The 144179-nt window shown below is 43.0% G+C and overlaps 5 protein-coding genes across 9 annotated transcripts; 2 read left to right on the forward strand and 3 right to left on the reverse strand.

Moving 5' to 3' along the window:
* Positions 1-16550: 16550 nt before the first annotated feature.
* Positions 16551-21718, forward strand: gabrp (gamma-aminobutyric acid type A receptor subunit pi). Its single transcript, XM_070962989.1, has 10 exons — positions 16551-16854; positions 17991-18069; positions 18204-18316; positions 18431-18498; positions 18601-18818; positions 19597-19679; positions 19877-20014; positions 20120-20272; positions 20650-20843; positions 20920-21718. Exons 2-10 carry the CDS (start codon positions 18017-18019, stop codon positions 21226-21228), a joined length of 1329 nt encoding a protein of 442 aa, XP_070819090.1. The 5' UTR covers positions 16551-16854; positions 17991-18016; the 3' UTR covers positions 21229-21718.
* On the reverse strand, positions 21718-45082 carry afap1l1a (actin filament associated protein 1-like 1a). 2 transcript variants are annotated; one of them, XM_070962987.1, is made up of 19 exons: positions 44949-45082; positions 29212-29337; positions 29037-29114; positions 28882-28961; positions 28345-28480; positions 28126-28221; positions 27808-28022; positions 27531-27710; positions 27283-27366; positions 26686-26749; positions 26121-26240; positions 25823-26034; positions 25592-25737; positions 25398-25470; positions 24754-24868; positions 23903-24070; positions 23371-23546; positions 23163-23285; positions 21718-22685 (listed from the first exon to the last, which is right to left on the reverse strand). In XM_070962987.1, exons 1-19 carry the CDS (start codon positions 44968-44970, stop codon positions 22659-22661), a joined length of 2241 nt encoding a protein of 746 aa, XP_070819088.1. In that variant the 5' UTR covers positions 44971-45082; the 3' UTR covers positions 21718-22658. The 2 variants fall into 2 exon arrangements, with proteins under 2 accessions (XP_070819088.1, XP_070819087.1); XM_070962986.1 differs by lacking the exon at positions 44949-45082 and adding an exon at positions 32672-32779.
* Positions 45083-45841: 759 nt separating this feature from the next.
* On the reverse strand, positions 45842-88815 carry ablim3 (actin binding LIM protein family, member 3). 3 transcript variants are annotated; one of them, XM_070962418.1, is made up of 24 exons: positions 88724-88787; positions 88311-88523; positions 81157-81294; positions 68657-68840; positions 64801-64916; positions 62078-62204; positions 61814-61907; positions 58258-58345; positions 58062-58120; positions 57871-57942; positions 56047-56208; positions 55310-55339; positions 55035-55161; positions 53906-54001; positions 53517-53567; positions 50306-50422; positions 50028-50098; positions 49658-49826; positions 48456-48485; positions 48043-48098; positions 47748-47814; positions 47627-47637; positions 47385-47465; positions 45842-47148 (listed from the first exon to the last, which is right to left on the reverse strand). In XM_070962418.1, the coding sequence occupies exons 2-24, from the start codon at positions 88321-88323 to the stop codon at positions 47035-47037; spliced, it is 2073 nt and encodes a 690-aa protein (XP_070818519.1). In that variant the 5' UTR covers positions 88324-88523; positions 88724-88787; the 3' UTR covers positions 45842-47034. The 3 variants fall into 3 exon arrangements, with proteins under 3 accessions (XP_070818519.1, XP_070818520.1, XP_070818521.1); XM_070962419.1 differs by having other exon boundaries at positions 81157-81291; positions 88311-88797; XM_070962420.1 differs by lacking the exon at positions 53517-53567 and having other exon boundaries at positions 50306-50440; positions 88311-88815.
* A 4431-nt stretch (positions 88816-93246) lies between these two features.
* Positions 93247-111323, forward strand: sh3tc2 (SH3 domain and tetratricopeptide repeats 2). Of its 2 annotated transcripts, none has more exons than XM_070963293.1 (22): positions 93247-93339; positions 98307-98405; positions 99875-100006; positions 100690-100817; positions 101012-101117; positions 101617-101760; positions 102717-102918; positions 103111-103184; positions 103981-104176; positions 104408-104544; positions 104763-104813; positions 104947-105251; positions 105787-105981; positions 106161-107018; positions 107129-107349; positions 107464-107630; positions 108204-108381; positions 108491-108641; positions 108901-109023; positions 109200-109350; positions 109485-109681; positions 110153-111323. In XM_070963293.1, exons 1-22 carry the CDS (start codon positions 93297-93299, stop codon positions 110999-111001), a joined length of 4707 nt encoding a protein of 1568 aa, XP_070819394.1. In that variant the 5' UTR covers positions 93247-93296; the 3' UTR covers positions 111002-111323. The 2 variants fall into 2 exon arrangements, with proteins under 2 accessions (XP_070819394.1, XP_070819393.1); XM_070963292.1 differs by lacking the exon at positions 93247-93339 and adding an exon at positions 96579-96878.
* Positions 111324-122247: 10924 nt separating this feature from the next.
* On the reverse strand, positions 122248-127842 carry adrb2a (adrenoceptor beta 2, surface a). The gene is made up of 2 exons (XM_070963290.1): positions 127671-127842; positions 122248-127256 (listed from the first exon to the last, which is right to left on the reverse strand). Exon 2 carries the CDS (start codon positions 127254-127256, stop codon positions 126003-126005), a length of 1254 nt encoding a protein of 417 aa, XP_070819391.1. The 5' UTR covers positions 127671-127842; the 3' UTR covers positions 122248-126002.
* Between the last annotated feature and the right edge of the window lie 16337 nt (positions 127843-144179).

A 144179-nucleotide genomic window follows, 5' to 3' on the forward strand; every position in this document is an offset into this window, starting at 1 on the left:
CATTATCTACTGTGTGTGCAGACACTGCTCTGAAAGTATCAACACAAGGTGAAAGGTAGACTTTCTGTCATGTTTCTATAGTACTAATGCTCAACAATCAAATGAACTTACAGTCTTGTACAAGAAGTGGAAATTGTACTTTGTAAATGTGTCGAAGTGTTATGTTATACGTATATGTTATACATTTCTATTGTTGGTTTGTTGGTTATTGTACAAATTGGATTCCTGCTATGTATGTTGTGTTTTTGATATGAATAAAAGGTTTCAGAGTTCTACATTTGCATTTTTCGGTTTCTTTTTATGAATAATAAACATTGTTGGTGATAGATTAATTATTAATACATTGGCAGCGTGAGTTCTCACAAACATCTCACCCCCTCCAAAAAAAGAAAAAGAGAAAGCAAGATAGTGAGCACTTACTGACAGAAAACAGTCCCGTCAGAAAAACGATGACCAGTAGTGTCGAACCTGCATGTCAGTGTAACCTGATCCTGATCTCTGTGTGATGGATAGTTAACTGCTTCTCCTAAACGGTGAAAATCCACATTCCCATGCTGTCTCTCCTCGCTACACTAAACACAGAATTCCCTCTCTGTCACACCATTTTTTACACAGATACTGCTGACTGGATGCAAGCAGCTTTATTATGGGAGAGGGACCAACTGTAAAAGCCATAAAGATGTTAAAGCGTGCATTAACTGCTAGATAAAGCAAGGCAGTGAGCAAACTCTATTTAGAAAGCGCCTTTCAAAACCAGTTACAAGGTGCTGTACAATGTAAACACAGTCACTTAACGCAGTTCACAACATGTCGGTTCATAATTATCCTTCTCAGAATACAAGGATAAATTTCACCATAAGCAACAGACATTCAACAGGTGTGTGTTAAGTCAAAGAAAAACACTTTATTGCTAACTGCACAGAGAAAAACAGGTTTGCAATGTTCAAAGATGTTCATAGTTTGCTTTCTTCTTTGAATGCCATTCATAAAAAGGTACTTTAAAGGGATAAATAGATACAGTCTTATGCAGTATAGATAAGATAGTATGTCTGGTAAAGCAGATGTTAAACAGTAAACTGGAAAATAAATCAGATGCATTGCAGTAACAAGAATCTGATCAGTATATTCAGATGAAACTGTCTTGATACAGTAGCTATATTCCACACAGTTAAGTAATATCATAGATTGTAGCATAGACAGCATAGAGAGTAGTAGATTATAGCATGTTGGAAGACATCCATGGTGAGTCCATGATTTCCCCGCTAAACTGGGAATTTGGGCTATAGTAAATTATTAATGAAAGTAATTGGTAATTAGTAACAGCCATGGTCTATAGTAAATAATTTAATAGCCAAATTTGTTAATAGAATTTTATCCTTCTATTTGGTTTTATTATGTTGTCCTGGACATATGCTGTTTAAATGAATATAAACTCTTTGATCGGTATCACCCTGAGGCCTTTATTTACCCTGAAACACAGGCAGCATGACAGTCATTTACACTAAACACAGAAAGAAAGAAAGAAAGAAAGAAAGAAAGAAAGAAAGAAAGAAAGAAAGAAAGAAAGAAAGAAAGAGCACACACTTCAAGCTCAGATCAAGTGGAATTTAACATCCTGGCACAATTGACTCAGTGTATTAGTGGTTGGAGGTTAGGGGGTCGACCTGTCAAGATTTGCATAACTGATTTCAAAACAAGTGATGAGGTTGCATTTGGATGGCTCATAAAGTCCTGCTTTATTAGCTGTGTCAGACTTTCAAGCGTTTCTGATTTAACTGTGCGAAATATCCTGCCTCACACTGTACCATAAACCTCAGACCTCATGCTTAAATCATGGCTGTGCCAAATCCGTAAACAAATACGTTGTCTTTTCCTGCAGATATTACAGCGGAGTGGATCAGGAGCTATTGAAAAGAAAGGTCAGAGAGAAAGAAGAGGGAGATAAGCAGAGATGAGGGGAGACAAAAGACAAAAGTACAGCAAATATCAGGAGTTTCACTGTCCTAACACGCCGCACTTCCATCCCAAATTGTCTTGGCACTTTGAATCGTTTGTGCAGCCAATTGGTTTGTTTTTTTCTCCGTATCTTTTTCAGACATGGAGCTGGCAGCTGAAAGACGTGTCATCGAGGACGAGGGTGGCCCTTTGCCTCGTCGATCCAGCGTGAGCTCTTTTTGAGGGCATCTGCCAACAGAAACATTATAGGGCTTTTGTCTCTGAGACTTTATTAACAGCAGACATCACCTTCTGCTGTCTTATTCAGGCAGTTTCAAATTGATGCAAATTTCAAGCTGTTAATCACACGAGTGGTTGGAGATGACAAGGTCAGAGGGAGAATGTGGTGTTTTCACATAAGAAACGGTAAAACCCGAGGGATTTACCTTACCTTAAGTCAGTGTGCTTTTATTGAACCTCAAAACACAATGCACATTGGATATTTGGGAACTTCCCTCGACTGTTTCTTGTATTTTGTGCGATATTCTTCAACTCCATATCACACGCTTGTCTATGACATCCACCTATTGTACTTTTTTTCCCTCCTGGCTTTTCCTCTCATCAGTGGTTATATTTTCCCAGCAGAGAATTACACGTTTGTTTGTTTGTTTTCTGTTGTCTTAACCTTTTAGTGCATGTGATATATTGCAGCCCAAGATGTTATGCATTGTATTTTGTAAGACACTAGCTTGTCAATGATTCAGGGATGCCCCACACAGCATCTGTCAATCTTACTGTCGCTACAGACCTTGCTTGCCTTAGGCAGTAAAATTATTGCTCAACAGAGCTGTACGATTAAAATCTATAAATCCTCATCTCCACCTGCCGCCTGGCTCGTGGCAGCCTTCCCCACACCTGTCGAACTAACGGAATGCACCCCCCCACACACTCATGTTGTTGATGTGCGTGTGTGTGCGTGTGCAGTGCAGGGCATACCTGGTGCGGTGTTTATAATATAAACTCAGACAGAGAACGATTATACCTGAGCTGCTATGCATGACAGATTTGTGTTTGTAAGAACTGTCCTGATTATGGCGTCGTAAAAAACACTTCACAGCTAACTTTGTCGTGGATGAAGGCTTTGGAAAGTCTGAGTGCTGGTAAATCTGTTTTACTCCTTCTGAAGTGAGGAAATGCATGACTTCACTTTCGGTAACTGCTGCCTGAACAGAAAGTTAACTGTCCTGGTACCAAATCAACCCAAAACACACACACACACACACACACACACACACACACACACACACACCTTCTGTATTGCCTAAAACAGTCAAAGCCTATCAAGGCTGTTTAGTAAACGGTAGCAGAGAACGTCAAGCCTGGAGACATGTCGTCATGCCCACTGCTCCAGCTCTGCATTACCAGCTTGCTGTTATGGGTAAACATCCACACACACTCCAGACACACGCATACAGGTGATGAAAGGAGTGAAAAACCTTGCCCTTAGTCTGGAAGTTATTAACCTTTTTCTTTTTTGTCCTTTTTAGAGGTCAACGGAAAACACTAGAATTTATCCAATTTCTTCGATCACAGCTTGTAACTGCTGCTGTTGGCAGACGCTGGACACATGAAATGCTCGTACTTTGAAAATTCTCACGTTTTCGACATGACAGTTGTGCTATTGAGTGCTGAAATCCTAAAAACACTGCTTAACAATACAACTCATGACAATGCCTCAATACTCAGACCACTGTCAAGTCGCCATCACTAATGTCCAGTGATTTTAGCCAGTTGAAAAAGTCCCAGTTTGCCAAAATCCCGTCCAAGTTCTCCTCGACAAAACTGTAAAAATGCAGCGGCTCCGTCTTTGTTAAATAGTGCATCCCAGCGTGTCAGACTCCAGAGGAGAAGGCAGTGAGCGATCTCTCCTTCCATGGCTTATATACACGATTTGGGGAAAAGTGAAGTTTAAAGACAAACACAGAGTGCAGTGAGAGTGTGTGTATATATGAATCATTGCTATTTCACCCTAAAATATTTTCCATGTCAACATGCAGTAAACATGGCGATATGAACAGGGCTTTGCAGTGAGGGAGGGAGAAGAAGGAACAAGGGGGGACTTAAGTGTCTTATTGGACTTTTGTTGAACTGCATGGAGGATCTGAAAATCTGTCCCTTTTCCCATTTTCACATTCATTACTGAGATATTTGTGACAGTTTACCTGACAGGATGGGTTGATAGGGGACATGTCGTACTGGACACTGTCAGGGATGTTATTCAGCCTCAGTGAAATGTTACTGAGAGTTATTTAGAAGTCAGAATAAACTCCACATGTTCAGTCCTCTTCAGCCACGCTGGCTAGTCTTTGGTCAACCATTTTGCTCCAAACTGAAATATCTCAATAACTTGGCTTTATTGCCCTGGAATTTGGTCCAGACATTCATGATCCCCAAAGGATGAATCCTCATGAATTTGGAGATCACCTGATTTTTCCTCCAGTGGCACAATGAAGGTTGGCATTTGGGGGTTTGAGTGAAAAATCTCTGCAGCTATTGGATGGATCGGCAAGACGTTTTTGCAGCCCTCAGGACAATTTGGGCTTTAAATTACTATGTAAATTATGAGCAGATGCAAATTGTCTTTTTAACAGTGACTCAAATTGTAGAAAATTAAATAAGTGGTGGAATGTCACATCAAGGTCGTTCCTGTAGAGGGAAAACAGTTACACTGTTAAAATGTTGGAAATGGTAAAGACAGAGGGTGTTCCTTCTCATTATTTCAGTACTTCAGTTGTTGCCTCTGGTGATACAGTGAGGCTCCCCAGCACGCAGCTACCTTTATAAAGGTGAAGAGAAAATATAACACAGGCTGTTATTATTGTTCTCATGAAGCCTTATCTCATATCATACCCCTGAGATGCTGAAACAATGAATAAAATGACTTTATGACTACAAAGCCCAACTGACCAGGTCCATCACATGCCAGCTGAATCACATAGACTTTAATGAGGCTGTATCTCAGCATGCAGGGCGAGTCCAGCATCTGTTTAGTAAATGCAGTCCTCGCTAAAAGAGGCTCACATTTATTTCCATTAACCAGCTCTGAAACTGGACCAAACAGCCTGAGATCCAGACTGCGTCCATTTAGAAGATTAATTGCTCAACATAAAAACAAACCAAAAAAGGGGGAAAAAATGCCAAACAGGAACGGCTCAGTTTCCAGTCTGCAAATGAGGCCATTAACCTGCAGACACTGACTCTCCTCCAGCCATTTTGCCTCAGGCAGGAGCTGCTGAATGACCAGAAGGAAAGTTGTTGTTGTTTTTCAGAAATGTCACATGGCAACGCTGCATTATGGTAATGTGAAGCAGTGATGTCGCGCTGTAATCCAAACCTTACTGTTTTCAATTTTCTGAGTCAAGACTGCGGTTTGTTTTATTTGCTTGTTTTTGTTTTTGGGTTAATGATGGTGATTGTGGTTTCCATAAAACTGTCTGAGTGACAGCTCTCGGCTTCCTCCTCCTCTATTTGAACAAGCATTCAGACACTCAATTATTTGATAATATTGTGCCTTTTGTCATGTATTTTAGTCAATGCATGGTTATCTAGTGATTTACAAAACCTTTGACAGACTTATTCAAGTTTAATTAATGTTTTTACTTTACTTTTAGGCTTTATATTTTGTCATTGATAACTAACCTGGCTATAAATGCTGTGCACACGCATGCTGGTTGGCTGTTGGTGCAAACTAAGGCTGCAGCATTAACCACATTGAGGAATTGAAGGACTTACTGTACCATAGTGTGTAGGCTCAATAGTTCACTTTCAAACCTCTGATACTCCATTATGTTGCTAACAAATACAGGAGCTGATCCTGCAGCAGACCTGAGTCCACGCAAGCAAGAGAAAATCATTTTGTTTTGTGACTGCACATGTATGCGAATAACATTGTGGATTCAAATCCACATCTTCAGTCTTAACAGGCAAAATGCTCCAATGAAAGTGGGTGTCAGAGACAATCCATCTCACCACAGAGAGCATAACTTATAATCATAAAGCCTTCAGTCTGAAGTCAGTCTGTTACTGACGATGTCTGACGGGTACAGTAAATAACAGTGAATGTCCTATAACGATACTGTTGGTCCTGCATGCTTGAAAACATCAGACAAGCACATCCTCCAGACCCTCATGACCTGTGTGTTGTGACACACTGCTCTGACTTCCGTGACAAAAACAAAGGTTCCTGACTCCGCTGGTTAGATGGGTACTGTTGGGGATTTTCCTGGAGCTATTTTGTGTCTTATAGGAAAACATTTGAAGTCTTGATACTTCAAAACCAGTAAAATGATAAGCTAGTTTGATTGGCTACACAAACTAGAGCCACTTCCAAACCTTGTCTGATACAAATACAATCTTTTTTTCTTCTTCTTCTGAGGTTAACATCTGCCCACAGTTTGGCTCAGTTGGCAAAAGAACAACTCCTTTCTCATGAACTGAGGTTGATACAGCAGCTGCAGATTGGCAGTTTTTTATTAGCCCATATGAGGTCTAACAGGGGGAGAAATTCTTTCATGCCTCATGCCGTGAAACTGTTAAATGCAGAGTGGGTGGTGATGGTGATGGTTTTAACCGTTGGTGATGATAATGGTTGAATCTGCTCTGGGTTTTATGTTATTCTGTCACTGAGGTACATTGTTTTATGTGAGTTTGTATGTATTATAAGTTTTGTGATATGTTCCATGTGTTTGTTATGGCTTATGTTCAATATTATGTTAATTATGTTAAATATGCTGTATAGAATCCTGTGTCTTAAGCAAGTCCCCCAATAATAACGCCAAACTTTAAAGGACCAGTGTGGGATTTTGTGGCATCTGGTGGCAACATAGCAGACTCCATAGAAGAGGACCAGCTCCCTCTGTTTTCTAATGAAAACCAACATTTCCACAGAGGGTTCTTTAGACATCTTGATGTAAAAAAAGTGTTTTTAACAGTAAAAAGTTCTTCAGACGGAAGTGGAGCTCAGTAGATCTGGCACAGTGTTTAGTCCACTTTGAGGAAGTGAATGTCAGTATTTGCAGGATATTTTAGCTGCAGAGCCTGTGCATGCAACAACTACAAACCTTATAAAAATAAATAAATAGCAATTTGACCTTAACGGACAACGCCAGTTTATATTGGTTCTGCATCAGATTGCTGTCTAATACTTGATTTTAGCTCAAGCATGCGGATGTAACAAAACAGTACCACAGTCAAGATATAGCAAATACAATTGCAATTTAAACGTATAGCAGAAGATTGGTATCGTGCAAACACACGCAGTGGCCCATTTGAGTGTGTGTTTCCATGTATGTCGACCTCTGGAACTCAATGAAATGTTCTGAAGAAAACCATGCTACAGTGCTATTAAGTCCACCTGCTTTTTCATGACTTTGCAGGTCTCAGGGGGGTCAAAATGAGAATCAATGGGAAATTAATTATCTGCTTTGTCCTGGAGAAGTGAGGGTTTCACACATGGCTGATCTGAACAGTTCATCATCATTACTGGAAGGGTGGACTCATTAGAGTGGCCACTTAGTTGGTCTATACACACACCAAATCAGAAGATCAGGCAAATGCTAACATGGTATATGTTGCAGTGAGTTTATGAATTCATTGATTAATCAGTGAGTGGGCGATGAAGAATAGCTGACCCACACAGTGACATGTATACTGAAAGATGTTTTTCTTTTATTCTGTGCTATGGTGCAATTCCTTGATACCCAATTAAATAACTGATTACAGCTGGCAAGTGGACATGGAGGAAAGGATTTGACTGTGCACATGTGGAGCATTTGAATTGAAAAAAGCTACTCAAGTGTGACCACGCTCTGAAAACACCAGGGAGCGCAAGAAAAATCCCGGAGCAGGAATAAATGAATTACTTTCCACACGACAGTCATTTAAACAGAATATGTTCGTCTAAGATTTAAGTACACACAGACTCCAGTGCACACCTAAGTAGACGGCCAGCCAATTTGCTCTTAAAACAGCACACTGACATCCAAAAGTAGGATTTATTGAGCCAAACACAAATCTCTGCTTCAGTCAGCGCAGAAAGTGGCTGCACATATTCATCCATGTTTATTTATTTGGGGTTAGTCAAATCCAAGAAAATCTGTACAGATGCTCTCATATCATACTGGACTAGTTCATATTTGCATTTTTAGAGTGAAATGTGTTTCCTAAAGAAAAAAACATGCAATAAAAAACTGAAAAGGCAACCTGAGCTCTATTTGCTGAACAACAGCACAGATCCAGTCAAACCACATGTATGAATACAAATGTTTATTCCTGAAAAGCTGGCATTTTGTTCACGCAGTGGGAATAATGCCTTGCATGGCAAAATTTACATATGGATGCTGGAGATATTACGTTTGCATCCTTTCATCACCATGAAAAAGGGACTGGGGCCACAAACAGGAGGCGAGCCATGAGACCATGTGAGCTTTAAAGCCCATCGCCCAGTAATTGCCTGTTAAACTCCAGCTTCCCTCAAAAGTCATTACACATCCAAGAAACTCTGTATGCCTAATTATTCTCACTGCAGAGCAACTGTAGTGTTTGCCTTGGCCAAACGCACAGCTTTGGCCTCCTGATCCTTCATCTTCCCTTTAGGCTTTACTTCAATTCTAAATCAACTGGTGCATACTAATTGCTCTGTCTTTACCCCTGTGGCAAAAGGAGAACCAGTATGTGTGTGCAAGCATGCATACGAACATGTAAGTGTGTGTGAGTATGTGTGGGTGGAGAAGACTCTATTGGACCATGCAGATGAGTTGGTCTTGTAGATTAAAAAAAAAAAAGCACCTTCCTCTGACAGCTCACATCAGTACCGTACATCTTTTTAGACAATGTTACTCATGCACACACACATTCTCCAAAGAGGTGAATACCATGTTCTCGCTAATGTTTCTACATGTAAATTCACTTTTTTCTGTTCCAGTGTCAGTTTTCAGTGATCAAAAACAATGCTTCTCCCAAACAACCTCCAGGAAGGGTGCTCTGCTGTAAAAAAGAAAGGACTTGATTGAGCGTCACATGCAGAAAATGATTATCAAGTGTTGGTTGGAGGTACCATTCATCAAGCTTTCGTCAGTGACAATAGCTTTGTTGTGTGAGTGGCAAGACTGAAACTCAAATTAAGTGATCACAGAAAGAATCAGAGGTCACAGAACTGAACTTCATCCTACGAACAAGAAGAGAGCACCATCAGCCATGTTTGTGATTCAACAGTTTGACATCATGAGAAATGAACTCCTTCAATTTCACTAAAAAACACAACACAATAGAACACAGTGTCAAATGACAAAAATAGATTTTACACAGAACAGAGGCACAGCATGTCACGATTTTAATTCCTTCTTTTCAGGCCATCAGAGCTGGCAGGGTGAAGGTGACAGGGGAGCGTACTCTCTGCTCACCTCTCCTCCCTCCTGTGGAAGTAAATGCGATGCCAACCAGGTCCAGACGATAACCACTGATGACACTCCACTCATCTGAATTTCAAGTAGAACGGCAAAAGGGACAGGACATGCTCCGGGGAGAGAGGGTAATTCTGGAAGGAGAGACTCTGGATCGGTAGACTGATTTGATAAAGGTAGGAATTGCCATTATAAACAGAACACAGCCAAGAAATGATATATGAGAGAGGTCAGTATGAAAACTAATGCTATGAACACAGAGTCTGAAGAAAAGGGAGTAAACAGAAAGAAAATGAGTCATTAAACCGACTGACCAAAGACACTCATGGAATACAATAAGAAAAAAATCACATCAGTGTTATGATGCACTAACTGGAGTGTTTACGTCGCACTAACTGGAGTGTTTACACCCTTGACCGTTCCTTTTCCCTGCTTGTTGCAGGGGGTTATGGGTGATTAGAACTGAACCAACATGAGACCCCGTGGGATCCACCAGGCTGGGTGATGGATTCACTCTTCAGTTACTCAATTAACAAAGACTCAGACCAGAAAAGGAGGACGGAGGAAAGATGGAGACACAAGGAGAAAGAGACAGTGAGAGATGGGCTGAGAAAGTGAGGTTTGAAAATAGGTAATGTTTTTTGCTGCCTTTAAAGCATTCACCATTTAAGGAACTGCATTTGTTTGCATTCTAGCCAAGAGTTAGATGAGAAGATCAATACCATGGTACCTGCATGGTAAACATGAAGCTGGAGTGGAAAGAGCTTGGTTCTGTCAGAAGATAATAAAGTCCCCAGCCCACCAGCTCCAATAAAGAATATAGATCAACATGTTAGATCTGGTTTGTTTAATTCGTACAAAAAACAAAGTGTAAAAACAACGCACTGTCATTTTGTTGTTTTCTTGCAGCTTCCCTGGCTCCAGAATTGCTTTAGGGTCGCTGGTGGTGAAGTTGGCCTGTATTAGCTTTGGACAGACACAGGCTAGCTGTTTCCCCCTGTTTCCAGTCTTTATGCTAAGCTAACTGGCTGCTAGCAGCAGCCTCATATTTGTCGTACCAAAATAATAGTCAAACTATCAACTATAGTCAAATCACTGTTAGATCACATTGATGATAAAGTTGTGTGGAAACAACAGGAAAAATCAAGGTAGGAGAACCAAGGTGGAGCTAATGATCAAGATTCCCCAGCATGACCAGTAAGGATGGGGATATTTCTCCTGAAGCAATGTTCTCTATTCAGGAAGCTCCCCCACCTCGCTGCTCATTCCTTGGAGTTTATCCTCACACTATCTCAGCTTCTACCCTTTTTTTCCACGCCTGCAGTGAGCTAGTCCCACTGGTGTTTTGTAGCTTAGCACACTTGTAGCATAGCATTTCAAAATATTTCCCTGCCAATGAAAAAAACAGTTTCCACATTTTGATTCATTGCCAGTGGACCAATCCTATGACAGACAAGATTGACTGATTGAATGAAAGATTGCAAACTCTAATTGCTGCTGACGTGTGTTAGAGTCCCAAGAGGTTGGCCAGTGTGATGGCTTAAGGGAATACTGAAGTCCCACAGCTATGTGAGGGGAAGATAAAATTGAATTTCTAATATGAAAGGAAGACTCCTTCCTGGTAGAGGTTGCTACATCCTGTTTACTGTGGTGTCTATCTATCTATCTATCTATCTATCTATCTATCTATCTATCTATCTATCTATCTATCTATCTATCTATCTATCTATCTATCTATCTATCTATCTATCTATCTATCTATCCAGTAAAAGTCATGAATCGAAAATTTTGCTAACTTTGCAGAATAGCCCAAATCAGATATTGTCTATCACAATATTGCATTATTAATTATTGACATATAACATCACTATAAAATTGCATAATTTTAATTTATGTCAAATTATGTCAGTAGAGTTGTTAGTGGAGTAAGAAGCACAATATTTACCTCTGAATTGTAGTGGAATAGGAGTACAGGAAAAAATGGAATACCTTAGATTTGTACTTACAGTACTTCAGTAAGTGTACTGCTGTCCACAGAGAGGAGCTTTCAGTCTTCTCTGCTGCTGACAGCTCTAATAACAGCCTGTGGACCTTTGGGCAAAGCAGGCAGGAGCTACATGGCCAGGAGAATGTGGCTCACGCTGTTTTTGTTGCACTTGGCCAAAATAAATGTAGTGTGAATTAGTGTAAAATCCATATTATTATTGTATCAACACAAAATTTGCCTCAGGTCCCGAAGGGATCAATGCTAGTTTGATAAAGATAGGATTGGAGGCAGATGTGTAATTGGGTGTTATTATCTGGAGACTAAGATTAACAGTCTGTTAAAATCATGCAAATTTTCTCTGCCCCACCAGCTATATTTCAGATTAAGGAGAGTCACAATGTCAGTTTTCCTTTTCTGAAGATAATTATCTCACATCACTGGCTGCAGAAGTCATAATAGTAATAATAACTGTAGTTGTATTCCAGCCGTGATGTTTTCCAATTTGGGGAATACAAGGGTTTGAAGCTTAGATAACCTCCCAGCCATTGCAAGTGGCAGCCGGCTAAAGACAGAAAATAAGATGTTAACATCAAGGGAGTAAGCAGCTTATTTCTCACTGGATTATTCTATTTTCCACTCCCTCTGGGCTGAGGTCCAAATCCAAGAGTCCTGAAGGGAAATTGGTGAAGCAGCTGCTCTTCTAATAATTCCAAATAACTGTGGTGTGGCTGACTGCTAAAAAAGTTCTCTCAAACGGGATGCTCTTTTTTTTTTTTTTAATCATCTTCATAACTTCGGCCATACTTAACAGACTCTTTGGTGCAGGCCCTGCACTGGTAGTAATACAGTTTATAATCCACTGTGCACGCAGGATTTACAAGAGAAAACATCAGGTAGCTTTTCATGAAGTGATTCAGAATTTTCCCCAGCTATGGTTTTTGTTCTTTCTAGGTCACAGGTAGAATTTTAATTTGAACAACACACTAAAATATTCTTCCTCTTCAGGTGGTGAGTCTAGTCTTTATTCATACTGATGATGTTTAGTAGAATTAACAGTTTGATTATTTTTTTGTACCACTTCCTCTGCTGCTAGTAGCAACTTCCATTCAGGTTGGTTTGGGAGGAAAACCACCAAATTACAGCTGCTAACAAACAAATATAACATTTATTTAACCAGGTAATCATATATAACTGCTTCCTTTAACAAACCATTCACAGTTCATATAGCACACATTGAATACTGAATGCTGAGCCGTTGTAATTACCATCAATCGATTGTTACATGCATTGATTTATGCATTGATTCATGCATTGATCTATGTGCAAAACTGCATACTAATGTTAACATAAGAGCTAGTTTGAATGTTTTTCTATTAGCATAAAGGTTATCTAGAAAAATAGCCACTAACCATTATTTTGTTGTGTTGTTTCTAATCCTCTGAGGATTTATACTTTCAATAAGATACTTTTCCGATGCACCAAATTCAGCTGTGGTTAATAGTCCTGAAAGTTGATTTCTGCTCCCAGTCCCAAACAGAATGCTGTGCCATGCTCTATGAACATCGTCTTCAAAATAATTATGCTTTTGTGGCTTTACTGTTCTTGCAGGACCATGCAGCTGATGTCACATGATTATATCACAAGGGAAAAAAACATTTTACCAAAACTTTGACAGCAGTGGAGGAATAGGAGGCTGCCTTCATGACAGGTACCTCTTTGTTTAAGCAAATGGTGAGAAAGAGTGGAGACAGGATTGAAAAAGATTGATACTTCTTCTAAGTCAACAAGTGCAATGGCAGAACAATAAAAAAAAACAGAAATTGCACAAAAGTGTTGCAAAAGAAGAAGCACCTTAAGCTCTGCCATAGATAGGGCATGAGCCAACAGAGCCTGAATGAGCAGGCCTTCTGATAAAGACTCGAGAGGAATGCTAAACTACAATTTCATGTTCATGCATCTGAAGAATGTAAACCAAGGACACTTTAGCAACAGCAAGTAGACACAAAAATCAGGGGGGTGCATGACAGCTGGCTCAGAGCAGAGGCTAGCGCACAGGGCTCAGAGCTTACGCCAAATTAATTCATACGTGTTCCTCCTGGACATGGCAGCCGTCACAGTCATTTAGAAGAGATTTATCTCTGTTCCTCTCATGGGTAGTGCTGCGACATTTCCATTTGTCACATGACAGCAAATCACCAGGGCCAGTGTGCAGGCAGTGATGTTTCCATTTTCCATTTTTCTAGTGCCTCTGGATATGAAGAGAAGAACAATACCTGAAACACTGTGTCATAAAAATGCTTATTTATACTGATAAAGAGACAGAGGGAGACACAGAGAAATAGAATTTGAGTTAAAGACAGAGAGCAAAAAGAGATGCAGATAAAGGTGATTGTGCAATAAGGGATTGATTGGAAAGAAACCAAAGTGCAGCATTAAGAGCTGACTGTGATAATAGAGAGGAGATTAGATATGGGAGGAACAGAATAGAGCAAGATGAGTGACACACAATTAAAGGAAGGTCGCAGGCAGAGTGTATGTAGCAGCGGGATGCTGATCGCAAGGAAAACTGATTGCATTTCAAATGAGAAATCAACTATCGGAGCGGTCAAAAGGGACCAGTTAGTGATATGAGGCTGAGACTGGAAATCTCTTGTCCCACAGTGTGGCACTAAACACATCATGCCCACTCACACACCTAATACAACCCCAGCATTAGATGCAGATATGTGCACCCCAGACACTATGAGGACTCTAATCAGAATCAGAATCAGAATTACTTTATTTATCCCCGAGGGGAAAAAACCTGTTGATCTGTCCCCAAGGGGAAATGAATAATGAATATAGCTTGTTTGTTTAATCCATACAAAAACTGAGGAATAAAAAAGACAATTTGCTGTTTCACAGGAGGATTACGTGGCAGCCAGCCTGGCTGTAAGCTTATATTCAATGGACAGATCATGAAGGAGTGGTATTGATCATCTTCTCATTTAACTCTCCCCTATAGTAACTAAGCAAACTGACGAAAAGGTGAAGCTGTTATTTAACTGCCAGCCCTTTTTAAATGTAGGTATTACTTTGCTTTATGATATGCATACATGGAGATGTGTGTTTCAGAGTTATGCAGGGCATTCATGCTGTTCAGAATGGAAATATCTGGTCATGCTAACTAACCAGTCCACATTATTTTGTTATCCAAGCGTCACTGGCATGACATTTTGAAATTCTTGATGCGTATTGTGTTATTTTCCTCCAATGTGACTGAAAAACCTGTTGATCTGTCGACACTGTTTTACTCCTCACTCTAAACTTTGATATTAGCATGCTAATGTTAGCTTTGTCAGTTTTCAAACAGTAAACATTACACCTGAAATTACTGATGCATACATCTCTACATAGTTAACACTTGCAACTGAGCTAAGTTTGAACTCAAGAACAGCTGGTCCAGGCCCATCCAGACCAGCTGGTTCCTGGTCCAGAAGGCTATTTGTTCGGCTTTGAGGAACCAACCGGTGCCAGTTGTGTCTCGGCCAGGCTCGGGCCTCATCAGCTTTTGGCACATTTCTAAAGACACTGCAGCCACAGCCAAACTTCTACAATGTGAAGCAACTGTGATTTATTCAAGACATTAAAGTTGAATTGGCCTAGAAACACAGTCATAAAAAGAATATGAAAGTGGGAGACGAATAGTCAGAGGACAGGAGACAGGTGAAAACAAGAGCAGCAAATAAGAAAATATGAAAAGCAAGTTAGACAGTGAAGCCGTTAGAGAAACGGACAGGTGTGCGGATACTGATAAAGATGGAGTTTGCAGGCATAAGTGGTGAGAGAAAGAAACAGGAAAACACACTCAATCACAGGCAGACGTGAAGAGAAATGACCATGCAGACAGGTAGGCAGAGGCGGTCAGGTAGATGCTGACTAACACTGACTGTCTGCCACTCTGTCACTGCTGTACTGACCATAATTATTCATTAGCCCCTAAATCACAGATCAAATATTTACATCCTCCCCCTCAGGTGCTTCACAGATGTCCTCATTTGTCTCTTTCACTGTCAGGGACAGTGTGTGTGTGTTTGTACTCTGGTACATATGATTCTCTGCGTGGTTGTAAATCGGATTATATTATATTAATTTCACAGCACTCTTCACTGTTCTTATTAACAGTAAAAAGGCTGTTTATTTAAGGCGCCAGACCTCAGAGCAAATTAAGAATAAGAGATCCTTATGAGTGCAGTGGCTTATTGATGCACTAAATAACCTGGGGCAGCAACATATCAGCTTGTTAACGATCCATTTACATCGGTAGTCAATACTGGGGAACGCAGGCTGAGAAAGCAAAAGGCTGCAGCGGGTTGAGTAACTGCACTAGAATGTCATAAAGCATTATTAGGCTCTATCCCCTCAAGGCTTTCTCACATATACTGGAACTCCAACCAGTGGGCGCTCTGAGGTCAGGCTATATAATTAGAGTTGAAGCTCTGCTGTAGTAGCTAATAGAGATTAATTACAACATCACGGCTGCTGGAACAAAAAGATTGACCGTTTAGCACAAAAATCGCTTTGGTCTCTGGGCTATGGTTGACAGCTGTGTGTGGATAAGTCATGCAGTCCTGGTTGTTATTTGCAGTAATCACCAACATCAGTATCAAGAGCCTTAACACATTTTCAAAGGCCAAAATGTGGACGGCAGCATTGTAAGCCACAGTGGAAAGGACAATAATACCATCTTCAATAAGGTTTTAAGAGAGACAGAGAGAGAAAAGTGACCTTTTCGTCTCATACTGGATCTAGGTATTTTATGGGAGTGAGGGTGAAGATAGCAGACAGAGCTGAGGGGAAACTAATTCAGATGATGACGTTGATGCAAGGGAACGGAGTTCGAGGTGAAGGGGGAGAGTGCATAAGGGAATGAGACAGAGCTTTGAAGCCCAGAAGGAGGTGTGATGTCATGGTAAATTGGAGGACAAGGATAGATGGAGATTAAGGGCCAAAAGAATAGTGTGGGAGGAGGAAAACGAGACGAGAAAAAACAAGTGATCTGGGGGATCAAACTGGATGTTAATGTGTGTGCGTATGGAGGTTGGGGGCAGTGAGAAAAAGAAGGGAGAGGTGCAGCGCAAGTGAGAGATTGAGTGGCATAAACAGAGAGGAAGAGAGAGGGAGGGGGTGCACAGAGGCTCTGTGGGGAGATGAATACAGCTGTGCAGAGAGACACAGGGAGATGCACAGACAGTAAAACAACCAACAGTAGCCCACACACCAGGACCACATCACAGAAGCAACCGTGCTTTTATTGGTGTATGGAAGAAACACTGGGATATAATCACAAATAACCGAGGAAGGAGCGCACCCTCAGCCACTCACAACATCTGGGCCAGAGAGAGGAAGAAGAGTAGAGGAGGAAACAAAGGAAAGAGTGGAAAGAGAAGAGGAGTGACCTGAGGTGGAGAAAGAAGCGGGAGGCTGAAACAGGTAGGAGACGGAGATAAGGACGATGAGACAAACCTGAGGATGTAGAAACTGTGTGTGTGTGTGTGTGTGTGTGTGTGTGTGTGTGTGTGTGTGTGTGTGTGTGTGTGTGTAAAAATGTAAAGCTAGAGAGAAATCTTTCTAGTATGAAATGATGAAATGCAGTTTAAAAGTGAATATTTATTTGGATGTGCACGCTCAGGCAATTCAAGAAGGAAGGGCGCATGCACAAACCAACACAACTGAGACTTCAGCTGAAGCTACAAAACCGTAAACAAGCATTAATGAAAACAGAGAAATACGGTGGCATGAATTAATCTAATCAACAGCGAGCATAAAAACAAGCAGCACCTAACAGCAAAGGAAATCAACCGTGTTCCTGTGCATCATCACTTAGAATGGCAGCGCTGTGTAAATAATACATAGAATTTTTAATGGGAATGCTTTGCTGAGGTTCTGACATGTCATTGTAATGTTTGCTTTGGGAATAGCTGGAAACACAAACACATGTGCGATGCATTCAGATTGTTTGGGTGAAAATGAACAGGCGAGGAGGGCTGAAGTCTATTACTGACTGAGATTTATCTGCAAGGGAATGAGGGAGGGAAGTGACGGTGAGCATCATCCAGACAACAGGGAATTCTTGATGAGTTGGAGACATGGTTATCAGGGAAGATTTGTGAATAAACCATGAGGAAGTGGTCCCATAAATCAGCAGTCGACAAGCTAAACAGCACACATCGCAGAACAACAAGCGTGTAAATACTAAGGTGCACTCTTGACTTATCTAGTCACTGTCTTTATCTCTTTCAGTGTTCTTAAGTGTGTGTCTGTGTGTGTGTGTGTGAGAGAGAGAGGTTAATGGAGCGGCTGCTAATATATTCATGGAACAGCCAGGTGGAGATCAATACTTGTTCACACTGCATTTCACAAGTTTGAGAGCAGGGAGAGGGCAGTTTTCTAACACCAAAGGGTGAAAGTGGCTGCTGTGCTGCTTATTTCCCCTGAGATTTGTGATCACATTCAGTTGGGCGCTGCCACCCTATGGCCAAACGGTGCTATCCCATAAGATGTGAGCGTGAGGGACAATGGCTTGTGGTATATTTGTTAATATTTTGGTTTACCACATCTCCCCCAAGTGCTCACCCCTGCCTGCTGATCCACAATGTCCGCCCTGCTGCACACGCTGCTGATCCTCTGCCTGAGCTTCACACAGGGGTGAGAGTCCCAAAGTTGAAAACACTTGTACAGTTTTTTTAAGAACGCATGCTCGTATTGAAACCTATATTGGTTGAAAAGGAACTTTTACAGCCCATTTCTATCTCATTTCTTCTTCATCTCTCCTCTGTCAGTGGTTGTATGTATTCTAGCCATCACTTTGGAGAGTGGAACGACTCTCAGCTTCTGCCAACAATCCAGAAGCTGATGAAAGGATACAACCGCTACCTCAGGCCGAACTTCAATGGTAGGAATGAGCTTGATAATGATCCATTTCGACCGGAAGAGGCTGCTCTACATGTGTGCTTGTAATTGAAAGTGGACTTACATCCAAACCTTCCTGTGTCTCTGTCTGTGATAGAGGGCCCTGTTGAAATTGGGATGAGTCTCGATATCGCCAGCATCGACGCCATCTCTGAAATCAACATGGTATACCACTCTTCCCGCTATTCTTTTGTCCCAGTATTTGAATGATTGGAGAAATTAATGGATGCATGAGAGCTTTGCATCTTCTTTCCCTCAACTTTGCAGGACTACACTGCAACCATCTTCCTCCGTCAGCGGTGGCGCGATTCCAGGCTGGTGTTCCCGGGCAATGAGAGCATCAGCGTGGACGGGCGCCTCGTGTCGCTGCTCTGGATCCCTGACACCTTCATCCCGGACTCCAAGCGCTCCTTCCTGCATGACGTCACGGTGGAAAACCGCCTCATACGCATCTTCAGCAACGGAACTGTTCTTTACGCCCTCCGGTATATTGACAGATTTAGTGTATATTGATTTGACATTTACTGACATTTGATATTTGTTTGAGGGAGCTGACCAGGGAGAACAGGAAATGAAAGGGAAGCGTAGGAAGAGAAGAGAAAAGATTTCCAGGTTGTTGGTTTTTTTCATGATTGTCATGGTAATCAACCGTGAATTGGCCCTGGGTTGTATCACATAAAGAAAAAGAAACACTTATGTATCATCAATCAGTCATGTAACTTGAGGGAATGCCATGTTTCTCATGCCCTTCAAATGGTTCAGATTGTGTTAGCGAGGTTTGGCAGAGTCCCCTGCAGCCACAGTAAAAAATGTGTCGTCAGACTGTTACAGACCTTTATTATGACAAGATGGGTTTATTTTGGACAGAAAGGGCAGCATTGAAGGGTGAAGGGTATTCAGGGTTTTCCTCATTCGTCTTGAGACATTTTGACTCATAATTATCGGTGAGTCTGATTTTATGAAGCCGAGAGATAGATCCCACTTCATTGGTTTACTTTCTTCTACAATATACAGAAAGAAGACACTATGATATCCTTAGTGACCTAATGCATCATTCCAGTGCTCAGACTCTGTCACTGAATTCCAGCTACTTCTTCATAATTAATGCTTCAGATACAGAAATGACTGATGTTGACTCTTCAGACGTGAGTCTTTGTTCTTGTAATTGTTGCTCAGGGAGCTACAGTAATTATTAACTGCCCTGTCCTGCATCAAAAGAGTAACAGTGTTTTTCCTAATGAACTTGCTGTAACTATACAACAGCATCACGGCGACAATTGCCTGCAACATGGACCTGACCAAGTACCCCATGGACAGACAGGTGTGCACCCTGCAGCTGGAGAGCTGTGAGTACCTGTGACCTCCATCAGCCATCCGTCAAATGTGTAGATGGACATAAATCACCATCATCTCATCTTCACCATCATCATTGTCATCATCCGTGTAGTGAGTATTAAACTGAAGGGAAAATGTTATCTTAAGCAGGTCGGATTAATCAAACCTTCATTATCACACCTTTGTGTCTGTGTGTGTGTGGGGTCAGGGGGCTACAACCTGCAGGATGTGGTGTTCTACTGGACCAGAGGGAATGATTCAGTGAGGGGTCTTAACACACTGCGGCTGGCTCAGTACAGCGTAGAGAGCTACTACACTACAGTCTCAGAGGCTGTGTATGAGACAGGTAGGACACTTCAACTCCCAGAATGCCCCTCACGAGTGGAGTTAAAGAACATCTTTAAAATCATTTTCTTTTAAAGAGGACTTGACCTTCTGTGTCTCTTCACAGGACAATACCCCAAACTGGTGTTGCATTTTGCGCTGCGTAGGAATGTGCTGTTCTTCATCCTGGAGACGTACGTTCCCTCCATTCTGCTGGTGGTTCTCTCCTGGGTCTCTTTCTGGATCAGCCAGTCCTCTGTCCCAGCCAGGACATGCATTGGTCAGTGCCAGATCTCTTCCAAGTATTGTGATATTGGTACATTTAAGTGCATGCATTTGAACTGCCATGAGAAAAAAATCCTCATTACATTTTGATTCAGTGTATGACCTTATTTCAACTTTTTTACAGTCTACATTGAAAAAAAAATCTACTAAAGCTTGGCCCTTACCATAATTTTAATACTACGTTAATACATGTATGGTGGTTTAAAGTGGACGATAGGAGGACCGTTGCCTTAGTCATTCAATAACAACTGAAGTCTTGACAACTAATTATAAACTGATGTGATCAGTTCAACACATTTCCACATTTGAACTGACTGTCAACACATAGATGAGAGATTCGTGGACTATCATCCACTGTGACATATCTTCCAGGTGTGACAACAGTCCTGACAATGACGACACTGATGATGGGCGCCCGCACTTCCCTGCCCAATGCCAACTGCTTCATCAAGGCCATCGACGTTTACCTGGGAATCTGCTTCACCTTCATCTTTGGTGCCCTGCTGGAGTACGCCTGTGCTCACTTCTGCACCATGCAGCACCAGACCATAGAGGATCTACACAGGGTGAGGAAGCGGTCCACATTTACACATGAAAAACTTTATTCCATAATGAAAACACTGTTATTTGTCTGTCTACCAGGATCTTCTGAGGGAGCTCAATGAATCGAATGGAAACGGCTCCATCCCCGTCGTCACCAGCACCCAGCCAAACCAGTCCACGGAGGTCGGCTCCACCGCAGAGGAGCCCACAAAGCAGTCAGCGACCTGTGACTCTAGCAACAATGGTGGATCAAAAGAGAAGACGGCAGGACAGGGCTGCGGTCGTAGGGCAGTATCCGTCTTCACTGTGGAAAATCCACACAATATTGATCGCCACGCTCGCACTGTTTTCCCCACGGCGTTCCTCTTTGTCAATATCCTCTACTGGCTTTACTATCTCTTCCTCTGAGCGCTGCCTCCAAGCTGCTGCATTATTAATTTCACCACCCTGAAGCTGCTCTACCTCCTCATTTGGGACCCAATGCCAGTTGCCACTGCCTGGATCTAAGCTGATGCTGATAAGCATTTTGTATAACATAGAGAACACCTTTTTGTTCCACAGACAGGCCTACAATGGGACGGAAAGCATTTTAATTTCTTCATTGTGTCAAACTCTGTATTAAGCATTAATCAATTATGAATGGAACATGTAAAAGTGACACAAAACGCTTGTATCTGTCTATTTACTGACAACTCCCTAGACAAAAATGAGGATGAGTCAATTATCTATAAACACTAGGCTGCCTGAACTGCATCATGCTATACTGCGCTGCATTGAACTGCCTTCATTAACTGCTATAGATGTGTTTTTTCTTCTTATTTTGGCATTCATTCCTTGTTTGTATGGAACAATATTGACCTCACAGCATTTCATGGGGAAATAAAAGAATAAATCAGTGACTGGGAACATGGTGGTGTATTTTAATGAAGAAGAAGTTCAGTGTCTGCATTATAACAGATGACTAGAGATCAAATGTTTGAGAATAAGACACACATATATTATTCCCTCATCCAGGTGGGAGAACAGTAAAGTGCAAATGTCAACCACGGGTTCAGCAGAAACGTTGTTAAAAGTGGAGACTTTCCCATCACTGAATAGCACCACTTCGTTAGTCACTCCATTATCTCGAGCAGAAGTGTTTAACTCTTTTTGAATGTGTGCCAAAAAGGGTTGAGGGGGTGTCGCATTTATCTTGCTGTTGAGCACAGCTTCAACCTGAGAGGGGAAGCTAATAAGTGCAGTCAGATAATACAGTCCTACCTCTGACAGGCAAGTGTTCTGATGAGAAAAGAAACACAGAACGGCATAAAAGTATAAAACATACAAAACAGTAGTCATGGCTCACTCTGTACGGCCAGAAAATACGACATGATATAGCAGACACGTCATGGCTTAAACTGCCTCCATCTTCACATTTCCCACACGGCCACATTTCACCGTATGCAACACAAAGCTGCACACTATGCACTCACATTGCTTTTCAATACACTTTTCTTGCATCTTTCTTTGACAAACCCTGCTTTCTCGCTCTTCTCTTTGCCACATTGGAATCACCAAAGACAACGAAAATACTTGAGCACAGACCGTGAGCAGTCTTTGACTCTCTCACATTTGGAAAAGTCCTTTCAGGATGACAGAAGAGTAAATATTCAGTGAGATGTACCTCCACCTGGTGGCTTATTTCTTTCATTACAGTCTATTTTCTCTGTGATCCAAAATGAAACATGTCTGTGCTTTGGGGTGCAGATGGAAGATGATCCTCAGTGGGATTGAACGTCACAAGAGTCAGATCCTGAAATCCAATCTTTGTTTCTCAAGTCTTTTGCATGATTCTGCTCTTAGGTTCCTTTCTTCGACTCCCATTCCTACAGCGACAGAAAGCACAGAAACAATGTTAAAATAGGATCATTATGATTATCAGTGCAAGGCAATTAAGCCTTAAAGAAATACAATTTTCATAATGAGAGCAATAAGTTAAGACCATCCTTTGTAAAAAAAAAATGCTTAATTTAGATTTTTATAAATTCATTTTCATGCACAATTAAACAGAAATGCAAATTAAGAGGCTGGTTCGATCATTATTGTAGATAGACTATGAATCTTATTGTGAAAGCAGGAGCTAGTGGACAGGTTCTTAATTGTAACTCTTGTAAGTGCCTGCATCAACACACACAGACCGTCTATCTAGTAATGTGTGAGCTGTGAAACCCCATTAGATGATGACATGTGCTGCTGTGGTTCCATTAACCCCCTGTGAGCCCTGACACAGAAATCTGTCCATTACGACAGGCTGAGGGATTGATCAGACAGTGGCTGAAGGCGGAGAACACAGTCTGACTTACCTTTGCCTTCTGCATGACGGTTCCTGTAGAAGCATAAACAGATGGAGGTCTACGGCGCATTTCTAAGGCACAGTTTACTGGTAATGAGTCATTGTAGATGTTCTGAGTCTTCTTGCTGGCGGCCTATCCGGAGAGGAAATGCAAAAGAAGTGAATAAAAAAATGTGCATGCAGGCAGGTATGAACATGTATTTCAGCAATGAATGTACCTTAACGGGGGGTTTGGCCTCAACAGGCTCACCCAGCACTCCACTGGCCAGGCTCTTCTTCAGGTTTTCCTGGACCTGAGTCAGCCGGAGCTCCAGGTCCACCCTCTCCGCCTCCTTAGCTCGACAGGCGTCGTCCAGCTGAGACACACGCTTGTTCAGAGTGGATTTCCTCCTGTCTGCTCCACAGAAACACACACACACACACACACACACACACACACACATGCACACACACACGCAGGCATGCACACACACGCACACAATTGGTGGTTAATGTACTCACTGTAAGTATAGTTTTGCAGTACTTTTACTTTACTTAAGTAGTAAAGATAATCCAACAATACAGTACTGTAACAGTGGCAGAAGCCATTCTATTGACTAATGACTTCTCTTACTTGTGATTAATTCTGTTGCCGATACTCCTGTCTTTAAATCTGGTATGCAGTTTTTACTTAGTTGTAGCTATGCTGTAGCATTGGCTGAGAAGAGTTTGTGTATCACATGCTCCATGTTATGCTTCATATCTCCTTACCAGAGGCCGTCTTCAGCTCTTCCCTCAGCTCTGTCTTCTCCTGTCTGAGGGTCACGAGTGCATTTCGTATGCCATCTCTCTCTCTTTCCAGCTCCTCTTTCTCTTTCAGGTAACGCTTAGCATCCTCTTCGGCTCGTGTTTTCCCATACCTTCCATACTGGTTGGCGTCTGGATGGAGATGTCAGAGGAGAGCAAAGGTGAAGGGTCGAATGTGCAGGGGTTATGGGAAGAAGACAAAACATCTCATGGTGATGTCTCTGCCTGTCTTTGTTAATGTCCTCCTCCTCACTTGAACAGTATGACGCCACCTCTACTAACTTACACAAAAGTGTAGAACACAAGTTTGACCTTATTCATGATTCAAACAAAGAGTTTTGGGAGATAACAATGATACGATGCATAAATAAAAGATAAGCACATGCACGCTCCTGCAGAGGGAGAGGTCAGGAGGCAAGGCAGCGAATCTAATGTGAGTGTCCAATAAATCTCAGGTTACTTTCTGCAAGCTCTCAGCTCTGGAGAGCGCTGGCTCTTTGATGTGTCAGAACGTCGCGGTGAAGGCCTGTGAACCAGCACTGAGGAGCACCGAGACAGCCGACCACACCAATATCACTTTCCTAAACACAGGACGCTCATCTCTGCAGAGACCAACCGACACAACGCAGTGAATGGGAGAGGCGAGTGAAGAGGGGTGAGATTATGGATGGAAAGTGAGAAGATGATTGAGAGGAGAGGGGAAAATAGGATAACAGCTCAAGGTTTATGACCGTGAATTTGTACACCCCAAAGGATTAAAGAGGCACAACACTGGAGATACAGCAACTTTGGAAAACCAACTAAAATGCACTTACTTGAGCCTGTTCGTTTGAGGGAGACTAATGGCTTAGTTCTGTCAGAGTCGCTGCTGGAGAAACTTGAGCGCCGCTTCCCCTGATTCCCAGACTGCTGCCTGTGGTTCTCCCTTGACTGGGTGGAGTAGAGAGGGGGTGGGGGACATGACAGATGTGGGAGGATGCGAAAAGGACAGGCAGATGAAAAAAAGGCAAAGTTTGTATATTAGGCTTAGCAATAAACAAATCTTCTGATTTATTGGTTTGAGACCTCTGAAAGCGTGTGTGTTTGTGGCTGTAAGGTGGTGAGAAGTATGTGTTTAAGTGCAAGTCAGTGGGGTTTAGAAAGGGGTTTACTGGCTGTAAAACTGCAATGACCTCTTGCCTTCCTGTCACCAGTTTGACGGCTTTTTCTTTTTTTCTTCTCGACTTTTTTTTCCTTGCCCACACACTGCCTTTTCCCTGGCCTACAAAAAAGCCGTCATTGATAGGCGTGTAACAGAGTACTGTCTGTCTGTTCGGGTGACTGAAATGGGGCGTCATATTCAGACAGTGACAGTCCCCAACAGCTGCACATACACAGACATGCAGCTTCCAATCTTGTCACATCAAAGTAAAAAAGGTTTGAGTGAGCCTGAAAATGTGTCTGAGTGCATGTGACCCACCTGCTCGCTCTCATTAGGGACCTCATCATACGTTCTGGAGTCTGTGGAGGTACTGCTGGAGGATGTGGCCCACCTAGGGTCGGAGAACAAAGGGAAATGAAATCTGCATGAGGTCTAAACATCACTGCTTTGGTCAATGGCCGAGCGTTGACCTCGTCCAAATATTCCAGCTCCCCCCTCTGGGTCTCACTCACAGGAAGGAATGCCGTGCAGCGTCGCGAATGTTAGCAATGGTATCCACGTCAACGTAGTCGTAATGCAGTGACTCTGGATCTGTCGCGGAGCCTGTCTCTGCCAAGAGGACACCGAGCCACCTTCCAAGTTCCTCAGAGCTGCTTGCCTTTAAAGTGACAGGTCAAATCATGACTGAACTCCTGTTAATGTTACTGGTGCAGCTTTAAAATAAAGAATAAATGCGTAGTTACCTCCAGAGCAGCAACCTCTGTACTGCTCCGCAGGATTCGGAAGGCAAAGGGATGTTTGGGTCCCAGCCCCGGAACCACCTCGCAGCCGTGCAGAGGAAGTGAAGGCAGGGAGGTCCGAGGGTCTCCTTTGTCGTGGTAGAAGCGCAGGGAGCCTCTGCACACACAACACCACTGCTCCCGCCACACCTGATTCACCAGCAACGACAGGTAGCCTACATGGTGAGAAGAGAAAGAAAAATGACGCGTCTGCAAGCTCAGAGGCCACAAGCAACAGAGTGACAGCGAAGCAGGCTCTGACCTTGTCGAGGGTCGCTGTAGGATATCTGCGGATCCCCTGTCCGAGTGGGCTTCTTCTTGGAGAAGCTGATGATACGTGTGATTTTACGGCCCGCAGCGAAAGCCCCCCGTTTCACCTTGCCTACATGGAAGAGGAATCAAACAGTTGCTTTTTGTTCATGTGTGGAAACTAAAGGCCCACTTAGCTCAGAAAGCTCAGCTCAGCTGACCTCATGCAGCATTTCTGTTTATGACTTATAAAATGTCTTCACGTCAACATCCAAGTTGTAATTATGAAAGTCTGGAAAGTCAGATGTTTGGGACGCTGTGATATATCCGACTTGGCACTTAATTATACAGAAGTGTTTGAGAACCAAACAAATCAACACATCAACATTTCAGAGTAATTAAATCCACATATTCCATATATATAAACATTAAGTCTCTCCCGCCTCCACCGTCCAACCCACAAAAGATGAATACAGCAATACGGATGTTAAGTGGTGCAATGAAAACTGAGCAAGGACCGTGAGACAAATGCAGCTGAAACAAAGCTATTAAGTCAACCCTGAGTTAAAATTTCTCACCGTTCTCTCCAGTCGACACACCCACGCCGTCTGAATCTGATGTGTTCCTCTCAGCAGATAACCTCTGAGGAAGAAGCACAGGTTTAGACCGAAGCGCCCAAATCCTACTGAGCTAGACTAGACAAATGAAGGGCTTAATAACCATACTTGAGACAATTACTGACAAGCCTCTTTTCATTCTCTCATGGTCTGTCTCATAAACATGAACACATAATGACACAAACAGACTTGTCCACTGTTTTTTCCTCCCATCAGCTCGATGGAGGCTCCTCTCTTGTCATTCTGTGCCTTCATTCATGACATGCCTTGTGCGGTTTTGTGTTCTGACAGGTTGGTAAACTTTAAAGAGGATGTGCCTGTTCCAACACTGACTCACTACCACCCCTATCATTGCTGCCTTAACACCTTACATATCTCCTCTTTGTTCTGCAAGCCAACTACAGGTATCACCTTGTCCTGTATCGAGCCAAGCAATTGTTCAAGAAAATTGATGGTGACAACACAATTGCTGCTTGCCACCGACTTTTCCTCACCTCAGCTGCGAATATAAATTATGTCTTCGGGGTAAAATCCACAGGGACGTGCTGGGACACTTACCTTGTCAAGTTCAGTTTTTCTTGGAATGACAGGAGACGCAGTTTCCTCGGGTCCTGCGCTCTGACCGCTCACCTCTCTAACGACCTGTGGGGATATTTTACGTGTGTCACTCTGGACTGTACGCTTCCCTTTGAGGTTTGTTTTTCCACACTGTCAAACCCACTTCCAGTGACTGTCGACGAGATTGGTGGCTGCGTTGCCAGTCTGGATTCTCGCATGCATACATATCATTTTGAAGTGTAGCTTACCCTGAGCCATCTGTGGGCCTGCTCCTTGCTTTGTACGGCCAGCACCAGTGCATCTCCGTTGGGCAAGGTGAACCGGAGTTCATGGTGCTTCCTCTTGCTGTCTTTGGGTGCATAGACGACAGTGCACTGGGGCAGCAGCAGGTCCACATAGGGGCATGTGTCCTTGGAACTCTTATAGCACTGCAGAAAAGAGGACACGTAGGGTACTGTAAGTTAAGGGAGAGGAAAAGAGGCTGTGTCTGCATCCTGAATGCATGCTTTCCTGAAGGCGTCTCACCTGTAGTCTGTTCTCCCGTATGACAGTGAGCTGCTTCGCCCACTGGCCAAAACGTTTCTTGCGCAGCAGGAAGGCGCAGATGCGACAGTCCCTGGCAGGTGGCATGGAGCTCTCATCTGAGGGCCACTGATGAGTGAGTCGGACGCCAGGGCTTCTGTCTTCCTCATCCTCCTCGTAGGACTCGTAGGAACTGCTCAGAGCATCAGAGTCATTGTCTAAGCAAGCAACGACAGAGAAGGTAAAGTGGGTTTTATTTTAGGTTAAAAAAGGCAGTTTTGTTATATAATCTTGTAAGTTTTGGAGGTTAACTCAGCTCACAGGAGTTTTTGCGATGTGTGTTTATGCAGGTGGGGGGATAGTTGTTTTCAGCATCTTCATACCCATCCTCAATAGAGTTGGGAGGACTAGGCCTGACTGAAAATGGAAGACATGAAAAAAACCCTAATCAGTAATTATGTTGCAACATCCAACTTGCACTTTGTAATCATGTTTGTAAAAGTGCTATATGAGTTCAGCACAGGTGGGGGAGATGCTGACCTCGTGCAATGATGTACTCTGGCATCTTGCCAGGACTGAGGGGCACTGCTTCCTCATAGTACTCCTCAGGAGGAGGCGTTGTGGGCAGAGGCGGAGGAGAGTCAGCTGAGTGTGGGGCTGGTGAGTCTGCACAGCCCTGCGAAGGGAGGCACACAAACACAACTCTCAAATTTCCTCTGAAACCATGGAAGAATTTGATTCACAGGCTAAGACCTACATCATCAAAGAGATAAAGTATAACCCTCAAAATGATATCCATAAATTAGGCATATGGGCTCTGGGCGGGTCCCTAAATCTTAACTCTTCCAACAGCTTGCAGAGTGATGAGCATGTGTGCATGGGAAACCCCCACAACTTGGAATACAATCTCTGTTTTTCTTAGCTTTTTCTCCGCAGGTCATTGAGAGGTGTAACAGTCGTTTGCAAAGTAGCATTTGGATAGTGAGTGCTGAAAAAAATGGACAGCATACAACATCTTACAACAACATAATTCCCTCATTCGGCGTCCTAAGTTGGGAATTTATATTGGCCACTTGCCTGTTTTAAAGCGTCAGCTTGTGTGTTCTTGTCTTCTTTCAGCTCATCTGTAACATCCTTTAGGTCACCCAGCTCACAATCTATAAAACAACACACAACATACATTTAAACTCACAGTATGTATTTAACAGTGCCATTTTGGAACTGAAACTCACCAAATGTCTCAAAGAGGGACTCCACAAAGCTGGTGCCATTTCTGAACACTGCGGAGTTCATGTAGATGAAGTCTGTTCCTGAAACCGAAGGACAGGAAAGAACAAACATACTTATTTGTTGTTTGTTAACACACAGACAAAAGTCATTTCATCTGTCCTTCCTCCTCTCACTAACCTGATGGCTGTATCTGCTGCAGGAGATTCCACACAGAGGTCTTCTTCTCCTGCGTGGAGGAGCTGAGGTTCTCCTGGTCCAGCATCTGCAGCAGTACACCGACCTCACTCACCAACACCTCCATTGCTGCACAGACAAGGGGCAAAGGTCAGGGGGGCATGGGTTCAGTATATCAGCAGAAAGGGCAAAGGTCAGACTGACAAGTCTAAACAAACCCCAAGGTGTACGTCAGAAAGCCTCTTTCTGCTCTGCTTCCCTGTGTCTGTCTTTCATGTTCTGTCGATAACAATCCTGCACCTCATCACACAGTCTCGCTCCTCTCCTCCTCTCTGTTAGCGGCCAGATTAAACAATGACAAGGCTGGACCAACAGGAAACGTATTTGCTAATTGCTCATTAACCCAGAAGAAAAGCGGAACTGAAGCTCCCAAAATAACAACTGTGACACAACCCTGCACAAGGAGCAAAGAAACCCAGTGTTGTCTATCTACGGCAGCTGTGAAATGTTGCTGGCTCACAGACTGATGGGCACCCGCCCAAATCTCAATCAACTGTCACTCTCAATGACGGTAAATTAAATGCGCCGCAAAGACTCCTGACAAGATTAACTGAAGGACCACTCTACAGAGCCCGGGGAGCAAGCCAAATATAACAGCCAGCAGGGACCTGATCTTTATCTAACAGTTGGGAGATTGAAGTCATGGACTCGCAAAAGCCCGAGCTGGCTCAGACAGGCAGACCTGCTGCAATGCACACTTTCCACAAGGCTCTCATGGTCCTGTAAATCTGTGAGGACTCAGCTTATAGGAATCTATGCTTCACATCACATGCTGATCTGAGAGCTGGGACTGGTCCACTCCCTGTTTTCAGAAGAGAACTTAAATAAACTGTCTCACTCCCCCAGTTGCTGGACATCCTGAGAACAGGTCTGTAACCTGCTCCTGTGTTTGGATTCCTCCTTTATGTCATTTTAGCATCTTTTGTATCCTCTCCCTCCGCATTGTTGTATCCTAACATGCATTCCTGTACCTCTATAATCCTAAAATCCTCACTGAAACCTGACAACTGGCTGAATCACTGCTGGCACACTTGTCTGCCCCCCCAACTTCTCTCTCCCTCCCTCCATCTCTTTCTCTCACTCACTCCCCCATTTTCACAGTCCAACCACATTAGACCAGCTGAACCGTGCATCTTGCTGGGGTCAGCCACAGGACAGCTGCTGAGCCAGAAAAGTCTTTGTTTGGTGGGCGGTCATATGGCAACAAGACCTGTTGCACGCAAAATACACGCAAACACAGACACACAAAAACGCACACATGTAGAAAAAAATGTAAAACACAGAAGAATGCTTCGTGTTGTGTATTTAGTGAGCTGTGTCAAAGGTGAACTTTGGTGTACCTGTCTAGAAAAGGCACACAAGCCAGCCTAGCTGGTGTGTCAGTTTGAGGAGCACATAAACAAGTCTTGGCAGAATGTTGGACTCGTAGAAGCATTATTCTGACACAGCAATCAGCACTGACAAGCAGAAAATCTTGATGAGCTGGAAGCTGTATCTGGTGTTTGTCAGCGGTGCGCGTTCTACATTTCAGACCGCTCCCACTCCTTAAAGACAGGCATACTTTCCTGAGGTGGGTCTTCCTATGGGCTTCACAACGCCTTGCCAAGGCTACAGTTAAGAGCAACAAGAGCTACCCTAGGTGTGTGTTTGCCTGTGTCGGTTCAACCACTTTGTCAGCTTTACTATTTCCTTCTATTGTAATAAAAGCCTGCTCACACCGAGAAATTGGCATGAGGAATTAATTCATGGAGGGACCTGGAATGTCTCCTCATTAAGATTGGATTCACTCAAGGGAAATAAGGACGGGGAAGGGGAAGAAACTCATGAGAGTGGGATGTCTTGGCCTGGTGAGTGTTGTCTCTCTGCCAGAGGCTCCAGCTGTTTAGATACTGGCTCTAGTGCGCCGCTGGGCTTCCCCTAACCGAGTGGAAGACAGAAACTTATCCACAGCATGACTCATTCACTGCAGAGAGGAACTGAAAGTACGAACAGTCAGCATTAAATCGAATATAATGCAAGAAATCAAGGCATTGCTTTCAAGGAGTCGGCATGAAGCAGGTCAAAACCTTCATAAAACGATTTCACTATTTCACTTGGACCAGAGCTGATTATCCAATCTGCCGATTACAGTGTTACTCAGCATGTGCCAAAATGAGCAAAGAGGAATTACTGTGTAGTATCTGGCATGTAAGGCAAACAAGACCACCCTTAAGCCCCCAGTCATGCCTTTATAATCAACCCCACTGTACACACACATCTAAAACAGCACATGATCCCTTAAATCTGTGCTGTAACTGTTAATCTGTGTGAGAGTGTGATGTGTGTCTTTGATGTCAGACTCTGAGCCAAGCACCTGAGGGAAACTGCACACAAGCTTGCAAAAGATAATAATGCTACATAAAAACAGGCTGGATATTGTTTGATTAAAGCCAGACCAGGGCGAAAGTGGAATATGCACAAGGACAGACCATAACTTTAATCTGTATACTGATTACTTTTCAATCCTAAAGAGAAACTGTCACGAAGGATTACTACAACTTTAGACTGCACAAAAGGTAGGTGCAGGCAGTGCACCTTGCCTGCAGGAATGTGTAGAGTCATTCAGCGCTCAAACATTTACCTCCTCACACCAGTTTGACAATTGCTCTTAAACACTAAACACATTCCTCACTTTGTTAACAGTGCAAGACTCTGCAGAGTGCATTTGTGTGGGTGGGTGTGCATGTGAGGCAAAACAAGGAGTTTGTTAAACAGTGCAGACTCAGACCTTTGAAAAGAGCCTTGCATTAGCAGACTTTCTGTCTAAGCTCTTTGATGGAGTGAGAGAGAAGGAGGGTGGGGGGTGGGGGTGGAGGGGGTGAATAATGTCAGCAAGTTGAGCACCTGTGCTAACATGTCCAACAAACCCTGATATGAAGAATAATGTGACCTCATACGAGTGCACAGGTTTATTTCTTTACTCTCTCTTTTAGTGCCAGAGGCTTTGTTAATGCTGAACTTAATTTTCGTGGCACATATCACACACAAATAACTTCACAGTATGTCGAAAGTAACAAAATTCAGCCATTCGGCAGCAACTAAGTTTCACAATATTGTTGCAGGCAGACATTCCAGCCAATCACATGAAATTTCATCCCACAAAGAGTCTCAAGTGGCTTAACTATTGAGTCTGGGTGGCGCACTATTGCTTTCTCAACAATTCAACATTACTGCCTTTCTTGGTATTTCAGCAAAATGGTGCTTAAGATGTGAAGTCAACATCACCTGATGTCTCACGTTCAGTGTTTACAACACCTTGACGGCTTCATATTGTTCCCTTTATTTACATATCTTTACAAATCCTTGCACCTTGTTTAGCTTTAGATACCTGCTGTGTAAATAAAGACTTCCCTTCAACACTTACCCTCAACAGCAGTGGATGAGAGTCCCACCATTTTCGAAGACGAACAAGAAGACAAACCGGTTCATTCATACACAAGCAGGTACTGAAGGAGGTCTTCTGCAGTCAAAAGCCTCCCTGTGAGCTCTGCCTTGTGAAGTCTTTGTAGTGGAGGTGAGCTAAAGTCTGCCCACTGCTGCATTCACACTTCCTTTACCTCTCCCTTCCTCCCTCTGATCTGTTATCTCCCTATCCCTCCCACCATGCTCCCCTCCTCTCTTTTCTTTTTTGGGGGGTGGGGTGTAGGGAGATGTTGGTGGTGGTGCTGCTGTGTGTGTGTGTGTGTGTGTGTGTGTGTGTGTGTGTGTGTGTGTGTGTGTGTGTGTGTGTGTGTGTGTGTGTGTGTGTGTGTGTGTGTGCACGCGCACGCGCGCGTGTGTACAGCCCCTTTGGATCCCCCTCCGCTGTAATCCTAGGGATCGTATAGCACCTGGGAAAGGCTTGCTGTGTAAACACACACACACGCACACACACATCGACTTACAGCTAACTCACATTCTTTATTCTTGCACATTCTTTCCCTCAATACATCACTAAACATTAACTAGTTGCACATAAAAGCTGCCATGCACAAGATGCCAGTGAACCCATTGACATATAAGATACAGTAAACCATTGTATTACTACTTTTCATGAAAGCATCTTCAGTGTGGTTACTCACTGACACCAGTAAAACGTTTCCAGTGAACCTGATACTGCAAGTGGTAATCTCTACTTTGTAAATGCATTTATCTGAAAAACCAAAATGAAAGATAGCGGAGAGATTGAGTAAAGGCTGTGGTGGGGAGGCAGAGGCAAGTTGAGACTCTTCAGAGTTACACGTGGATGACTTGTTGCCTTGAGGCAGACTCATGCGTCCCAACACGATGCGACACGCTGCCTTCAATCACATGGGCATTAAGGCTGCACAAACAAACCCAAAAGCACACATAGACAAATGCACAGCTACGTGCACAGCAATGCAGAAACTCACACAGACGAAACACATTGCTTTTAAGTGCAGGTTTTAACTAGACATCAGCCGCAGAATAAAAACTGTGTTAGCTGGCTGTAGAGCTGCACAAGACTGCATATACCAATCACTGGGAAGGTACTATATTAGATTTTATGCAGAGCATGAAAAATATAAGATCCCCTGTTGCTGGGAATCGTGGTATGACCCCTTGACCGTCTATTGATCTTAATACACTTTAGTTAAAGGAATACATTTTGGGTTGATGACTGACTGACAATATTAGCAGAGTCCATCACTGGTTGTTTTTTTTTTAGGGGGTGATATTTGGGCAATTTTTTTTTTTGCTAATTTAATGCTCTGCCTTCAAAAAATTAGTCAGAGTTGCTGCTCAGTGACAGACTCTGGCCTGCATGGGCTGTGACCTATGTTGGACATCATCTGAGTCTAGTGTCAATATGATGTACATGTTTTGGTACCAAAATGATAGTTTTCTGAGTTACATTACTGTCACAAACAGAAACACAAGAAGCCAACGTTCTGATAAACCATCAATTCTGGCCGAACACAAACAGACATATAAGAACTTTGCCTAATAAATAGTCCTCCTGGCAAAATCTTGAATTAAACTAAAGAAAAAGCAAACAAAAACGCATTGAGGTTTGAGATGCAAAAGCAACCAAAACAACATAGTTACAGTACTGACAAAAAAACAAAGAGATAACGGAGATGTTGTTGAAGAACACTGTGGAAACACTACAAGACAATGAGTGAGAGACAAAGAGGTCATACTGTGCATATATACAGAAGATTTTTAAAATACACACTCCCAAGGCTGTTGGTGAAGAAAAATGGAAAATGAATGGCCTAATAATGTGGACAGGAAGTCTTTTTACCATCTGTTGATACAGGAAAAGAGAGCTTCCTTGAGGCATTTCTCGTGTTTCAAAACTTTTCCCAAAATCTTGCTGTGACAAATACCACAGACACGCCTTGCTAGACTTTGTTAAACTACTCCTCATTGGGACTAAATGTGACCTCTGACCCCTTTGGTGAACTCACACAGGACCGTGGATGCCAGAGGAGGGACGGAGGCACATCATGTAAGAACCACATCACTTTTTTTCTCCTTACAACTGGGTACAACAGCTCTCATGTGTTGGAGTCAAACTGACACCTTCAGGTAATGGATGCGATTTACAGATTAACAGTGAGAACCAATCAAGTCAACAAAACAAAACAGGGTTATAACCACAAGGGTTACAACTCCTGCTAGACAAAGCTGCTGTGAGAAACTCAAATGACTGTACCATCTGTGACTCCACAAGAGATCAGTATCTAATGAAAACTGCTGGGTTTTTCTTGGAAGTATCTCCTTCCTTATTGTCTTTGGACATGTTGGATATACAGCCATTTCCCAACCTGATCTGACATGAAAGAGCACTGCAGGTTGAAGACTTTGAGGTGTCCAGAAACACAGTGTGGGAGTCTGTCTTTGTCTCATCGCTAAGCACAGCTGAACAACATGACCCAGCAGCTTTTGAAAGGAAAACAAAAGCTTTTTTTTTTTTTTGAGGAAAAGCATAATCTTATCTCATGTTAAGTGAGTCACAGTGAAGAGACAGCAGGGTTTGAGTGTTATCTTCATGTCGTGTGAGGGTTATCGACATACCACCATCCAACTCAGTCATCAAAGCTGAGGCATGCATGTTTAAAGAAAATAGCAGAATCATAAAATGGATAAAAAAAAATCTGTCACATCTGTAGTTAAAAAACCCCCCACCAACATATCACACCTGTTTGTGGGATATATATCGCTGAGGTGTGTGTAGCCAGCACATGCAAACAAAGGTGAGGTAAACCCGATGGCCAGATGCTCTTGAGATTTTTAATTGCATTAAGAGCTGTGCCAACAAAGCCTTCTCTCACCAGCCTGTGCCCTATCATGATGAAATCTCCTCCCACTCTACTCCTCAGATTCCAGGCATTTCCCAAGTCTGACGGTTCTCCTCTCCCCAGCACTAAACATGTCTGGGCATTCACAAACTGATACCTCCAGAGCCCACAGCACGTAAACAGAGACAGTCCTGGTTCATTGGGAAGATGATACAAATCAGTATGACTGTAACTGTGACCTAACAGTCTTTTTGTTACTGCTTGGCCTGTGTATTTGTCATGTAAGGTATAATTTGAGGTGGGTGAACACAGCTTGACTCAGAGACGCAATTTTAATTAAGATGCAGGAACATCACAGATTTATAAAGATTGCTATAATTAATATTTTAATACCAACAGTGGATCAAATTACTGTACATAAAAGGGCTCACTTGTATTATGATTCTGTGGTTCCCATCAGCTCTACGGAGCATTTTAGCGTCTTTCAACTCACTGAATGCTTCCAAAAAACCACAATCTTGTCCCTTGCCTGCATATTCTCCATTCATACAGATATCTGTTTATAGACATCACTCCAACCACTCTGATCAGTTTTGTTTCCAGATCCAGCAAGCAGGCATTTTCTGCGAAAACCCACTATAAGCTAACTCCTCAGTATCCAACAACCAACAGACAAAGTTAGCAAGCAGCTGGTGACCATCGTGGAGCATTTAGCAGCTAAAGATCCAGAGAGTTCCATCAGGAGTTGGTGGAGAGCATAAAGAGAGCTCAGAGGACAGTGAATACTGGACTCACGTATGTGGCCAGAAACACAACTCCAACTGTTTATTTCATTTAAAGATCATCTGATAAACTAACTACTGAAGAAGACCCTTAGAGACCGATTTTGAGCTTATTCCACATACTGCCAACGGACCATTTTTCCTGTCCCACATTGGTTAATGGACTGACCAACTGTATGGGGATGCCCCATATGCCCCCTGTAGAGATCGACTTCCTCCTTCTACTGATGACATCACTTATCACCACCAGCCTTCTGTTTCCTCTTCCTGTCACCTGACCCATTCCCACTTTTACCATACTGTCTCTGGTGACCCCATTCTCACTGCACTGTCTAGATCCTATGCTAGATAGAATTGAATGTGTCTGCTTCTACAACTATATTTCAAAGGGATGACAATATAATGGAGCTCTTAAATATGCCTTTATTACAAACCTCTTTTTAGCTGCTGCAGATAGTCCCCTTGAGAGTCAGAATTCCTTTCTCATGGCTTTGACATGCACATTTATTATGTGGATGGACATTTTAAACAAGCACATATCAGAAATAACACAACATAAGTGTACTGTATGTCATACATGGCACCCTATAAAACATGCTGGAGTTGACCAGCAGGTGAGGGGAGCATGTGGAACAATTTATTTGGTTTGGAGGAGTCGTAAAGGTACACAAATTAAGGGAGAAGAGGGGAAAAAACATGTTTTCCCCACTGTTTTTATTATACGCAGGAAGATGCTTCAGGTTATCATAAAATACAGCAAGAATCCCACACTCCATGACACTCACAAGCAGACTCACAAGTACAGTACATAAAAGATGGACAGAGTGCAGGGAAACAGATTCTTTAAATGTCTTTCTTGAAAGAGGAAGAGTATTCATTCTACTTGAAATAATTCCTTTTTACACTGGCTTACAGACTGACACTTGAGCTGGATTCGTCCTTGAAAACACTATTTCATAATGTCAAATCAGGCAAAACAAAGTATTTGGAGGACACATTCCACAGCACAATTACTTTCCAGCCTGACATCTTAGTTTAAATCTCCCTAAAGTATCACGCGGCTTAGGTGTAATTCCCCCCATCTCTGTCAATAATTCTAGACGTCATTTAAGTGGGGTGTGTATGTATCCTGCAGTCAACGTCTAGAACTAATTTCCAGTTTGAACGTGCGTCCCCACTCCTTCTAATTAGGCCACTCTAATGAGCCTGTCACAAAGAGAAATCTACTCCAAGTCTCTCCAGGCCTCTTGAGGGGCCGGGACATTTCCATGGCGATAAGAGTGGGAGAATTATGGGTTTGCGCACTCCCGCTCACCTGTTTAAGCATTAACTGGCTTTTTGAAGGGCAGCCATGGAGCACTGAAGCTTTTGATGTTTACACACACACACCCCCACTAACGCACACACACAGAGCTACCCATGGCTTCACTGCAGTTGAGTAATCTGGGAAGCAGTGGTGAAAGCAGGGAGCTGCTCTTTTAGCAGTGAGAGCGAGCCAAGGGCCACTGTTACAGGTCAGGTTAGTAAAGCAATGCTGCTCATTTTCCCATCTGACATTCACTATGTCTATTCACTGTGTTCCGGCATAGTTTTAGGAAGATTAAACCTGGGATCAGATTACATGTCATCAACCCAGTAATGACAAAATATGACAGATGTAGGGCATCATGAACAAATATGTGTGCCAGAGCAGTCACTTCAGTGTGGGCAGTGTGACATTGATAGACAAAACGAAGAAGCAGTCTTTCACGGGTCAGAATGCACAGACCATTGTTTTTCTTCATATGACAGCCTTCTCTTCTCTCTTGCCGCAAAGAGCTGTTAATTTCAAATTAATCTCTCCTGTAATCCTTTACTTACTTACCTTATGATGTTAAATCTATTGCATCTGCCAATACACATCAATAGCTGATCATTAAATGTGCTTGTTTAGCTCTGTGATAAACTCTCAAGGGGATTTCCCCTGTCTTTCCCCAGTGCATTATGGGATTGATTTTCCGACTGACCTGGAACTGAAAGAAGCAGGTTTAGAAAATGGACAGATGGGTAGAAGTTGTCTGGTCATGTAACAGTCGCACTTGCCAGGTGGCAACTGTTATATCTGAGTATTTCTGTATGGAGTCAGGTCAAAGGTCACAGAACTGACCATAATGTAGGGGATGTCTGTCTGCTAAACCTCTTTCCCCTCTCTCTCATTTTTCATCTTCTGCCCCCTGATTTATTCAGGTCTGAGATGGCACAGAGGGCTTGACTCAGCCTGCTGTGAGACAAAGGCCCCACAGTGCAGTCAGTATTATTCAGATCCCGTATCTGCCCAGAGTCCTATGAGATCACCACAATGCTATGTCTCCCTCACAGAAAAGTATTCACATACTGAGAAAGATGCTATTCTGCAAGTGGAGGCACTGCTTTACTGATGTTGCACAGACAAGGGTAATATACACAGAACACACATGCATGCCTGCAAACACACGGATGCACACACACACACGCACAAAGGGGAGAAGGAGCTGCTTTGTCTCCATTTGGGATTTTTTGTGTAATTGGTTGGGATTTTGACCGAAGCAGTGGCCCACCAGAAAACTTGAACACACTCTGTGTCTTCTTGCTGTTGACTGATTCTAACCATTATGTTGCCTATTAGCTCTTCAAGTGGATGATCTGTGGTGCCTTTTGCAACCTCTCTGCATTGAGAAGTTTGACGTTAAATACATACTGTAGTTTACCATTTATTAAACATAATATGTGTGCATTTTATATCTGACTAAACAGCCTTTACAATCATGACTAAATCACTGTTAAATGACCACTGTTAACATAGCTGCTTTATGCCTGGATCAGACTACACAAATCTAGCTCGATTTTGAGATGATTTTGTTGTGGCCGACCAATTACCAGCATCATGGCCGATTGTGAATGACAGTCAGGGTCTGTACTTGCGAAGTGTGACATGCTAACCAACCTGTCCTGCAGTGTCTGGGATGTCCCACACACCCCGAAGAAAAAAGACTGTCAGAATTTTTTTTGTCCTGACATGCCTTGTGTGACATCTGAGGTTGCTGCTGTCATGTGGGACAACGAAAGAGAGGAAAAGTTTGTTGAGCCATGGAAATGATACCCCTGCATGACCAAGTCAAAAAAGACAAATTTTGGTGAGAAAGAGCAGAAGCGCTTCATCAGCCCGGCCAGTAGCTGCTGTGCTGTCATAACATTATCCCCAGTCCTAATTGCAGGAATATGCTTATCATTACGAGTTCCAGATCTAACATTAAAGTTGGCTGTTTGACGCGGTCAACAATAGAACGTTAATGTTATAGCGCATCTACAGCCATTTTTCTTTCTTTTCTTTTGTCGGTATACAAGATGGCGAGCATCACACGCATCACACACAACACGTCTGCCATTTTGATTGACAGTTGCTTCACTCGCCTCCCTGATGACACCCGAACTTCTGCATGATTGTGAGATAAGACGTGCTGTGTTTTGTTGGGGTCATACATGTAGTCTTGCCAGTCACCTGACCAAGACACGGCAAGAGTTTCTAACACTGTTATCGCTACGTCTGACATGGTGACTACGTCAAAGACAAAAAAAACCATGCAGTCTGATCCAGGCATTGGCAGATCCGCAGTATGAATAATGAATAATTAGACCACAGAGAATAGCATTTGCAATTTTTTGTTTCTGGATTAACAGGTGAATCATATGTTGATGCAACTTCTAAATTTCCAGACTCAGTCATCACATACACAGTCAGTTTTCAAAGCCACCAAGATTGACAAAGGGATAAAGAAGCCTAAAATAATGATGCGTCAGTTTGATGAGTAAAAAAGGGCAGCAAGTCTGCAGTTTCACAAGTCTTAAATATCATTACAACATAGGGCAAATAAGAAACAGCTATGAACAAGTTGCATTTTTACAAAAAACAATGTTGGGCCATTAACAAAAATCACTAAATTACAACCTAAAAATGATTCAGTCAACAGTTTCAAAATGATGTGTAACTTGATTGCACTGGGCTCATCAGTGACAGAAAAGTCATCTTGTCTCATGAGGTGTCTTTCACCATTTTGTTACATCAAGATGCATCAGTATTTGGCCAAAAAAGCTGTCCAACACTGTCTGTTGCCAACTGTTAAGCCTGTAGGCAGACCTGTAATCATATGATAAACATTTCAGAGCATTGTTATGTTGAGTGATGCCCTTCATCAGAGGAATATGAACCACATCTTTCCCATATCTGTAATCTGTTTCTTTGCATTTAAACACTGTATAAAATGATCACACAACAAACTTTTAATATAACATGTTGTTATATTGTTAACACGTAGCAATTCTGATGTTTCTATCGAATAAAATGATGGTACTCGGTCGATAGTTTCCAGGAATTTGAACTCTTCTGCGTGTGTACCAGAACCACATTTGTCAAACTATCTGTACACTGTGAACTGCTAACCTGGATCACCCCTAAGGCCAAAAAAAATTACAATTTCTATACCTGTATGTTAGCATGAATCACATCCCAGTGCTAAATAATGGCAGCTGACAGCATATCAACATATAGTACAACTGACAACAGGTTAGGTGAGCCCTATTCAAACTAAGACTGTTACAATCTGCCACACCTCTCTAATAAATCTGAAACGTCCATGTGAGTTTATTACTTGTACCTGTATGCATGCTCACCCCAGGCAGAGTCACTTTTCACCCTCTGCAACAGAAGAAAACACTATATTTCTAAGTGCCACACACACTCTATAGTCCCCTGCTGTAATGTTGTGCACTAGATCTCCATGGAAACCCTTTATAGACAGCTGTGCAGAGAATGACCATTGTGTGACCATACACACAATGCACATGTGCACGCCCACACATACACACAAATGCCCTGCATGTATCTCAGCCATATGAATCATTGTGATCTCCTCATCTCACAAGGGTTAAAGAGGGGAATTCCACTTCTTATAGGGCTGGTCCAAAATCATCCATCATTTATGGGCCATATATATACATGGATAAGTGTCAGCATGTCTGCACACTAAATTTACGTCTAAAAATTCTTCATAAAGACTGACAGGGCAAACAAAACGAAAGACCTCATGAACCTTTCATGCATAAATAAAAATTATATGGGTTGGAGATTCCTTCTCCATATATGTTTTATTTTTATAGCTGGCGTTCCAATTGGTTAGAATAACATAACATTTAGCAAGCACTGCAGAGAGAATAGACAGGAGTGCTCCACGGGAAACAGTCTTGTGAGACCAGGGAATCCACAGAGAGCTGTTTAACAGACCAATGACAGTCCAATTTAAAGGTGGTATTTGAATGTTTACATGAAGGTGAAGATTGAAATTTGTTGCCCAAACAATCTGCAACAACTGTAAAAGCAGCATTGACATTGCACTGAACCGCAGGACTTTGTTTGTTATTGTGAAGGCTGCTGTTTCCTTGGCCCCATCAGATTCTGTTGGAAAGCTGCTCCCAACTGACCACTGCCATTAAAAATCTGGACCATGGCAGGTTACATTTTAGTTCCATTTTCTAAAACTAGGACAGGTTGGAAAACACTGGAATAGTCCTGTAAGAGTGACAGAAACCTTGGAGTCCAGTTCAATCCACAAACACTGCTTTTGCTATGTGAAAATGTAGATTACAGCATATATAATGAGATATGACATGAATACACGCACTGACCACTGGCGAGATGACGACAACAGACTGCATTTCAATTGTGCTCTTCTGCCCTGCTAACCCAGACCCACTGACACCTTTTAATTCAGTTTTTAACAAGTCAAATCATTGTCTATTCTCAAAGACATTCACTCCACAAGCCTGAAGATGTACTGTAGATTTGTATCATGAAAAAAATAAATTGTTACTCAGAGCATCCCTGGTTACTTGTGTACATGAATAATAAACTTGACAGAATAAATCAGGCACACACATGCACAAGAGAAGGCACACTCATGCCAACAAACACACAGCTTCTCTTTTCATACATTTCTCAGTGGAATGTGGATATGCAGAGCACTCTCATCTCGTTAGAGGAAAGGCATGGATGGAGCCGTGACTGCACTTACATCAGCAGTATGTTACATTTCCTTATCATTGTCGAATCTATAGCAGATCATTGTTTTGGTCACAAGTTCTGCCTTATGCTCAAAAATATCCTGACAATAGCCACAATTCATCATATCTGTTGCACAAAATCATAGACAATCCCACCACTGCAATGCATCTCTGTGGAGACAGCCTCTCCCCTCTCACACCCACCTGATGCTCTGCTTCTCACAGTGGAAACAAGCCCTTTTTTACACTGCTGCTCCTGCTGGCTTGGATTGTGCATAATAAGCTCCCACCATTCAAGCTCATACCTGCCTCTCATCAACCTTACCATCTGAACACACGTGACTGTACACAGTAAACTTTGACTGTCAAAAAGGGAACAAAAATAGCATTTGAGACCGGTTTAAAGCTGCACTAATCAAAATTTGTAAATGAACATGGATGAAGTGACCCATGACCTGTATTGTGAAGGGCTTCACACCTAATAATACTGATATGTTCACTCTCACTTCTCACATCAACCTCATTTTCAGCAGCAGCAGCAGCAGTCAGCTGCTTTCAGCAAAAAGTACACCCACTGTAGGCTACCTCCCCAACAAACACCTATCAACAAAGTGGAGCATTTAGCCACTAAAGAAGTGTGCCAGGTGTGTGAAGAAGCTATATATATATATAGCTCGATATGGTGTGTATATCTATCTATCTATCTATCTATCTATCTATCTATCTATCTATCTATCTATCTATCTATCTATATGCCATATCAATTATCGATAAGTACTGTTTAAATAATCAATTCATCATTTCAAGTAATATCAAGTTAAAACATGTGTAGCTCCTCAAAAATGAGAATTTACAGCTTTCCTCCATCTCAAATCAGTACAAACAGCATGGGAACTTGGCGTTAGCCACCAGTCAATGCTAGTAAACTATGAAAGTGGTTGGTAGATTTCACCTTTTAAAAAGTTTCTTTGCCACAAACTGAACCCCTTTTGGGTTTTTGATATCGTCTGGAGTAGAAGGGGTCACTTAAGAATCTGGTAGCCCATGAAAGGCATTTGTCCTTATTTTCTGACATGTAAACAACATATTGATAGACTATCAATTGATACATTATCATTAAGACAACTCAAGGAAAAGTAATATAGCTGCAGCCTCTCGGGAGATTCAAAGACCATATAAACAGTAGGGTGCTCCCCAGGGATCACCAGTCAACACTGTTTTCTCCTGTGCTGTTTACACAAACACAAAGCTTAGACAGAAAGTCAGCCAGGCAAAATTCCTGTGTGTTTGTATGTGTGTGTGTTGAGAGAGATGGGAGTGACAGGCGAGGATTTCTCCCAACCTGAACAAGACCTAAAGACACGTCCTCCTTTAGATACGCTGTGTACACACCAAACACACTGCTGACATCCACACAATCCACATACACTGACATGTTGAGGATGGAAGGATGGAAAAGAAGTAACTCATGAATGGGAAAGGAAGAAGCGACTAAAAAAGGCATTTTTCTTGTTGGCAAACAGGCTGTTAAAATGTGCTGGAAAAAAAATTGTCCCATTCGTTTTTACCTCAAATCACCTGAGAAAAAAAATGTCCATTAATTGGATGTTATAATCACTATCACATGTTTACCTGCCTGGTGGTTGCCAACAAGTCAATGAAAAAACACTCCACACAGTCTCTACACAGCTTCAAAAGCCTGATGCAGCAACATTACCTGAAGCTCAAACAGATCAACTAGAAACTGAACTTAACTGAACTGAACAACTAGAAACTGAATCATAACGTCAAGCTCAGATATGCTGAGCCGGGTCACACCTTGTCCTGGTAAGGCTGTTACTTTTAACCTCTCGCCAAGGCCCACAAGGGGGGCAAGTGTATTTATTTTCTGTTACATTGTGGAAAAATGTTGGACAGTGCAGGGGGCCAACTGTACCCCTCCCAGAGAAAACACATGGTGCGGAAACACATTTTGTATTTCCAGCTATTTCAACACAAACGGACCGTCTCTGCTGGTGGTTTCCAGTATCAAACAATGATCAACAGATCTCCAAATATCTCCTCTCCACATCCAGATATTTGACTTGACTGAGGATGACTGAGATTCACTTTCTGTAACAACAATCAAACTTTAGACGAGCACTTGGTTTTCTGCCTCTCCAAGCAGTTTGGGGGGGGGGTGGGGGGGTGGGGGGGGGGTGGCAGCAATCATTTATATTCAAGTACACTGCCATTGTGTCTTCTGAAATGTACAACAGGAGGGAGAATTACAAGGGGGGATTCCTGAATAACATCAGAGCAAATTAGTGCAACTCTGGCAGAAAGTTAGAAAAATCTAACTTCACGTTTATGAATGCACAGCGCAGGTGAGGGTGATTAAGTTCCAGGTGCGACTGTTTTGACAACCGCGAAAAATCACCAATTAACACACAAACCAATCATGCATATGTGAATCCACCTTAGCAAACTGCACAAACACACTCAGCACACAAAGCACCAAACTCTTTTACGGCAGTGTTTCAGTTTGAGAAGTACTTACATTTGGTGCCTTTTGAGTCCATTCCGCCGGTGATGCTGTCAGTTTACAGCAGGCCCATGAGTGAGTGTGTGAAGGCGTGAGGAGTCACTGCTGACAGACACAGTCGCTTCATTCCAGATCCGCCGGTCGGAAACTTCAGGCAAGCTGCGTCTCTGCTGGGTCCTAGTGTCAGCCTCTACAATAAACTGCCTTCACAGCTCAGTTACATAGGCGCAATGACTCCAAAAGGCAGCTGAATAGTTTGTCATGTTAGGAGAACGCTTATTCGCTTTCTTGCCGAGTTCATGTCTGAACGGTATCCGGAAAACATGTAGCTTAGCTAAATTAGCTAGCAGCTACCTTATTTCAGAATTAATACAGGAAACATCGGGTAAACTTCCAGCCTGGCTCCGTAGAGGCAACAAATTCTGCATTCACAACTGCATTGAAGTTCAAAAATTAACACCTTAGATCTGAGTATATTATTAAAAAGAAACGTATAAACCAAATTTGCTGCTGTATGGATATTACAAGCCTCAGACTTTAATATGTCTTGGCCGGAAGTGGTGTTCACCGTTTCCCCGGCAACTTCTACAGGCCAAGAAATGGCGGCGACTTTTTTTTTTTTTTTTTTTTTTTAGTTTTTAGTACTTACAATGTAGAACGTGTCGATACATTATCATTACAGTTGTTGGTTAAGTGGATTTTATTACCATGAGTCAAGCCCAGGTTAGCGGTTTTCCCTTCTTTTTGCTGTGCTTAAATTATTCTTAGCTAACGCTTGCTAACGTGAACTTGTTCATCTCGCGACAAGAGCGTGAATCGTCATAGTATAGTCTAGTAGTATAGCCATCACCATGTCAATCCTTTAATAATGGTTCCCGACTACAAAGAAAAAAGAGGAGACTGAATTTGTTTCAAGTTTAATTTTTAGTGACAAAATCAAAAATAACAGTATTCAAAGGAAGTAAAGTCTTCAACAACCCTGGATCTTTGTCAGTGTGTTAAATACCTTGCAGAGTTTCATTGTGAGTGAATATAATCTCTGTAGCTACAAAATTATTGGATTATCATTCTAAAAGTATAAATAATAGTGAATGTAAATGTATGGATGACTATAGTCCTCATTCTAAAACATTTAGTCATCATTCTATTGCAATGAGCTGGAAAACATGGAGCAGGAGGACTGAATTGGTGTTTATCTATTTAATCTACTGGATTGCACATTCTTTTAGATTACCATACAGCTGCACAGTGAACTGTGTCTATTGGTGACCTTTAACTATTAAACCAGAACATTACATGGAAGTGATCTGCTAATCTGTATATTTGCATTCTCACTTTGGTTTTCATTTGCACACAAATCAATGCAGGTTGCACATACGATTGAAAAAACTTGTGTCCACCACAGATTGTTTCTTGTTTCATTCCATATCAATTAGTGTAAACCAGAGGAACACAGCATTTCATGTGAAAGAGCAAAAACAGGGAAACAGGTAAACAAAATGCATCCTTATAAACCAACTCAAAGTGATGCTGTTTGCTCACTCACTCATTCTTCTCATCTAATCATTCACCCTGATAAAGTGTCATAAATGATATACTGTATCTACATTCTACTCATTTAGATTGCTGGTGCTGCACACTCATAACTAAGAGAGCATAACAAATAAGGCAAAGCCAAAATTCTCCTCTTCATGTTTTAGTACTACGGCTCTGGTCACAGACATCCCCACATGTGGCCTTAATAGGGGCAAAGTCTTCCTCCTCCTCCATCCTTCAGGCTTCAGAAAAGTACAGCACTACTGTGCTGTAGTCTCTATTGCTTACACACCACTCCAGCACACAGCCACAGTTGCACTGGCAACCATGCAAGAATTTATCAGTCCATCTGTGCATAATGTCTCTGTGGCCTTCCCTCAGTATCTCAGAAGTCCACCCTGGTGTGACCAGAATTTGGTTCGTCATCTGAGGAGATCTAGAACAGGTTCTCAGCCATGGCAGTGAAACTGAGTAGAAGTCTTCCTATCTCTTCCTTCCCAACATCAACAGTCAGTGAAGTCTCTCACTCAAGTTATGGCAGTATTAATGGACGTCCATGTGTTATTTAAAACAGTCGGGCCTGTTTCTTGAGCTCATTTCTCTTCCACAGAGCCAGCCGGTCAAAATCCTCCATGGTCATGCCAAACACCTGGGCAAATTCCTCTGGGGACAGGTGACGCTGAGAACATAAGGAGAAAGAGACGACACACAGTTATCACATCATAGCTTTAAACAACTTACAGTCGACATAACTGAACAGTTCTAAGAATCATTTTCTTTTTAAATACAATTAAAAAACATTTTAAAGGGTTTGCTTGGTGGCTTGTCAGAAGTGTCTCAGGTGGGTGGGGTTCTGCTGTGGTTATAGCCACTCTTCCCAGCACAGTTTGCCTTACGGTCCACTCAATAATTTACCTCCAACCTGGCTCTGTCTACATCTTTGGGGAGCCTGTTGCGACCTCTGGTGGTGACAATGAGCGCTTCATAGGGGTAAATCTGCAGAAAGCAAGAAGCAGCCGTGCTTTATCAAACCTCTGACACTTACAGGAACACTGGGATTATTCAACATATAGGTGAACTCACATGGAATGCATTATTCAACATATAGGTGAACTCACATGGAATGCATTATTCAGGTAATTATTTTAAAACCTTACCGTGTATTCTGCTGGGAGGATAGAGAAAGAGAATTAATGTCAGTAAATTGGAAAAAGCATTGGATTAATCACTTCATATAAATGTGTTAGCAGTAGGTGTTCTGAATAGATTTTAAAATACCTCTGCTTCCCCAGTTAACCTCGCTGCCACTGTCATACTGGTACTGGTAGCAATCTGCACTCTGAGGCTGCAAGTGTAGAGATGGACAGCAACTTACAAATCTTAATACATATGTAATAAGACCTGGGGCAGTAACAGCCCTAACAATACTCGAATCCAGTGCCTTGAGGTTAAAGTCAATTTCATATAACACATGCCATTTTAAAGATGTGGGCCCCATCAAAAGTAAGCCCCAAGCCTGTATAATAAATATAGGTAATCATGCTGTGTTGTCTCTTGTGCTCTGTTTTCTCACCCTCTGGATGCCGTTGCGTCCATATCCTGGTAGCGAAGCAGACTTACAAACGAAATCTAAATATAGAAAGCAGAAGTAAAATATTAACCTTGGCAAGCTGTATTACTTTGGTTATTTTTTGCAGTTTGGCACATTCAAATCATGTAATCATCGGTCAATGCCAGAAGATGGCGCTCATGGCTAATCAAAAGAATTCCTAAAGTTCCAGATGTGTGCACAGTGCTGGAGCTTTCTTGATGTAAGGTCACTGAATCCATCACAAGCACATCATTTATGACAAAATGCCAACCTCCATTCAAAAAACAGATATAAAAACAGCTACAATTTAAATAAGACAGATACTCAAAATGAGGTAGTCTGCATTAAGATGAAATAATTTTATAATATTTATCAAATATAAATGATAAACTCACCACTATCAACACTGTACTGAGATCTGGGAGCTGTGAAATAAAGAGATCATACAGTTACATTATTGCAAAAGACACAAATGCTGCAGTATTTTTCATCTGCCTTGCTCTAAATTTTGATTAAATTCCTAAAAGAAATATTCAGGCAATATTGCTGCAGAGATCTGACAGCCACCTGTCTAGTTAGAGATGTAACAAAGAGCAGAAAAGGAGCAAGTTGGGTTCCCACGAAGCCCTGGGAGGAACACAAAACATCAAAGGGGCAATAAGGCAGAAAGAGGCCAAGCAGGACTGGCTCAGGGAAGAGGGGGAGAAATCCAAAATATAAAAACAACATACAACTACACACTGCACGCTCCACCATCTAACTGCACAGCACAGCTTGGTTGGTTAGAAGCCTTTGTTGCCTTTCAACCACAGCCAACAGATTCCTGTTCAGTTGTGTCCCCTCCCATCAGAGAAGCAGCTTTAATGAGAGATCTTACTGCTCATAAATAAACCAGGATATGGGACACCAGCTGTGAGAGTGAGAGAGTGAGATACTTACACAGATAGATGGATGGAGAGATGGAGAGTTAACAGAGTAGAATACAGAGAGCAACATCACGAGAGAGAGGAGGAGAAAACGGCTGCAATAAGCACGCAAACTGAAGAGGGAGATGGTGAAAGAGATGGAGCCAGGAAGTGAAAAGAAGAGGAAACCATTGGTGTCTGAAGGCCAGGTGCTAAAATAAAAACCCCAGTGTCCTGCATGACCAGTAAAGTTTGGTCTTTACAAATAAAAACACTCTGGTAGCTTCAGGTCCAGCTTTATCACATCTGGCACATCTGCACACGTGGCTGAACACTCTTCTTTCGGTAGCTCGAGTAAGAATCAGTGTGATCACATACTGTACGTGGACAACAATGACAGGCCACATCTGCTGCTGCTGCTGGCCTACCACAGGTCCGGCAGCAGCTGTTCAGCTAACATCTTTCCATCTCAATAAACCACCTCGCCTGCAGCAGCCATGACCCTCCCTGACCTGCATGTGCGAGCTCACTGCCCTCACCCCAAACTCCCCCATATATGATCGCACTGGAAGGGACAAAGACATGGCTGCACAGGAATATAGTCAGAGGTGCAGGCATTCATGAACTTGCAGAAACAGAAAGAAGAAGAGACAAAGAGGGAGAGGGGCAGAGGGGGCAGGGTGGATCCTTACACCCGTTGACAGTGTTGTTGTACGCTGTGGTGCCGTAGCCTGTAGTGTTGAGTGTTTCCTTGCTCCCACTACGAGAATTCCTCGCGCTGCCCCAGGGGTCGTTGTCATAGGAACCAGATCTGGCTTTCATCTCCTCCTTTAGGATCATCCTCCCGATGCCACTCCCAATCTGAGAGGGAGGGGGAGAAAAAAGAAGGGAAACTGCTAATTTAATGTACAGTGAATCCAAGATGGAGCAAGAAGCAAATAAAGAAAAGGAAGATCTGTTCGGCACCATACGATAAGAAATGCATTATTTATGGATGTTTCTGAGGAGGTGGCTTTCTTTGACCAGATGTTGAAGAGAGAAAGAAAATAATGAAGCTCTTACTCTTTGAAGACTGTGACTCCAACTCTCTTCATCTCCTCCTGTCGAGAAGCGTCTTCTTGGCATCCGATAGGCTGAGAGAGAAAACAGATAAAAGAGATTCCCTTATATGTATATAGAGCTCAGAGTGGAGTGCAGTAACGGAGAGGGTGAGTGAATAAATATGACAACACCGAGCTACAAAAAGAACTGTACTGTGTTTGGTCCAGAGTAAAATGATGAAATACAGCTTACTATGCAGCTTGCCATTCTAAACACAGTGCAATGACACTGCTTCCTACCCTTGGGGGAACTGGTGTACGGGTAGTAGTCAGACTCTGACTGGGTGTATGGCTCAGGAGAGAAGGTGGACAGTCTGGAGGATCTGAGGATGTCCTCGCTGGTCCTGCTTTTGGTGGCTGCGTCCACATGATTGTCTGTGAAGAAATGGATGCAGTTAGGACAGAAACGACAAACAGACAGAAACAAAGTGACCGGTATTTCTGTTAGAGAAATAGTTTTGGGGAATTTTGGGATATATACCTGTTCACTTTTTTTTATTCATGAGAATTAGATGAGAAGTTTGAAGCTATGACCAGAAGTTGGTCAGCTTGGCTTAACATAAAGCCTGTTGCTGTCCAAAGGATTAAAAAAATGCCCACCAGCACCTCTAAAGCTCAACCATACATATCTAATTTGTTCCGCACAAAAGCATAAAAACAGCAAATTGAGGTTTTACAGTGAGGTTATGCGGCAGACTATTTCTTACTGTGACTTCCTGGAGTCTCCTCTAGCTACCTGGCACCCTCACGGTGACGACAAGACTCCTGGAAGTAACTGTGCCGATTTTTTGTATGGCAGGAAACAAACAAGATATGCTGTAATGTGTTAATTAGCCGTGCTTCCCATGCCTCCAGTCTTTATCCTAGGCTAAACTCATCATCTCTGGACCTCCAGCTTCACATTGAACAAACAGATATGAGTGGAATCTGTGTTATATCTGGTTAGTTTAATGTGTACAAAAGCAAAAAATGACAAGTTGCAGTTGCATAAGACTATTTCTTTACTGGAGCAGCAACTTCCTGGAGCCTCTGCTGGCTCACTGGCAACCTCACGACAAGATTCCTCAGAAAACTAGATATAACGCATTAATCAGCGAGCTTCAGAGGGATTGGCTGGCAAATTTTGTTACCTTAAAACGGAGCAATATTTCCCCTTGCCTCAAGTAGTTGATAAGCTAACTGTCTCCTGGCTCCAGCTTCATATTGAATAGGCAGATATGAGAGAGGTATCAATCTTCTCATCTAGCTCCCAGCAAGAAAGCAAATAAGTGTACAGTATAAGACAGCGCACTGTAGTGTGCGACAGAGGAAAACGTGTTAATGAAAATCACAAAGAGTACATTTACGTTCATATCCACAGTCATCCTATCCACCATTCCTGTCAGAGGAGATCGATATTTCAGCCAACAGCACGAGAATAACCAGTATCATCATGAGTTCAGTTACTGCTCAGCCTGAGGCACACAGTCGTTTCATGAGTGGTGTGAGGCGACGATACTGATGCCACTCTGCACTAAAGCACAGTCAATGGAAGTCAATGGGGGTGACATGCAGTGTAATGTCAGATAGATCGCTCCTCACTCTGTTAGCCATTAGCCATGCCAGCCCTAATCCATGATCAATTGAATTTCTATATACATGATGCATGACAGCAATGGCAGACATTCTTGTCTTTGGGACACTCACTTCCAGGGAAAGCTGCTGCCCACGGACACACACAAACACAGAGTTTGACAGCAGACTGAAGTCAGAGGAAGTGGGTATACAATATTGACGATGGATGACAAACACAGGAAAGGAGACATATACTGTACACACACACATACACACAGACATATGAAATATCTATAGACAGTGACTGAAACAGCGAGAGGAGGGAGATACTTACAGTGGCAAGGTCACCGGGGAAAGTGGAGCAGAAGGTGGAGGGAAGTGAATAAAAGTGATTGGATGCAATAAAAAAGAGGTGAAAAGAAAAGGGAAACATTATTGGACTGTCCTCAAGGGACATGTGACAGTGTCAGAGCTTTGCTACCCATAAGGAGAGACAAAAACCAGGGGTCTGATACAGCGTCTTTTCTATAAAGGTAGCAAACTTGTTCACTGAATAGTACATAACGGGCCTTTGATGCACACAGCAACATGACCTCACATGTATACATGTTGTGGCTTTGGGTTAACATCAATCCTGCTAATGCTGAAACAAGAGAAAACAATAATCAATAGCTGTTTAGGAAGACATAAAGTACGAGAAGGATCAATATGACTGATGCTGAAGTGAGTGCTGAGTGTCAGTATTCTAACAAGGCAAGCTTAAAGGTTTCTGAACTCGCCACTAACAGTAGATGCTGAAATTTCTTGTGTCCATAAGCAAAAATGTGTCTGCGCATGGAAGCATTATGGCCAGTGATGTACTAATTATAGCTGAGAAACATAGAAGGGTGAACGGGGCGACACAGCTGACTAACTACCCCACAAATACCAACACATTCAGTACACAGATGAACATGCAGGACAAAACAAAGATAGACTATCCTCCATCAAGAGATCTTGTGACTCTCAGCTGAAAAGCCTTTTCCAATGTGATGTGACAAGGGGATAGTGGATCCTTTTCTTATGAATGTTTATACTGAAGCACGCTATCCAGATGGCTGAAGTGCATTTAAGTTTAATGACTTGTGAACAAGGCAAAAATAGCATCTTGCGTTAACTGAGCGACAACATAAATCCACACAATTAAGAAATCAGACTTCCCCTCTCACACACTCCTTCTGTTTTCTTCAGAAAACCGAGCAGCTGTGCAGTCAAACAATTGCAATTTCAGTTAACAGCTCCTTAAATCACACACCGACCACTGCTTACTTAGGCTAAGCGGAGAATTAAAAGAAGTCTCCACAGCAAATATAAATTCCAGTTATAATACACTCTTCCACTGTGCTTTGTTCCATTGTTCTGTGTTATTCTGGTGAATTGTGTGTCCTCAGAGTCCCATGTACTCAACACTGGTCATGCCTGAGCAACTTTCACTTCATTCATGGTCTCTGCCAGCCCTATTCGCCAAGAAGAACCAATTGCGCTCAGGGAATTGCAACCAAGAAGCAGGCATGCGCGAGTGCTTATGGTACACACATCATACTTTTGCATTCAGCCACATATAAAGGTCTAATTATCTGGGCTGAAAAGTCTGATCTCCATTTTCAATTTTGACAAGAGGCGTACAAGTCGAACTGCATTTCATTTGTGCATTTTCCAGCACAGTCAGTCATTCCATTTATGTGGTTTTCCTATTGATGGCTTCAATTTCGATGATAACTGGAACATCAATGCTAATAAATCACAAGGGGGGGGGTTGAAAAACATCAATGGGTCAGTAAAAACATCTACATCAAGCACAGCATGACTAAACTGACAGGAGGACAGGCAGGCTAAGGCGGGGCTAACTGCACTGTACCCGCTCTCTTATAGATGGGAGGCTTCCTGTAGATGTTAGGATCCCCTGTGGCTGAGGAGAGAAAGAGGAGATGGAGAAGTGAAACGAGGAGGAGTAAAGGATGTGAGTTTCAGTTGGGATGATTGGAGGAGAGGAGGAGGAGGAGGGATGGTTGTAAAGGAAGGCAAAAAAAAGTAAAGGTGCAGTATGAGGGGAAGAATATGCCAGAGCAATTACGTGTGGTATAAAAATACGACTTAGCCACATTTTCACACCCCCTCATTCCCACAGAACTGAAAATGGCCTTTCTGAATGATTTGCATTTGTGAATAATGGCTGATGAAGTCTTCCCCACGGAGTAAAAATTTGTGAGGTTATGGGAAGTGCAATGAGGAGATGAGGAGTCCTACCTGGTACATGAAAATGTTTAGGGGGCTGGTTTGTGGTGGGTGTGCTTGACCGCCCCTCTTGGCCGTAATAAGGTGAACTCCTGCCACTCTCAGAGCCTGCAGCCAGCCACAGCCAATCACAGTAAAGGAAACATGAGCATGAAGGAAGGCCTCAACATAAGTCTAATCCATGCAGATGATAACCAGCCTAAACATTCATTCAAGTAACAAAGTGACAGTGGATAACTTTTCCACTTGTGTGATGACAGAGCTTATTGACTTGTCTTCTTATGACAGTAATTACAGTGTCAATGCACATGTGTAAGAGTTACATGAAATGAAAGGCAAGGAGCGACTGCAGCGTATGAGATAGCCAGACAACTATTTTGTGACATGAAATGAAAGATGCTCTGCCTTAAGCTGTGGTATGCAGTTTATTTTTGGCATCCTTGGGCAAAAATGCCACGAAAACAAGTAGTACAATTGTTGCCTACTGCAGTTTAAAGGCAGTGACTTTGTAAATTTTAGTCAACATCGATATTGTAATGGCATACTTGTTAAAATATAAGAGCGATGACATACAAATGGAAATGACAAGCAATTTGGTCTCTCTTAAAGCAACAGTTTGACATTTAAGGATATATGCTTGTTAGATGAGAGAGTTAGATGAGACAATTGATACCACTATCATATCTGTACACTGAATATGAAGCTACAGCCAGATGTTGGTTAGCTTACTGTAGCTTAGCATAAAGTGGAAACAAGGGGAAACAGCAAGTTGGCTCTGTCCAAGAATGATTAACTATACATGCCAGCACCTCTAAAACTTACTAATTAATATGTTTATGTCATGGGGAGTTACATGTGGGATGATTTGTGGCCAGGGGCAGACAAAGCCGGGCTAGCGCTTCCTCTCTGTTTCAACTTTATACTATGCTAAGCTAAGCTAACCAGCTGCTGGTGGTATCTCCACAATGAACAGACACGTACGAGAGTGGCATCAACCTTCTCATCTCGACATCATCAAGAAAGCAAAACTAAGCATATTGCCCAAAATGTTAATTAAACAAATACTCATATTACATTAAGTGCAATATGACTGACTTCCCTTCATATTGTTTTTCTGAGGAGTAAATATCATCAGACTTACCAGGGTAGCCATAGTGCTGCGGAGAGCGAGGCATGATGGGTGACATGCCTTGACGACTATACGTCGGCGAGTCAATGTAACCTGGACTGGAGCACCGCCTCTGCTTCATATCCAGGCTGTCATAGTCCTGAAAAGACAAATGAGACAAGAGGAGGTGAAAGGTGACATAGCAGGGAGCAACACATAGTTTAGTGACAGGCCAAAATGACACCAGTTCACTTGTTTAAACTCGTCCTGAGTGCTCTGCTATTTAAGGTGGTGGGAAGAATGCTCACCTGAGAATAGGGAGAGAGTGTCCCAAGTGACTAAAGAATCAGTGGAGAGAGAAGAGTCATTATTTATCCTGCAGCACTGTGGCAAAACAAAAACAATGCATCATGTATTTACGGGAGCACAAATTCAAATTCAGTGTATGCTTTGTTTCATCCTACATGCACGAGTCGTGGGGTTTTCTGCATGGGACAATGTGATGACAAGCAGCTACTGTATTATTTTAAAGTCAGAGGAATTTGGAGTTGTCAGTTAAAGCTTATTCACTTTCTTCAAGAGTTAGATGAGAAGGTCAACAGCACTCTCGTGTCTGTCTGGCTCACTAATGAACACTTTACTGTGTATCTCTTTTGTTGTGGTTTTATATATTACGCTTTACAGCTCGATAAAGGCTTACAGACAGTGAGGGGAAAAAGGGAAGAGCTCCTGATTATGCAAAAGAGTCTGAGAAACAAAACAACTAGCTTGTTAAACTAACAAGCATTTGCTCTGAAAAATGTACAATTTTCCCTGCAAATTTCCATTTTCATAATCACATTTTGCCAAACTAAAATGATTCACTCAATCAGTTTTTGAAAAATAAAATGAAAATAATGAGCCCTACAAATAGTACATGGCTGAGCGGTACTGAAGACACACACTTCTTATCAGCACAGCTCCAATCATAAACTAAACAAGTGTTTTCCTCTGAAAACAGACCAGTGATGAGACCAGTTTGACCTAGAGTGTGTAGCAGAAGTACCTCCCCATAGCTGTAAGTGTCTAGCCTGTCATCAGAGGTGTATCTGTGGTAGGGCTGGTATGAGGAGGATATGAGGTCTGGCTGTTGGACCTCGTATATGGCCTTGACCTTTGGCAGGGCAGCTAGGTCCTTATAATCTAGGATCTCATTCTTCACTCTGGCCTGGAGAGAGGACACACACATACACCCACCAAAGACAACAGCAACAAGACCCAACATCAACCACATGGATGATGCACAGTAACAAAGTAGGATGGAAATTCCACCAGTGACAATGAGCAAATCATGCAGCAGTGAGAGGAAGTGAGAAAGAGCTGATGAAGCACACGCAAGCCTGCGCGTGCACATACAGTACGTGTGCGCTCATCAAAAGTACACATGTACGCTGCAGAACCTGACAGCAGTGGAAGTTGTTGACCTTCAGGAGCTCAGCATGTGTGAGAAGGAGAGCAGAGGATGCAAAGACAGCCAGAGAGAGAGGGAGAGGAGAGAGGAGACAGTGTGGACGACAGGCATGCTTACACTGCATTTCTCGCTCATCCATCACCTTAAACAGAAAGGTCATCGATTATGAGACGAGAGCAGAGCAGGGCAGGGCTGAGCAGAGAGCGGTGACTCCTGCTTCCATGCAGACAACCCTTGACATGCTAATACTGCCGACATGCAGCAACACTCAGCAGACTGCCAAGCAGCACAGTTGGACACTGTTCCATATCTGGCTGAAGCCTCATTTTGAAATGGAGCTGGTCCAACTCTGCGATGTATAGATGGGCAACCTTCTCATAAACCTGTATTTTCTTCAACTAGCTGACATATTGTTTCATATATAAACACATACAGCATATTTTTTTGGTTGTAGATGATACTGTGTAAATGTACTGATTTGGTCATTTGAGTGTCAAAATATGTCTAGGTATAAACTGGGTTGAATTTGGTTGAAATCCAAAAAAGTTTTTGTTTTTTTAAGATATCAAGGTATTAACATTTTCATTTTCAATGCACCCTTCTTCATTAAAATATTTGTGTTTTTGGTTTAGTTTTTTTGTTTGTTTTTCTGTCTGTCAGCGCAATTACTAAAAACTACTGGCCGATTACTTTTATTATGATTTTCCATTAACATTGTGGGCATTTGGCGGAATAAATGTCATCCATCTTAAAATCCAGTCGATGGTAGTAAAGTTCAGTAGCGACAAAAGAATCCTGTGGGTAGCTGACACATGTAGCGGCTCAAACTTCATACAGAAAGCAGTTGATATGGAGCATTCGGGGACAGTGGTTTCATGGGAGAACTGGTACAGTTGTTGTCACAATTGCAGGATACTTCGTCTTGGGGCCGTGAACATCTGTACAATTTTATGGCCATCCATTAAATAGCTGTTGAGACTTTCAGTCTGAACCAAAATAGTGCACTGACACTGACACTGCTATCCCTGGAGCCATGATGTTAGCTTTGCTGAAACACCAGCATTTTCATCTGAATTTAGCCCAGTTTTAACCAACTCATCTGGGTGTTTTTCGACTTGTAATTCATTACATCAGGACATCATCACAGAAATAATCCATTAATATTGTGCTTTGTTGTAACAGTTGTTCACATTGTGACAACAAGATCCTTCACAATCATATCACTTTTTTTAACATCACTAATGACAACAGAGGTTAGAACACAGACAAGTGAACAGGCCAAGGGAGTGAGCAGCCTCTCAGGTTGATGCTTAACCAGTGAGGGCTATGGCTAGCGCTTGTGTTTCTGGTGTAGCAATTGTGCTTTTAGGATAAGCTCAGTGGCAGCTAAAAGTGGCTGCAAAGTTGTAGGCTACTCACACATATAACTCTACTAGGAGAGCCTATGGAGGAGCCTGGTGGAGAGATGGAGGCCTCTGACAGGCGTCTGTGCTGTGAGGTGAAAACAGGTAAAAAAAAAAAAAAAAAAAAAGGAGATGGGAGAATTCACACAGTGAGGAAATTACAGTTTTCATTTTATTTGAACATCTTCATTTCAAACTCCATCTCACCCTGAGTCTCCTCTCTGCCCTCGCTGCCTGCTTGCATAATGGGTGCCACACCTCACATCCTGAGGAAGAGGGAGAGAAGACAGATTGGCACTGGGTGCGCCCACTCCCATGCATTTGTCTACATGGACATGCACTCTACATTGTGTGTATGTGCACGCACGTGTCAGTGTGTGGATGTATTGGCATCGAGTTTCACCTGTCAGGTACATTTCCTCTCCCTCTTTGAACATCATGTTACAGCGCGAGCACCGAGCGCAGGTCGGATGGTAGTGTTTCCCTCCCGCCTGTGAGGAAAGAAGAGAAGAAGAGGTGGGACCGAACATGAATTATCATCAGGAACAGTTTCCCAGAGTGAGAGCTAATCTACAAATTACACCCCACCTTGACCAGGTCATTATCCCCATATGTTTTCTACTGTGTATCACCTGACCACCAATGGCCTCATAATGTACTGAGACATCATTGCATAGCCTGTAGTTGTTTCATCAGCATGCAGCAATCACATGATAGCCACCACCCATTCTCCTCCATGCCATAATTAGAGCAAAGATCCCTGTGGGTCAGTCACATGAAGAAAACTGCTGGAGTGTGTGTGTGTGTGTGTGTGTGTGTGTGTGTGTGTGTGTGTGTGTGTGTGTGTGTGTGTGTGTGTGTGTGTGTGTATGTGTGTGTGTGTGTGTGTGTGTGTGTGTGTGTATGCGACAGAGAGAGAGGGGGAAGGAGGTGGCCATGTAAGTGAAGGACACAAGAGTGCGATCATGTCCTTGGACATTCAGAGCGCCCCGAGGGAGCACATCCAAAACACACATGGTGCAGGTGAAAGGGACGCATGAAATGATGCAGTGTGATGTCACTGTGTCATTTATCCAGACCAGTTCACGGTCCTGATGTTCCTCCACGTGTCTCCGCTGGGCCGATGGCTGAGGCGTGGTCTCGTCCCATCACCTCTGCCTGCCTGACACACTATTAGAGAATTTCTATTTATAGAAGCGCTGCTGACATGTGGCCTATGTCAAGGAGACCTGAACTGTTTCATCTCAACACACCCAGCACACGTGTTCAAGTGTGTGTGTATGAGTGTGTGTGTGTGTGTGTGTGTGTGTGTGTGTGTGTGTGTGTGTGTGTGTGTGTGTATTATGTCAATTTACGCTGCACCGACGTTCCCAGATTTTCATTAAACTGATGAACTTTTATGTGATCTGCAGGAAATCAGGCCTGTTTAACGAATTTGCTCTGAGAACTGCCAATCACCGGCACGGTTCTTAATCATCAGCTTAATCAAGCTGCATTTGAACCAATCCCTGCTCTGCATGTCTGTCTCAGGTTTCTCTGAAAGGAAAGCCAGGAGAGGATGTGGCATTTCCGTCTTCTGCTTTCTGAGCAGTGGTGCGTTTACTGTCTGTGGTCGTGTGGTATCAGTGCAACAACTGCTGTTACCATTTCTAATGAGGCCTCCATCTCTCCGGTGGCATTTAATAGGCTGCTATATTTATTGGCGGATTAACTGATGACACTGACGAAGGAAGGAAGTGAAACTAAAGCGTTTCAAAGATTTTTATGTTCCTCTTTCTCCAGCTTCCGGTCTTTACTTCTTCCCTTTTCCATCTGTTCTAAACTACTCATTAAACTAACGACCTTTGGCTCTGGAAAGTTGGACTGAAGAGGGGCCCTGTGAAACAAGCCTTATCATCAACACAGATGCAAACACAGACAGATTAGTCTGGGTTTTCACTATGGGGGATCAGAGAAATCAGCACGGCACAGCAACTCCACCGAAAATATGATAAATGATAGTGATTTAAAACAGGTAAACAGATGACAGGGATACGAGTGCAGCATTATTCTTCCTAACATAAAGTATAATTAAAAAACTGTTTATTTTTAGGTTGCTAATAAGACAAACAAATGAAGTGATTATTCATTCTCAGTCTCAACTTGCATGCCTCTGTAGACTCACAGAGCTTTAGCTTTCTATAGAGGACAGCATCATTGCAGTGACAGTCAGCCTCACACATGTAAACAGATGAATATGTAGGGTGATTAGGTCAGCTGGTCCACATGCTGTTAGACAACTTGGCTCTGTGTTTACCTTTGGTCAGACTCAGAAGCAAGCAGACTATTCATGAAAAAAACATGCTACTACAAGCTGGAGGAGACCTGTGCAGTATAATAGTTGTTAATATTTAAAGTTGTTTTGTGCGAGTCCTCATGGTGATGAGTTAGCTTGACCCAGAGAGTCACAATGGCCACATTTTTGTGAAATACAACATGTTTCTGTTGACTAAAACTAGAACCAAACAAAAATCTAATGACTAAAATTTGACTAAAACTAATCAATTTTATTTATAAAGCCAGTGGCACAACTTCCAAATTTCCCTAAAGGGGAACATCTGTACGGCCCCCCCATCCTCAGACTCGTTCAGACTCAGATTCAGATAAAGAAAAACTCCCCACAGAAAACATTTAATAGCGGCAAAAATGGAAGAAACCTCAGGAAGAGCAAAAGAGGAGGGATCCCTCTCCCTGGATGGACTGACATGTCCATGCATAGAGAATAGACAGTCAGGATGACAAAATTACAGAATTGGTAGATAAAATCAAATTAAAATCAAGCTGAATTTATATGTTATTCCTATCTTAAATGTATATACTGTATGTTTGGTGAGTTGCTGATCCTGGACTTTCCGTGAATCAAACAAGTTGCTCGCTGCATCATAAAGAAGCACACGATTATGATATCAAAATGTCAGAGAAGAAAAGAGTGAATGTCATGCATGCAAGCACACACAAATGTTCAGAGAGTGAGAGAAAGAGACACAGAGAGAGGGAGACTCACAGATAAAGGCTGACATGTCCCCATGTCTATAAATAGCCCAGAGAGGCTGATAGTCAGGAACAAAGCACTTTACACCAGCCATTCTGACAAGCAAAGGAGCACAGGGACAACAAGGCACTGCGTGTGTGTGTGTTTGTGTGTGTGTGTGAATATTTCTATGCATGCGTCTGACAAAGTTTTACTATGTCTGCTCCCTTTCCTCAGGTCCCAACAGACCAGAGACACCCTCCAGAGACTCCCCAAAACATTTAATTAGCATCTGCACTTTATCACTCTCATTATGTTCATCCCTACCCTCTTCATTATTTTCCCTTCACTTCTTCCTTACACCTGTCCTCTGTCTGCCCCAGCTCCACCTCCTCTGCTCTCCCCTCTCCACTGCTGACTCCTTCTATCACTTTTTAAAACTGCTTCAGCGTGAGATCACGCAACGCACAAATGTGCATTTCTATCACCGCAGGATTTGCTTGCTGCGACTCTCCTCCTTCCATCTTTTCCTTCCACTCTTTACCCTCTGATCTTTTTATAACTCCTTTTTCCTCTCAACGCCTTACACCTTGTTATGATTCAATCTGGCTTTTTTGCCTCCTGTCTGTGTGCTGCTCAACTGCGCGTCTTGAGGAAACAGTGAAGAAGTGGATGTGCACCAATGTTTGACCAGGCTAGCACGCAGCAGCTGAATTTGTTTTGGTTTAGTAAAGGGGGACAAAATTCTTATCACTCCTGTCAATCTTAAGTCGCTCACTCCCTCAAGCACAGCAGGACTTACAGGGAGGATAAAATACAACTGCTCAGTTCTGATAACGCTGATTATACTCAGTCAACTCCCAATTTGGATTTCTGTATTGCTGCAGAATTCCGTGCAGCTAAATCTCCATTAACACCGTCTCGTGTTGAAATCTGCTCCCATTCTCACCTCCAAAACCCTTCCACTGATGTATCGGCTGCAGGTCTCACATTTCACCCCGTACTGGGCGTGGTAATCTGCCTCACAGTATGGCACTCCATCCCTGCAACATAGAGAATAAAACCAAAGCTGCTGTGGTGTGCCAAATGCACAGTTAAGCATATGTGGAAAGTGCAGCATGTGTATTTGTACGTCATTTCTGAGTTAGACATGACAATCAAATGCTTTGAAATGTTGCGTTCCGCTGCGTTTCTTTTCTCTTCACACACTCACTTGCTGATGTACTCTCCTGTGAGGACCATGTTGCAGGTCTGACATCTGAAGCAGCTGACGTGCCACTGCTTCTCCAGCGCCAGGAGAGACTGACCCTGCTTGATCTCGTCTCTACACCCCGCACAGTCTGGAGAAGAATAGTGGGCGAAAGAGACAGAAAGAAGAATTGGAGGAGAGACGGGTGAGAGGGAAGATGCAGACAGAGACGAGAGGAAATGCAGTGGAGAGGGGAAGGAAGAGACAGAGGAAGACAAAGTGAGCTGAGGTGTAATTGTACATTTTAACTACCTTCTGTGCTCCTAAGTGTAGTTTTCTACCCTTGTGGCACAGCCGCCTCCTTAATCAATAGCCACACTAATGTGGGATATTGCAGGGCTGTGAGGCTTGTTCTCTCAACTGTAAGCACTGTTAAACATGATTGAATGCAGGCAGGAAGCAAGTATCACTGAAACAGCCTGAAGGCAAAAACAGTTGCATAAAATTCCCCCTCACATGAGACGTCTGAGTCTCTCTCTCTGTCTAATTCTCTCACACACACAAACACACACTGCACACAAGCAGAATGTACAATCCATTTCCCTCTGAATGACGCCTCAGCAGGCGTTACTGACAACCACTAACAGGCCAAGAAAGACGCAGGACAGCGCAGAGGCCGCCAATGATGCATGGCTGCAGAGTGTCGAAATGCTGAAAAAAAGGTCAACGTGCCATTTGTTTCCATTTGGAAGACAGTTGACTTAGTTTAACCTTTTCCGACCTGGTCTACTACCCCAGACAGAAGCCTGGAGTCTCAAGGGACCACTCCACTCCAACCTGTCAGCCAAGACAAACTGTGTTTTCCAGCAAAAAACACAGCAGTGTATTGAGTCAGGTTTCTGCAGACCAGATAAATCTTAACTGTCATTTGGTGGTGATAGTGCTGAGTATAGGACCAGGGTTTCAGCCCAAGACTGATTTTCTTCTGAGTCATGATACATTTCCCATTTTAGCCACTGATTGAAATAATTTTTATCCATCCATCCATCCATCCATCCATTTTCTATACCGCCTATCCCTTTCGGGGTTGCGAGGGGGGGCTGGAGCCTATCCCAGCTGTCAACGGGCGAGAGGCGGGGTACACCCTGGACCGGTCGCCAGTCGATTGCAGGAAATAATTTTTAGATCATCTTAAAACAATGATGAATGTAACAAAGCCTGTGACGTGGAATCTTTCGGCATGGTTAGATAAAGACTGACACTGACTGATGGCGGACAGAAAACTGCTTCTGCACTTGTTTGTGGCTCTGTGATGTCACAGCAGGTGACTTCATCAGCTGTCAAAAAGCAAAATATGGCATCAATACATCAGTGTAGCAGCAGTAGCTTCCTGCCCTCTGTGATTCATCCTTTAAAGGAACAGTTCAACATTTTGGGAAATGTGTTTACATGCTTTCGTGGTGAGAGTTAGATGAGAAGATAAATTCCACTTTCATACCTGTCCATTCAATATGAAGCTACAGTCAACAGGTGGTTAGCTTAGCTTAGCATAAAGACTTGTAACAGGGAGAGGCAGCTACCCTGGTTTTGTCCACAGGTAACAAAATCTCCCTACCAGCACCTCTAAAGCTCATTAATGGACATATTATATTTCTTTTGTCCGATCCATAAAAAGTGGGCTGATAAGCAGATTTTACTCCCTTTGGACAGAGGCACCAACCATGCATCGCTAAGCGAGCAGCCTGCTGGCGATAGCTTCATGAGAGGCATAAGTGCTCCCTTCTAAGTTGGCAAGAAGGCAAATGAGCGTGTTTCCAAAATGGTAAATTATTGCTTTGAGGAGAGGATGGATTAAAACAGGGAACTAAAACTTTAATTGGGGCTATAAAACTACATTTCTCAGTGTAAAGATTTGGTCTGTGATGCGTAAACAAGCCAACATCCTCTGATAATACTTTCCACCCTGTCATAATGCTTCTTCCTAGCCCTTTCCCCTACAGTAATCATTTTGTACTGGCTACATGTATTTCACTCACAGAGCATATATTTGCATTCTTAAATACCAAAATGACAGAGGAACAGTTTGTAAATCCAGTGCATTACATTTACTGTCTGCACTCTGTGGCCCGTTTCATAGACTGCCTCCTCATAAGACAGAGTGATGAACATGTACCTGGGGAGCCGTTTGGATTTTATTCTCCTGAATGGAGCGATCTGGGGAGGACAGTTTTTCACTGCCTCTCCACCATCTGTTATTACTGCACAGCCAGTGAGCAGCAGCCTGTTGTTTGTATGCCACGCTTAACAAATGATTCACTATCAATCACAATTGCTGTGTTGCTGGATCACAATTTGTCATTTTCCCGCTTTATACTGAAAAGGAGAGGGCTATGCACCTAATGACACACATTAGTTGACTGACTTGCAGTATGCAGACAACTACATCGCACATGTGTGAGAGAGTACAGTATGTGCTCATGCAGGAATATGTGACTGGATGCACAGTGAAAACGCACCACCCTCTATTCTCTGCGTGTTGACAGTAATGAATGAATGATGTGTCTGTTTGCGTTGCATAACTCTCAGCTGGCGGATCAGCACGACAGGTCGGACCACTGATCTGACAGACACTTGATTAGCTAAATGAGCTAAATGGACCTCACAGACACATCGTATTAGACTGGGCGCACTGTAGCGCCTGGTGGCCCTGAACAGAGCGGACAGAGCGAGGCGGACGCTGGACTTACGGCTGGGCCCGTGGATCTTGATCGGTTCATTTGACTTGACGAGTGTGTGAGAGCACTGCTGGCACACGCAGTCCTTTCCACTGAATGTTACTCTGTCTCCGATGGGGAAGGGTTTACTGAGGAGGAAAGAAAAAGACAGAGGGAATTGGACAACGAGGACACAAACAAGCAGATAAAAATGCCTGCAGTGATTCTGTGTGTTTACATTACGTCCAAACATACACATGGAAATAACAAATGGGTGCTGGCAGAAAATGATTGGGTGACAGACAAGCCATAATCCTGCTGACACAAGCTAAATACAGTCTGACATCCTCTATGAACCTGAAAGTACATTTCCAAACAGTTGGGGCGGCGAGTTAATAGCACGTTGATTGTTGCAGGAGCACCTGGCTGCTCTGTGATTAAAGAGGCGATAATGTGACGCTGCCACGGGCTTCTAAAGGGAAAACTGGCTCTCTCAGTGAGAATGAAAACTTATTATGGAGACTGTGTGGAGTGCATACTGATCTTAACTGCCTCTTTCTCTCTCAGTCTGTCCGCCCAGCTCGCTCTTCCCTAGCTGGTGCCACCAGGTCACTGCTCTCATTGCCGCTTTAAAGCTAAGCTAAGATGAAGAAGGGCAAGTGCGCACACATGCAGACAAGCGGAGTACATGACAGCAAGCCAGTGCCTACGAAATCAAATTTGTCATGATGCACTGTTTCACTGCTTTCCTCGTCTATAGCATTTTCATAGAGACGGATTGATTTCTTTAGGATGTGAGAATGAATGGGGAGCTAAAAGGCTTAGGGAAGGCTGTTTAAAAGACATAGACGGCAGTAATCCTTTTACTCCCCCGCCGAGGCCTGGAGCTGGAGCCAAGACCCAGAGGGAGGCTTGAGTCTCCAGCAGAGCTCACAGTCAGCACACAAGAGCGCAGCACATCCATGCACTGCACTCTTGCGGAGGTCGTGAGCCCTCGAAAGTGTGTTTCTAGGGAGCTCGGAGTATTTTACAGCTGGTTCTGTCAGGGAGCTGGCACATACAGTATTCTAGTTTTGCTCCTTTGTGCTGTTATATTATTCAAAGAAGGACAACGTCCATATATAAAAGAGAACAGACAGACAAGTAAGAGGTACAAATGAGCCAGCAGGGATGTTTCACCACACAAATTATTCAACAAAGGCCCTGGTAAACACAGAAAGAGACACAAGTCAATGAAAAATGATAAAGCCTATTATTCATTTAGGCTGCATTTTAATTTCACCCTTCAGTTGGTCCCAAGGTTATCCATCTGTTTGTAAACAATTTGCAATTTCTAATTGAACTGAAAGGCCAAACTGAGCAAAATGCTACACACAGAAAACCAGACAAGACTGCATTTAACATTTTTTGTGTCCACTTCCAAGCATGACAGGCTGTCTTTCATATACACTGTTTAAGCTATAGCTATGTCAGTCTACAGGCTATGCCGTGATGCTGCAGATGAGTGTGTTAGTCAGTGCTTGACCTTGTCTTTACCTGTATGTTGCTCTCACTCCCTCAAGACAGTCTTGCCTTGTCAGCCTTTCTCAGCGCTTTAAAAATTTACTCTGTTTACATATTTAATGCATGTTTCTTTTTCCTTAAAAAAAATGGCTACAGAAGTAAAGCTATTTCTGGCTTTTTACGGTTATGAACTCTGGCTTTGATCACCGCTGCTTTTAAAAAAAAAAACAAAAAAACATCAGCACGGAAAAGTGAAACTCGCAGTCCGCCTTCATTAGAACCGAGAACTGTGATGACAAAGAGAAAAGTGGGACAATGATGAAGACAGAAAGGAGGATGATGTGATGCGGATGATGATTAAGAGCAGGAAGATGATGACAGTAATGATGAGGATGAGGAGACGACAGAGGAGGAGGAGGAGGGGCAAAAATAGAGGAGGTTCAAGAAAAGACTGTGAGCAATGTGACAGAGGGCAGACGGAGCAGGAAAGAAGAGATTCACCCTTCGGCTTCTCGCTGTCTCTTCCAGTTGACTCCACACACACACACACACACACACACACACACACACACACACACACACACATACAGACATCCCTGTCACTGCCAGCACTGCTCCGCTGGCTGTCTCCGGCCAGTTGGTGTCAGTTCAATTCTTTTTGCCCACGGCTGCTGGGTATGGCCGCATTTTTATCGGCCAATGTCAAGCAGATACGGACAACTGACAAACACTACCCTCCTGGAGGAAGGTGAGGAAAGATGGCCGCTATGTAAACATTATAATTCATCAAAACAGGAGGGGGGAAGAGCAAAATAGAGATGGGTTTTGCCACATAGCATGCGTGGAAAGCGAAACAAACAGAGAGGGGCCTTTTTAAGAAGGGCTCATGAAAGAGAAGGAGAGGGGGCATAGAGAGGAAAATGGTGAAATAAAAAGAGGAAAGGAGCCAACAGGGATGCTGACTCTGAGTTTGCTCGAGAGGAGCTTAACATGAACACTGATGGAGGTCAGAGGAGAGATGGCCTACTTTTACTAAATCTAACAGCATGAAACACTGGGTCAGCTCTCTTTTTTGCAATCGTGACTCGACTAAGAAAAGCGACAGCCCGCTCGAGCTTTCCAATCAGATATTTATTGACATTCCAGAGCTGAGATGAGGCTGAATCGTGAGCTCAATCGCTGGCATTGCTAAATGCACTATAAAGAAATGAGTCACCTTTGCATTTGTTATTTTGAAAGATGCAACTTGTGTAGCATCGTTGGAGGAAGGATTGCATGGTCATGCAGAAAACAGTGACTCATGGCAGCGAAAGAGAAAACAGTCAAACATTTCTTACTCAGTAGCTCAGTAGCTTTCAATCATTACTTCTGTGCTTCATCACACTACAGAACTGATAAAGGACAGATGCAGAGGTGAAGTCACAAGTATAGTAAGCACACAGTTACTGCACAATATGTTGCCCGTCAGTAAGTGTGTACTACGTGGAGTGGATAACGTTCTTTATCATATATTGCAATAGCAATGCATATTGTGATATAATAATTTCCGAACACCATCCACATGGAGAGAGAAACTATCTGTTTAGGGGTAAAATAATGAGACTTTTACATTTTAAAGTCGTACTAATTAATATTTTTATATTAATGGTGGAAGAGATGACTGTAAAATAAAAATGGTGTTGCTTGTAGAATTGTAGCCAGTTCCTCTAGGCTCAGCAGTGTTTTCTTAGTATTTTTCAGCTCATTGCTTTGGTTTTACAGGCTCTAACATTACTTTTGAGGCTCATTCTCACTGCTCTCATCAACCCTGTTTCCAGCATAAACCTGCAGCAAACCCACGGTACGCTACCTGCCCAGCACCAAACAGCAGACAGACAAAGTTACAGTAGTGACTAGCTGGTGAACATACTGTAGCAGAGTATTTCACAGCTAGGAGCTTTTTCATCAATTTGGCGGAGACCAAATCAGAGCTAAAAGGAGTGTGAATGTTGCATTTACATTTGCTGGGTGGCCAGAAACATGACTCCACATGTGAAAACATTTTTTTTCAAATTGATAAAGTGGCCAAGTGGCCATTAAAATACACTTATGCGGGCTGACAAATCAAGATGCTTGATCACATAATGATACAATATTCTTACAAAGATCAAATTTACCATAATGCTGTCCTGCTCATGAATTTGTAGCAAAAAGAAGTATTTGCTGCAAATAATTAAAGGATAGCGAATACAGAATGAACAGTTGACTAAAATCACTTGACGGCTGACACATTTATATTATTTCGCTAAATACTCTTAAACCAAATGACTAACAGAAACAAGTTTTAGCAGCTTAAGAGGCTTTTTGTCATGGGTTGGGGGCGTGTGTGATATGTATGCATGTGTACCTGCAGACACTACAGACAAAGCACTTGGGGTGGTACGTGCGTCCCAGAGCGGAGACCACTTCTCCTGTGATGAAGCTGTCACAGCGGTCGCAGCGTGTACCGTACAGACGCTGATAGTCTGCCGTGCAGATGTACTCGCCCTTCTTCTGGAAGAAGCCTGATCGAGCCAGATCACAGTTACACACTGTGGAGAGAACAGGTGAGAGAAAGTGAGAAATCAGGACACTCAAAACACTAAAGCATATGTTAGCGATGGCAGAAATGCTCATTTTGGCTTCCCATCCTAAAAAAAAGAACGTGGTTTACATTTTCTGTCATGTGCCCTTAAATTCAAATGAAACAACATTTGACCTTTTTCAGCCTGAGCTCCTTTCTATCTGTTTATGCGTGCATGTGTGCTTGCTTGTGCTGTGTATGTTTGTCTTCACACACGACTGCCAGTGAAGTTATTCAGCTCTAGACAGTGGTGAGTCCATTTGCTCTGATGGGAATATAATGATATAATCAGTGGAAAAGTCATTTTGTGCTAAACAATGTGAAGAAGGAGACAAAACAACGGGCTGCAAGTTCCCTGCATCATCAGAAAATCTACTATTCATCAAACACCGACAGGGGAGACACTGAAATCGTTTGCTGTGTATGCACAAGGTGAATGCACAGTTTGTGTATGTATGCGTGTGTGTGTGTCTCTATATTGTGTATTCTAAACAGACATTATGCTTTACAGCAGTTTGCCACGTAACTGCGGATTAATTCCAGTGGGTGTAACAATATAGCCAAGAGGTGCTTTCACAGATCAGTGGCCAGGGTGGGTGCTGTCTCTGGTTTCTCCCAGACTACGCGGTTTACCAACAGGAAGAGTTGACAGTTCCCCAGCTGGAAAAATTGCATGGCAGTGATTAAGGTCACATGCTTTGTAAAACAAGTTCTGATTTCCACATGTTTACATATATAAGTGCTCTATTTGAACCACATAGTCTTGAACTCCCTTACTAATTATACAAATACAATTATCAAATAACACAACGACAACCATCATGCACCCGCTGACCAGAATGTGGATGTGGGTTGATATTTTGGGATATTTTGCTTGTGTGTTTGATTGGAAACACAGCTAGCTTGGCTCTGTCAAATGTGCTTTGAACCACAAACTGGGGGAAATTAAACAAATGAGATGTATCGTGTTTATCATTGATTTTCAGAGGTGCTAGTGGGTGGATTTTATTATCTTCACAGAGGACTGAGCGAACTGTCTCCCCCTGCTTCTGTTCAAAAGGTAAGAAAATCCACCTACAGCAGTAGCACCTCTAAAGCTCACTAATTAACACATTACACACAGGGTTTTATGTGCCAGACCATTTCTCAGCTAAGGCCAGTTACAGGCAGCCAGCCAGTGGTAATGCTAAACAAAGCTAACTAGCTGCTAAATATTTACTGTACTGCGGTATCAATCCCCTCATTCAGCTAAGGGTCAAACTATTTAATGCTACTTCCTAACAATAAGACAATACAAGAAAAAATGCATGCCCTACCACCCTTTCTGCACAGCAGAAGATGTTCCAATACAATACTCTGTAACGAAAACAGAAACTCTAAATGATGAAAATATGAATGGACCTCTGGTTTACTTAGAAATAAAGAGCAGATTCTATATATGCAAACACTCAAATCCTCCTGATGGGACTGCAGCTCAGGTGAAATAGGAGATCATGGATTGGAAACAAGATCAGAGGCTTTAAACACCAGCTACTGGTGGAGTGAACAGATGCTCGAGACATTTGAACTAGACAGCAGAGAGATGAATAACCTGAGTACAGTTTGGACTATGAGGACAATACAGCTCAATATCATGCACATTCTTGTACCCGGCAGCAGTGGAGCAAACATTTACCGGAGCACCAAAAACACAGACAACCTGAGGGACGGATCTATTTTTGACCAAAGCTGAGTCCGCATTTCAAGTTTTCTCAATGGCTTTAATCAAATTCTTTACTGAAATTGATAACTGATCTGCCTGTAGTGCACATCCAGCAACAATTCCCCATGAAAGCATATACTGTTTGAACACTGAAGACACACCACTGACCGTTATCATGGCATGAAAAGCTGGAAATATAATCTATGTGGAAATACTGCTAATCATGAGGTAAGCAATATCAGGTCGGACTAATGATTCTGAAAACTGCTTGAACTCGCTGCCAGTATATGAAGGCGGATTGTGCAACAGAAAATAAAGCAGTAAGCATTTTCAACTTAACAAAGCATCATTTTGTTTGTGGTGAAATGAAACACCTTCAATACCAACAACTGGCTGCTACTAAATGGTTTCATCCTGGCCATGCAGCTGAGACTAATGTTCCTGCTACAGGCTAAATTTGGCTCCCTATAGCCACCAGTTTTCACTGTATGCTGGCAGGCTGAGGGTTCACAGAAACACACACACACACACACGCACACACATGCACATAAACCCTTCAAAGGGGCTCATTTAATCTCAAGCTGTTTATGAGTGGAGCGTATTGACTTAATGGCGTAATAAAAGATCAATGGGCCCTCACTTAAAAACAAAACAATCTCGGCTCCCAAGGAGGATGGGAACACATAAATCCATCCCCGATGAGATGGCACCGTGCATATGCAGAGACAGGATGATGAAACGGGACAGTGTGCACGGTGAGATACGATGATGGATCTTTATCATTGCGACAGGTCACTGGCATCGAAGCAGAAGTGCGGCGAGGAAGGCAAAGAGTGAAGACAAGGGGATGCATGAGGAAGACCAGAGCTAAGGTTTAAAATAGCCGGTTTATAAAAATGTGTGTGTGTGTGTGTGCGTGTCTGTGTGCGTGTGCGTGTGCGTGTGTGTGCATGTGCGTGTGCAAACCACATTTCCAGAACCACTGAACAATGGCACAGAGCTTCAAAAACTGTCCCCGCTGCTTTTTAAACCAGACTAACTAAGACTGTTACCAAAAACCCAAATCACAGGCTATCTGATGCCTTCATGGAAAAGGGGAATGGGAGAGTAAATATTTCCACTTCAACTCTTCATGCTGGAAAAAATCAATGTGTTTTGAAATGGTCCATTACATTAATTTAATAAAAGCATTTTCAATCATCTAAAAATTAACTGGAGGAAAATTCACCGCTCCTCTCTTATCCCCCCCCCCTCCTCCCCCCCTTAAAGTGACTTGCTTTTCAATCTGCGCCCAGATTGATTTTCAAATTACTGGAATCTGCTCAATTAGCCTAATGCACTTCATTAGCATATGGACGCCTGACCAAATCACAGCCGGCCGACTGGACCTGCTCAGACCGGATTGGATGGGCTGGCTGGATGGTTCACCTGTTCTGGCTAATCACATTGTTTTCTTCTGACTGGATGATTGGCTGGTTGCATTGCAAAGGACGTCCCCCTTCCTCAGTTGCCATAGGAGACATAAACCTTCCACAGTTGCCCTAGAGACAGCTGGGTCCCCAGTCTGAATGATGTGGTGGTGCTGGTGGCACATTTGGTTTTGTTGTGGTTGAACTGCCGGCTGCAAACACAAAATATCATCCGTGATGATGTTGTAACTTCAAATGGGTTTGAAACCGAAACTGAAACATTACAACCAAGTTTTCACTTAACCGAAAGCTCAAAGCTGATTAAACACACCATCAGGAAATAAATAACTAGACCATGTAAACTCAAGCATATTCACATGTCCTGTATATATGTGAACTGTATTGAGCCATAGATCAGAATTCAAATGATAGTTTTGCCTGTTTTTCAGCCAATTTGAAAATATTGCACTGATTTAGTGTTTGCAGACATCATTGACAGTTTTTACAGATAAAGATAACATTAAAGAGCTTTAGTTAGTTTCAACAATTACAACACCACCATCGTCTTTACTACAACAACAACACATATATTCATAGACTCAAACACATACACCATACGCATTACATTTCAGGAGAATGGCCAAAGAAAACCTCCACTTCATAAAATAAGTAAGCCATCTAAAAACCATCCAGTGGTTTAGCTACCCTGAAAGTGCATTATCATATGTTGGAGAAACATGATTTCACAGGACAGCGATTTGTTTTCCAATTGCGACTACTGGTTGTGTTCCATTCACCAATGTACCTGCGACTGATGAGGATCAGGAATTTGTCTTTGGAATGACTATATTTTGTTGTTGGCAAGTATGATGACAACAAAGCTGAAATGAATTGAACTCCACCCGATAGACCCAAAAGTAAGTGAAACTTTTCGAGTTTTGAAACGCATTCCTCAAACCTCCCTAAAAGCCCTCATATTTTGCAGCCTACATAAGAGGAGGCCTTTTCAAGTTCTCTCATTTTAGCCATAACCATTAAGGAGAAGTTTCAAAAGTATCCCTCCACATGTTGTAGTTGCCAGTGCAGTGGGTGGAGTTGAGTCAGAGCTTGGTGTCTCTGTTGCTGCAGAGACGTGGCTTAGCTTGGCTCAGAGAAGAAAGGCTTTGGTTACAGCCACACAGCCAGCACCACATGGTGTAGACACCCACCCATAAAAACAACAGCCCAAGACAACCTGGGCAGAACCAGTCTGGTTTGTTTCACTGTCCCATGAAAGGCCTTTGGACATGTACACTGTAGCTACTCATGGGAAAGTTCAAAATCATAGTTATGGCGAATTCCTGTGTGAAAAGTTTTGTTTACATGAGAATTATGTGTTATTTTATGGAGATAAAGTCAGAATTATCATCAGTTAGCTTCCTAAAGCAAACACAATCAGCTGCGCAAGACTTAACTACATCAAAGACTTCATTTCATCTATTTGCTCATTTTATGATCTTTCCCTGAATGATGCTCTAATGAGGGGAACTGAGAAATGCTGCATCCCTTCTTCATATTGCTCGTTTTTGGCAATGCAGGAAGTTAGCATCTAGACATCATAAGTCTAGTGATTAGAGGTTAGCATGTAGGCTGGTGTCTGCAGCTGTGGTCATTAGAACTGCACTGATTAGACACCCACAGGGGGTCCGCATGATTGGCTATTTATCTCTAGCCAACAGACGCAATTAAAATTCTCTTCTCAAAGCCAGCCCAGGCCGGAACCCCAAAATAGTCCAGCGCCCCCCTCCTCTTCTCTTTCTCTGTCTTTCCGTTTCAAGACCGCTTCCAAATCTTTCTCATTACGAGACGGCACCTCCATGCAACCTTCCCTTTCTTTCACACTCCCGTCTCTCACGTTCCCCATGCAGTCTCTCTCACTGTGACTCTTCCCTGAGATCATTATGCTACTGTTAGTTCTTCATGAAGTAGATGGACATGCTTTGTACAGCGTGTCAAAGGAGCCCCGCTGCACATTCTAATTGTTTTAGGGCTGCTGTCAGCATTATGTAATTTCTGAGGCTTTTTTCAACATAATAGGGGCAGTATGTAGTGGGGCAGTGACAAGTTTCAGCAGGGGAGGTGCTCACCTATTCACCCCCACATCTGTGCTACCAACCCAAGGCCCAGGCTCCTCTGCCCTCCCCCTGTCCCCTGGATCCGAGCCCTCTGACAGGAGGACACACTTCAAGAGTAAATAACGAGTTTTCTCAAGTTGTGCCAAATCACAGTGTGGGAGAAGAGGCCGCCAGACAGGCAGGAAGAGGAGCGAAACAAAAAAAGTCTACAACCACACTAGCGGCTTTGTGAGGCTGTGCTCAGGCATGGTGCTGTCAGCTAACATTTGCCAATTAGCACTCAGCACAAAGCACAGCTGAGGCTAATGGGAGTGCCTTTATTTTGATCATGAAACAAAGTGTTGACACATTTTGTCCCGACGATGGCTTCAGATGAAAAGTCAGAGGATCACCAAAGTTATTATGATTCATCCTCTGAACATCATGAACATTTCCACTAAAGTTTACAAAAATTCATTCCATAGCTGTTGAGACATTTAACTGTATGCCAAAATATCAACTGCTGGAGGAAAAGTTAAGGGATCAGCAACGTCATCAGGATTTTCATTTGAGAACAGTGAACATCTGTCCAAAGTTTGGTGTCAATCCATCGCATAGATATTTTACTGAGTAAGTGAAAACTTTGAGCTTCTGGTGGCACTAAAGGAAATGACCCACACAGTCCAGTTCATTAATTCATTCAAAATGTCATGGCAGCCCAGTTTGCAGTTCACAAAACTGAACGTGTCAACCTCATGGTGGTGCATGAGGAAAAGTCAGCAGGATTCATCCTCTGGAGATCATGAGCTCCTGTGTGAAACGTAACTGTAATCTATCCAAAACTGTTGAGATATTCTGAGATACATATATTCCGTTTGGATATTCTGAATTAGGGCTTATTCCACATGTACAGTGGCATTTTCCGATGAAGACACAGGGAATATGCCAAATTATCCAGGTCTTAGGAGCACTCTTTGGACATGTATACAGCCCATTTGGAATGTGCATCTCAGTCGGGGTTTTTACTGCAGTTTGCAACACATGATGTCTTGCCTGTTTATGGTCAGTTCTGTTCTCTAGCTAAAAGTTTGCGAAGCTGGGGCACAGATGCATGCACAAAAGAAAAGCCAACATGCTTTTCAGAAGGAAAAACACAAGTACTTGAAAGACTTGGATATCAACAGGTTTTTGGATATGCACAAATACCACAAAGGGAACATTTTCAAGAAGGTGGCTGAACGAATCAAAGCATGTCATTATTAATGCCATTTTGTTAATCGCAGTAAACACGGCTGCATGTAAACAGGAATATTAATTATCAATAGCCACGTAAACAGCTTAATAGGAATGCCTTTTTCTGATTAAGGGCAAAAAAAGTCAATGTTTTGTGCATGTAAACGAAATCAGTGCCTTCCCTGGAGCCATGCTGCTAGTGTGGCTATAAAAAGGAAAAGCAGTAACAGAAAACAGAAGGAGATGTAGTCTTATAAAAGGGCAACAGGAGAGGGAGAAGGAGGGAGAGGGGGACGGAGGCAGCTAAAGGCTAGTGCAGAGAGAAGTCGTGCATGACTGACAGGGTTCTCCTAGCATTTGGCTGCAGCAGTTGATGGAGACAGATGGTTGCCCAGTGGAGTCCCTTCATACCAGCAGACCAGCCCTGCTGCCGAGGCCCTCGGCTTTTGACCCTCTGAGGGCTGATAAGACAAGGGAAAATAGGCGTGAATGGGATCACAGGCACACAGACGTAATCAAACTGCGAGATGCGGGGCCTTGTATTATAACATGCAATAAAAATGCTCTCCAGCTCCAGCTATCAGTACAGATGTACTGGTTTAGTGGGTGTATGTGTGTGTTTGTCTAACCCTGCTGGGTTTGTGGTTTAATGATCTTCTTTATCATTCAGAAATCATTCCTCCACTGAGCCAGACACTTAAGCAGCACCACCTCACCGTGGCACACACACACGCACACAATTTTACACACACTTAAAGACAATAGACAGGGCGTCAGTGTGTGAAAATCCCTCTGGACGGTGACACTTGAGCGAGACAAGCGGAGGACTAATCCCTGTCATCTATCCCAGATCCCGGAGAGGCGTCGGGGAAAAGCGACACCGCCTGCCGTGCTCCCCTCTCTCACCGCCGGAATCTCTCCCTAGCAACCAGGCATTGGCGTGGTGATTGGACCAGCGTGCCAGCGGTTGCTATAGCTACAGGAAGCTCCCCTTCCCTATAACCCCCCCACTTTTTTCTGTGCTGTGTCTCTTTTTCTGTTTCTCCTCATAACCTCTCTTTGTTTTTCTCTTTACTCCTCTTGTTATTTGTCTTTTCCTCTTCCTCCGTCTCCTCCACTATCTCCCTCTCTCTCTCTCTCTCTCTCTCTCTCTCTCTCTCTCTCTCTCTCTCTCTCTCTCTCTCTCTCTCCATCTTTCCCTCGCCATCAGAGAGCAGAATGCCAGTCCAGGACTGTAGGATGATGTTATTAACACAGAGGCTGAGTGATGGGGGCTAGTGGCATCCAAAGGGAGGCTGAACTGACTGTAACAGGTCTGCAGAGAAAAAGACAAAGATGCTGCAATTTTACAAGAGCCCTGGTGAGAATATCGGCTCGAAACTAAGCATTAGCAGAGCAGCCAAGTATTTATCTGACCTGTCTGTGTAAACCTGCTATTCCCCTTAGCGCTGTTTTATGAGAAAAATCAGTTTTGTCTGAGAAAATAAATAACTACTGAGAGCAGCCTGGCAGTTTGTGCGTGAGTGTGTCTGTGTTTGCATCTGTCTCTGTCTGCTTGTGTGTTTCTGTGCTCCTGTGTTTTTTGTTAATATGTGAGTTTGCTGCAAGGGAAACACGCGCCCCTTTTTGCCTCTGCATGTGATTTATGTGTGTGTTAGCTTTGCACTCGCGCCACTGACAGGCCACGCTGTTTCTGTTGGAACCTAAGAGTGCCAATTATGCTTCTGAGGCAGGGTAAATGTGGTCACTATGTCATTAGGCCAGTATGCACGAGTCAGCCCGTCTGCTGGTAATACAACACCACATCATCCATACAGCACAGCCCGCTGCTACACTGAGAAGTGCCACGGGATCCACATAATCCACACACACACATACACCCCCACTGCCTTCTCTATGTCTGGACTTGATGCTTCAATCTGTGAGCTGGCTTCTGTCTTCAGCATTTTCCACAGACTTCTTTCTTGAGCTGATTGCATGGCTGCTTGTTCATGCCATAATCAGCCGCTCTATAATGGGTTCAAATGAGAGGTTAAATGCACATGATTAGTGATCTGTTCTTCTTCTGACTAATGCATGAGAGAGGAATTATGATAATGTGGCATCTAGAAGGTAATGTGGTTGTGTGGGCAAAGACAGAGAGAGGATAAAATGACGGACAGGATGGATGTAAGTATTTCTACATGCTAAACAAAGTGTCTCTGACTGTTTAAGACTGGTATGATGATCTATTCAGTTAGGGCATAGTCAGCCCTTTTGTGGGGAAAGGAGACAAAAATAAAGATAGAAAAGGAAAAGAAGGGGGAAAAATGGGGGAAATTACAAAGGTTTTATGTCATGGTTTTACCGTGGCACTGAGGCACACACAACACTATTGGTCAAGGTCAATAAAACATGGGTACACACGGTGATTGTCTGAGAAGAAATTGTTCAGCAAAGAATGAAATCAAATGTTGAAACACACCCTAGGGTTCATAAACACATCTGACAGATAAGGCAATTGGCTGCTGACAGTGGATTGTCGCGATGGTGTAATACAGTTTAGCCATTAGCCTCCAAATCGCACACCCCGCATGCCAATGTCATCCTGTCCCAAGATGAGAAATTGATTTCATGCTTGGGTGACTGTCATCAGGAAAGAAAGGGAGAAAGCAAGAGAGGGAAACAGAGGGAGAAAAAGAGAGAGAAAAAGCGACACAGCCATGGAAGAGAATATAGAAATTCGATCTTAAATCCTGTTTCTGCACACACAACCATTGAGCCTCGGAAAATATACAGGGGAGCAAATGAAAAGCAGAGGATAGAAACACAGACGACAGAGGATAAACAGAGTTTATGAAGTTCAAAAGAACATGCAACATGTTTATGTGTGAGGGGGCTTTGACTGTGAGGGGCACACTGAACAATAAAAGCTTTAGAAAACTGCTGGCAATGCAGGGGCCCATACAGGACAGATATTATGGGCAGGGATATGGCAGAGTCTGGCCGCACAATAGTGCCCCATTGCCTCATGGGATGTGGAGAGCTCTCTGGAACATGAGAGGGGAGGGCGGTCTGATAGGTGTATTTAACATGATGCTCATAGGTGACAGTTTTTCATTACTGTGCTGCTGCTATGAGTGAGAGGGAAATGTAGGAAGGAGGAAGAGCAAGTGAGAATCACATTGGTGTTACACTCAAGTGATGATGTAATGTTTAGGTGACACAAACAGCAACCCCATCCCCCTTCTTCTTCTCTTTTCTGCTCGCTTCCTGTGTTCACCCCCCTTTTTCTCTGGGGCACAGAATAGCGCCTTACGATTGGTTAATAGCACCATAGAGATGCTGAGAATATCCACCAACCAGTGCCCCTTCACACCGTTACCACAGCAACCCCTCACAACCACAGCGAGCGTGCACACATGTATGGATGTGCACGCTGGTATGCTTGAGTGCATGTGTGTCTATGTGTACTATGTGTTTTCATGTGTGTGACGGCTACACGTAGGGAACATGTAACAACAGCCCTCCAATGAATAGCCTTCAGTGAGTTTATGTACTGTTGAGCAGCAACAGTGTAGTGCAGCTCACACAGCAACACAACTCAGCTTCTTCTCCTCGACAACAGCCACCCAACACCTGATTTATATATAAAAACTGCTTTGAAAGATTGCCCAGCAAAGTGTCCGAAGTAAAATGCCCATCTTAACCGAGTCATTTTCAGCACAGGCTCTGAAAAGTTTTTCTCATAACAAGCAACAGTCAATTTTGCCCTCGAAATGCCATCTAGCTAGCTAATCAAGCTAATGTTAGCTTCATCATTTGGTTGAAGGTGCTGTCTGCGGCTAACGATTTAATGTTTCAAGTTGTTTTGAAACAAGAACTCTGTAAAATTACCTAAAACGTGCACTTGATGGCTACACACAATATAAAAGACTGAGGCTAATTAACAGGTCCCCATCATTTTTTCTTTTAACTGCGAGAGTCAATAATTGATTAAAATGGACATTTGAATGAAAAGCAGTACATGTAGAAGCATAACAATCTAATGAAAAATAAGAGGTGACTGTGACAGCAGCCAGCAGGAAGAAAATGAATAGATCTACGGAACAAGCGAGAATAATCAGGAGTAAATCAGTAAAAACAGAAGACAATTCAAAAACAGATTGGTTCAGCTACGGAATAAATCAGGATACATAGAACTCATGCCTATTTTGGGAAATTTGCATTAAACTAGAATTATTTGCGTAACTATTCAATTATTAAAACTAGAAAACTGGCAGAGTAAATACATTTGGATAAAGTGTGACATTTACAGACAGTCTGTGTGACATAAACTCTGACTCACACAAACTCAGCAGAGCCCAGGAGAAAGACTGAAGGCTGATGAACAAAGTGGGAGAGATTTGGCAGAAATTATGTCAGATAAGTTTATAATTATGCAAATGTGGGTGTGATTAGATGACTGTTGAGGGCCATTTCTTCTTAATCTATCTGGTTGCTTTTTCAAAGTCATGTGCAAATGACTGAAAGCACCCCATGACTGACTGTCTTTGCTTTAGAAATGGAATTATTAACATAATGTGCACACTTGCTCCAGGCTGCACAGCAGCTAGACAAATAGCATTCCTCGTTTTTTTTTTTATTTCTAATTTACACAGACACTTGACTGCCATGAGCCCCTTTCAGAGATGCACTCAATTCTAAAAATGTTCTGGCAATTTTACATGTCAGCGTCATGTCTGAAAAGAACTCTGAGTCATTTTTCAAGTTGTTTTTGCAATCTCGCAGAGCCAAAGGAAAAAAAAACATCCCATTCACCAGATCATCAGCTTCCTAACTTTTACATTTTCATTCATGTAAACTGCCTGCGGCATTAAACCCCAGCAAAATGTTTTGCCTGGATAGTCTACAACATGTGAGCAAACGTTTGACATATTGGTTTCGTTGGTATTTCTTGGCTGCATGCATATTTCCCAAAATGTCTAACTATTCCTTTAAACAGATAATTAGGCAAAGCATAACAACAGATTCCACATCTTAAAGAAACTACAGAACAAAGGTAAATTCCTTTTAAAACATTACAGAAAGAGAAACGCATGCCGTTCTATTCCTGTTATAAGAGGATGTGAGATTATGTCACCACTGCATCTTTTGTGGGTCAGCAGTGCTCACCTGTAGCACTGCAAAGCTAGTTGAGCTAGTCTCATTAGACCACAGCGTACAACTGAGGGAAAATCCTCTCCAATAACAAGCTACCTTAGCAGGAGCCTAGGACCCATGCAAGGCCTCTCTGATCCGCTCCAATCCCCACCGAGAGCTAATAGTAGCACTCAGCATGAACACTAGGAGATGGATGAACGAGGGGATATAGTGTACATCTGTCAGCGTGTGTGGGTGTGTGTATGGATGGTAGTTACCAAGATTGATGTCTTGTTTCTGGTCAACTGGAATCCCATCTTATTTAACGTTAACAACATTTATGACGAGAATCACGCCTGAGGACTTCGTAGGACAATGCCTGTTTTTGTGCAATCGCTACAGCTGCTGTCTGCTCTAACACTTGCTGTGTTGTGTTGTTTTGTGTTATGTTATATTGTGTTGGATCAGTGGCCTGTTCCACCAGATATACCTAAGTTCTCTCTTAAGTTAGGGTTCAAATTCCACACTACATGATACATTGACACCAATTAATTTGATATTAAAGCTGTGTCATATGGAGATGTAAGGTTCATCTTAACTACTCAGATGAAGTCCAAACTAACCAAAACACTCTGATGATGTTTTCACTTCCTGTGACAAGCACTGTTAGTAGAGTGTTTGTTATCATTGTGCCGCTGCAACCCACTGCAGGTTCCCATGTCTTACCGGTGCAGGTGAAACACTTGACGTGAAAGTGGGTGTCTTGTACTCGTACCACCTCTCCTTTGCATACTTCCCGACATCGCTGGCAGCGGATTGACCCAGAACTTCGTTCACTGCCTGCAGAGCCTTGATGATAAGCTGCTGAAGACAAAAAAGACACAGATTTAATATTCTATTTCTATTCAACTCAACTATTTTACAAGCTGAATGGCTTGTGCCCTAAGGGTTTATCTGATATCGCCGTGTTTTTGTTGTTCCTTCTACATCATAATTAATCAATTTTTTACTGCTTAGCTATGACATGACAACAATATGACTGGTCAGTTGCAATGATGGTCCTGCAGCAACATAATTATGATGTTAAAGGAACTATACCAGCACAGCGAGATCAGATCATGCATTGGTTAAGCCCTGCTTAGCTACTGCTGCTACGCCTATCTAGCATTGCAAAGCAACATAATATGAAATGTAGGCCAACCTGTCCTAATGGACATAATAACATTGTATTAATTTGAAATTGTAATAGATTAGCATTGAGCGCAACAAAACTGCTTTGCATATTCTAAAGTTTGTCCAGCACATGCAGCAAACCGCCGCCAGAACTGGGGCTCTGACTACACTAAAGACTGTACTGTGTGCAGTTTACACAATAAGATCAGTGTGTAGCTCTGTCAACACTTGTTCTGAAGCTGTGAGGTCTGACACCTCTGTAAGGTGGGTAAGCTCCAGGCTTTCTCTCCCACTGTCTCTATTTTTCACACGCTCATAGAGGCTGGCACACATACACACACAGTGCTGCGTCAGGTTAGAAAGTGGACGGATCCCCTTACCTCATTATGCATTAGGTTACATGTCAGACTCCTGCAAGCCCAATAGCTATTTCACATTGTCAGGAAAGCGAGCTCTTACATACATCCTTAACAGTAATGGAATGAATGCAAGGAAAAGGTCAAAATGATAGATTAATTTGATCTTAAATTAGTTCAGAAAATGATTTTGTCTAAGACCTCTCAGGGTAATAGAGGCTCTTTAAAGGTCCATCTACTCCTCAAGGCTATAAACAGACTCTCTTGCATCCACAAGCAGAGAAAAACCAGCCTCTCAGTACTAAGACTGTGCCAGAACAGCTGGGCTCAGAGTGTCTTATTTTGCTCCATATTCCTTAAGGAGCAAGTGAGTGGTCCTACACTGTATGAAGGGGTATATAATTGCAAGGTAACCGGCTGGCCATACTGCCTACCTGAATCGGTGACTGAAGGACTTTGCTGCTTCAGTCAGAGCAGCACCAGCACATGAGCTGGCGTGACAGAGCTACTGATTCCATTTCACTGGATGAATCCTGAAGGACTCGCAGCACTTAAAAAGTCTAACAGTCCTTGCACGCTTCATAGCCTGAGCACTCTTTGCACGCTCCATACATAGTGTAAGCTACAGTATGTGCACTGAGTGTGAGGCCACACATAGATCCATGAGTGCAAGAGAGAGTATATGACTGCAGTTGTTTATTTTCCTGTTCAAGACAGGACTGTGGGCACTGCAAATATGCAAGTATGATTAATTCAAACACCCAGTCTCCCACATTCAAGTCTGTGTTAGTTCATTGTTTCCCTCACAATGTTGGCAGCACCACTGGGGCCCACTACCCTGCCTGTCAAATGGCACTCTTGGAAAAGCATTTGTGTGTGTGTGTGTGTGTGTGTGTGTGTGTGTGTGTGTGTGTGTGTGTGTGTGTGTGTGTGTGTGTGTGTGTGTGTGTGTGTGTGTGTGTGTGTGTGTGTGTGTGTGTGTGTGACCAGGTGAGAGAAGACAATCTTTTTGTGGTAAAACCAAATGGCCAACACTGATCCAATCAGGTGTGAATGAGAGATAATGGTAACTAAAGGCAGCACAAGCAATCCTGTGCCAGCACCTACTGCAAAAACACAGGACATTTATTTAACAGTGCTGACCTTCTGAAACTGGGCCAAAACAAACCTCTGGCACAGTCTGACAGCCAGGCAAAGTTGTATAAAAGAAATAACATATATCAAAACTAAGCAAGGTGCTGAATGAAGATAGTCAACACATACTTAACAGGGGTGCAGTATTCAAGGAAGAGGCAAAGGAAACTGTCAAGATTCCAGCAAATTTTCAACAAATATGTTTCAATGAGTGTGATGCTTTTTTTAACTTGTTGCGTGTGCGTGATGAAAAGCCACACCTCAGCAGCGAATCCTGGTGCACAATCAGCTCTGGAGCTTATATAACTCAAATTGTGTCATGGCGTTCATTCTCATTGAACACAGCCAAGCTCTCCCTGTCTAAACCCATTACTGAGCTCTAGAACAACCCTCCATCCTCTCCCATGTTGAGGTGTTGAGTCACTCTTCTAATGATAGTCACCAGACTGCAGGTGTAATCCACTGACTCCAAAGCAGTGGCAAGCGCCCCAGGAGAATACAGCCTCGGGCAGACAGGTGATAAGAACAGGACCAGGGTCAGAGAGGCCGACAGCGTCCCCAGGGACAGAGAGGCTGCTGCTATTTCTGCCCCTGACCTGACAGCCCAGAGTAAGAACATGGTGGGCGCTCAGTCACAAGGGATGCTGGGAGATCAATGGTGACGAGTGAGCAGAGTGACGACGATGGCTAAAATCAAAGAGAAGCAATAGGAAGACAATGTGGATTTAAGATTAATTATTCAAGGGAAAATGTGCCGTCTTTCAACACGATTTTACGAGGGACGACTTTAAATCAATGTCTAGTGTGCCCAGACTGCAGTCTAGTCTAAGTGTAATTCAGTCCATTCACACTAAGCCACTTATATTAGTGATACCTACCTGGAGCTTAAATGTTCATAAACAAATGTCTACAACCCAAGCTACAGTATTCTGCTACAGAGGACTATTATTCAGTTGTGTCCTACTCTGGTGCTTGCTAAGCTGGTAATCTAAAACTAGCAGCCTTCAAAAGCTGTGCACATCTTGTCCATGACTGCGAGCCAGTGTCATTGAGTGCAAAGAGACAAACGTCAGAAACTCAGCTGAAGAGTTTTTCAAATTAAAGGTTTCAGCATTTTCTGAGCCAAAAGCAAAATCTATCCTATGATCGAAGTTTTCCGTGGTGGCAGACGTTCATGCCACACACGTCCTCTGTTGTCACCGTATCCAACCAGCAAGCAGCAATGCTAAAAGCTGAGGCTGTTTCAGAAGTGCATCAAAACGGCAGCAAGAAAGGACAAAACTGAGAAGACTGTAGGCAGAGTCTCAATGGCTAATATCAATTATTTGTCTTGGTGGAAAATTTCAAAGAATATTGTTTCACTAAGAGTCTCATCCTGACCTCAGATCCACCGAGGGCCCAGCACTAGACACATGATGTTGTGTAAGCAGTAATCCCAGATGCAAGCCTCATAACATCTCTTATTCATTCATGTTTTTCTGCAGGTTAAAATGCTGTGAATCTGCTTTAAGGTCAATCTAGCAAAGACAATACGTTCTTAATATGGACAATCAGCACTTTATATTATAGAAGCACGTCTTTCTTGTCCATAATCTAATTCAGCTGATGATCAGGTGACTCCCACCCAACCCCCACTTTATCTCCCTTCGTTTCTGTCAGGGCTTTGACCAGAAGCATTCATCAGAGCAATGACACTGTCCAGTGGTATCACAGACATCACTCTATCGAGAGAGAGGGAGAAGGGTCAGACTGCTACTGACAGCCTGAATGATAACTCAATCCTACCAGAAGCCAAGGTCATGGAGATGGCAACCTTGACGACACAACATAATGTACAGCCACAATGGTGTAGCTTTGATCTGAGTAAGCCTTATTTTTATTCTGTTCATTTAAATTATAAAAAGATCTTAGGCAAGGGCAGCATCTGAATGGTATTTCCATGCAGTCTTCATCGTTTCCTTTCCTTGTACAAAACACGCTGAATACCAATGCAGTAACTATAGTAATTGTAGCTGCAAATGAGCAAGAAAAACATGTGCCTAATTTTATATTGGTCTGTAAATACAGGCCGGTCGTACATGACTGTGTACTCTGAATATTCATGTGTGCGTCCCAGCATCTGGGTTTGCATCTGTGCATCTTTGTCTCCCACCTTTGTTCTCTGTGTTATTGAACTAAGGCGTCTGGCAGTGCCAGTGATAAATGGTGTTTGGTGCTGGTTTGGACTGCTCACCAGATGAGGCACAAGCGCAGGAATCATATATGATACAGCTCGCCTCCCTGTCGACCTGTGTTCAAACTCATTCCTCTCATAATACATAAAAAGCACAACTGACACCGAAACAGCACAGAAAATATCCATCATTTCATCTAACGCTGTCCTGTGTTTTTGTGCATGTATTTATTCTTTCCCTTCTAGAAACAGGACCTAAGGACACTCACTGTCAGCAGGTCATTGGATCATTCTGTTCATTCATGCTCTTCAGACAAAGATATTGTACCTTTAAAATTACTTCGCATTAAATTTTCAATGAATATTCATGGCTCCCAAAGAAGAAGTCATTATGATTTTGAGGACTGGTGTGATTCTACTGTATTTTAAGATATGGATAAATCTCTAGAAAATTCATAAAACAAGTGACATTACATTTAATTCATTCATATCAACCAAATGCTAGAATAAAATGCTCTTTTTACTGTTTAAGCTAGATGCTAACATCAGCCAACATTTGCTAATTAATACTAAACACATAGCGCAGTTGAAGCTGGTGGGAATGTCATTCTTTAAACAGGTATGTGATCATTACCAGACAATCATGGTGGAGCAGGATTTAAAGTCAGGTGATCAAAATAATAGGATTTATTCTATCTTTTACTAAGAGAAAACTTTGAGCAGCTGGTGGTAGTAGATAAAAAGCACGAGAATCACAAAAGCGCAACTGCTAGTGCGGCCAAAAAGACAATGCGTGAGACTAAACAGCTGAGCAAAATGCACAATGGAAATTGCGACTCAACCTGCTGCTCATTTCCATGCTTATCGCACATTCAAACCATATATCTTAATCATTAGGTTGCATGAGCTGCAACTTGTCTCGTCAAAGCTAAGACGCCCAAGTGGGAGTGCTTTTTGGATGCATTTTGTATGATGCCTGAGATCTCTCTGGAGGTGGAGAGCTGTCAGTGCTGTCTTTGATGTATGGCTCTGCAGAACCCCTCAGGTCCCTGAGCTCAATGATCAGTATATTGATCAACATGTGTTTTATCACCCCCCTGAAATACTTGACACATACTGTGCATACACTGCATCTCAGAGACGGCCCGGTACATCAGTTAGGCCCAAGTTTTGCAAAACTGCATCTTTACTCTCAGGTGATTATCAGTATTTCTTCCTCAGTATATGTTCAACCAGGGTCCTTTCCACCAGAAAACTAACACTGCCCTGCCTCGTCTGCCAGCCAAGCAGAAAATAGGAGTCTGAGCGGACACACACAGGCAAAACCCAATGACCATGAGAGATAGAAGGCCCAGAAGATGAAGACAGACAGTCAGAGCGCTGTGTAATTACTCCATGTGTGTCGATGGCCTCTGGGCTATCACACCCAATGCAGCGGAAAACAGTGCGCGCAGCCCAGCCTAACAGGCCCATTCATGTCCAAACCTTGAGAGTGTTGAGAGTGGAGGGGAACATATGCTTGGCTGAATGGAGGGATGGGAGTGAGGAGAGCGGAGGAGAGGAGATGTTCTTTCCTCAGCTCTGATGCCTGCTGTGTTTTTATGCCTACAGCCAGACTACAGACACATGTCACACCACCATCTGCCTGCTGTGACACACACACAGACACACACAGACACACACACACACACGGTTAAATGCAGACACGCTCAAGCGGTGTAACCACAGGTTGAGGCGCTGTCGTGTGTATTTGTATGCGTTTCTGTGTGAGCACATGCTTTTTAATCAGGAGAGCTTGTGACAGCTCTCCACATGCTGGCTGCATGCGGCTCTTGTTGTCAGCTGAGAAAAGCGTTTTGAAGCTTAACAAAAGAATTCTACACATTTCCTCGGCGAGCAAGGAGCTGCGACACCACTCCAACGGCACGCGCCTCACCGGAGCTGGCAGGCAGGCAATGCTCGGCACCAGAGGGTTAAGAGCACTGGATGAATAATGTAGTGCCACACAATGACAGGCCAGATTATGAATGATGCAGTAATACCCGGTTCCTCCTGTAGACACAGAGGACAGGAGAGGGAGGACAGAAAGCACATGACGGAGCACCTGGCGCACATCAACCTCAACTGGCCTTACTGACACCAAAGTGACAAGTGGGGGATTTTCTTTACAAAGTCCTCCCTTGGAGAACCAAGAGGTCCGCTTTGTGAATCAACCAGTGATAACTTGTAAACACAACAGGCGTGCACATGCACACACAGCTGACCCACAAGCCCTGCAGGGAAAACCCTGATTCAGCTGACAGAGGATCAGGGTCACAGTCAGCTGATACAAGGTCAGCTTAGCATCATGGCAGCCCCTGGGCCAGTCTAGGGTGAGCATGACAGAAGCCCTCAGGCTGTCAGGCGTATTTGTCATGTGCTGCATGACAACTCCATGAGACCAAGCCAGCGGTCAGGTGAGAAACCTCCAGCTCAAGGGTTTCCCGCTCCAGGAACCAAAGTGTCAGAAGACAGGTGGACTTTCATGAAGAGGCGACAGCTGACAGCCTGGGTGGTCTCCCAGTGGAGGTCATGTACCACTGGTGGTGCTGGCAAAGAGGATGAGGAAGGAGAGAGGATAAAAGGGAAGTGACAGAGGAGTGAAGCAGACTCTGGGAGGGCCCAAGCAACAGCTGTTGTGTGGATGAAGAATCCTCCTCCTCTGTGGATGAACTCTGGGCAAATGCTACTTTGACCTCCAGTTATATTTAGCTCTCTCTCCCCTCTAAACCTGCTGCAAGTCTATTGAAATCCTGGTTTCACATGATTTTTTTTCCTGGGTGTACATGAAAATCACAATTTAATTGAGCATTGAAATTGAATATTATGGTATATTATGGCGAAATTACATGGATTGAACCCTGATATCCATCTTTTTTAAGTTAGCACTTTGTGCAGTCTGTTCCATCACATGCAAGCTACCATTGTTCATAGTTCCCCTCTCATCTGTAGGTATTGTCCTTGCGCTCCAAGTGGAGAGATGGAGAGCGCAAAAATGGACTTACCACTGGAACTCATGATGCCCAGCGTGTTTCTATCCAAAACAAAGCGCCTTCGTCGAGAATAATCCCATAAAGCGAGAGGAGATCGTCACGGGGCAGTTTACTCCTTCCACGGTGTCATTAAAAATGAATATCCAGTGAACGTAAATGATGCTCACTCTCCGCAACACTGCTTCCAGTCAATTTCTGACAAGGTGGACGGAGCCCGAAAGAGAGCTGCAAAAACGGACAAGAAAAGAAAAATAAAGCGAGGATATTTCCAGTGATAAAATCCAAGTAAAGCTCCTGTTCCTGCTGTGTGGGAATGTCAGCTGTGTGTGTTTCTTGCTGTTATTTTTCTTTTTCTTTTTTTTTTTTCTTTTTTTTCAGGGGAACAGGCGGCAGTTACAACACAAAGCTGCTCAGTCGGATTCCACCTTCACATTTTCGCTCCTGGCTGATTCCAGCTCCTCCGCGCTCTCCCGGCGGTGCACTGCTGCTGTCACCGCGCGCCGCTCACACCGCCGACACAGACACAGCACACAAATTCCGGCCGACACTTTCAAAATAAAATCAACAAGTCAACGTCTTCACGGCGCTCATGTTACTAGAAAACTAAACAGACTCAAGAGAATAGACTACCTTTATCTTATCTTTAACTCATTATGTTGTACATATTTTGATATCAAGGTGTTATGTATGCTTGCCAGAGATAACACACATGATTTCAGAAGCCTTTAGATTTCAAGCAGCGCGTGACTAAATTTACTTAGTCATTTTATTTGCTTGCAAGATCTATTGCTATCAGTTTCAGATGTTGTTAGGGTAATGACCCCCAAAAGACCAAAACTAAACCCTTAAAACTACTTTGATTTCAAAAGCTGTTAAATATAAAATTAAGTAGTTAAAGGTTACTTCATTTACACATCAACCTGAAATCTGGCAAAATGGCATTAATTACAATATTATGGTGTTATTAATAAACCTCTCAAAACACTTCCATTCAAATTAAGTACATTTAAAGAGTTAAGCCTAAACTAGACTAAACACTAGATAATTTGCAATCAGTTTAAAATGTTATTAAGGGATTAAGTGAATGAAATGAATGAAATACGATGTCAACGATGTGAAGCAGACAACTTCCTCTATAAAAGCACACTTATAGGATGTACTGTAGCTGTCACAAGATATGCCCTTTAAGCATATTAAATTTGTAATTTTGTATGATTTTTTTATTGTGAAAGAAATATAGTCTTATTTCCGGTATTGCTCTGTCTGTGTGTGGGTGACTTAGCCGCTCTCTCTTTTTGTCCTGGGTTAAGCGACGTCACTCCGGGCTGCTATGGACGTTGTGGGGACGCTGTCCCTACATCACTCTGCAATAAGTGTTAAGTGCTCCAAAGTCATCAGTCTCAGCTATAATTCATTTTACACACGAGATGAGGGCTGAGATAGAAAATATTACCGTTTGAAGCATTTGAATTGAATTTAAGAATGAGTCAAGTCTTTTGAAATTGGGCAGAACTACACAGATCAGTTACCTTTGAAGAGACCTACAAAGAGCACTTGAAGCAGATCGATGTTAGGAGTCTGGAGAGCCTTTATCAAACGACTTGTTGGTGTGGTGTGCTTTGCTGGGCAGGGTTTGTTGCTAAAACTGTTATGACACCGCCCTCTTCTGGAAAGTCTACGTAAGCAAATTAGTTAATTGGATTATTGACGGTGGAGCTGCTTGTTGAGGAGGACAAGTTAATTGAGAAACTGTTGACGCAGACACTCTGATGAGTTTGCTTGTAGAGTCACAGTAATTGCCTTGACAGTCAAGTTAGGCCAGACAACATAGCTCACACCGAGTTTATTCCAACTCTTTGGCTTTGTGTGATTCATAGCAGAACCAGCCTGCATGCTGGCTCAGCACTGTTCGGCATTCAATAGGTTCAAAGTCAAATCACCTTTTCATGAGATTGAACAACTGCAACAAAAAGTCAGTGACAGAGAAATTAAAGGATTTCAGTTAATCCTGTTAACAATACGCCAATGTATTGGACCTGAAAACAGAAGAAAATGTGTTGAAAAAGCTGTTAAGTTTGGGAGGTCATATACCCCCCCCCCCCCCCCCCCCCCCCCACACACACACACACATATAATATAGTGATAATACAATTTAGTGGCCCTATATCTGAAGTGCATTTCAGTATGCAACTGACTGAGCTCACTTAATAATAAGTATCTGTGTGTGTGTGTGTGTGTGTGTGTGTGTGTGTGTGTGTGTGTGTGTGTGTGTGTGTGTGTGTGTGTGTGTGTGTGTGTGTGTGCTGTTTTTATTGAAGTAACCAACTACTTTGTCCCATGTCCTGAGGAAGCCCTGGATTCTGAAGCCTGGAGGAAGCTGGACAATGGTGGGATGTGAGGGGTGCCTCTCTCTCTCTCTCTCTCTCTCTCTCTCTCTCTCTCTCTCTCTCTCTCTCTCAGTCTTACCGCTTTGGTTCTGGAGCTCAGTCTTTGTCTCAGTCTAACTGAAAGGGAAATGGAATGCAAATGACAAAAAAACAATAAGAAAAATCACCCCTCATGAGGTGCCCTGGTAGCAAAGAGAGCAAAAGTTTGTTCCATGTAACCTCAGAGTCCTAAATTTGAATATAAAGCTCTTTGTTTTCACATCATTTCACTGTCCAGTACACTTTAATCATAATCTAAGTCAGTGTAATATAGGATAATGATTTACTTCAATGAGCCACCCTCATCAGGGTGTGCAACATTGTGAGGGCGGGTGCCCCGAGGCCCTGACGTGTGCAGGGTGCTGATTGTGCTCCTGTGTCACTCCTGCGTTGTGCTTTTTGTCCTCCAAACTGATGGGGCAGAAAAACAGGAAGCTGGCCTTCCTGCACACTGAAGTCAGCGGGGCAGGAGGCAGTCAGGTCAACACACTGTTGTCACTGTCGGCAGAGGCGCCAGTGCCCTCGAATCAACAGTAACGGCAAACATCCCCTGATATCTGTTATTACTGGAATAAACCTACATACTGTTGACATCGCTCTGCGCCTTGATTAGAACATTTTCCAAGCTGAACAACACCGCAACACTGAGCACAAATTCTGCTTTTATGAGCTGCTAGAGACACGAAAGAGACATTTTCACGTTTTTGTTGCAGTCCTAATGTATTGCTGCATTGTACAGCCTAATTATCCACTCAGTGTTTTCCTATCGGAGATGAGGCGTCTTTTGTTTGTCAGTCACACTCAGGCCATGTGCCCTCTATCAGTAGCAGTGATCAGCAATATGCTGCATTCTTCTCCGCTAACCCTCACAATCCTTGCCCTTTGTCCAACCACATGGCCACAGGGGAAAGAACACACACACGATCTACCATCCACCCAGTAATGCTACGCTGCTATCTCCACCCATTCCTGCCTATTTCTAATTTATCACCATTCAATATACCCACATTCCCTCTCTTTCTCTACCTCACACACACACACACACACACACACACACACACACACACACACACACACACACACACACACACACACACACACACACACACACACACACACACAGAGTTTTGCAAACAGAGCAGAATAAATGGCCTGTGTCCTGCAGCCTTGCATAGCCAATTGCATGATCGCATGTGCAACGCAAGGCTGATATTCTGTGTTCAGGGTGACTTTGTCATGGTGCACTGGGGGCTGGGGATACACAATCAGTTCCAGAGTTTATATTTAACTAAGCAGGCTAAAAAAGCAGAAAGAAACCAAAGCAATGCTGGCCAGGGGATTGTTATCTCACCTCACACAGATAGGGATGGACATGACCTAGAAAGTGAAAAATTGTGAATGATAAGGAGAGGCCTTTTTTTATTGTCATGTATCACACAAGGGCAAATACTTTACATTTCCATGCACGACAGTACACTTAGCAGTGCGTGTGTATTGATGGGCAGGACAGTGAAGGCTCTGCACCCTTGGAATGAAGACGAGTAATGTATCAGGTATGGATTGAACAATTGTACAGACCAGCTGATTGTGCCTTTAATCTTCTGTCATCTTTTCACTGCGGGTGTGTCAAACTAAACTGGTGTGACTGGTGTTGAAGAATGAGGAAATGGGTTTTTTTGTTTTTACTGTGGTAAATGGGAAGAGAAGAGAGCATTGCCAAGGTTTAATAGCTTTGAAGGCAGCTTAAATTGTAATGAGAACCTGACCTCTTTTCACCGGTTCAGTCTTCTTTTAGGCTTTTCAGAGAGAAGTGTGTGTGTGTGTGTGTGTGTGTGTGTGTGTGTGTGTGTGTGTGTGTGTGTGTGTGTGTGTGTGTGTGCGCGCGCGCGTGTGTGTGTGTGCGCATATTACTCATGTTGTGGGGACTTAAGTTGTTTACATAGTCACATTGTGGGGACCAGCCTAATGTAAGTCATTAAATTTTAAGGCAAAGACTTGGGTTAGGGATAAGTCTTCAGGAAATGAATGTAAATCATGTAATGTCCCCAAAAGTGATGGAAACATGCCTGTGAATGTTTGTGTGTGTGTGGGGGGGGATATGGGTGAGTGAGAAAAGAGAGAGAGAGAGAGAGAGAGAGAGAGAGAGAGAGAGAGAGAGAGAGAGAAGGGGGAAGGCTATGCCCTTGTCCCAAAGAAATGATGGGAGGAGTTAAAACTAAAAAAAAAAACTTCCTCAGTCAGTGACAGGCCGTCTGGGATAGCCTCTGTAGCGCTCAAAGGCAAAGGCACACAGACACAAGCGCACACACACACACACACACAAGCGCACACACACACACATACACACACTCTCACTGACTTCCACACTCGGACTTTCTTCCTCTGATTTTCCTCTCCTGTCCGTTTGGGCTGACGGTGGAGAATGACGGCAGTTTTGGCAGCTGTCATGAAATGCAGTTCACCAGTTAAATGGTGAAACCACACACACACACACACACACACACATACTCACACACAGAGAGAGAGAGAGAGAGAGAGAGAGAGAGAGATACACACACATTCTGCCACGCACATGAGGAATGAATTGAGAGGGGAGAGCTGGCAGCAACACGGAGGTAAGTGTTTTCTTTCTGCTTTTAACACGACAAACTGCTCTCATTGTAACTGTCTTCTGTTTAGCATGTTTAACACTACTGTACTTTGTACTCAGTCACATAACCATAAAGTTGCTGTCAGTCCTCAGAGGGTAAGATGGACAGCAGAGCTTTAAATGCACAGTAGCTGTCATGTAGTGATTACAGTTCCTTATTCTGTTCTCTAGTGACTTGATACTGTGTGTAAATGCTTTCAAAGTGTCCTGAAGAGCAGAGGGAAATGACTTACACATGACAATCTAATTCATGTCTCTTTTCTATTTCCAATAAAAGGAAGAAGGTGGAAATGAAACTAATTTATAAAGCCCTGGTTGAATTTGTAATGATACTTCCACAGTGTTTGTTTCAGAGTTGTACAAATGCCGCTATGCAGCAGTGTGGGAATCTCCCTGCAGGGAGCTCTGTCCTAGACACACAGGCATGTGAGTGAGCGAACAGGGGGTTAGTCTAAACTTAGAGACCATATCCCCTGTCTCATATTACTGTCCACTAACTTCTGGACCACATTTTCCAAAATCTATAAACCCAGATTGTACACACACACACACACACACACACACACACACACACACACACACAGTCGCAAACAACCCCTGCGTGTCATGCATTAGAACATAGCCAGACACTGCTGACACCATATGTTTCTTATTAGCTTGAATGCTATTGTCATGGACTGCCGAGTGTCACAATTGCAGTCCAGGCCTTTGCTGTGGTTTCAGACCGTGTGGAGACCGTAGGGTCATTTACGGTGTGTGGTCATTGGACTTGTCAAACCCTGTCATTACAGGCAATGGGTACTGTGTTTGTGGCTTAGCGTGTCTTTAATCACACGTATAGTTTAAGTTCGACTTTCGTAATGCTGTCCACAAAGTGCAGTCATTCAGAAGAAGAAGGGATTTGACGCTCCAGCTGCCAGGACACAATAGCTAGATGGACAGGTGTTCTGATTTACTCTATAGAGCATCACCACAAAATGACATTACATTGTTTTTATTTGCAATCTCTGTATGTTTTGAAGTGGATGTGGCTGGAGACAGCTGCTGCCCCTTGTGCAGCTTTTGGTGCTATCATGGGCCTAGCATGTGACCGCACATATCAGCCTTGAACAGCCTGTGTTTATTAGATTAGACAGAATCTGTTGCACTATAAGAAACAAACAGGGGACTCTAAAGAGTGTCAGGATATGCCCTGACACGCCCGCAGCCTGTTTACAGCTTTCTGCTTCACAAGATACACATGCACAGATTCAATCATGACCGTTAAGCCGCCGCATAAACAAGATGAAGAGACTGGTCTCAGGCAAGGATATCAGCCTCTTTGTCTCCAGCATGTTCAAGCAGCGGAACGATCAGGCCACAAAGAGGGAGGAAACTCTCAATTAAATTATGCATTCGTCATCCTTGATCAATGATTACATGCAGTCTCGGCCAACAAAAGTCACATAATACATCATGAGAGCATCTCTACTTCTGTAATGCAGCAGTAAATTGTTTCTGTCACCACATCAGCCCATTTGCCCTTTTGCTGTGTGTGTACTTAGCGGTGTGAAACATTCGTAGTTCATCAGTTTTTTTTCTCACATTGTGAAAGCATAAAGTCAGACTCTCCTAAAAGTGAACAATCTCTTGTACGGCCTATGTTTGAGAATGGTAGCATATGTTTGCACATTTCAGGTGTGGAATTTGAGAGATTCAGGAATTTATTATGCAGGAAGGGTCTAACGAAAAATACTATCAAGTTGCATTATGGGAAATGTATGTATCCAGAGCTCTGGGGGCGTGACTCATAGTGGAGGCTGCAGTTCAGGACATCTGCAACTTCTTTTCCTCAATTAAATGGAAGAGTAACGCTAAATCGCTGGAGTGCCCCTTTAAAGCTTTTCCATTTAGCTGAGCATACAGCTCCTGAGCAGAAATCTGACATCAGTCTGACAACATCATAAAAATAGAAAAATAAGGTCTTCCCTACTTTCATTTCTAAAGTGGCTTACTCATGCAAATTCCATTTTACATTTACATATAAATCATTGTGTATGTATGTTCTCCAATACGTCAAGAAAAATGCAGCTTTACTCAAAATACAGTTTTATTTTACCATCAGCACTCTGTAGACGCAAATGAACTACATAACATGCGAGTTCAGTTTGATTCAAGCATTATGAGAAATGCCATCAAAAAGTAGTGCAACACTTCAGCACTCACATTTTCCCTCCATTGATCATTTCAAGCCCAATAATATTCTAATACTGTTCCTATACAGACAAAGAGCTTAGATAAAGTTAAGACATTACTACCTTGGCAAATGTTGCATTAGCGTAGTTTAAATCATATTTCATTCTATCTTGAAATATTTACACATTAAAGGCACAAATGTTACAGCAGAATTTGAACTATTGCTTCTTGTATTTATAGCTTGTGCTTAAATCTAGCTTAATCCCTTTCTTTATATAGCAACATACCTGCAGCTACTCATCAGCACCACACCCAACACAGCTTTTAAAATCCGGCGCTATCAGGACAAGGCATTACTGGCTCATTACAGCAGTTTTAAATCCTAACTCCTTCTCAGGTGGTCAAGGGTCACATAAGGTCAATGACACAGTTTGTAGTGTACACATCCTTCTTTACTGTCTACATCATAATGAAGCCTTGGACAGACAGAACCATCACAGACTCTCTCACCATCCAGTCTCTGTCTTGGTCTTCTTCCTGGTGGCCTTACAGTGTGGGATGATGTTGTCCTGTGTGCTCATGTCATATCATCTGTCTGTTATCCATGTGATGGCAGAGAGCAGAGTTGTGTTGAACTGATGTGGATAAGGTGATCCTTCATCTATGCCACTGGGCAACTCTCACCCCCCTCGCTGTGACCTTGCAGCCCGTCCCTGTGTGGCATTGCCTTACAGTGGCTCAGCAATACATTCTCCCAGCAACGAACACAAAAGACACACACATTGTCTTTGTGACACACATTCTGTGCATTTTTTCACTGACCCGCACACACACACATACTGTAGGGAAACTCTCACTGAGGCCTGCCCCCCACACGCTCATACCAATCGCAGAAAGTGCTTTGTGCATTCACTGACTGGGCAGCTACTGAAGAGAGAGAGGGAGAGAGAGAGAAGCTGGTGGGAGGAGGGAGATGGAGAAAGCAAGAGACAGAGGGATTACAAAGAGAAGCAGACCCAGACAGATAGAGAAGAAGAAGAGATAAGGCTTGCAGAGGGACAGAGGAGACACATGCAGTAAACGGTAACTGGTGGAAAGACAGAGTGAGCAAGGCAGGAAAGGGAATACAGAAATAGGAACAGAGACAGGGCTTGTTCAGGAGAGAGGAAGAGAGGAAGTTGTTATTAAAGAGGCTGGGGGAAACTGATGGGATGGCATTGATCTCTGGGAGCTGCCAGCTCTTGGGCCAGATGGCGTCTTGTTGCTGCAGACCGCTGCTCAACTCCTGCTGTGGACCGTTCATCAAAGTCTGCCTCTCCTCCTTCACAGGTCTGTCCCAGCCCGTTCTCTGTGTTACTACTGTACCGTCATGAGACAGGCCGCTACATTCAGATAGACAGGAGCATAGGGGTATACACAGCATGGGTAACACACTTAGTCATGAAGGTAAACAGGGCATGGTGTGTTTCTGTACTGTAGCAGCATGACTGTGCTTGTGTTGACTCAAGCAGTCCTGTTGGTGCTAACTGTGCTCTGTGTCGTAGGATGGGAGAGAATAGTCTTTTGTCCTCTTTGGCCTAATGTCATGTCGTATTGTGTTGCTAAGTTGTCCACCCCATTGTGTTGTCGTGAATGCTTTGTATCAAGATAACACTGTTGTGTTTTCGCACTGACAAAGCATGGAAGAAAAGCGGCATTTTAATGAAAACTTGCTCTTTTTTTGTTACTGTTCAGTTAACACTGTCTTGATTCTAAATGCCGTCTGACTGTATGTCTGAAAACATGTGACTGCGCTGAAATAAACGTGGAGGAGTCAGGGGCAGGGCAGCTGTGTGAGCCTGGAGGTTTTTCTAATGTCAGAGCAGCTGTGTGTGATCAACATCATTGTACCCCCCCAAAACCCAGATAACTCCTCACACTAACCGATGGCTTGAACTTGGCATTTCCAATATACTGCACCCATCTACCCTGGTGACACTACTTCCCCCCCCCACCTAAGTCTGTTTATATACTTTTTTTGCTTTCTTGCTGACATGACCCCATGACTGACATCATGGTGTTAGGTAATGAGGATCCTAGTAACTTGGTAAACTAATAATGAGGAGATTGATACCACTGTATACAGCTAGTCTGGCTACGAGCAATACAAACACCTCCAAAGCTCAATTATTTACACGTTGTATCTTGTTTGGTTAATCCTTATAAAAACCTAAGTATTAAAATGACAGTCGCCTTTTTACAGGAGCTTACAGTGGTACAACTTTGCCGGACCCTTTCTTGGCCAGGAGCAGCAACTGCTCCCTGCCAAATGAATGCAGCCAAAGAGTCTGGCAAACAAATCTGGAAAATGGCGACTTGTCATTTTTATACTTCAGTTTTCACAGTATAACATTTGTAAGCTTTAGGGGTGCTGGTTGGCTTGTTTTTTATTTTCAGACATAGCCAGGCTAGCAGGTTTCCCCTGTTTCAAGTCTTTATGCTAAGCTAAGCTAAAGAGCTTCCTGCTCCAGCTACATATCTATTGCACGGATGTGAGAGCGGTATCAATCTTCTCATCTAACTATTGGCGATGGAGTGAACATGTAAATTGTTCAAAATGACAAACTATTCACTTAAGATGCATTGAAAAGCAGTTTGAACTGTATAAAAACATTTGGTATGTGATGATTACCGTAACTGATTTGAGTAGAGGATAAAGGAGACTAAATGCATTTTTTCACTTCAGATTCATTCACTGATTTGTTTCCCTGTTTACAGACATCTCTCCTGCTGAGCTGGATGCTCTTTGGAGGGAACCACCATATACTCTCGGGGGAGCAAATGAACACTTTCCAGGAAATGACATCATGACTCAAGGTAGACTATTGTGCACTGAAAATCTTTAGCAATCTGAGATAGTATTATTATAGTCCCCTGTTATTTTGGAGTACAAACAACATCATGAGGCTCTTTTGAGCTGTGCTGCTGACTGTGCGGTCACAAACTGAGGAAGTGTTTGGGACATCCTCCCTGCACAGTGGAACAAACCAGGGGAAGCCCGTCACCACTACTGCAATAGCCAGCTATTTGTACCCATCTGGCTGATATTTATAGGCTTCGAAACTGTTAAGATCCTGTTCGTGTGCTGAGATAGAGCTAACTTACAAACTACTAAGTCAGTGATTCCTAACCAGGGGTAGGCTAACCATAACCCCGGGGGTGCTTCTGCAATTTCCAGGCTGGGTGTGTGGACAGATTTTAGAGAAGCTCAACCATTTGGAAAAATGAAGAAAATGATTCTCATGTATACATATAAAATACACATCCACATACTGAGTAAGCTGCAATGCCTAAACATTGCATATTGTAACTCGAGAAAAGGAGTTGGATACACGTTCAAATAGCTTAAAAGTAATGGAGAAATTGTTAAATAGTTCAGGTAGTGGGCTGCTAACTGTTCCCACTATGCAAACTAAAAATGAAGAAGTAACATTTTGTGACTGTGCATCATAGAGCCGGAACAAACTCCCAGAAGGCCAAATATTTGCATCAGATTTGGTCACTTTTAAATTCAGGTTAACAACATATGCACTGCACTGCCTTTGACTGAACCTTAAATACTCATCATGAACCATCTAACCCTCTTATCCTGTAATGATGTCTTATGTTTTCATGTTGTTTTTTATTTTTTTTATGGTTCTAATGCATTGCATAGAACATGATGGATTGCTTGTGTGTATGGCATCTGCTATACAAACAAACTTGCCTCGCTTTGCCTATATAAGAAGCATTGTAACAATATTCAATACAACATCCGAGTGTGTCCAACATGCAGTTTAGAATGAAATGAAACTAGTAAATCTGCAATATATGACAGGTGGCAACAATGAAGGAGCATTTAAGCTCATCTGACAAGGCTGTTGGGGTGCATCAGACAAAAAAGCTTGGAAACCACTATTCAGATTCATATGTTCAACCTCTACCATATGAGCACATACTGACAACACATGTGTTCTCTCGAATGGCAAAACAGTGATTGCCATCTTGTCTCAGCTGTTAACATTTCCAGTTCAATCTCCACAACAGAGTGGACTTTCGTTGTAATTGCAGCTCACTCTGAACAGTCCTTCTGATGACTCTCTTGATAAAATTGTTTCCACGTAACTACACACCTGTCTTTATCACGCAAAAAACCCTAAATACAATATGTTGTTTAGGAAACACTGACTTAACCAACACTGGATTAAGTTTTCCACCTTAAAAGTCACGTCTGTGCTCGTTTTGGCATTGAATCAGAAAAGATAGTGATCTAAACTTGATGCAGCTGCTGTTTTACCTTCTTTCAGGTGCAGGTGAGGAGGAGGGCGGTCCAGTGGTGGAATCAGGTGAAGGAGGGGTGGAGCCTGACAGCTACTGGAAGAAGAAAGAGGCCTTCCTTAGAGGAAGTACTTTGTCAGTGGGAGACAAATTCTCCTCAGGTGCATTTACTCATGCTTCACCATAGTCCACTGACTGACTTGTAGTCTGTTTCTACTGAAAAAAGAGAAAAGCTTTTACCGGCCTAAACTTGTTATCTTTATATGCAGAAGCATTTCCCATGCATTCTATGTATGCATACTGATGAAGCACATTTCCCTGTCGACTAATGTTTTGCTCACTCAGCAGTTTAGCTCCATCCATCACATTCCCCCAGGTTCTTCCTCTCAAATGGATTTAAATGGCCACACTGAGAGTCCAATAAGAGGCTCTAATAGCTGTGTTATTCCTCCAGGGACAAACAGAGCATCTCACTGAAATATGAGCTCCCATAGAAAGTCTTTAATGAACTCTTGAAAGTTTTATCTCGCCTGCTTGTAGATTTCATTTCTGTCTCAGCTCTAGTGTGTTTTCCACTTTCTTCAGTCACTGCAGTCAGATATATACAACAACCTATTTGTGTGATGAATTAGCAGCGGGATTATAAATACATTCTTTGTGTGCTCCTCGTGGTTAATTCTGGCAGACAATGGGAGATATAGTAATTCCCCTCTCTCGTTCTCTAAGCTAATTTTTCTTCTAAGCATATTTGCACTGGATTTGTTAATATGCCATATTATTGCACCAGGAAAAACAATCGAATCTCAGAGTGATTAATCACAGCGTTCTTCTCGTCTTTTTCTAGAAATTGTGTTGCTGTTCACCGGGCGGAGGCGCTCCAGTGTGGATCCTGACCGATCCCTGCAGGAGGCGCTGCGCACCCGGCTCCGAGTGGTGGAGAGCAACAGCCAGGACGTCATCCAGCTCTTTAAGGTGAGTCAGACCTGACAACGCAGACATGACACAGACAGTGCTGCACGACTTTCTGAGATCATAACAAAGAACAAGGTGCATTATGATGTGAGTCTGTATGATGCAATATGACATATTATACTGTATATGTATTGTGCACTTAATGGAGATTGAATGATATTCTGTTAGAGAAATATGAGACTTTGTTTCTGCAGGACTTGTCTGCACGTCTGGTGTCTGTCCACGCTGAGAAGGACCGCTTTGTGCTCACATTCAAGACTGTGGAGGAAATCTGGAAGTTTTCAACTTACCTTGCATTAGGTAAGAAACTGTGACTGTTTTATATCTTACAGGCCCTAAAAACATATTTTGTCATTCAGGTCCTATTTTCTTAAGCCAGTTTTGGTTATTCCACATGAGAGATTTGTTTTCTGCCTGTGCTCCTCTCACTGGTTTGAAGTTGGTTGGAAAGTGGTGATGAACTTTTGGCGCCATCAGGATTTACTGACATTTGAATCGAATGACAGTTGTTTGGACTATTTAACTCCAGGAAAATGCCTTTTCTTTCAACTTTCAACTTTATGTTTGGTTGTTACTTAGTTAGATTATTTGATGTTGTAGAGGAAACACATAGAGTTTGAAACCAACGATGCTTTAAGGACTATGACATCACAAGCTTTACTCTGTTCCCTATTTCTGCTTGTAATTGTCTCATTAGCATAATAGTTGCATAACAAGGTTTAGTGGTTGAGGATATGGCAAGATTACCATGAAGACATTTAGTAGTACTTATATCTGAGGTACATGTGCTCTGTCCCAGGTTATGTGGCTCGCTGTTTGGAGAACTTCCTGTGTGATCAGTCCTTCTGGCTGGATGCAGAGCTGCTCAGAGACCTGGAGATCAATGTAACCGTGGACGAGGAACATCTGGCCACCCTTTACCTGGGACTTTTACTCCAGGAAGGTCAGCAATCCTGGTACACTCTGTCGTTCAATAGAGCTTGCAAGTGAAAAGGTCATCTGTCAAATTACAACGTACTGAGTACCATGAATACCACATTCGTATTCTCACATTCTTGTAGTTAAAATGTGAGTTTTTCTTCCCAGTGAAAACTTTCAGACTATCTAAAGGGTTTATTGTCTGAAGTGTCTTCAATGTTGTCACTGCAATTATAAAGTAACTGACTGCAGGTGCCATTTGTTCCCATTACTTTTAATCCACTTTCAATGACCTCAATTAACACTTTGAAACCCTCAGGAATATATAGCCATACATGACTTTGGACAAATTATAGCAATTATTTTTATTAGAAGAGCTGATGTGCGTCACTGTGCCCAGCCAAAACATAATGGACTTCTAATTATAAGTGACCATTACAATCTCATTTCTATTCATGGCCATAACTTCACTTTTATTTGTATTGTTCAAGTGAAATAATTCAAAACTGGACACTGAATTTTAGCAGTCTGCTCACATTTTTTTTAATGCATAATAAAATAAGCAAGCGTTCCACTAAAGCAATACTCTTATACTACTTTGCTCCCAAATGTATATTGATTTCCTTTGGCCTAGTCTACACAGACTTTCTCTTGAACATTTCCCAGAGGCAAAAAGCTTCATGGAAATGTATATTAGGACTGCAGTGCAGGCAAATAGTGATGAGAAATACATTAACTTAATAGGGGGGGATATAAAACATCCATCATTTACCAGTGACTGAATGAGGGCACACTAGCTGAAGCACTTTTGCTGATCTTTAACTTAAGCGTGGTGACTTCTGTCAAAAAAAAAAAAAAAAATGCTGACTGAAAACACTTTGCATGTCTGGATTCACACATGCTTATATGTACCATCTGTACACATTTGAGTGGAGGTTCATCGGCTTGAATCTGTCCACTGATGAACCTGTCTCTCTGCAGGATCCTTCTTTGCTAAGGCACTATTCACAAGAAGTGAGCAGGATGAGGAAGACGAAGAACAGCTGTCGTTCAAAAAGAATGACTTGCTGATGGTAAAGGACACGGGGCAGGACAACACGTGGGAGGGCACCATGCTCTCCACAGGAAAAAATGGCCAGGTGCCAGTCGACGCCATGCAACCGCTGCCTTACCCCTTCTATCAGTAAGTCACTCAATGTTCCTCACATGAGACACTTACGTTACACATTCCTTGGCTTACACTGTAAATGACAGCATGATAACATGTTCTCTTGTCTAAAAGTTTGGCTGAATGAAAAAGGCAGACTACAGATGATGGACATTGGTACACATGCCTTGGCGTGGTTTTGTTAAACTATACTTCCTGTTTGGTCAGGTGGTTCCTGAGGAAGTACCCAAGCAATGGTGGATGCTCGCCAACAGAAAAGGAAGCATTTGAACATTCTATCGGTAAAGCCATTCTGCATAAACACATGTTCACACATGCAATATCCTGTACAGTCACATATAGTGTAATGAACTCAGGCACAGAGACTTAAAACCAACTCTTACACTCATTCTTTTCAGTCAAAACGCTCTAATAAACTCAGTGTTTACTACCTGTCCAGCACCAAACAGTCAGCATTCAGTCAGATATTTCCCTGAGGAGTTTTTGAAGACCATATCAGACTTCTATCCTATATCAGGACTTAAATTCATCAAGTGAACTCCAAATGAATGTGATTTGATGTTTGCCAGATGTTTAAAAACATAAATGGACAGTGATGGTTACAGCAGTGATTGACGGGATTTCACTACTCATGGATGCTATTTATGTCTCTGCACACAGTCTGACGGTACATATATTTTGAATGCAGGACTTAACAAAGTTTAGTTCCTGCATTTCTAATGTGAAAGATCAAGAAAAAGTTCCTCACAAAGTCAGTAAATACACTGTGGCTAGTCTGAATGTCAGGTGTTGCCACATGTTGTGTTTGCAAAGACAAAGACAGAGGCTGGTATCAAACTGACCACTTCCTCTTTACTGGAACACACAGCAGCGCACAGCCACAGTGGGTCAATACTAAAATGCTTATGCATATACTAGTAGCTCTAAAAGCACTTGTCAAAAGCATTTTAACTTTATTTTTTACATCCTGTAAATTCCTTAGCAGGATATTTAAGACAAATCCTGATCATGATCAGACAAGTTCTTTCACACTGACCTCAATGCTCTTTTGCTTTTCCTCCTCATCAAACGCCTCAGTGACAGGCTCCTGTGTAGCAGTGGTTGACTACAGTCCAGTGGTCCCGGATGAGCTTCAGCTAAGTCAAGGTGACATTGTGCACATCCAGGGTCTGCTGGTCCGAGGCCTGGGCATTTTCATAGGAACACACACTTCCACAGGTCACACTGGTTTCATACACAAGGCTCACGTCAAGCCTCTGGACACCATACCCCTGTAAGAAATTTCTTTTTTTTATTTGTGTAATGCCTTGAACTTTCTGGTCTGATGTTGTGCGTCATTTCAACTAAAGTACTTAATCCTAATCAAATCCACATTAGCTACCTCTTGTATATAGTGTTGTGGTACTCTTTTATGAAATCCTATTTAGTGTATCTGCACACTGGACAGGGTGCATGGGGTGATGACAGCAAAGGGGATAATGCTGCCTTTGTTTCCCTCGCACAGAGACAGACAATTGGTCTTTCTGACTGAGGAGGAGAGGGCCAGCCTGGCTCAGGTTAACCCATGTAGCTCTGAGCCAAATGACAGCGGCCTGCTGGAAAGGCTCTTCTCATCTGACATCAGCTCTGTGTACAGACTAGGTAAAGAAATGGCTTGTCTGATCAGGAGATATTGTGCTTTTTATCAGTCAGCGCAAGGGGGGGCAGCCATAATTGAAATATAGGTCATGTTTTAGTGTGCAGCAGTCTGTTTCGTAAATAGTGGTACTGCTGGTGATTCATTCCAGGAAAAAATCTTTCCATCTTTATCCCCAGCTGGAAAATTGATGCTTAAATTGATTTACCTTGCGTGTTTCCAGATAGACTGGATGCGAGTGACTTCATGTACATCAAGAACCAGCCAAAACACGGTAATGATTTATAACTTATTGAGGAAAACAGCTGTTTATGAGCTTAGTGCATTCAAGCAGCTTTAAAAGTTTAGTGTGTTTATCGACTGCTCTGCTAAACTTAACTACTGCTTCTTCTTCTTCTTCTTCCCAGATCATAATATTCCTGTGAGCGCTCGTCAGAGCGTCATGTCAGAGAGAAGTGGAGGGACGCCCCCGTATCACTCTTCTCCTCGCTCCTCTCTCTCTCACTCCTATCCCCGTCTGTCCCTCTATCACTCCCACAATCCTCTGCCACAGGAGGGAGAGCGCCTGTCTTTCACCCTGGATGATACGTTCAGAGAAATGGACGAGTTCCAGGAAGACCCACCTTTCTACTTGGAGGAGAACAGCTGGGAGGGGGAGGACTCTGAGCACAGTGACCCCACACTGACCCTGCTCAACCATGAACACTTCCAGGTCACTGATTTATTTTTTACCGGGCCAAGCACAGAGGCAAAGCAAGATTTTGATTTTTTTTTTTCTTGTTTCTTTCCTGTGTCTACATGTCTGTGGAAGCCAGTAGAAGCAATTGGTCATTTCTAATGAGATTTTCTACCTGAAGATCTGTTCAGGTCTATAAAATAATTTGAACTTTACCCTTTGATTGCATGATGATTGGACAGTAGTCAATAAATGATCACTGTGTGCACATTTACAACAGATTCCTCGCAACATCATTCTTATTTGACTCACTTATTGTCTAGTAGCTCGTGAATTTTTTCATGCATCAAAAAATATTTCTTGCCTTATTTTTTGGTCACTTTCACTGGATCAACACACTTCTAATAAACACATTTGGTTGCAATACATAACTTAAATTAGCAGTTCAAAGATGGAAACACATTTATTGAATTTCAAAGGTCAGTCTAATCCATTTATGTTGTCTCTGCGTCAAACACACACAGTCTGTCAAGAGAGTTGTCTTACTTCTTTTGTTTGTTGTTTTTTCCAGGAGGACTTCCTGCCCCTGTACGACCTGCAGTACTCCTTCCTGTGGGTGACTTTCAGTGGTAAGACTGAGGACGAGCTATCAGGGCACCTAGAGAGCGTCAGGGAGAGCGCCAAGAGGATGGGCATGCACTGGGCACATCGAAGGGCGTGCTTCCTCCTGGGAAGACTCTGTGCCAGGAAGTTAAAGTTCTCCCAGGTTTGCACTTCACTGCTAGCATGAATATATGTGTTGTATATATGTTTATATGCTTTACTACTCCCTAAAAGACAATTGACCAGGCAGAACATCATCACTGAAAATCCTCACCTTCTTAAATCTTTGTCATTGCAATCCACATCTGTTTGAGATCAGCTCCTACATCTCTGTTTCCTCAGGCTCGTGTCTACTATGAGGAGGCTCTCAGTGTTCCGGTGGACAGTTTCTCTGACACGCCGCTCCACGTCGCTCTCTTCACAAACCTCACCGCTGTCTACCTGAAGCAGCGTATGACAGACAAACTGCCACAGACTCTGGAGAAGGCCAGTGCCTTGCTCCTCTGTCTCCCCTGCCACACCTTCACCTCCACGGAGGAGGTTGAACTGCTGAAGCTGCTCCTGAGGAGATCAGTGGTGATGGGGGACAAACAACTGGAGGCTCGTGTCTGCTACCTCATCTCCAGCCTCTTCCTGCATCTCAGGAAGACCGATGATGCCCTTCCTTTTGTTGAACGACTCCAGTTCCTCTCAGTGACTCTCTCCGAGGGTGGCCCCATAGTTCCCGTGGACCTCAACTGGCTCTTGAGCTGGCTTTATCATCGTAAATACATGCCTTACTTGGTACTGGCCTCTCTGAGCCTGGACTCGAGACAAGACCACTCCCTTCACGATGCTTTCCAGAGGATTGCTTTGTTTATCAAGAACTCTGTTCGCCTGAACCCATGCTGGAAGGAAGGCACCTCCCTGCTCCCTGCCCAGATTGTGGTTTACCTTCAGCAGGCCCTGGCTATAGCTGAGCAAGGGGAGGACATGAAGACCCAGAGGGATCTGTGCCTGGGCTTGGCCTCAGTCTATCAGCAGTATGATGCTCTCGATAAGGCTGTGCGCTGTGCTCAACAAGCTGTGGAGACAGGAGGCCACATCAATGAGGAGGAGGAGGGCTTTGAGGCCTCTGTGCTGCTTGGATGGCTGCTGGTGTTGACAGGCCAAGCTGAGAGGGCCCAGAGTGTCCTGCAGCCACTGCTCACATCACTCCAGGTACAGCAAAACAATGATGTTCACCTTGATCAAAACACTACTACTTGTCTCATGTAGAAGTTTTAGCTGTCATGTATGATCTGTGCCTCTGTATGTGCATCGCTCCGCAGGGTACAGACAGTCCCACACAGCGAGGGGTGATCCACAACCTCTTGGCTTTGTGTCTGAGGCGGCAGAGTCGTGTCCCAGAGGCAGGCTGGCATCTCCACTCTGCTTTGGTAATCTCCAGGGAAAGTGGAAACCAGAGGAACCAGGCCCTGGCACTGGCCAACCTAGGCTGCCTGGCACTGGACGTGGGGGCATCTTGGGTAGCAGAACGCTTCCTGGTCAGGTCAGTTATCTGTTTTATCATTGAAAGTTTCCCCCAGGGAAGGTCTAATTCAGCAAATGTGTAGAGAGTTTACAAAGCCTTATTGTCTCATTGTGATGATCATTTTATTACCAGATCCCTGCATCTTTTTCTGGAGCTCTGGGAAAGCCCCACAGACGAGGAGCATGTTCAGACCTACCTTTGGCTGGGACGGAGCTACAAAGACAGGGGGAAGACTCACGACGTCCGGGCCTGTTATGAAATGGGGCTACTTATTGCACTACATGCCAGAAACCTGCACAGTGAGTACAAGTTGACAAATTAAAGGAAGAGTTTTCCAAAAGCTAGACCCTCATGTACCACCAGCAGCCAGTTAGCTTAGCTTAGCTCAAAGACTGGAAAGAGGGGAAAACAGCCAGCCTGGTTCTGTCAGAAGGGTAAAAAATGTGTAACAGAAAGAGCTACCCAATTGTCTTTCCTTTTAATCTGACTAATGACTATGATGAATACTGGATTTCTGAGGTGGAAAATGATATTTATGAGTTAAAAAAATATATCCTCTTATTCTTCTAGTCTTCTAAATAAATACACAAAAGAGGTTGACATTTTACAGTTGAAAAACTAAACTTTTCAGTGCCCCTGCTGGTCAAATTATGTAATAGCAACACTATTTGTACAACATATCAAACATATTTGGACTGTAATTTTAAACTTCTACACTGATATCAATATATCTGCCATGAGCTAAAACTGGCTAATAATATCAGCCATGCAAATGTACAGTAAAGGTTAGTTCTTATTCAATATCATAAATGCATCACAGTGCATGTAGTCTTTGGAGGTACAGGTAACATATCTGCTGTATTTTCTCATAGGTCAGATGGTGGTGGCCAAGGTCTTGAGTCGGCTGTATGCTGACATGCTGCTGTATGGCCAGAGTATCGTCTACAATGAGCACTGTGTGTCGGTATCCAGAGAGCTGAAGGACAAGAGGCTGGAGGGAGAGTATCTGGAAATCCTCAGCAGCCTCTACCTCTCGCTCAACACTGAAAGGTGAGTTTGTGTCTCTCCTTCTGTATTTCACTTTCTATCCAGCTTTTCTGTAATATCTCTATTTTTGAGTGAGACCAAAACAGTCTCAAGTCTGGATTGTGGATTGCAGATCATCTCGCAAATCTCTGGACTACACCAAGCAGAGCCTGAGGATTTCTATTGACCTGGGCAAGAGGGAGGAAGAGTCAGAGACCTGGCTGCAGGTGGGACGCATCTATTACCTGATCCAAGAGGACGAGCTGGCTGATATGTACCTGCAGGTTAGGAGGAGGGAATAGAAGAATCGTTTTATTCTCCTTGTTCTGCCCTCTGCTCCTCTGCAAAACTGGTATTCCTTGAATGTAGGCACTCCTCATTCCTGACCTGAGCAGCAAAGGCAGTGGCTTCATCACGTCCTCCCCAGGCAGCCAGTGTTTCAGCTGCATTATTTTATCAGCTGATTTACCTGCTAAGTTAAGTTTCACATGCTAATGTTAGACATGTAATCCATATTGACAGACACTTTATTTTGATTGATAGGCAGCAGTGAAGACAGCCCTCAGGATGAATGATCCTCACTTTGCCATGAGCATCTACGAGGAGGCCGGTGACGTCTACTTCAAAGGCCACAGGAACCAGATGGCTTCACTGCCTTTCTACAGGGTAAGAAAGATTAGATACATATAATGCATTTTGTCAGTCTCAAAACTACAATGTCATGATGCAGCATTTCCTATAATAAGGTGTAATAAGTCTTATTTTGATTCCATCAAGATATTTCTTTTAAATTCTTGGCACCACTGATCTCATTCGATTAAATTATTCATATTTGGATTCAGGATGGCAGTCTGCCATTTGCACGGAGCATCAAGGATATCCATTCGGAGTTCCGTTTGTTGAGTAAACTGACAGAGCTGTTAATGAGCCAGGGAGAGCAGGAGGAGGCTCTGCAGTACGCCACACTGGCTGTTCAGATCGCCGGAAAAACAGGTACAAGCGTGACCCATGGTAGAATCAGTGCCTTGGACTGTTGGTTAATATTTAATGATGATGTGGTGGCAGCAGCTGCAATAACCGTAGCTTGAAAATACTTTGTCAGCAGATCCATTGTTTTTCCTCTTTAGGTGTGCATGTGAATGAGAGGACAGCCTACCACCGGCTGGCTACAGTCTACTACAGCCTGCAGCAGTATGAGATGGCAGAAAACTACTACCTCAAGTCCCTGTCGCTCTGTCCGCCCGTCATGCAGCATCCAATGGAAGCTCGCTACTACACCAAGGTCTACTGTAGACTGGGCAATCTCACTCTACACAAACTGAAGGTGCAGGAGACAAATGTATTTCTGTGTTTTCATTTGCATGAGCAAGCAGAATGTATAAAGTATCTCCTTGTACGTTTTTCCCTCCACTAAAATTCAAAGTACAAGATAGAAACTTGCAAATGAATTGACAGGTTTTAATACATAGGCTACTTTGAGAAATGAATAAAATGTATCTAATATTTTGTGACGGGACGTCCTGCTGGCCTGGTTAAGGTCCTTTGTTGGTCATTTTTGCAATAGCAAGCAGGTGTGAAACATGAAAATGATTGGCAAATTGCATTTTTGCCCTTTTTTAACCTGTTATATTAAAATAAATGCTTTGGATTGTGTCAGAGCAGCACCAACATTGCCTTTCCTTTTATCTGCTGGCCAGAAAATGGTGGAAATCAAAATCCAGCCTTCAAATGTGAACATAATGTCTTTGATTTTGATGAGAGCTATTGTGAACTCTGCTCTGTTCACCCTCACCAGGATGCTTTTGATGCCGTGAGCTACTTCCAGTTGGCTCTGGCAGCGGCTCTGGAGGACCAAGGTAACCCCGAGGCTCTGTATGTGGTGTACATGAAGCTGGCTGAAATCCACGGCAACCAAATGCCCGATGCTCAGCTGTGCCAAGTTTACAGAGACAGAGCCCAGAGTCTGAAGAGGGTTCTGGCCGGAGAGGAAGGCGCTGCTGCTGGAGGGGAAAACGTGGACAATGCAGTGACAGAGCCCGGCCACAAGGGAAAAAAGGACTCTGATGCTGCTGTGGAATGTACAGAAAGTTCAGTTAAGAGAAACAGCGATTTCACTGCCACGTCTGAACATGAAAAATGTGAAGAACACTCATTTCCAAGAACTTCCATAATGCATGGAGACACAGATGATACATGCACAGACACTAATATGGGAGAGACTGATAGGAAAGAAGATCACAATGTTAATCTTCCTGATACAGAAGGCACTTTTGTGGACGCCTCTGGGTCTGAGACAGAGACCATCACCAGTCAGTCTTACAGTGACAGTATTTTTACTGAGTCCTTTGATACAGCGAAGGAGCAGATCTCAGACTCCAGCAGCTCCACTGACACTTTACAGACTCACCACAATCAAACCGATGGCAAAGACTGCGACACAGAGCACGGCATGCCCAGTCCCATAGCTGTTAATCACTCAAGTGACACAACAAGACACACAGACTCTCAAAACACAGATTCTGATATTCAGGACAAGCAGAAAACCCCCACTAAAGAAAAAGATGTTGATCAGTCTGATGCCGACCAAGCAGAGACTGTCAGCATGAACGCTGATGAAGCTGTAGGCGTGGACATCACAAGATAAATCTGGTGACACACACACATGGACTTAGATGATGTCTCCCAGTGGCACCTTATGTTCTTCAGTGACATTTCCTTCGCCTGGTCCCGTGTTTCTTGACCAGCAAACTGACTTCGACGTTCCAGCCAGATGGCACTTATTGTAGGATAGATGATGTTAATACTGTCTGAGAGATGTAGTGACTTAAAAGCATGTGCCTTTTGTTTTGTATAATATATTCTAAGGTTATTACAGTGCATTTTGCTTGTAATATATGTTTTTCTAAATGTATTTTTAGTATCTCTGGAAGATATGAGTCAAGCATAAAGAACGTTATTTTGTATCCTGAGTGTTTATTTGTGCTTTTGTCCTTTCAAATGCAAGAGAAATACAGTGGCCTTGAGGTGCAAAGCACAAAGGCGTTGGACAGAAGTAATCACAACACACAATGAATCAGAAAACACAAAGGGATTTCAGGAACACATTTGCTTTTAGAGCAAGAAGCATACTATCATATATTTTTCATGCTGCCAACCAATACAATGAAAAGACCGAAACAGTTTTAGTCCGCCTCTCAATACCTTCCGACTTCTCCAGGCCATCTGTGGCTGGTAGCGCTGAAAACAGCTCACTCATAAATAATTTCCGAAAAAATAAAAAGGCAAAGTAATTTCTTAAAACAGCTGCTCACTGTAATTATGCTTTGCTACAAGCAGGGCAAAACCACAACTGTGCTTTTGTTGGAGACCATTTTCTGTTGTGAATTAATACATATTTGGTGCTTTAGCAAAAAAAACCCCCAAAACCCACAGTGTCCATGTTTATTAAAAGAGTTGAAATAGTACAGTATATTGCTAGCTTCATTCTCAGCAAAAGAGAAAACGAAAGAAGGAAGCAGGTTTGCCTTTTAGTTATATTTATTTACCTATTTATTTGTAATGGCAAGCTGTTTTTTTATTAACTAACTGCAACTTAAACAGGCTGCTGTGGTGCTATACAGACAATGCTGCTGCCACGTGGTTTCAAACTTTGGAAAGGTTACATGAAACATTAAAGAGCCCTGAAGAGCATCAAGGCACTGACAGCATCGTCATTGAACAGGAAACATAGACAGAGCAACAATCCACAAGGGGCTGACTGATTCTGAGTTACCTTCAAATTTGTTTTGCATAAAACACACAAAAAATGGAAGAGAATACAATTTCTTCACACAGCACACAGTAAACATAAAGTCTCCATCTTTTTCTGTTTGTACTGCCATGTGCCACTGGGAGGAGGTGATTTAATGTCCAATCTTTCTGAATTTCTTCTCTAAATTCTTAGTTATTCGTTTGTTTTGCTCAGTGCTGAACTCAAAGAGCATGGCACCAAGTACGAAAGTAATGCCTTGAAAGTACCACAAGAGGGAGCTATCATGCTGATTTTGTGTTCTGCTGTAAAGGCATTATGATGGTGTTGTTCCTCAGTTTAGCCAGAGGTGGGCAGTGAAAGACAATTCATTACTGTATTGCATCAGCCGCTGAAGCCACTTTCAACAGGTGAGAGAGTCAAGAAAAAAGAGGAAAAGATTTCCATCATCTGCCTGGCAGTGGCAGCAATCCAAGGTGAGCATAATGGAAAGTGTCCTCTCGATTACATTTTGGGCTCAAGTTCACCTATAATGATGTCCATTTTTGCAGGAAAGTCCTCGGATGGCACGGAGTAACACACAGGTGTGGATTTTACATTAAAATCCATTTCCTGACTGGAAGAGTTGACAATACAGACAATAATGTGTGGTAATTTGGCCAGTACATAAGGTACTACTTGAATTTTGCCACACTTTTGGAGGGAAAAGCGTGTCTAATGGCATGTCTTGAATTGCAGTAATAAGATATTAAATAGCGTACATTTTATGGAATGGGCACAATGGAAAATGGCAAAGAAAAGCAAGCGAATGAGAGTTCAGGCTAGGCCAATAAAGAGGAACTGCTAGACTACAGTAGGTTGTTGCAGAGCATTGAGCCAAAGGAAGGAATGTTTGCATGCACGGTCTGCATGCTGAATAATGTTGCAGGACTTCTTCCTTCCCCCACAGGCATGAGTTTAGCACAAGTTCAAAACACGTCCAATTGTGCCAAAACAAGCACTGAATTGTTCTTCCTTTTAAAGTATTCCCAGGATTACTCTCAAATGATCTTTGGGGATTTTCGCTTAACGAGTCTATGCTCTTGACTCCATTGAATATTTATGTGGAACTGCAGAAGCTAATTATTATCAACAGCAGAAAAGCACAAGGTTGAATGATTTCATGTGACTCAAAAACTTTCCACCAAACAATATGTGAAAGCCTGAAGGCATTTAGATGTAGAATTATTGTTGTTAAATGTATTTGGCATAGGAGGCCGTGAAGATTAAAAAAAAAAAAAAATCAATCAGTAATTGGTGTCTAACTGCCCCTCTTAGCCTTACACAAGGTAATTTAAACAGACAGCTTCGAACAGCAAGTGACTTCATGACTTCATTCGTCCCTGTCAGGAAATTCTCCTCTGTCTTCCTTCTAAAGCAAAGGGATTGTTAATGCTCCTTTGTTCTAGATGACATTCTCAGATTGAGAGATAACAGCCTCCAAAAACAGCAAAGAAACCCATTGAAAACTAACCAAAGTGTTACCTCCCCTACTCAGTAAACATTAGACGACTGGGATCATGAAAGGCCAAGTTTTTTTTACATCTCTATGAAATAAAATGTAATAACAAAACAAAGTAGCTTTCTTTTCATGTCCTTTCTGCACAATGTGATTAAAAGAAAATGCAAAAATGGGTTGAAATGAAACCCCAAGTGCATTGAAAAGTATTAAACCCTCGAAACCGTTTGAGCATATAGGCATTGCATACATCTGTGTCTAATTTCTGCACATTCATCTCATATCCTGTGGACTCAAGGACCTAAAACAACAGAGGACATAGGGATGGAAAAGCTGTTTTGAGTTCAAATGAACTTAACTGAACTGAACAGTCAGGGCTCTATTTTCGACTCCGCCGCCGGCGCGGCGCAGGGTGCGCCGCCGGCGCAGTGGTATTTTCGAGTGGCGCAGGCAGGCGCACGGCGCATTTGGTATTTTGGTAGATCAAGGCGTACAGAGGTGCGTCAGGATGGGCGTTGCGGCGCAGTAGGGGGGAGGTGTCGGCATAATGAGCCGGCGCATTGGAATTTTCGACCATTTCGGTCTGCGCCGGCAGCGTAAAAGTGCGCTAAAAGCTCGCCACCTCAGACCTGGTCAACTCTGTGCGCCAGCGGCGCAAGTGGATTTTTGTAAACCGGCGGAGTTGTGCGCTCACGTCACCAATACCTCACAGGCAGGTTTCCACAGTGTCTGGCATTTCACTGCGATCAATTATTAGCAACAGCCGCGATTCAATGCAACTATCTGAGTCAGCACATACAGTCAGACCTAAATTTATATATTTTGATCCGTATCTCATCTGACCACATCGAAAGCGCGTTCGGCACGCGTAATGGTCACTCAACCTGACTGAATGTACACAGGTGAGACAGGGATGTCTGGTGATCTGTGACTCAAATTACCTGGTGACAAACGTATATGCCACTTTCCCCGGGTCGGCACATGACTCGTTCATCCGGCGAATTCTAGCATCCCTACAGTCTTTCAGGGGGACACCCCTCTGGATGTGTGGCTGCTAGGTAATAACGGCTATCCACTGAAAACGTGATGACGCCATATATCACACCGTCAACAAGACGGCAGCGTGGTTTTAACGGCGTTTTCAGCAGTGCTCGGTCAGTCATCGAACGCACACTGCGATCAATAATTAGCAACAGCCACGATTCAATGCAGCTGTCTGAGTCAGCACATACAAGCGCGTTCGGCACGCGTAATGGTCACTCACCCTGATCGAATGTACACAGGTGAAACAGGGATGCGAACGAATCGGTTAACGTTGCTGTGCCAACCAGAAACAGCCGTGACATCCTACAGAGCATATATACTGCATCTGTCTCAGAGCACTCGAGAGACAGAGAGAGGCAGACACATGGAAAACGTAAGTGATGATGTTGTCCGCTATTGCCCACGTCATTTCATTCCAAATACAAATGTTATCATTGTAATGCTTAACGTTATCTGTAACGATGGAGTACATCATTGCTTTGAGGAGGATGAAGAGGAGGCCGAGGATTTACCATCTTAGGACCTCATACTTAGACATCAGAATTAGAATCAGAAATTCTTTATTTATCTACGAGGGGAAATTGTTTTTGTTGCAGTGCTCCTTACAAGAATAGAATTAGAATAGAATAATAGAATAATACAATTAGAAAAGAAAGAGAACAATATATATAAAAAGCAAATATAAAAACAAAATATTTATATTGAAAATATAAATATATAAACAAAATATACCACAAAATATAGAACACAATATAAAACAATATATACATATATATACTGAGAAAAATTAAACAGTATATACAAACGGTTGTGCAAAGTAATACAAAGGGATGTCAGGAGACATGAATGACGTCAATCTCCTGGAAACTTGCCATGCGCCTCGCCAGCGGCGTTCTTAAAGGTGAGGCGAGGAGCTGCTGTGATTGGTGAAGATTTGACTCGGCTGTGCCAAACCCACTCCACGCCTTCTCCCCTCCCTCTTTCCGAGTTGCGCCGCTGGGTGGGACTGAAATGAGAAGGAGGAGGAGATGCGCCTGTGGCAGCTCACGAAAATACCAAAGTCTGCGCCGCCACGCCCCATCGGCTCAGCGGACCTGACTTTGCGCTGCGCCTGCGCCGCGCCGGCGGCGGAGTCGAAAATAGAGCCCTCAGTGTTAATGGTTGAAATTTTGCCTTCAAACCTTCTGTTTGAGCAAATTATTATTTTGCATATTGAACCAATTGTCTTTGGAAAACACATGCCACTGAACTGTCAACAAACCAGAAAACAGACTGAGTGGGAATGTAGTGTCTTTTTTCCCCTTTGGCTGGCATGTATTCATTATCATTGCTCTCTAATGCTTTTACATGACAATAAAACAATATGCTGGCCTACAAAAGATGGGATGAAAGGGGAAAAAGCAAATACATAACAAAACATGTCTAAACCAGTCTTTTCAAAAGATAGTGAGAAAACACATGTAATAGGCTCAATTAGAGGAAATGGGTTAATTATGTAGCTAACATGAAAACAGTGTGAATACATACATACACTCTGTAAGCAAACATACAAGTACACATACATGTATAGCAGATATGTGTGTTGGTACAGACAGGTAACACAACAACAGCAATAGAAACTGAATGCACTTCGATCCACTTGCATTCAAGAGTAATCTGTGTTGTTCGCACAGTGTGAGCAGTCTGATACCAAGCAATTACAAAGGCTCATTTAGTGATCTTCACAAAAAATAAACCAAAACAAAAACAGGAGTGTCCAGTCATTGTCACAACCTCATTTCAGTGCCATGAGCAGACACACAGTTACACTCTTTTCTACCCTGCCCTGCCCATCGCCATCACAAGACTATAACTCTTCTCCAGCTGCATTATCCTTCACTGCTGTAACAGGTGAATGAGTTTATCACATCCACAACTGGTACTCACACACACGTGCTCACTCACTGCCTCATTTTTCAGTTTGTGCCATCATGAGTGATCGGGGAGTGTGTGCTCTCTATAATATTAAGGAAGAGTTACTGTCTCAGGGTGACTGCTCCAGTTAAGAAGAATTCACTGCAAAATGAAACATTTTCCACACTCGCAGCGCCTTCTTGTAACCTCATTAAGGTCAAGGTGAATAACTATAGAAGCTTGTGATAAAAGTTCAGCCAGCAGGATTAACTCTGCCTGCACAGACTGTCGTCAGAGGGCAGGGACCGCCTCTGCTCACCGGTATGACCTGAATATGGAGTTGTAAATGTTTGGGATGGCATATTGTCTGAAAAAGATGACTTTCTGTTTCCTCGCACTTGAACTTGTTTGAACATAGTTTCCATGCATGTTACCTTTAATCTTATTTTCTTAGCTCACTATACAGACCTTAAAAAGCCCATTCAAAAACACGAGGCCTTGGAAGAAACATTCAGCTGGTCGAGCTTTCTATTCATATATTAAATAAATGGTCATTTTATGACCTGTTGCTTTCATTCACCGTGACATTAAGTCGATAGCAGGCAGTGTCCCCATTTTCCCAACAAGGCAGCCGCAGCAGACATCATGGATCTATTGAAGTACGCTATCTATGCTAAGTATTTACTATTGGCCTGAGAAGTGTTTGAAATTCAATTCATAGCTTCCACTTCACATGCTGCACTCCTCTGTTGAGTCAGGGTTTACTCTTGAATATTTCTTTGCCACAGGATATAAACCATAAGCCACAAAACCACACACACACACACACACACACACACACACACACACACACACACACACACACACACACACACACACACACTTACTTGGACAAATTTGTTAGTTTCCTCTGCGCTCGGTATCACACTCCATCAATATCTGCAGCTCCTTATTAGGCATCTGTTTACTCAACTGACAAGTATCTTTGTCTCTCACTTAGTAACCACTGTGAGCATGTCAGGGAATGCTGGGAGACGGTTCTGGTGTCAAAGGGATTAAGAGAGTAGTGACAAGGCCTGACAAGTCTGGCTGTGACGGGTCAGGACGAGGAATTTCCACTCTTGTTAGGACCCTACAAAAATTCCTTCCTTCCTGTGCTTGTGTTTCCTTTCAATGATTTAAAACCTGTGAGTTTTTTGTTTTTTTTTAAAGGAGAAACATTTTCTAAATTATGTCCATCCAAGAAGTGACAGTCTGAATTTTGTCAAACTGCTCCCACACATCAGTCTATCCAGCAGTCTTGTGACTTGTGATAACAAAGAGGTGCATGATTGATGTAAGATTTCCATTTTAGTGGTCTTGCTGAACGGTGAGGGTGCTGGTTGATGAATATGGTGAAAAGTCATTTCCTGCAGTGTAGAGCGCACAATACCATACAAGCTAGTCTTTGTATTTAAGCCAGACAGAAGCTGCTGCATTACATAAGACACGGGGTGGCTTTAGAAAGGTGGCAAAAGTGATACTTAACAAAGCCATCAACAAATGTAATTGCTCACCATTAAGAATACAATATGATGGAGCTAGCCGAGAGTCAAATTGATTATTTGGGAGCAAATTATGTCATTTTTGTCAGATAATTGAGCCATTTGGAGAGAAAGAAAGAGACAGCGCTTTGGTACATTTTAAACAGCATTATTGTACTGCATCCTCTATGCCCTGTGTCAATGTGCCATTTTATTCAGATTTAAACCAAAAGACATTGACTATCCGCAGAAGAAAAAGAATAAAAGTTGAAATATGAGGTTGACACTGGAAATGAAGTAATACAACACAACCTGCTGACTGTAAGCAGTTAAGTTACTGTGTGACGACCCAAAGCCAGAATGCATTTTTCATGATAGAAAACCACAAACAGATGTATGCTTTTTGCAGCCAGTCTGTTCAGAGGAGCTGCTCCGTATATACTGCACACAAGTGCACTGGGCAGCATCTGTGGTGTCCACAGTCATTTATAGAGAGTAAAGCAGTGTGCATGAGAAAGCAAGGCAGTAGAAGAAAATAAGAAATAAAGCAGAAACCAATAAAATAAAACAGAGAACTACAGATTAAAGACACAGCAGTGGGAGCAACATTTAAGAGTCAAGTAATTTCAATGGAATCACCGCAAACAGTGAATTCATGTGACTTTTTTGACTTTGCCATCAGGAAGCCGTCTTGACAGTGCTGACCTCTGAGGGAACAGAGAGTCAAAAATGAAGGAAGCTCTCATAGCTTACAAGGAGGAAGAAGGCATATTTTATTCATCCTTCTAAGGGAAATTAAATTTTTGTTGTGTTGCAACATCCACTTTTATTTAATGCGGGCATATAAACTACTTCACTGTAAAGGTTTGGTTTGCAGACAGTTATTAGACAGCAGCTGAAGATACAAATGTGATTTTTTGAACCTACTGTGTGAATGTGTTGTTCGAGAGGCAATGGAGCTACTAAGATTGCTAACTGTCAGCTAGCTTGCTAACAGTTAGCAAGCTCATTGGCTGGCGTGTTAAGCGTTAGCTCACCAGCTACAGTCTGGTGAGTCCCTACGTCAATCGCCCTGCTGCCTATGTTGTGAAGGTTCATTTTGTTGTGCCACTTCCTGGTGGGACTGGGCCTAAAGAGGTAGCAGATTAAGATGTAAAATAGCACATGCGGGCTGCTGTGCCATAACGTTTATGCTCATGTGTTCCAGAGAGCTTTTGAGGCGTCATTCATTATGAGATTAACCCTTGACCCCTACATCCTATACTGCATTCACTTGATCCCTAATGTCACATCCATCCCATTTATGTCTTGGTATTTTGACAATTTATTTGCAGTGCATGTCAAAGGAACATGGATTTGTTTCTTTAACCATGATCTATTTGGTTGCCAAAGGGACTCGGGGAAAAGAACTGACACTGCACAATCCAGGGTTTCCATCTTCAAGGATTGGGTCTTACAGAAGAGGGCATGAATCACCTGTCAAAGGAAACATTCTATTATATTCTGGGCTTACAAATGGCTGACGGCACAAAATTAGTTTGATGTGACAAATGAGAATGTCTACAGGATAACTCAGTTCGTGGTAGTGACAAGAGAATTGGAGTATAGTGTGTTTGCGAAGTAAAATATTTTTGAAGCCGTGTTTTATTGCGTTTTCTTTGGCCTTGAAAACAGAATGAAGCACATCTTTTGAGATCACATTTGCTTTCATAACCTCAGGTCGGGTGGAGCTAGTTTTTCAGATGTGGACATCTGATTCGAGATGCGCCAATGCCCACGCATACATCCACACGCTGTCAAATACACACACAGACACACAGGCGCACATGCTAGTAGGGCCCTTGGGAACTCGGGGACTGCAGACATTGTGGTGCCTTTGTCCCTGTAGCCACCAAAATGCCAGGGGACTTATCGATCTATCAGAGACAAGGTTTTCACATGCTCACACTCTACATGCAGTATGTCACTGCCATGAATAACCTATCTGAGAAACTAGTCATCCCATACCAAAACAGACCCTTTCTTTCCAGAAAGTTTCCCTCCCTGTTTTTTTTCCCTACAACAGTGACTCAGACAACATGAGAGGTCTAGATATGGGAAAACTGCCTTTTTATCTCGCTCTTAAGGAGTCCTTGAAGCCTGATGATAGATTTTACCATGCATGGGCTGAGCAGACTGTTGGCTAAATGCGTTGGATACTAGTTGAAGTTCTTCTGTCAGTATTGAAAATTGGGCATCAACCCGCAGAGAGCACGTGCCAGATCCCTCAGATTTATGTCTGCACACATCCCTGTGGATCTCCCTCAGCGCACGTCTACATCCCTGAAAGACACGGAGCATTTGGCATGACTTGAACTGAAATAACACTTAGTCTGACACTGCGGGGAGAAACTTGGATTAGTGAAGAGCTCATGTGTGTAAAAGTGGATGCATTTACATTGAAGATGCCTCTGCAAGGAGGAAGTAGGTCTAGTGTTGATACTTCAAAGTTTATAGTAGTTCATAGCTCGCAGTTTACAATAATGAGGGAGCCAGATTTTGAAATCCAATGAAGTTCTTTGTATTTTTTTTAAATAATGGGACAAAATCTGGCATCCCATCTCTAGCTAAGCACCATAGGTTTTGCTGACTGAAATTACAACTGCCGCTAGCAGGTTTTATCATCATGTAGCTCGCCAGCCAATTATGCCCTTGGCTTACTTTTTAATGTTTCAAGCTGACTCATTTTTAAATGAGAATCCTGAAAAAGGGTCTTCAATATGGGCTTGATACATGAGGGTTGAGCGTAATGTTTCCAGTTGAAAGTCGCCAACCTCACCAGCTGATGATCCATGTTGAAGGAATTGAAGACAGGTGTGGTTTTTGTGTTGCATTGAAGAGCTAGTCAGTATATGTGTGATGAGGAGACATCCAAGATCTGATTCTGATTTCATTTTATTATAACCCTGTTTGGCTGCAGCACAGATATAAGATTTTTGCTTTATATTTTCAAGCAGTAAGACTTACTTTTGAAGTGGAAACCAGAGCAAGCTTTTAGGATGATTGCTTACTGTACCGGGGTGTTATGCAAACTTTACACTGTCACATATAGGCTAATGAGTTTGGCTGAAGTTGCAGGAGTGTTAACTTACCTACATCCAGTAAACAGCAGGACAGAGCCGTTGCGGTTACCCTACACTCTAATGTACTAGCATTCAAGACCTCTCCCACACAGAGAGGAAATACACACAGTGGACGTTCTATCACGAGCAGGTTTTTATGTCTCTCCGCTGACGACAGCTGTGACCAAAGGCATTATGTTTTCGGGTCCGTCTGTTCCCTTCTTTCGAAGACGATATCTTAGGAACACGTTGAGGGAATTTCTTCAAATTTGGCACAAAGGTTCACTTGGACTCAAGGACGAACTGGTTAGATTTGGGTGGTCAAACGTCACAGTGACATTTGCCCTATTCTTTTGAATGTGATATCTCAGGAATGGCTTGAGGGAATTTTTGGACAAAGGTCAAGGTCGCTGTGACCCCAACAGGTGATTTGGCTGGTCGGTAACCAATAACCTGACAAATGAATGTGCTGTAGTACCTTCAAAGTAATGCTTGGTTATTACTGCAGGTAGTAAACTAGTTAGCTTAACATTTGCAGCAATTTCTTTTCAAAACCCTGAAAGTTTGTAATGTCTTTGATTTACAAAACGTTAGATATATTTCCTGAATTCCTAACCAAGATAACAACTCTGGAGGTTTTTAATCTTCATTCAGCAGATGAACATATTTTATGCTCGAAAGAAACATTAAAAATGCTCTCCACTCCGGCTTAGTGCCAAATATCAAGACATTTTTATGGCTCTGTATATCTCTACAATCCTCCCCCCATGGATTTCTTGGATAGAATTAGGTGCTTTGTATAATCTATGATTAGTTGGAGCATTGAGCAGTTTCAGGAGGAGAATGGAAATATTTTCATAATATCGCAATCTCCCTCTTGTCCATCATTCAATGTGGATCATTTGTTGATGACTGGTTTTCTCATACTGAAATAGACTGTCAGTGTTTGCTGTCTGCTGTCAGTGTGCTGGCTTGGAGCATTCAGATGAACCAAACCTTATTTTTCTTTTGTGTGTGAGTGTGTGTATTTTACAGTTTGGATCTACCACTCGCTGTTATAATGATCATAAAGGACACAGCAATGAGGGCATGACATGCAACATGTACATAATTTATTTCAATACAAATGTTACAGCACATACACTTGCTTTTTCATAAATACCAAAGGACACCACATGTTGTAACAGGCTTCATTACTGTGTGACAAAAACTTGTGCGAAAATAGCTTAATAACATTTAGTAAACATTCAGTTGAGTGACGACTTTTTCCACTCTGGCCATGAAAAAAGTTCACATACAATAGGTTTTCTGTTCATGTGACGACTAAAGCAATATCTAAGTTTCATAGAAAATTCACATTTACATAGGCTACATCAATTTATTAGAATAGTCCACCTTCAACAGAATCTGTGCTGAGATTCTGCAGCAATCATTTCTCATGAGTCTTCACTCGCTCTTCAGTCTTTTGTCACAAACAGGAAAGAGCACTTCCACAAAAATATTATGGTACAAGAGAACAGGCGTAACTCTCCAGCCATTAATTGTTTATAGTTCATGAACTCAAACATGGATTCAGTTGTTCAAAAGTTCTACAAGTGTTTCATGAAAGTGCTATAAAGTGCTGCTTTACGTTCATCATGGGGGACTAGTCTTGTGGGAGAAAGTGACTTTTATTAAATTGGAACAGTGGCGGCTCAGTGAGGACAGCATTAGCATTAGCCTGCCTGAGCCTTGATTAAATAAATGTGTCAATCCATGACATCAGTCATATTCTCTGTAACGTTCATCTGTCACCTAGATTCCACTTTTAAAAGAGCCTCTTATGTCGTCAGAGCTGGTATAACCATACCAGTGGACAAGGTCAGTGACCTGGGCCAAACTTCGGTGGGAGAACTGAATGTTCGTTGTCTGCATCAGTAGACATGATTTATGGTTCCAAACTATCAGCTGTACTTGGAATGTTTGTAGTGCCAGATAATCATTCAAGATTCACTGAACATAACTGCATTGTGTGCTCCAGCATGAGGAGGTGAAGACATGAATTACATTCCTTAGTATACAGGCGTATTGACAAAAAAGTAACCATTAATAACTCTGAGACAGCTGAGGTGCAAGGAGAGGCCACTGCCAGGAGGGAGCAGTGTGGATATATAGTTCACAACCTGCTCAACTCGAATAAAAACACTTTGATCAGATCAGATCACTTTGAAAGGAAATGGCACCACGGTCCACAAACACAACACCACAAATATATAGCAGACATGCAAACCATCACTTGTGAAGTGCTTCAAAACAAGACAGATGTGTTGAAAACAGACCTTTTTTAAATCCAGCCGTGACTCATCAATTTAGCATTAATGTGCCAATTAAATGCAAGTGAATAAATATAATAGTCATATATCAAAATTTTGGTCTAGAATCTTTATCTGTTGTGTGCTTTGTGCATGCTGTACAGTGAAAATATTGAAAAAATACCCTGGAGAACATTTCTTATGACATTCAACCCCTGCATTTACTTTGCTGTAAATCAATGAAGAAGAAAAACAGAAAAAAGACCAACATCCTGGAGAGGTTGTTTTTCACATGGCAAACACTGACGTATGATGAAACCGTAGTTACGTATATTCCTAAGGTCTACAACAACACTGCTGACCAAATCTACCGATACAGTACATAGAGATTCCTGTGAGGGAACAAAGTTCACAGTTTTGACGGTGTCAGCTGACCTTACTCCAGAGGCAACACAACATGCACTAAAACACAGGTCACTAACACCGATTTAGACTGGCAGAGAATCCCTGCTCCCCCTCCTGCCGTCAGTAGCCACATTTAGCTTGCTGTCACTTTGATCAGAACATAGTAGAGATCGCCAAACAGACTGGGGAAAGGGGGATGCATCCGCAACAACACCCCCAATCCAAGTCCAACATGCTAAGTGCTAATTTTTCCATTTTTCCAAAATTAAAAAATGACATTCCCAAGGACCTGTGAACTTAAGACTAGTGATAAGAAACAGAGTCTCATTTCAGGTTGGCGGTTCAGATCTCGTCACAACCTGCAAATTGGAAACCATATCTGTAATCTACTAATCTATGTCAGTGTTGTTTTGAAGACAGAGTTATCTGATGCTCCAGCTAAACAGCGAAGATAATGGATTTATTCGTGTTTATTGGGCTGGGCTCAGCTGGATCAGGGCATTTCCTGGAGACTGCACACTAAACACCATCTAAAGTAGACTGACTGAAACTGACTGAACAACTGGAGCAGCTGAGGCACTGCTCTGCAGAGAGCTCGATGCAAATGTTAGACTGATTTCATAAAGACCGAGACATCCGTTCACAGTGAGGAGACTCTGGGAAATGTCAGGGAGCAGCAGAAAGGTGCGCTGCTAAGGACCATTTTCCCACCTCCATTTACTGACCTGACCAGTCCTGGAACTTTGTTATCACTTGGCTACTTCGACGCACTGTTTATTATTGTGTGTGGTTTGTACCCTTGTGCCATGACTAAGGAAACGGCCTCTCTGGTTTCAGTAAACAGTGTAGATGCTGAAACACAGCAACCACAAAATGTGATAAACAAATATGGCCTGTGTAACAACGAGGACAACTGTTGCTACCAGCACATAGAGGGGACAGGAGAGGAATAGCTTGCCTTAAAGTTACGTAATCGCCATATAATGTACCAAATATTGATTTAGATGTTGCACAAATGAATCTACGGACTGAATGCAAGATATGACTGGCAGGCTGTGCAGTCACAAACCTTAAAGGAAACTGCGTTTGAATTTATTCAAATGTCAGCTGCGAGCTTAAAGGTCAATACCGAGAATTAACCAAATTGACCACAATGTCATCTGCTTTGCAAGGAAACATACTGGATATTTTCAGGGTTGATAATGGAATCACAAACTTGAAAGTTTTATCACATGACTAACAGAGGACAGCCCCAGGCGTTTCTTAGCTTGCACAAGTGAGATGTAGATAACTTCATATCTCTGGTGCTATCTGCTGGCAACAGAAACTCCCATGCAACAGGCTGTAAAACACGAGAGCAGGGAGCAGGGCCTCATAACATAGCTGAGCAGTGAGGAGAGAGCGAGAGAGAGACAGGTTCTGCCACACCTGTTGCTGATCATCTTTCACACTGAGACAATCCATCAAACTATATGGAAATGAAGCAAAGCCAAATTATAATTTTGCTTGATTTGGAATGTATTTCATCAAACAAAGCACCAGAAAGGCATTAAGTCTGATCCTTCCACACTCCTTGTCCATTTTCTGATGGAAATAAGAAGTCACAATCCACGCCGAATTGGCAAGCCCGAATGGAATTTACAGCCTTCAACAACATTGACTTTGAATTTCAAAAGCATTTTTATGCTAGTTAGTTGTGAGATCTTTTGCCAAGAACTCTAAGACAAAAACAGCTATTTAGCTATTATACAATGCACAGACCATTTAGTAGCATAAATAGACAGCTAAGATTCTGCCCTAGTTTAACTCCTATGGACAGTGCCTTCATGTGAAATAGTTTTGATAGTCAGTTAAGAAACAGTTATTGAAAACAATGTGATGAGGTAGATGGAAATTAAACATGATAAATGTAACAAAAGAGCAAGTGATCTACCCACAGTGTTTATTCACTGTGTTGAAAGAGGAAGAGAAATACTTTCCTCAGCTGAACATGGTTATTGGATCTTTTTTTAAAGCAGTCTCCAGGGACTCACACAGTCAGTGTGACTGGTCTTACCTTCATCAGTCAATGGGAAAAAGTTTATGATAGCAGTGTAAACATGTTTGGATCGCCCTGTCGACAGAACTCTTAGGGATCCCAGTTTAAAGGACCGTTGCTACAGTTGTTAGGCCTTTGCTGCAATTCCCGTTGGGGTCCACCGCTCTGTCCACAACACTGCAGACCCCAGCTCCCTTTCCCAGACACCCCTCATTGGCATCACTGTCCTCTGAACTGCCCTTACTCCTCCCTTGCTGCTCGCTCTGCCAGCTGTGTCTGCTGTAGATGTATCCATTCACGGGCCCCGGATTGCTGAGGCGGTTCCTCTTCATGCAGAGGATTTCCTTGAAGGCATACCTGAACTCAGGACTCCGGCAGTAAATGAGCGGGTTAAAGGCAGAGTTTGCGTAACCTATCCAGTTGAGTATCCTGAAGGTGAGGTCGTTGTGCTGCTCTTTCCATATGGCCACCACCACATTGAGCAGAAAGAAGGGCAGCCAGCACAGTGTGAAGATCCCCATGATGATGCCTAGTGTCTTTAGGGCTTTGTGTTCCCGCAGGCAAAACTTGGCCTTCTTTTGGCCACGCCCGTTGTTGGGCTCCAGAGATTTGAGGTTGCTGTTGTCGCTGTTATGGAAACGTCCAACACTTTGGTCAATCTTCTTCAGCTGGCGCTTGGCCTCCTGGAAAACACGGCTGTAGACAAAAACCATGATGACCAAAGGGATGTAGAAGGAGATGATAGAGGAGGTGATGGCGTAAGCCATGTTGGTGTAGAACTCACAGCAGTTACTGTCCTCTATGCACCTGATAGCCTCTTCATCATCTGATATCCACCACTTCATGTGGATGGGTAGGAAAGATATCAAGGCGGCGATCACCCACACCAGCACAACCACAATGCGAGCCCTGCACTTGGTCAGCATGGACTGGTAGCGGAACGGAGAAGTGATGGCTAAATATCGGTCTATAGCTATGACGCACAGGGTCTCGATGCTTGCTGTCACACAGAGCACGTCGGTCGCAGTCCAGAACTCACACCAGAAACTACCAAAGTGCCAAGTCTTAAATATAATGTAACAGGCACCGAAAGGAACCACGATGAGACCCATGACCAGGTCAGCACAGGCTAGGGATGTAATGAAACAGTTGGTGACATTTTGGAGACGCTGGAAGCGGGCGATCGCTGTTATGACCAGGATGTTGCCAAAGACTATGCACAAGACGAGTAAGGACATGATCATGCCCAGCAGGATCATTGTTGCCTCACTGTAACTCTCTTCTGGCTTAGCTGGGTCTGACGTGGTCACCATCTCTGTACTCACATTGAGGTACCCTGGGGTGGTTGTACTTCCCATCTGAAGAGACCATACGTGGATAACACACACACAGACACACACACACCGGCACACATACACACACACACACACACACACACACACACACACACACACACACACACACACACACACACACACACACACACACACACACACACACACACACACACACAGAGTCAGAATTGAAATCTATAGAAGTTGCCTGAGAGAACAGATGACAAAAACGCTGTTTGTAGAAATGTTATGCATATAAAAACAGCACAAACAAATTTGCCCTTTTGTGTCTGTTGTTGGTTTTATTTTCACAAAAAAAAAGCAGACAGAAATTACAGCACCAACACCACAAAATAAGCTCATCACATCCTGTTAGACCTAAACCAGCACAGCTTACAAAACACGTTAAACAAGCCAACCAAACATAAAAGTACAAACCTCCACAGGTAGTTGTCTTGTTCCTGCCTCCCATAAAAAGTAGAAATGTCTGTTCAGGTTGTTCCTGCAAAGTATTCACTGTCCCATGTCCTTCCTTCTACTGTCTGTTTTTCTTAATCTCCGTGTGTCTCACTCACTCAGTCCCTCAGTTGAGCAGTGTTTCTTCTAATGTGTCTCCCGGGCTATTTGTCAGAGCCCTTATAATGTGCAGTGATGACATCATGGTCAGTGCTCAGCCAATCAGAAAGCTAGCCTGTGGAGGGTGCTGAGAGCTCCCGAGAGTTTGAACACATTGCCCCTGCAGCAGCATGAGACAAAAGCTGCAAAGACAAGACAGGACTTTTTCTAACTTCTAACTCCAGCTTTACGTCTCTTGAAAATATGCAGAACTGATCGTAAAAGTCCTGAACACTAAATCAGAATGCAAGCGCTGTGTTCAAAGTCGGGATAAAACATTTAGTCTAGCAGCACAGCTTTTGCCTTCATCTGAATCAAATTAAAAAACAGGTGAAGATTTCTCTGCCCCTTTGTAAAGTGAGGCAAAAAATATACCAAATTCAGTGTATGATTTACGATTTATTGAGAGGTTTGACTATTGCGGCTCTCGTCGGTGTGGTAGTGTGTGTGTGTGTGTGTGTGTGTGTGTGTGTGTGTGTGTGTATGTTTTGCTACCGTGTTGTTTCACAAAAAAATGTAGAGTACGGCGTACACTAAAAATTGCAAGTGGTTCAGTCCTTGCAGATCAGTGAAATTGTGTTTATGTAATGCTATAAGTTAAATATCTAAAGGTTAAACTGCAGAAAAAAACCAAATTCCTATTTCTGTTATAAGAGTGGAAACACAGCCCTGCCATAGTACAGAGTGTTTTTGGGATTCAGGACAAATTTGCATGTCTGTTCAGCTTCCAAATTTTATGCAAAAATTGTAACATGCAGTTTTCCACTGGAAGAATTTTATTTTTTTATCTGAAATACTATTTAAATTCTGCGACAGAATGAACAGTGTTATCTGTGTATTAGTTAAACAAACATGGAGGTCTGCGTTAGAATGGAAAAAGCTATCAGTGACAGATTGAAAAAGCAGAGGGATGAGCAGACCAGCCACTGTGGGGTGTATATGTCCTTTGTCTGCTCCTGTTTGTGCCTCAGCCATGCTTTTACTGCATGATGCACTAACACTAAATAACTATCGCTACATTGTTATCATTATGAGGATGGACAGTTTTAAGTTTTGGTATGCAAGTATAAACTCAGTGTGTGCTTGAAGTGTTAGCGGGTAATGAACAACACCATCCTCACATGCAAGCAGATTTCTCTCTGTGAATAAATGTTTGAAAAGAAAATAAGACACGTTAAACACCAAGTTAAGTCCTACCTGAGTTCTGACACCATACAGCTCTGCAAATCTGACAGGCATGTGTTGCAGATGGATAATTTTTCATTCACTATTTACTGCATTTCTGTTGTGCTGAACTATCTTTGCGTTGGCTGGCTCCATTCAGGACCGAGTCCCTGTCACACACTAGATAACAACAGTGAAATGATTAGTGCTATTTCAGACATCCCACATCAATAGATAAACCCATTTTTTTCCAGGCATTTCTTGTTGCGTAATGATTTTGGTTTGGAGTTCTCTTTGCGACTAATCACGAGTCAAGGCAGCTCATTTGAAATACAGTGCAGTGGGAGGTCAGGCCAAGGTTTGTGAATAATATAACCATTATGATACCACATGGATCATAAACAAGCCTTTGAGGTAAGTAGGTGTGTTTAGTGCTCTGAGGGTGTTTGCAAGTGTGTGTGTGTGTGTGTGTGTGTGTGTGTGTGTGTGTGTGTGTGTGTGTGTGTGTGTGTGTGTGTGTGTGTGTGTGTGTGTGTGTTCTGACCTTCAATGAATGTACACACCACAGGCGCTGTACTGCATCCATGTACTGTATGTTACAATGAGCTCTCTGAAAAGTCCACATGACTCATGATGCACCAAATGCAACAAATCTAACCAGAAAGGCCACATTTGGATCTCAACTGACGCTACAATTCATATTTTCTGATCTGCTTTTTAACATAAATCAACAGATGCATTGATTACCTCCTGCTATAATTTGTCATATTGCTTTTGGGCTTTAAATAATTAGAATTTGTGTTGCCAACCTTGTGGGGTTCCATCCGTCTCGCTCTTCAGTCCAAGGCACAACCTTATTAACTTGAGGGCAGATTATCATATAACTTGCTGTAGATATTCATGGCACCCATACATTTCTACAGATTTTGGTGAGCCTCTGACATTTTGTCTAGCTAAACACTTTGATGCATGACAATATATCTTGGCAGGTTTCCACGAACATCAATGTTCGTGTTCTCAGAATTAATTAAAATGTTGTAGCGACCTGAGCCTTTTCCTGGCCTTACCATTGGTCTGAAATTTCTACTTGTGCCAAAGAAATATCAAAAGCTTCTGCACACATCCTGAAATTGAGAGCGCACATCTCTTCCCTCTCAGGGATAAATGTCAACACTGCACCTAAGATTAACATGAAATCTGCTGAGCACATGTATGCTCTCAGTTCAATCGACTCATGTGATTTTAAGCCTTATCTCTTGCACAACTTACAGGACAAACCCCATGTTTAGCCTCACGGCTGATAAGCCTCTAAGAATTGAGAAAAGGCCAGTATGTTGTCTACAGTATGGATTGTAGGGAGTAATGAACGCTGCACCCTTTGTGGGCTTAGCTGTAACAAAAAGTCTGTTGATTTCTGGCCTGACTTATATGATCACATGATGAATTTGCTTTCAGAGTGATGAGCGACCGTGTCATCTGGGAATGTTGGTTATGAGCCCTGATCTCCTTGATACTGTGTACTTGGAATGTACCTCAGCACTGCACTTAAACGTCACGCTGCTCTGGCTTAGAGCTTTGAACACTAAATGTAATATCAATGTAATTTCTCTTCTTTACCTTGTTTTGGAAAGTGGCAGTCTACATGTTCGATTAACATTGTCTAGGTTCCTCAGTCTGTGCTATTTGTCTCCCTGCATCCTGTCACTTCCAGACAGAGCCAGCTCACGTTTAGATAAATCACTGACTGTCTTGGATCTTTCCCCCTGTTAGATATTTTACACTGCTCTGTTTAGACAAAGGCTGTTACAAAAAAAAATCCCCCCACACACCATCTCCTCCTGGATTCTTGCTTTTCTTCAGATGTGATGTTGACCTGATGATCCAAGCTGCACCACCCCCCATTATGGTTTTCCTGTAATCTGTAAGGAACAAAACATGGAGGCATTGTTCCTCTAGGGAAAGGTTCCAGGAGCATAAGAGGAAATCAGAGAGCACAAACACTCGCACTCACTTGTTCTCTTACATGTCAAATTACTTTACTGGTATTAAATTTAATTAAATAAATTTGGCATGGTTGCAAAAACAAAAACAAAGAAAACAGTTTCTGGCTGAGAGTTAGATGAGAATATTGATACCCTTCTCATGCGCTTTTATTATGAAAATAGAGCCAGCCACTGATTAGCTTAAGTTTAATGAAGACTGGAAGCAGGGGAAGCAGCAAGCCTGACTCTGTAACAAAAACATCTGAGCAGCACCTCTAAATGCTACAAAACAGACATGTAAAAATGGTAAGCTGTAGTTTTACGGGGACTTGTATGCTAGATCTATTTCTTGACCAGACACAGCGGGGCTGGCTGTGTCCTCTGCGTCCAGTTTGCTAGGTAACGTAAATCGTCCCATGGCTACAGCTTCATATTTACCGTTAAAATGGTATCAATCTTCTCATCTAACTCTCAATAAGAAAATGAAGAGTATTTCCCAAAATGTTGAACAACGCATTTAAATATCAAATTCTTAAATCTTAAAAAGTCAACTTTGCTTTGACAATTTAATGGACTCAAAAAAATATTAAAGCAAAATTGCAGACATATTTGTAAATTTGCAAGGATTAGCAAGACAAGTGCAAAGCATGCAGTTCGCTGCTGGTGCGTGTTTCATAAGCCATTGTTTTCTCTCTAAACGTCTTCTACAGGAGACAAATGAGCACAAATGAATGAAAACATCCATCCATCCATCCATCCATTATCTTCCGCTTATCCGGGGCCGGGTTGCGGGGGGAGCAGTCTGAGCAGGGACGCCCAGACTTCCCTCTCCCCGGACACTTCCTCCAACTCTTCCGGGGGGATCCCGAGGCGTTCCCAGGCCAGCCGAGTGACGTAGTCACCCCAGCGTGTCCTGGGTCTTCCCCGGGGCCTCCTCCCGGTGGGACATGCCTGGAACACCTCCCTAGGGAGGCGTCCAGGGGGCATCCGATAGAGATGCCCGAGCCACCTCAGCTGACTCCTCTCGATGCGGAGGAGCAGCGACTCTACTCTGAGCTCCTCCCGGGTGACAGAGCTCCTCACCCTATCTCTAAGGGAGCGCTCCGCCACCCTGCGGAGGAAACTCATTTCAGCCGCTTGTATCCGGGACCTCGTTCTTTCGGTCATGACCCAAAGTTCATGACCATAGGTGAGGGTAGGAACGTAGATTGACCGGTAAATCGAGAGCTTCGCCTTTCGGCTCAGCTCCTTCTTTACCACGACAGACCGATACAGCGACCGCATTACTGCAGCCGCTGCACCGATCCGCCTGTCAATCTCACGTTCCATCCTTCCCTCACTCGTGAACAGGATCCCAAGATACTTAAACTCCTCCACTTGAGGCAGGAACTCTCCTCCAACCTGAAGGGAGCAAGCCACCTTTTTCCGGTCGAGAACCATGGCCTCGGACTTGGAGGTGCTAACTCTCATCCCAGCTGCTTCACACTCGGCTGCGAACCGCCCCAGCGCATGCTGAAGGTCCTGGCTCGAGGAAGCCAACAAGACAACATCATCCGCGAAAAGCAGAGACGAAATCTGCCGGCCCCCGAACCGAACCCCCTCCGGCCCCTGGCTGCGCCTAGAAATCCTGTCCATAAAAATGATGAACAGAACCGGTGACATAGGGCAGCCCTGCCGGAGTCCAACATGCACTGGGAACAGGTCCGACTTACTGCCGGCAATGCGGACCAAGCTCCTGCTCCGGTTGTACAGGGACTGTACAGCCCTCAACAGAGGGCCTCCAACCCCATACTCCTGGAGCACCTCCCACAGAATGACGCGAGGGACACGGTCGAATGCCTTCTCCAAGTCCACGAAGCACATGTGGACTGTTTGGGCAAACTCCCATGAACCCTCAAGCACCCTGTGGAGGGTATAGAGCTGGTCCAGTGTTCCACGGCCAGGACGAAAACCGCATTGTTCCTCTTGAATCCGGGGTTCGACTATCGGCCGGATTCTCCTCTCCAGTACCCTGGAATAGACTTTACCAGGGAGGCTGAGGAGTGTGATCCCCCGATAGTTGGAACACACCCTCCGGTCCCCCTTTTTAAAAAGAGGGACCACCACCCCAGTCTGCCAGTCCAGAGGCACTGTCCCCGTCTGCCACGCGATGCTGCAGAGGCGTGTCAACCAAGACAGTCCTACAACATCCAGAGACTTGAGGTACTCAGGGCGGATCTCATCCACCCCCGGCGCTTTGCCACCGAGGAGCTTGCGAACTGCCTCAGTGACTTCAGCCCCGGTGATGAATGAATCGACCTCCAAGTCCCCAGTCTCTGCTTCCTCTACGGAAGACATGACAGAGGGATTGAGGAGATCCTCGAAGTATTCCTTCCACCGCCCGACAATATCCCCAGTCGAGGTCAACAGCTCCCCACCTCCACTGTAAACAGTGTTGACAGAAAGCTGCTTCCCCCTCCTGAGGCGCCGAACGGTTTGCCAGAATTTCCTCGAGGCCAACCGGTAGTCCTCCTCCATGGCCTCCCCGAACTCCTCCCAGACCCGAGTTTTTGCTTCTACAACCGCCCGAGCTGCCGCACGCTTGGTCTGCCGGTACCCATCAGCTGCCTCAGGAGTCCTATGAGCCAACCAGGCCCGATAGGACTCCTTCTTCAGCTTGACGGCATCCCTTACTTCCGGTGTCCACCACCGGGTTCGGGGGTTGCCGCCACGACAGGCACCGCCGACTTTACGGCCACAGCTATGGACGGCTGCATCAACAATGGAAGTGGAGAACATGGTCCATTCGGACTCAATGTCTCCAACCTCCCTCGGGATCTGGTTGAAGCTCTCCCGGAGGTGGGAGTTGAAAACTTCCCTGACAGCGGGTTCCGCCAGACGTTCCCAACAGACCCTCACGGTACGTTTGGGTCTGCCAAGTCTGTCCCGCTTCTTCCCCTGCCAGCGAATCCAACTCACCACCAGGTGGTGATCAGTTGACAGCTCAGCCCCTCTCTTTACCCGAGTGTCCAAGACATACCGCCGAAGGTCAGATGATACGACTACAAAGTCGATCATTGACCTCCGGCCTAGGGTGTCCTGGTGCCACGTGCACTGATGGACACCCTTATGCTCGAACATGGTGTTCGTTATGGACAAACTGTGACTAGCACAGAAATCCAATAACAGAACACCACTCGGGTTCAGATCGGGGAGGCCGTTCCTCCCAATCACTCCCCTCCAGGTGTCACTGTCGCTGCCCACGTGAGCATTGAAGTCTCCCAGCAGAACAATGGAGTCCCCGGTTGGAGCACTTTCCAGTACCCCTCCCAGGGACTCCAAGAAGGCCGGGTACTCTACGCTACTGTTCGGCCCGTAGGCCGAAACAATAGTGAGAGACCTATCCCCAACCCGAAGGCGCAGGGAAGCGACCCTCTCGCTCAGCGGGGAGAACTCCAACACATGGCGGCTGAGCTGGGGGGCTATAAGCAAGCCCACACCAGCTCGCCGCCTCTCACCGCGGGCAACTCCAGAGTAGAAGAGAGTCCAGCCTCTCTCAAGGAGTTGGGTTCCCGAGCCCAGACTGTGCGTGGAGGTGAGCCCGACTATCTCTAGCCGGTACCGCTCAACCTCCCGCACTAGCTCAGGCTCTTTCCCCCACAGTGAGGTGACATTCCATGTCCCCATAGCCAGAGTCGTTGTCCAGGATTTGGGTCGTCGGGGCCCCCGCCCACGACCGCTACCCATTCCACATAGCACCGGCCCCTTCTGATCCTTCCTGCGGGTGGTGGGCCTACGGGAAGGCGGGCCCACGTCGCTCCTTCGGGCTGTGCCCGGCCGGGTCCCGTGGGCAAAGACCCGGCCACCAGGCGCTCGCCTGCGAGCCCCAACCCCAGGCCTGGCTCCAGGGCGGGGCCCCGGTGACGCCAATCCGGGCGACGTACGCTTCCTTGCTTTAATTTCTTTCATAAGGGGCTTCTTGAACTGCTCTTAGTCTGACCCGTCACCTAGAACCTGTTTGCCTTGGGAGACCCTACCAGGGGCATTAAGCCCCGGACAACATAGCCTCTAGGATCATTCGGGTACTCAAACTCCTCCACCACGATAAGGTGGCAGTTCAAGGAGGAGGAATGAAAACATCAGAAAATTTATTATTTCAAATTAAATGTGGTGATGTAATAAAAAAATATATATATATATTTCTTTGCCGCTGATTGTCTCGCCATGCCTAATCCATTCAATCTCTGATTCAAGGCATTGTCCAGGCCAGTCATATCCTTATTGAACTCTGGAACAGACACTCTCCTCAGGATTACTCTAGAGCCTTAACCACTAATTGGTTTTATGGTAAAGGCCCCCAGGAGACTGTGGGTGAGGTCCACCCAAAAACAACCGGGTATATGACCATCAAAGACCAAAAATCCTATGCCGTTTGCACTGCCAACTACAAAAGCAGAGCGTGCTCTTGTTGCAAGTGGAAAGCATCCAAGCTGGCATTGTTACGTGTGGTTCGGATAAACAGACAGCGAGACAAAACTATTTTGTATATTTCAAACGGATCAGACCATATATAGACTAAGCAGTATTGACTGGGTGTACAAGTCATTGTGAATTCAGTTTTCCCCCGATGAAGTTTAGACGGAGGAAGAGGTTGTAAAAACACTTTACTGAGCTATTCAACAAATTCTGGGCTGTGGCCTCCAGACAGAGCTCAACATTTATAAAAGATAAACATAAAAATGTCACCATGGGGCTCTGGCCAGTGTAACGCTTACAGTATTTTACACAGGATGCTGTCGTGTTTTAAGGTGCAAACATAACACACCGCGCTGTCTCAGGATTTATGTGTTCGGCTTGAAGTTAGTGTCACCCACACTCTCAGGTCATCTCATATTTTTAAGCAGGAATTTTATTCACCAGCAAGCGCATCAACAAACGCTTCTGTAACGACGAGCTGCCATTAGTAAAACTCCAGTTACAGCATATTTTACCAGTAAAGGTGTCGAAGTGAGTGGCATATACATATGAGCACACAAGAGATAGACGCAGGACATTTTAACGAACACATTTATTTGCAGTTGGCTTGTGTCACATGTGTACAGTTCCCCTGTGAAAGAGGAAATAACGCACGGCAGTGTTTGCAGCTGGCGCCTGTTCTCCTTCTCTCAGGGTGTTTGAGTAAATGAATTCCAGGGGGTCTCTCAGACCTTTTTATCACTTCTGGGAGGGTGACATCAAGTGGTAAGCGGGTAGAGGGAAGCATTATTTAAATGGGTTTGTTTATGTAAGATATTTATTGGTATTTATTAGGTCTATTTGGGTGTATAATTATTTATTAAGACAGGTGTGTATTTCAGGTGATGGGTTTATGGAACTATTTATTGTATATTAATATGCGTAGATAACTTTGTTGCTCTCTGTAAATGGTATGTGCTAGCCAACTAGGTGAACAGATACTTATTCAAGTGTCTTATTCAAGGGGCAGTCTGTGTGGGGTGAAGGAGTTCTTGAGGTGGTCATTGGGTGTGTTGTTATTGTCGGGCAGAATTGTTGTTCTGAGTAAGATTGAAAGCTTAAGTTCAGATTGCTGCTCTCCTCATTTGCCTCCTTTGATGCTCGGTCAGTCTAACAATATCCCTGCATGGCATGACATGAAAATAATGTCTACACTAGGGTACAGTAACACTACTGTAATCAGTGAAAGAGGTCAGAATAACTTCCCAAAGCTTTTCTTCACTTGGCAGAAAATTGCTGGTCTGGTGGGAGTCACTTTGTTTGTCTGTGTTTGACATCATGACACACAGGGAAACACTCACGGAGGGTGTTAGTCTCCTCAGTAGACATGTTTGAGAAGGTTAAAGGTTGCATTGACCCAATGACCCCGGTTAGCCAAAATTTCTTCTTCTTCATACAAAAATTGGCTCCTTTTGAAATGTCATATAAAATTTGACATTCTCTCTGTCGACACACCTTTGTGTATGTCTGTTTGACTTTTAGGTTTCAGCTGCCCCCAAAGCAGCTAACAGTAGATTTTCCATCTCTGCCAGAATTTGTCTGCCTGACATTGTAGTGTTGACATGATTCACAATATAAAAAACAATAACCCTTCAGAGAGGAATACATTTACATTTTACAACTCTGGGACTTGAGGCAGGATTTATAGTCTGAATTAGGCAGTCAAGGCCTGGGCTACATTATTGCCGTTGCTTAACCCTATGGGAAGACAAGCAATGCATTACTGTCCTTGTGAGGATTTAATTAGTGCGCACAAATGTGTACCATTCAGCAGAAAAGTCCGTGTGGACCTCCCATCTGCACAGAGGGGAATTATAATTCATCTCTGTTTAAATAAACACCATTGATTCAAGCCTAATCGACTTCAATATAAATAAAAAGGAAAAAATACCTCCTTTCTCTAATCATGATGGCCGTACAGTAAATAGAGATATAAATAAATGAACAGCTTTCACTTTGTCTACCAAACCGACTGAGCAAAACTGAGGGACTAGAGGCATCTAAGGACCGATTCTGGAGCTGCCAACGGGATTAACCATCTGCATTAATATTTGGGCACTAGTTAGTATTAATGGGATGGAAATAAGCATGCAAGCCATTCTGTCTTCATGCCTAAGTTCGTTTTAAGCCCCCTGACCACACTTCAAGCACACTGAATGCTTTATCCTTCATCAGGAAATGGATTTAGAATTCCTGACCTGCAGTAACCCATCACTTGTAACTTTTCAATGCAGAATTTGTGTTCATTTGCTCCACTAAATTAAGAACTCTTGTATTTATAAGTGTATAAATCTGCATGACAGAGACACCTGGGAATATAGCTGACCCATGGAATTAGAGTCGTTTGTTCTTCCCACTTCTACAATGATTAATGTGAGACTGAATAGGGCGTGGGCTGATTTCTTTCTCTTTACCACTTAAGGAAGCAACTCGAACACCTCCAGGCTCATTCTCTGTCACCCCCAAACATCTGTTACATTGATTAATTGCAGAAAAAAGTCAACTTTTGATCCGTTCCACGCCAAGTGAGTAAGAGATGTGAAACCAGCGACTATCTCTGGCATTGTTGTCCGTCATAACTTTGGCAGACATCCAGCTTGTATAAATAGCTGCAGTCTTGAATGGTTTCTGTCCGCTGAAGCCGTGAGTTGGAATGAGACTCGTGTTCATGGGAAGCATTTACTGTGAAAGACAAGGGACAGAACATAGTGTTATAGGATCTTTATATTTCAATGATGCTACTTAAGAGGAGGGCTTCCCATTCCTTTGGCAGTGTGTAAAGTAAAAACATTCACTCAGTCATTTAACACTTATTTATCACTCTCTTAGTATGTATCACCCTCAATATGGATGTATATGCAAGAGCTCTTCACATGACCCTGCGTTATCTTCTCATGCTGCTTTTGCTGTGCTGCTTTGCATGCATGTGTGTCCTGCTGAAAACATTAAATTGCATCAGTGTTTTGCCTTGCAAGTTTTATACTAAGTTGCACACTCACACACCTACAGAGATATTTACAACATTAACATTAACTTTGCAGGGGTTGCCTTCAACCAGAGTTCACCTTGCGGCCACATGTGTGACAGCAACACAAACTAGATAATATTTCACAGAGCTTCTCCTAAAAAAGAGGCTTTAAAAGATAACTTTTCCCAATAGGCCAGGCCAGCTATCAGACGCAAAATGATTTATCTTCACTCTGTCATTCTGTATGTTTTTATGTGATCCACAGTAACCTGCATTTTATTATACTGTTCTGCTTTTCTGGACATAATTACAGTCAAGTGGAGACACATATTTGCTTTGATACAAACACCAGATGGACTCTGGGTCAAAGTTATGCATAACAAAAGAGTTCCATTCTTCCAGAACTGTAGTTTGGATGTTTAAGATTAGTAGTCTGACAAGGAATTTGGAGGGGTATCCTTGACTAATGTGCTTTGAAAACAGCGTTGATGACCTTGACTTTAAGCAAACATTTCTCCCTAAAGAAAGATCATAATTATATAATAATAATAATAATCTGAATTTTTATACAGAAAATGTTTCTTCACTTGTTATATTACAAAGGAATTCTGCATGGTAACAAAATCCTACTTGCACTGGTGGACATTCTGTTGGTTGCATGACAACGCTAATGCAGTGCATCATAATCGCATTTTTTCCAGGAGCTTTTTTTGCAGTGGGGGTAGCCTGTGTGACTTTGCTTGTCAGGCCAGTCAAGCATGAAATTGGTCAAAGTGCAGGCAGTCTACTAATTTTTTTCAAATGAAGAGTAATGTGGCAAAAGAAGCATGAAATTCTTCACAAATGTGAAAATGATAGACTCAATTGAGATGTTACTTTTACTCTCACTGAGTAAATGTAGTAGATTGTGAGCTTATCTCTTCTGAGCCATAATCGTGAGCATGTGCAGTGTCTAAGTCATGGATCAAATTCATTAAAAAGAGAGTATATGTTGACTCTGATACTATGTTACGTACCGTGAGGAGTCTGACTGAACCATTGAATTGTTTCTTACCATTTAAAGAAGGCTACTGTGAAACTAAAGGTGATGTCAACTGTCTCTGTACTGTCGATCATATCATCTGATCAATGATTATTTTTGGATGCATTAACAGTTTACCCCCTGCTACTTTCACTGTCTGCATTTATTACATAAAGCCAACTGATTTCAGCAGCTGCAGTGATGACTTTTAACATGCTAACAGCTGGTTAGCTGGTGGTTCAGCATGGTGCAATGTACTGTACTGTACATTCAAGAACATCCAACCATGAGTTACCAATCAGATTTAAGCAAATGCACTAAATAGCTTGTGCTTTATGAGGATAAGTTTGTTCTTTTCTCTTAAAGCTCCGCAAAGACAGTGACAAAATAATTGTTTTTCAGTCATTGATGTATAGCATCAAACAATAGCATGTTAATAGGACTCTGTTGGTAATCAGAACATAATCTCTGAAAAAGGAGGAGAGAACGATGATATACATGTATTCCTCTCTGAAGGGTTATTGTTTCTTATATTTCTTATATTGTGAATCATGTCAACATTAGAATATCTGGCATAGATGGAAAATCTGCCGTTAGCTGCTTTTGGGGCAGCTGAAACCTAAAAGTCAAACAGGTACACACAAATGTGTGTCGACAGAGGCTCCACAAACTTTATCTGACATTTCAAAAGGATGTTGTATTTCTTTCTCTACAGAAGAACAAGTCTAAACTTTCATCTTAAGGTTAATAGGAAAACAAAATTCATATGCAGAGGAATATTACCACAGTGTCCTCTGAGGTGGTCTAGTCTGATCTGTTGTCATTACTGACAATATTGCCAGTGGAGGACTGTTTGCACTCAATGTCTTTACACAATGAGCCTCACTCAGTGAGTGAGTCACGCTCCTGTCTGGCATTCAGATCAAAATGAATAAGCAGCTGCTAACATCCAAAAATATATACATACTCAAGAGGTATGGAACTTGAAAAACACAAATACGGTTGTTTTTCTGCAGGCTGTGTGCAATAAAGCCTGAGGGCAAAAACCTGAAGGTTTAATGCGTCATTGTAGATTAAAATCAGACCAACAGCTTCCAGTTTGCCTTTCAGGGGATTTCCTGAGGATGATTGAGCGTATCAGTGTGACTGAACTTCTCTGTCCGACCAGGAAGTTGTGGAAGGTCAAAGAGAGGATGTGTGCGGGGTAAAGGAACTTCACCAAACATTTCTGTTCAGGTTAGAGACACAAGGTGTTGGGTTGGCAAAAGGGGCTGAACTTTATGTTTCACTTTATAAAGCATGTCGCTCTCAAGCATTTAATCACTTTTCTTTGGATCCCCTTGATGAAGAGGAAAAACTGCAATAAAGTGCATTGAGAGTTCAGAATTTATTAGCAATAAAACGTACCATTTCTCAGTCCAAAACATTTAGGGGTTGGTTTTCTGGCTTATGGTGGCTAAGCAAGCTTAAAATAGATGTTGCTGTTTAACACACATTACAGAGTCATTTCATTGACTGTATGACTCTGTGCTTGTTTTAGTGTTACACTATGCTTTAGCATTTCCTAGTATTCCACACTGACACTGGTTGAATGGCTGTTGTAAAAGCAGCTAGTAAAAGGTATATTGTTTCACTTTAATATGGAAAGACACTATTATCTTAACATGCCCACAGTTGCCAAAATTGTGACAGAATTTTTGTTCTCTGCATGTGGCCATTTATAGCCATTCATGGCCTGTGGCACACGCGCAACACGTTTGCAATGCAACATTTTGCACTGAATCTGAATAAAATATTAATCTGGGATGAAATTTTTGCTGTAAAAAAAATTTAGACCACCTCCCCTCAGCAGAAAGAAAAAATAACCTTCTCCCTTTCTTGACTCTCCACCACCAATTAATTTTCACACAGTCCCTTATTGATGTCTCAGGGTAGTTTTGTGGCTTTGGTTCAGCATCAGGGTGTGCATGTGCTGCATGAGCAGCTCATCTCAATCGCCATCATCATCAATACGCAGGACTGATGTTTGTAAACTTAAATTGACTGTGGACATGGTCACAGGGTAGGAAGGTCCTCTTTGCTGTGGGAAGGGGTGAGCAGAGGTTAGCACTGGCAACAAAGTGTGAAATTAACATTATTGTCACAGTTTGTCACTGGATTTTTCCAGGCATGGTTATGGACACTAAGTATAGTAACTGGTCAGCTGCGCCAAATCCAGTTTCTGAGAAAAGCCAAAATAATCACCATAAAATATCATTTAAAAGAGATGGCGTCGATAATGATTGTAAAACTAGCTGCGTGACCGGAATCAATGATTATTTTTAAACATGCATTCTAGTGTTGGGATGCAAGACAAAAGTGCTGTCGTCACAAACCATCTGCCGTCTGTGTTTGTGCATCTTGCTGTGCTCATACTGCAGATGTGAGCGACAATTAATTCACATTTCGCTATCGTTTCTGCAGTGTTGATTGTTTGTGCTTTGCTGACTACAAATTAGGTGCTCATCTGCACCAGGTCAACAGCAACTGTGTTCATGCTTGAGGGAGGGTCAGACATGACTGAGCGGTTAACATGCATGGGCACACATCCTGACCCTTACTTTGCAGGTCAACAACTTCACACTGTCTTTGAGCATATGTGGAGGAGCCAATGAAAGGCATCTCACTTCACTGACCCTGTATATGTCATGTAATGGAGATAAATGTGACGTAGCTGTTCTCCCAGTGACGTACCTCTGTAATTGTGGCATGAGAGGGATGGGACAAGCCTGCAGGATGAGGCTAATTAGAGGTCATTATGAACTAATGACTTTATGGCACAGCAACACAGCTTTATAATCGCACAGAAATCCCACATTAAACAAGCCAGGGCTTATGTTCTTTGCCATTTCTTTACACAGCTGAGTGCAGTTGCCAATTCTGGTAAATGTATGTTATGTTTCCTGTGTGAAAAAGACACTGCTTTTTATATCCATGTCAGGTTAAACCTCAGAGCAAAACAAGAAAACAGCATGTTGTCTTTCTCATCGTACTGTAGATATCATCGATTAATCTTGTATCCATTCACACATGGTTCAAAAACAGATTTTCCAAACATTACATAGACTTAGATTCATTTCTTAGAGACTTACCCTGATCATAACTATAACCACTAACCCTAACCCTTAGCCTAAGCTTAACCTAACCCTAACCTTAATCCAAATCTGCACCCTAAAATTTACAAAAATGCAAGTCCCCATAAGGAAGGCAAGTCCCCACGATATGACTGTGTAAACACATTTATGTCCCCACAGCATGAGTAATATATGGCTACACACACACATACACTCACAGATGAATTTGTAGGACAAAAAGACAGTCTGGGTCACAATGAAAGAATAAGAAACATGGCTTAAAAAACACAACCAGCCAGCATAACAGCTCTGTGGGCCCATAGACAGATTAAAAGGATTTATTTACCATGTATATAGCTGACAGCCACTGATGTAGAAATATTCTTGTCAGACCACCTTTTCACTGAGCTTTTATTCCAGATTAATAGTGGAGCTTTTGATATTTCTGTAAATTTTCTGCCGAACCAAAGACAAGGATGGTAAACTGTCTAAGTCACGTCTGACCAAACTCATGACAGAAAAGCAGGAGATAAAAGTGACGGGCACCCTAAGTGTAAAATAAATTCAACATAAACCACTTCCTGTGCGTTCTGTCTGTGCTGGTTCCCATCACCGGTGGTCACAACACATAGATACCACAGTGCAACTAAATTTCAATGAAGTTACAAGAAAGGTGCGTAAACTCAGTATGGTAAAAAGATTCTCAATATTTAGTTTTATGAAGTAAAAAAATATCTTGTATTAGTAATAATTTAAAGACACCAGTTGTTCTGTGGAAATTAATAGACTCTGTGACATCCTCAAACATTGGCAAGTGGATTGAGAGTGCCTTGAAATAACTGACTGGCTAACAATAAGAGGAAATGGAAATGACAATAACTGTCATTTAACATCAGATTACAAAAGACTATTGTATTACTGAGACAGAACAATTGTTTGCTTCTTACTCATCAAGAACATGTGGTACTAGTTTCTTCTGTTACAGCTCTGTAGTGTCTTCCAAATTTTGAGTTCAGTAAATGCATGGCCAACATACTTTATTTACAATATAGTGTGTATAAATGTACAGATGGCAGCCCCTTTATGTTTAAAACAAGCAGAAGAGAATATATATAAACACACTATAAACATACACCCTAAACTACAGTATTGGTGAGGTTGAAATGTTGACCTGATGGTGAACCCTGAGGAATAGTCAGTGTCAATAAGCTTCACGCCCTGGGCGTATTGAATGTCTGTACAAAATTTCACAACGGTCTGTGCAACAGTTCAGATGTTTCAATCTGGAGCAAAGTGGTGAACTGACAGGCTGACACTGCCATCCCAAGAGCCATGCCACTACCCTGGTTTATGAAAATAAACCAACGTATGATGTAATACAATGTAGGCTCTTGAAAAAAGAGGGGAGAGTCATGAAAACTGGAGAGCACACTGTGTGTTGTGTGTGTGAGTTGCCTGGGCTGCCTGTCCTGTAGGACCTTATACAAGTTTGATGGTGTATATTTCACATTTCTCACACCCGTAGATTTAGGGTTCAGTGCCTTGCAGTCTGATGGTAAATCATATGATTTTACACTCACTTTCTTGCAG

This window comes from Chaetodon trifascialis, chromosome 5 (genome assembly GCF_039877785.1).
Source record: "Chaetodon trifascialis isolate fChaTrf1 chromosome 5, fChaTrf1.hap1, whole genome shotgun sequence".
NCBI classification, from domain to species: Eukaryota; Metazoa; Chordata; class Actinopteri; order Chaetodontiformes; family Chaetodontidae; genus Chaetodon; species Chaetodon trifascialis.

Coding starts and splice junctions, on each gene's coding strand:
- gabrp (XM_070962989.1), top strand. CDS start 18,017: ATGTCCGCCCTGCTGCACACGCTGCTGATCCTCTGCCTGAGCTTCACA. Junction 18,070..18,203: donor TGCCTGAGCTTCACACAGGG/GTGAGAGTCCCA, acceptor CTCCTCTGTCAG/TGGTTGTATGTATTCTAGCC. Junction 19,680..19,876: donor CACCCTGCAGCTGGAGAGCT/GTGAGTACCTGT, acceptor GTGTGGGGTCAG/GGGGCTACAACCTGCAGGAT.
- afap1l1a (XM_070962986.1), bottom strand. CDS start 32,702: ATGGTGGGACTCTCATCCACTGCTGTTGAGG. Junction 29,338..32,671: donor CTCATCCACTGCTGTTGAGG/GTAAGTGTTGAA, acceptor TTGTCTGTGCAG/CAATGGAGGTGTTGGTGAGT. Junction 29,115..29,211: donor GCAGCAGATACAGCCATCAG/GTTAGTGAGAGG, acceptor CTTCGGTTTCAG/GAACAGACTTCATCTACATG.
- ablim3 (XM_070962418.1), bottom strand. Junction 50,099..50,305: donor GTACACCAGTTCCCCCAAGG/GTAGGAAGCAGT, acceptor TTTCTCTCTCAG/CCTATCGGATGCCAAGAAGA. Junction 47,149..47,384: donor TAGACAGAGCCAGGTTGGAG/GTAAATTATTGA, acceptor TTATGTTCTCAG/CGTCACCTGTCCCCAGAGGA.
- sh3tc2 (XM_070963292.1), top strand. CDS start 96,761: ATGGCATTGATCTCTGGGAGCTGCCAGCTCTTGGGCCAGATGGCGTCT. Junction 100,818..101,011: donor ACGTCATCCAGCTCTTTAAG/GTGAGTCAGACC, acceptor TTGTTTCTGCAG/GACTTGTCTGCACGTCTGGT. Junction 109,682..110,152: donor TCACTCTACACAAACTGAAG/GTGCAGGAGACA, acceptor CACCCTCACCAG/GATGCTTTTGATGCCGTGAG.
- adrb2a (XM_070963290.1), bottom strand. CDS start 127,256: ATGGGAAGTACAACCACCCCAGGGTACCTCAATGTGAGTACAGAGATG.